Source organism: Grampus griseus (assembly GCF_964374135.1).
Source record: "Grampus griseus genome assembly, chromosome: 17".
Classification (NCBI taxonomy): domain Eukaryota; kingdom Metazoa; phylum Chordata; class Mammalia; order Artiodactyla; family Delphinidae; genus Grampus; species Grampus griseus.
In genome coordinates, this window is record NC_139011.1 from 59,479,371 (window position 1) to 59,623,549 (window position 144,179).

At 34.8% G+C, this 144,179-nt stretch overlaps 2 protein-coding genes across 2 annotated transcripts; one reads left to right on the forward strand and one right to left on the reverse strand.

The window, feature by feature from the left end:
* Positions 1-30,352: 30,352 nt before the first annotated feature.
* On the forward strand, positions 30,353-36,512 carry IL7 (interleukin 7; the record flags this gene model as incomplete). The annotated part of the gene is made up of 3 exons (XM_082674938.1): positions 30,353-30,427; positions 31,507-31,638; positions 36,341-36,512. The coding sequence occupies 3 exons, from the start codon at positions 30,353-30,355 to the stop codon at positions 36,458-36,460; spliced, it is 327 nt and encodes a 108-aa protein (XP_082531064.1). The 3' UTR covers positions 36,461-36,512.
* Positions 36,513-56,887: 20,375 nt separating this feature from the next.
* Positions 56,888-117,568, reverse strand: ZC2HC1A (zinc finger C2HC-type containing 1A). The gene is made up of 9 exons (XM_082675282.1): positions 117,484-117,568; positions 100,503-100,576; positions 98,032-98,148; positions 94,312-94,453; positions 91,823-91,971; positions 79,514-79,613; positions 78,785-78,884; positions 65,753-65,860; positions 56,888-59,386 (listed from the first exon to the last, which is right to left on the reverse strand). Exons 1-9 carry the CDS (start codon positions 117,497-117,499, stop codon positions 59,221-59,223), a joined length of 972 nt encoding a protein of 323 aa, XP_082531408.1. The 5' UTR covers positions 117,500-117,568; the 3' UTR covers positions 56,888-59,220.
* Between the last annotated feature and the right edge of the window lie 26,611 nt (positions 117,569-144,179).

Consider the following 144,179-nt stretch of genomic DNA (forward strand, 5'->3'; position numbering starts at 1 on the left):
CAGTGAAATAGCATTGCAGTGCAGTGTAAAGGACACTGAGTGAAGGATCAGAAGACCTAATTTGTTACTAGCTTTGTTATTAGCAAGCACTGTGATCTTGGATAGCTCATTTAACCTCTTTAGTACTTTTAAATTCCCTATGAAAGGTGAAAATTGAATTATCTCTGGGGTCTATCATAGTGCTCAAATTTTTTGAAACAGGGAAAAGAAATCATGTTCTATTTTCTTCTTCCTCTTCCTCCCTTCCTTCATTACTGGCCTTAAATTGATTATTTTCCTCCTTTTATAAACATTTATCAATCTTCTACTATGTGGAATGCTCTGTGTCAAACATTATGCCTCTAAGTTAATAATAATAATAATTAATAATAAGCTATCTGTTGCCAAAAGATATATAATCAAGGACTGGAGTGAAATTTATTCAAAAATAATTATCTTATAAAGCAACAAATAAACCATATTTGTAGAAGAAAAGACTATTCTTTTCCCCATTGATTAGTCCTAGCACCTTGTCAAAAATCAATCAGTTAACTGTAGATGTATGGGTTTATTTCTAGACTCTTCAATTCTATTCCATTCATATACATATTTATCCTGTGCCACTACCAGAGTTTTATTACCATTGCTTTGGATTAAATTTTGAAAGCAGAAAGTGTGAATCCTTCTGGTTTTTTCTTTTCAAGATTGTTTTGGCTGTTTCAGTCCCTTGCAATTCCATAAGACTTTTAGAATCATCTCTTTAATTTCTCAGAAGTAGTCAGCTGGGATTCTGCTAAGGATTTTGTTGCCCCTATAGATCAATTTGATGGGTATTGCCTTTTTAACAATGCATAACAATGCTTCTTATCCATGAATATAGGATGTTTTCCCATTTATTTAGATCTTCTTTAATTTCTTTCAACAATGTTTTGTAGTTTCCAGACTGTAAGCTTTGAACTTATTTTGTTAAATTTATTCCTAAATATTTTATGTGGCTCTGATGCTATTGCAAATAGGATTGTTCTCTTAATTTCATTTTAAAATTGTCTGTGATTCTTAACTCTGTACTCCTTGTATACTTACCTAAGTCTGTGTCTTAGTTCCCCGTACAAGTCTATAAGTATCTTAAGGACAGTTTCCATCTGATTCATCTTTGTATCCCACAGAATGCTCAGCACAATACGACGCACATTGTAGTTTTTCATGTAAATAATAATATGAATTGTGATAATGTATAATAAATAACTTATGAATTGTAAATTGACACCATAATTTGATGGAAATCCAGAACTTGTTTCAAATAGGCTAAGAAGTCTCTTTTTGTTGAACATCTGTTTGTTTAGAAATTTGTTATGAATCAAATGTCAAGTACTTTTCTGATATCCAATATGAGCTAGTTTTAGATGTTATACAACATTATTTTATCCATAAAAATCGTTTTGCCTAAATATGACTCATATGATTGAATGATGTAATTCTTAGCCACCAAAACAGAGTCTGGTAAAAATAATAAAGACTGATAAATATGGCCAAATACTTTCTGGGAATGACTCAGTCTAATTGCAGGCATATAAAGGGCTGCCCTTTAAATTATAAAATCTAATGATTAATAGTTTATAATTGGTGTTTATCATTTCTAATATCTTTAATTCTGTCTCTGTCTCTATTCCAGGGGCCCTCACAGATTTAAATTCCATAGATAGCTCTCAAATACCCTCAAGTCTATACCTCTTTTGTGAACTTTAAAACCATTCAAGTCAAATACCAATTAGAAATCTCTACCCAGATGTATGTGGCACAATGGAAGACTGATTATTATCACTTTTAGCCTGTTCCTCCTTCTACGTTCTCTGTCTTAGGGAGCAACATTTGCCCAATCATTTAGTCATCAAAGCCTGGACTCCCTCTTAATACATTTGCTCCTTCATCTCATCCATCACCAAATCCTACAGAGTAGTATATTTCCTTAACATCTGTATAAGTCATTCACTCTGTTGACTTCCACTAGCTAAGTCTTAGTTCAAGCAATCATAAAATTTCACTGGAACCACTTCTATACCCTTCAGTAAGCCCCAGCTGATCTCCCTGTCACCTGAGTGCATTTGTCCTCTTTACTGGCACTTGAGTTATCTTTCCAAAATCAAATCTAATACTCTTTCTCTCTCCTTTTCAAAAACTTTTTAATTCTTTAAAGTCTCTCTCCCCTAATATCTGTTGATCTTGCATTTGATTGGTATGTTAACAGAGGCAGCTAAGAAAATAAATGATCAAATTCTAGTCGCATATTACTTTAGAAATATGTCTAAGTATATTATGTTTAAATAACTGTAATTAACTGAGAAAAGATTTAAATTGACTAAATAAAGACTAAATTAGTTCTCTATTAATCAAGTTATGCTAGAAGATAAACCAAATTTCCTGTGTATATAATTTAGCATCATGACTGAATCAGTTACAATCTAACAGGAAAAGTAACCTTTTAAGAGGTAAGTCTTTTCATTCTATTAATGACTTTTTTCTTTTTATGATATTGGAAATTCTTGGAACTATTCTATTTATTTATTTATTTAACATCTTTATTGAAGTATAATTGCTTTACAATGGTGTGTCAGTTTCTTCTGTATAACAAAGTGAATCAACTACATGTATACATATATCCCCATATCCCCTCCCTCTCTCTTCTCCCTACCACCCTCGCTATCCCACCCTTCTAGGCGGTCACAAAGCACTAAGCTGATGTCCCTGTGCTATGCACCTGCTCCCCATTAGCTATCTATTTTAAATTTGGTAGTGTATGTATGTCAGTGTTACTCTCTCATTTTGTCTCAGCTTACCCTTCCCCCTCCCCATGTTCTCAAGTCCATTCTCTATGTCTGCATCTTTATTCCTGTCCTGCCCCTAGGTTCTTCAAAACTTTTTTTTTTTTTTTTAGATTCCATATATATGTGTTAGCATATGGTGTTTGTTTTACTCTTTCTGACTTACTTCACTCTGTATGACAGACGCCAGGTCCATCCACCTCACTACAAATAACTCAAATTCGTTTCTTTTTATGGCTAATATTCCATTGTATATATGTACCACATCTTCTTTATCCATTCATCTGTCAATGGACACTTAGGTTGCTTCCATGTCCTGGCTATTGTAAATAGAGCTGCAATGAACATTGTGGGACATGACTCTTTTTGAATTATGGTTTTCTCAGGGTATATGCCCAGTAGTGGGATTGCTGGGTCATATGGTAGTTCTATCTTTGATAAAGGAAGCAAGAATATAAAATGGAGAAAAGACAGCATCTTCAATAAGTGGTACTGGGAAAACTGGACAGCTACATGTAAAAGAATGAAATTAGAATACTTCCTAACACCATACAAAAAAATAAACTCAAAATGGATTAAAGACCTAAATGTAAGACAAGACACTATAAAACTCTTAAAGGAAAACATAAGCAGAACACTTTATGACATAAATCACAGCAAGATCCTTTTTGACCCATCTCCTAGAGAAATGGAAATAAAAACAAAAATAAACAAATGGAACCTAATGTAACTTAAAAGCTTTTGCACAGCAAAGGAAACCATAAACAAGACAAAAAGACAACCCTCAGAATGGGAGAAAATAACGGCAAATGAAGCAACTGACAAAGGATTAATCTCCAAAATATACAAGCAGCTCATGGAGCTCAATATCAAAAAAACAAACAACCCAATCCAAAAATGGGCAGAAGACCTAAATAGACATTTCTCCAGAGAAGATGTAAAGATTGCCAACAAACACATGAAAAGATGCTCAACATCACTAATCATTAGAGAAATGCAAATCAAAACTACAATGAGGTATCACCTCACACTGGTCAGAATGGCCATCATCAAAAAACTAGAGGATATGGGGAGTGGGAAGGGTAAGCTGTGACAAAGTGAGAGAGAGGCATGGACATATATACACTACCAAACGTAAGGTACATAGCCAGTGGGAAGCAGCCGTATAGCACAGGGAGATCAGCTCGGTGCTTTGTGACCTCCTGGAGGGGTGGGATAGGGAGGGTGGGAGGGAGGGAGATGCAAGAGGGAAGAGATATGGGAACATATGTATATGTATAACTGATTCACTTTGTTATAAAGCAGAAACTAACACACCATTGTAAAGCAATTATACTCCAATAAAGATGTAAAAAAAAAAAATCACATACAATAAATGCTGAAGAGAGTGTGGAGAAAAGGGAACCCTCTTGCACTGTTGGTGGGAGTGTAAATTGATACAGCCACTATGGAGAACAGTATGGAGGTTCTTTAAAAAACTAAAAATAGAACTACCATATGACCCAGCAATCTCACTACTGGGCCTATACCCTGAGAAAAGCATAATTCAGATAGAGTCACATACTACAATGTTCATGGCAGCAATATTTACAATAGCCAGGATATGGAAGCAAACTAAGTGTCCACCAACAGATGAATGGATAAAGAAGATGTGGTACATATATACAATGGAATATTACTCAGCCATAAAAAGAAACAAAATTGAGTTATTTGTAGAGACGTGGATGGACCTAGAGTTTGTCAGACAGAGTGAAGTAAGTCAGAAAGAGAAGAACAAATACTGTATCATAATGCATATATATGAGATTTAAAAAAGCGGTACTGATGAATCTAGTGGCAGGGCAGGAATAAAGATGCAGACGTAGAAAGCAGACTTGAGAACATGGGGCATGGGAAGGGGAAGGTAGGATGAAGTGAGAGAGTAGCATTGACACTTTATGGGGAAGGATGGACACCTCTGTGACTGTATTAAAAGTCATTAAAATGTACAATTTTACATGGCTGATTTGTATGGTATGTGAATTATATCTTAATCAACTTGTCAGAAAAAAAAACTGCACGAAATAAATAAATAAATAAATAAATAAATAAATAAAAATGCTCCTTTTATCTAAAAGAAAAAAGAAAAAAAAATCTACAAACAGTGAATGCTGGAGAGGGTGTGGAGAAAAGGGAACCCTCTTGCACTGTTGATGGGAATGTAAATTGATACAGCCACTATGGAGAACAGTATGGTGGTTCCTTAAAAAACTAAAAATTAATGACTTTGTAAAGTTGTAAAAATGAAATAAAAATACACCAGTTAAAAGACAGAGACTTTCTGAGTGGATAAAAGAAAATGAGACCCAATTTTATGTTGTCTACACGAAACCCAATTTAAATATAAAGACACATAAAGGTTAAAAGTGAAAAGATGGAGAATGATATGTCATGTTAACCTTAATCAAAAGAAAGCTGAAGTAGTTATATTCATTTCAGACAAAGCTGACTTCAGAGCAAGGAAAACTCTCAGGAATAAACAGGGGAATTACATAATAATAAAGGGGTCAATTCTCTAAGAAAACATACAATTCTTTTTTTTTTTTTTTTTTTTTGCGGTACACGGGCCTCTCACTGTTGTGGCCTCTCCCGTTGTGGAGCACAGGCTCCGGACGTGCAGGCTCAGTGGCCATGGCTCACGGGCCCAGCTGCTCCACGGCATGTGGGATCTTCCCGGACTGGGGCACGAACCCGTGTCCCCTGCATTGGCAGGCAGACTCTCAACCACTGCGCCACCAGGGAAGCCCACATAACAATTCTTAATGTGATTGTGCCTAACAACTGCATTGAAACCTTGGGAGCAAAAACTGATAAAATACAAGAAGAAATAGATAAAATCACTGTTATAACTGGAGATTTCAACACTCCTCTAGCAGTAATTGACAGATTCAGCAGACAGAAAATCAGTAAGGATGTAATTGAACTAAAAAGCACTGTAAATTAACCAGACCTAATTGACATTTGTAAAATAATTAATCCAACAACTACACGATACACACTTTGTGCAAGTTAACATGGAATTTTCAATAGGGTTGAACACATTCTGAGTCACAAAATATACCTTAACAAGTTTTTAAAAAATAGAAGTCATGCAAACTATGCTCTCAAACCAAAATGTAATTAAACTAGAAATCAACAACAGAAAAATACATGGAAAATACCAAAATATTTGGAGATTAAAAAACACACTTTTAGATAACATATGGATCAAAGAAGAAGTCTCAAGAGAAATTTTAAAATATTTTGAACTAAATGAAAATAAAATACATATTAACAAAATGTGTGTAACACAATAAAAGCAGTACCTAGAACATTGAATGCATATATTAAAAAAGAAGAAAGAGGTAAGTTAATTCTCTAAGATTTCATATTAGGAAAATAGAAAAAAGAGAACAAATTAAAACTAAATTAATCATGCAGATGACATGATACTATACATAAAGAATCCTAAAGATGCTACCAGAAAACTACTAGAGCTAATCAATGAATTTGGTAAAGTAGCAGGATACAAAATAAATGCACAGAAATCACATGCTTTCCTATACACTAATGATGAAAAATCTGAAAGAGAAATTAAGGAAACACTCCTATTTACCACTGCAACAAAAAGAATAAAATACCTAGGAATAAACTTACCAAGGGAGACAAAAGACCTGTATGCAGAAAACTATAAGACACTGATGAAAGTAATTAAAGATGATACAAACAGATGGAGAGATATACCATGTTCTCAGATCAGAAGAATCAACATTGTGAAAATGACTCTACTACCCAAAGCAATATACAGATTCAATGCAATCCCTATCAAACTACCAATGGCAATTTTTACAGAACTAGAACAAAAACTTTCACAATTTGTATGGAAACACAAAAGACCCCGAATGGCCAAAGCAATCTTGAGAATGAAAAACGGAGCTGGAGAAATCAGGCTCCCTGACTTCAGACGATACTACAAAGCTACAGTAATCAAGACAGTATGGTACTGGCACAAAAACAGAAATATAGATCAATGGAACAGGATAGAAAGTCCAGAGATAAACCCATGCACATATAATCACCTTATTTTTGATAAAGGAGGCAAGAATATACAGTGGAGAAAGGACAGCCTCTTCAATAAGTGGTGCTGGGAAAACTGTACAGTTACATGTAAAAGAATGAAATTAGAACACTCCCTAACACCATACACAAAAATAAGCTCAAAATGGATTAAAGACGTAAATGTAATGGCAGATACTATAAAATTCTTAGAGGAAAACATAGGAAGAACACTCTATGACATAAATCACAGCAAGATCCTTTTTGACCCACCTCCTAGAGAAATGGAAATAAAAATAAACAAATGGGACCTAATGAAACTTAAAAGCTTTTGCACAGCCAAGGAAGCCATAAACAAGACGAAAAGGCAACCCTCAAAATGGGAGAAAATATTTGCAAATGAAGCAACTGACAAAGGATTAATCTCCAAATTTTACAAGCAGCGCATGCAGCTCAATATCAAAAAAAGCAAACAATGCAATCCAAAAATGGGCAGAAGACCTAAATAGCTATTTCTCCAAAGAAGATATACAGATTGCCAACAAACACATGAAAGGATGCTCAACATCACTAATCATTAGAGAAATGCAAATCAAAACTACAATGAGGTATCACCTCACACCAGTCAGAATGGGCATCATCAAAAAATCTAGAAACAATAAATGCTGAGAAAACCATAATTTCTACCCTGAGAAAACCATAATTCAAAAAGAGTCATGTACCAAAATGTTCATTGCAGCTCTATTTACAATAGCCAGGACATGGAAGCGACCTAAGTGTCCATTGACAGATGAATGGATAAAGAAGATGTGGCACATATATACAATAGAATATTACCCAGCCATAAAAAGACATGAAATTGAGTTATTTATAGTGAGGTGTATGGACCTAGAGTCTGTCATACAGAGTGAGGTAAGTCAGAAAGAGTAAAACCAACACCATATGCTAACACATATATATGGAATCTAAAAAAAAAAAAAAAAGTGGTTCTGAAAAACCTAGGAACAGGACAGGAATAAAGACACAGATGTAGAGAATGCACTTGAGGATATGGGGAGGGGGAAGGGTAAGCTGGGACGAAGTGAGAGAGTGACATGAACATATATACACTACCAAATTTAAAATAGATAGCTAGTAGGAAGCAGCTGCATAGCACAGGGACATCAGCTCAGTGCTTTTTGACCACCTAGAGGGGTGGGGTAGGGAGGGTGGGAGGGAGGGAGATGTAAGAGGGAAGAGATATGGGGATATATGTATAAGTATACCTGATTCACTTTGTTATAAACTAGAAACTAACACACCATTGTAAGGCAATTATACTCCAATAAAGATGTTAAAAAAAAACCTAAATTAATCAGAAGAAAAGAATTAACAAAATTTAGAGAACAAATTGAAAACAAAAAATTAATAGAGAAACTCATTGAAACTGATATCTGGTTCTTTGAAAGATGAATAAAATTGGTAAACCGCTCTCCAGCCAGGCTCACCAAGAAAATAAGAAAGAAGACAAATTACTAACGTTAGAAATAAGATGGGTCATGACTACTAGTTCCATAGATATTAAAAGAATAATAAAGGAATATTACTGTGATGTTTAATTTTATGGGTCAACTTGGCTTGGCTATGGTAATCAGTTGCTTGGTCAAACACCAGTCCATATGTTGCCGTGAAGGTATATTTTAGATGATATTAACATTTAAATCTATAGACTATGAAGAAAACAGGTTAAGTTACCTTCATGATGTGGATGATCCTTGTTTGTTATGGACTAAATGCCTGTTTTATTCCCAAAATTCATATATTGAAGCCCTAAATTCAACTGTGATGGTATTAGGTTGGGACTTCAGGAGGTAATTTTAGATGAAGTCATGAAAGTAGGGTACTCATGATGGGATTAGTGCCCTTATAAGAAGTGGAAGAGACACCAGAGCTTCCTCTCTCCATCATGTGAGGACATAGTGAGAAGATGGTCCTCTGAAAGCCAGGAAGATTCTCACCAGGAACCAACTTGACTGGCACCTTGATCTTGGACTCTCCAGCCTCCAGAACTGTGAGAAATAAATATCTATTGTTTAAGCCACCTAGTCTGTGGTATTTTGTTATAGCAACCTGAGCAGACTAAGCCATCATTCAGTCTCTTGAAAACTGTAAGAGTAAAGACTGTGTTCTCCCAAGGAAGAAGGAATTCTGCCTCCAGATTGCCTTCAGATACAAGATTCCAACATCAACTTCCCTGAACCGCCAGCCTACTGAGCTATCCTGCGAATTTTGAACTTCCCAGTCCCCAAAATCACATGAGCTAATTACTTAAATATAAATATATATGTATGTATATACCCCCTATTGGTTCTGTTTTTCTGGAGAACCTTGCCTAATGAATTATGAACAATTCTATGCCCACAAATTTGATAATTTAGATAAATGAACCAATTCCTTAAAAGACACAGTGACCAAAACTCACACATGAAGAAATAGATGATCTGGATAGGTCTATTTTCTTTACTAAAGAAATTGAATCAACAATTAATAACTTTCCAAAACACAAAATTCCAGGTTCAGATGGTTTCACTGGTGAATTCTACCAAACATTTAGGGAAGAAAGTGTACCAACTCTCTACAAACTCTTGTAGAAGTAAAAACAGAGAGAATATTTACTCACTCATTCTATGAGGCCAGCATCACCCTAATACCAAAACCTGATGATGGCATTACATGATAGGAAACCTCTAGATGAATATTTCCATGAACGTAGGTGGGAAAAAAAACTCAACAAAATATTAGCAAATTAATTCCAATAGTGTATTAATTATGCATCATGACTAACTGGAATTTATTCCAGGTATGCAAGGTTGGTTCCATAACTGAAAATCAGTTAATTTAATCAATTAATCAATAACATCAACAGGCTAAAAAGAAAAATCATGTCAATAAATGCAGAAAAGGATTTTACAAAATCCAACAGGGATTCATTATAAACACTTGCAGCAAACTAGGAATACAGAGTAATTTACACAATCTAGTAAAATTTATTTACAAAACACCTACAGCCAACACCATACTTAATTGTAAGAAACTAGATGCTTTCCTTTAAGACTAAGAACAAGTTGATGATGTAATCCTCTCACCACTTGTATCAACATCATTTGAGAAATATAGCTAATCTAATTAAATGAGAAAAAGAAGTAAAATACATACAGAAGAAATAAAAAAGTGTTCTGTTTCTAGATGACATGATTGTCTTGATAAAAAAAAACCCAAAAGAATCAACAAAAGAACTCCTGGAACTAATAAGCAATTATAGAAAGGTACAGTTATAAGATACAAGGTTAATTACAAAAGACTATTGATTTCTATATACCAGTAATGAATAATTGTCATTTGAAATTAAAAGCACAACACCATTTACATTAGCATGAAAATGAAGTAATCAGGCAAAAATAAGTACAATAACAAAATAAATACTATATATATATATGAGTAAAACAATAAAACTCTGATGAAAGAAATAAAAAAGAACTAAGTAAATAGATATTCCATATTTATCAATAGGAAAACTCACTATTGTTAAGATGTCAATTCTTCCCAACTGTCATGCCAATGTTCATAGAGGTTTTATTTACTTATAATTGTCAAAAATGGAAACAACCAAGATGTCCTTCAACAGGTAAATGGATAAACAAATGTGGTATATCCATTCAGTGGAATATAATCAGTGATAAAAAGAAATGAACTATCAAGCCACAGAAGGACATGGAGGTATCTCAAATGCATATTGTGCAAAAGAAGCCAGTGTTAAAGGACTACCTGTTGTGTGATTTCAACTATATGACATTCTAGAAATGACAAAAATATGGAGACAGTAAAAAGATTAACGGTTCCAGGGATTGAGAAGGGTGGGAGGGAGGAAAGAATAGGTGCTGCACAGGAGAATTTTAGAGCAGTGAAACTGTTCAATATGACACTTTCATGGTGGACACATGGCATACATCTGTCAACACCCACAGAACTTTACAGCACAAAGAGTGAACCCAAATGTAAACAATGAACTTAATAATAATGTAACAATATTGATTCATGAATTGTAACAAAGCCGCCACTAATGCAAGACATCAATAATAAAGGAGACTGTGGATGGAGGGGAGGGGATATATGTGAACTTTGTCCTTTTTTTAGGTAAACAAGGTCCTTTGCATAGCACAGGGAACTATATTCAATATCCTGTAATAAACCATAATGGAAAAGAGTATGAAAAGGTATAAGGTATATATATATATATATATATATATATATATATATATATGAATCACTTTATTGTACACCAGAAACTAACACAGCATTGAAAATCAACTATACTTCAATTTAAAAAGAAAGTACAGTTTATTCTTTTTACCAAAAGATGCAAAATAAAATAATTAATTAAAAATAAATGAAGACTAGTAATACTTATTTTATGGTTACTTAAATTCTACAGGTCCAATATGCTTTTTTATGCACAACTGCGTGCTAAGGAGGAAATAATTACATTTCCATAGGTAGTTTCCTGGGCAGAATGAGATTAAGAACCCAACCTCTTATTTTTTGAGGTACCATGATAGTCTTTACAAAAGAGTGAATTGTTCCTGACTGATATTCACTGACAGGGTGAATTCATCATGAGAGAAAAGAATACTGACTGGTCACCTGGACTCAACGCCAGGTTCAAGATATCTGTTGAGAAAAGTTTACTCTGGAAAAGAGTGTAAGGATTGGCATCACTTTCAGATCCAAGAACCCTGACATTGCAGATCTCTTTGGAGACAATGCTGGGCATATAAGTATGAATTAGATAATTATAAATTTGGGACTCAGACCTGTGCACCGTTGCAGCTTGTACAGGTATCTGGACCAGCAAGAACATCAAACTATGTTGCACTGGTTTTCTGTGTTGATACCTTTTAGCTGCAACAAAAATTTGAAAAAAAAAAAAAAACAGAAAAAGCATAAACCAAAATCTGTGAATGGATCAGATAATCTTGTTTTCTCTAGATGGCATTTGGAAAGAAACCTAGTTTGTTCTCACTGGACAAACTCTGTATTCTTGGACAATTCAGGAGACCAAAAAGAAATCTCAAAAATTTGAGATTTCTACAAATTTAGCAAGTGGAGATAGAACTAGTTTAATTGGAAAAATTGAAAAGATATGACATCATGAGTACTCTCAATCTGCTGAAGTATGTCATACCTATTTTGATGGCATATCATACTCTTTCTAAAACTACTCATTACAGCAAAGAAATGATATAACATAGATTCTGACCTTCATGATGGACTGAACATACTAATCTAATGATTACACAATAGAGTCTAGAGGTATATGTATCCCTGTCATTCATAAAGTAAAATGTACTGGTGGGGTAAGATGACAGATGGAAGCACATTAAAATGAGCTAAAATTGGGTACCTAAAACCTTACGAAAGTATAAAATAGAGAATCAAACTAAGTAAAAGACACTTTATGCAAAAAAGTCATTGAAAGCTGGCAGCCCGAGAATGAGAAAAATCTTTCAAGAACCCACATGACTAACAGCATCTCCTAAAATGACACCCCTCCAAAAATAATAATATAGATAGTGTAGTGAATTGAGTGGTGGCACCCCAAATGATATGTGCACCTAGAACCTGTGGATGTGACCTGATGTGGAAAAAGGGTCTGTTCAGATATAATTAATTTAAGAATCTCCAGATGAGATAGTCCTGGATTAGGTGGGTCCTAAATCCAATGACAAGCATCCTTGCAAATGAAGAACGGGGGAAAAGAGACAAAAAGGAAAAAGCCATGTGAAGACAGAGGCAGAAATCAGAGTTAGGCAGTTACAAGCTAAGGAACACCAGCAGCCTCCTAAAGCTAGGAGAGCGGCATGGAATTCTGTCAACACTTTGATTTCAAACTTTGGCTTCCAGAGCTGTGAGAGAATAAATTTCTATTGTTTTAAGCCACCCAGATTGCGGACATTTGTTATGGCAGTCATAGAAAACTTATATAGATGGTAACAAAAGTGGGTAAAATTCTGAAACAGATCTCAGTAGTACTCCACCTTGGAGAGAGGCAGTGGACATGTCTGCTGGAGAAAGGCAAGTGAAGTGGGCAAATGACCCCTGAATATCATAGTCTCTGTCAAAAGCAAAACACTTCACTCTTAATTGGAAGGAAATCTTGAAGACCAAGTGACCACTCTCTCACCAAGAAAGGCAGCTCATCAAACCCCACAATGAACTTAAAAAAATAAATTGTTAAAAAAGGAGCACATCCTTGCTCACCAATACAACTGACCATAACTTTGCCTTCTTGCATTCCCCTGCTTTACTACCACCCTCACACACCCCTATCCATCCACCCTGTGTTCCCAGACTTCATAAGAGCAGATAGAAGAGACAATACCATGTCCTCATTTAGAAGTGCTGAGAAAAGACAATGTTGTCTGGTAGGTGAGAAAAGTGTCATGGGATAAGGAGTAGAGAATAAATATTAGAACAGAGTTGGCCCCAGTAAATTTCAGACGAAAATAACAGGGCAACTATATAGAAATACCAGGGACAGTAATAAGGCAATTTATAGATAAATGTTCCTACAAAAGATAACCCTCAAATGGAAAAGTAAAATAATTTGTGACAGGGGAAAATTTTCCTCCAAATGACTGAAACAATGGAATTAACAAAGGGGAATATCATATACTATTTAAAAATTAATATAAAATGATTGCCAGTACATTATATCATGGTAGCATGACTGAACTTCAAGATAAAAGAAGAATAATTTAAGCGTTCAGGTAGAACGGCACATCATCCTGGGGCGGGAGGGGGCAGTTATCAAAGTGGCTTCAGATTTTCCACACCTAAATACAAAAGATAATGGAATAATAACCACAAAATTCCAAGGGAAATAAAATGTGACTTGAAGAATTTTATACCTAGCCAAGTTATTGTTTAAGTATAAAGTTCATGGGTAGAAAATTATGCATCCATGTCAAAATGTAGGGGACAGAGCACTCATGAGCCTTTTCTTAAAGAAGAAGAAAAAATCTGCTACAGTAGCCACAAAATCCAACCAACTAAAAGAAAAATGCAGACTCTGTGGTGAAAAGTGAATTGATGAGCATAAAATTCACTTCCTTCTAGAATTAGAGTGGCCTCTCCTCTCCCTGCAATGTCTTATATTCTTTCATTTTCCTCATACCTCTTGCTACTATCTGAAATTTTCTTATTTGTCAGGGCAGAGACTCTCTTGTTAATCACTATCCCCCAGCATCTAGACTATTACCTAGCACAGAGTAGACCCCTCAAAAACAGTTATTGACTGAATGAATGAACGCACATACTTTACTATATTTATATAAAAAACTTGAAATGTCATTTTTAAATTATAGTGTAAAGATGTTAATGTACATGTGTGACATTGTAAAATTTATTACATGACTTACAGGTTTTACCATACTAGCTATACTCATGACTTCTTACCACGCTTGGTTTATGTGCTACCAATACACGTACATGTAATTTACCTAATGTCTTGCTTATTGTTGCTGGACCAGGCATTGTTTACAGTTTTGCTTTCAGAATAAAGCACTCTCTTGTGACTCTGCATGATAGTTTGGTCTACCATGCTTGGTTATATTGCTTTCCTTGACATTTTTCTTCAGTAAATCTCTATCTTTGTTCTACCCGTGACCATCGCACCTCAGCTCAGCAGAATCTTTAAATAGATTCAGTCTAGTTCTTGGACGCTCATTTTCTCTCAGTCATAAAATCCTATGAGTCCTATAGTTGGACAGTGATATATAAAGTTCAGGCAAGTAGTAAGGCAGTTAGAGAATAGAGTATACAAGCACCGGTGATTAGAATTTTATATTTGGCACATTTGTTAATTGCTGATTGCCATGCTTATGACATAATATGTAACCATTACTGCATATTAACCTTAAGATTGATGAGTGATTAAAATCTCCTAAAATGATCATTGTGCATACGTTGGCAGATTTGCAATGAGTTTTTCTAGATCTCTGTAAAATCTTAACTTCTGTTCCTTAATAGTTCAGTTTAGCATTTATTAAGCATCTGCCGATTATAATCTGCCAATTCAAAGATGTATGATATGCACTCTCTCTAAGAACTCTAGTGACTGGAGAATTACAATTTTAATAGGACTTTGAAAAATGGGTAGGTCTTAAGGAAGTAAGATTGGAGTCCAGGTTTTAATGCAATTTTGTATGCATCTACAAAATGTCTGCTAGTCATTACCTGCAAGTTGTTAATTTTTTTCAGTTATACATATATAGATAGAGATATAGATATATATCTCTATATACATCCTTTTTCAGATTCCTTTCCATTATAGGTTATTACAAGATATTGAGAATAGTTCCCGGTGCTATATAGTAGGTCCTTGTTGGTTATCTATTTTATATATAGTGGTGTGTATATGTTAATACCAAACTCCTAATTTATCTCTCCTCCCCTCCCCCCCATCCCCTTTGGTAACCATGTTTGTTTTCTATATCTGTGAGTATATTTCTGTTTTGTAAATAAGTTCATTTGTATCATTTTTAAAGATTCCACGTATAAGTGATAACATGTGATATTTGTCTTGTCTGAAGTCACTTAATATGGTAATCTCTAGGTCCATCCCTTTTGCTGCAGATGGAATTATTTCATTCTCTTTTATGGCTGAATGATATTCCATTATATATATATATATATATATATATATATATACATCTTCTTTATCCATTCATCTGTTGATGGGCATTTAGGTTGCTTCCCTGTCTTGGCTATTGTAAATAGTGCTACTATGAACACTGGGGTGCATGTAACTTTTCGAATTAAGAGTTTTCTCTGGATACATGCCCAGGAGTGGCTGGATCGTATGGTAGTTCTATTTTTAGTTTTTTCAGAAGCCTCCATACTGTTCTCCTCAGTGGCTACACCAATTTACATTTCCACCAACAGTATAGGAGGGTTGCCTTTTCTCCACACTCTCTTCAGCATTTATTATTTGTGGACTTTTTAATGGTGGCCATTCTGACTGGTGTGAGGTGATACCTCATCGTGGTTTCGATTTTCATTTCTCTAATAATTAGTGAAATTGACCATCTTTTCATGTGCCTGTTGGCCACCTGTATGTCTTCTTTAGAAAAATTTCTTTTTAGATCTTCTGCCCATTTTTTGATTGGGTTGTTTGTTTTTTGACGTTAAGCTATATGAGCTGTTTGTATATTTTGGAAATTAATCCCTTGTTGGTAAGCTGTTAGATATTGAACTTGAGTATAAAAAAGACCAGTCTACGAGACAAAGTCCCAGTCCTGTAAGATCACAGTTTTGAGGAGAGACAAACTTTTAAATAAAGAATTATAACACAATGGGATAATGCTGATATTAAAGATAAAAATATTTAGAGACAGAAACTTATAAGGTATGGGAGTTGGGGAGTTGCCTTTAATGGTCAATGGCCTATGTGGCTTGAGCTTTGGTTGAGATGTGAGTGTATAAAGTTTGGAAGTTAGGCTGTGATCAGATCTTGGAAGACCTTGTGTGGCAACCTGAGGAATGTGAACTTGATTTTCTAGGACTATGTAATAGGGAGCCATTGATGGCTTTTTAAACTTCATAAACTTCATAGAATTAGATCTGGGATTTAGAAAGGTAATTCATATGGCTCATATAAAATAAATTAGAGATGAGAAATATTCAGAAAGATGGTTATTTCAGTATTCAGAGTTTACATATGACAGTGGATGTCCTCTGAAAGTTTGGGAATGTGTGACTATTGATACTGTCAATCAAGCAGTAACTCTTTGATTTTATGAAGATACAATGGAAAACTTAAAAACTGATGAAATGTAGTTCTTGCACCAGAAACAAGTAAATAAAAAGTAGTGAGTAGATGGAGTTCTTAGAGCAAAGTTCCCAAAAGGAGTAGTGGGACTGAAATATCCCCCAGCAGCTGGAGAGAAAAAGAGGAGACTATAAATTGCTTGATTTATCAGGGTGAAATTCTATTGAACTTCAAACTTATGCATGACGATTTTGCATCTATAGAACTTGGAAGTAAATCATTAATAACTGTGATTTCAAATATTTATTAATCCATGAATTTTTTTTTCAAATGACCCCTACATAGAACTACAGTGAGGCCCTGAACCTTGACTATTATGCATCATCTCATGCCTATTTATAAGGGCCCCCCAAGTCATCCTGTGGAACCCCAGGATTACCTGGGGTAATCCTGTATGAAAACTACTTCTCAAGTTCAATGAACTCAGTTTTACAGATGAAGAAATTCAAGGAGAGGCTACCATATGTCAGCATGGTGTTATAGGTCTACTGTTCTGGAATGAAAATGTTTGGGTCAGAGTCCCAGCTTTGCCACTTTGTCTTTGAGACTTTGAACAAGTCAGTTAACTGCTGTTGTGCCTTACTTTTCTAATTCATAAGATTAGAAATTTGGCTTGCATAATCTCTGAAGTCCATTACTGCTGAAAAATTATTTAATGCAGATAGTGGAAATGTTAAGATGTAGTTATCCACACCTCAGTTTCAGTGTTCTTCCCTTTGCACTGATGTAGGACTACAGTCTATTTAGAAGAAACAGAGAATGGATGCCCTGTATGAAACTTTTATATATGTCTCATAATAACATTCCTACACATCCAGAGTAGATATGCACAACTTCTTGATCTGTGGCACTACACCAGCTATAGGTGAATATGCTGCCAGGTTTCAGTAATTATTCCGTGTTTCTATTTGACATGAACATTGATATCTAGGGAAATCTGCCAATTGCTGAATAATACCAGTCCTGGAACACTGTTTCTTATCCCCAAGCTTACCTAGCCACACCTTGATTAACACAAATGAATAAAATATCAAGTTATGTATCTAAGGGGTGTTGCTAACACTGGAAAGGCATCCCATAAATAGAGCAAATATATTCACTTCCAGAAAAGACATGCAAGGCATATACAATTTTACACAAGATAAAAAATGGGTTTAAGACTAAGATTTAGGGCTTCCCTGGTGGCGCAGTGGTTGAGAGTCCGCCTGCCGATGCAGGGGACACTGGTTCGTGCCCCGGTCCGGGAAGATCCCACATGCCGCGGAGCGGCTGGGCTCGTGAGCCATGGCCGCTGAGCCTGCGCGTCCGGGACCTGTGCTCCGCAACGGGAGAGGCCACAACAGTGAGAGGCCCGTGTACCGCAAAAAATAAATAAATAAATAAATAATAAAACTAAGATTTACTTATTACCCTTTCGTGGTATCCCCCTTTGTTTTGTATTCATAACACTAAGAGTTTCTAATGAATTTTGCTGGCTGATTGACTTTTAATCTTTTTTTTATTGAAGTACAGTTGATTTACAGTGTTGTGTTAGTTTCTGGTGTACAGCAAAGTGATTCCATTATACATATATATATATATTTTTTCATATTCTTTTTCACTACAGGTTATTACAAGATATTGAATATATTCTCTGTGCTATATAGTAGGATCTTGTTATCTATTTTATATATAGCATTTTGTATGATTGACTTTTTTATAATTGTGCCTCATCAAAGAAATTCTATAGAGGTATTTTCACAAGTTGAAATTCACATTAACAAATTTTCTTTCCTAACTTTTCTGCATAAAAAGCATATTGAGGGTACCTTTATTATATTATTTTGATACACTATATTTGATAATAGAGTCATTTTCAATGTTATTTTTGGACTGGTGTTTTTTGCTTTTATTCCTGGCCTGTTCTCTACAGAATGACCATCAATATTAATTGTTAAATCACTTAACTTCCTATTTCCACTATTGTTTATGTACTATGGAGACACGCAATATAAAACATACTATTTTATGAATGTAAGTTAAATGAGAAGCAAAATGACAATAAATTTCATTAGAATTGCTTTACTTTGGCTACTCTTGGTCATAGGAAGGACTGGAAATAACATAATCACACTTTGGTAGCCTCAGAGCTTTGATTAATTAACTTATAGTTGTTAATTAATACTACTGTATATTCACCTTAGAATTTTAGCATAAAATTTAGTAGGAAACATTTTAGCTATTAAATATCTCCCCCAGTTCTTGAATATCAGAGCATAGTTACTCATAACAAAGAATAAATGCTAAAGCCAACAATATACCAAAATTAAAAAACAAATGAAAAGGAGCATAAAGAAATAGTAAAGAATATCTGATAATAAATATGAATTATTTTAATCTCTGAACTTAAAACCAATTGTATAAAAAAAATATGCATTATGTAAGAAATACATCTGAAACAAAACATAGAAAGTTTAAAAAAAATCCTTATATAAAATGCAGAAACTGATCAGTAAAAGACAGACAACCTAAGAAAATTGTTAAGAACAGGTTATTCATAGAAAAGGAAATGCAAACTGTCAATTAACATGAAATGATGCTCATTCTCTAGTAGTCATGGAAGTGAAAATTTAAGCTATAATGAGGCACAAATTTTCACATATCAGGGTTGGTAAAATTGTGAAAGGCTTATGACATCTGGTGCTGACAAGGATGTGACAAAACGGGCTCCCTTATTTGCTGGTAGAAGTATGAATCATTTTTACTGAACACAATGATTTTTAAATGAATATACCATTTCCTTTAGCAAGTCTCAATTATGAGAACCAATTCTACAAAAATGCAAACATTAATATAAAAGGAGATAATATACACATACAAATATATAAACACACATACACATACAAAGATGTCTATTGTAGTATTGTTTGTTGGAGCAAATATTGACTTTTTTCATCAATAAGAGAAGTGTTGAATAAACATTGGAATACACTTAATGTAGAATATTATGTAGCTATTTTAAAAAAGCTGTTCTAGATATGTTTGACTTAGAATGATGATCATAATATAAAATAATACAAAACAAGTCGAAGAGTAATGTATATATTACGATCCTATATTTTTAAATGGTAAAGGAAAGTGCCTTCATAATCCCTATATATGCATGTATATGTGTGACTTTTGTATGCATGTATGTACATTACACATATGCATAGGTTTTTTGAGCAAGAAGAGTATTCTTATCAAACTGCTAATATGAATCACCTCAGGTAGGTGATTCTAGTGGGTGCAGTGGAGAAAAATTTTAAGGTTTTCATTATATATCTCAGTATTGTTTGAATAATGATAAGCAAGTAATATATATGACATTAAAATATTTTTATGTTCAAAATAATTTAAAAAGTTAAAAGATAGGAAAACCATATCATGCAAACCAAAATCAAAACACCATAGTACAAATAGGGTGAGAAAATATGTTATTGCCCAAACTGAAACACTTTTAAGAATGCAAGAGGGAGCTAACCAAACAGGTTGTAATTCTGGTATAATCCAGAATGATCCCAGAAAACTGGGAATTATGTCTTGGGGATGTAATGTACAGCACAGTGACTACAGTTAATAATACTGTATTGTATATTTTGAAAATTGCTAATAGAGTAAACCTCAAAAGTTCTCGTCACAAGATAAAAATTGTAACTATGTGTAGTGACGGATGTTAACTAAACTTATCGAACTAGACTGATTGTGGTGATCATTTTGCAATGTATAAAAATATCAAATTATTGTTGAACACCTGAAACAAAGCTTATATGTCAATTATGTCTCAATTTTAAAAATGTCTGAGGTTTGATATAGCTAAGGCAGGAATCTATGGTTTCAATATACGCTGGGCCACTTTTATGGGACCCTAGGTGGCAAGAGAACGTTACACTTCTATCTCGGTATTCATCTTGTCTAGGTAAAATCACCTCTGGCTAGAATGCTGATATTAAATGATATTTAAAAACATTTAAGTTCTTAAGAAATCAGTCACTGTGGATGTAAGGCTAATCACAAATGCAGTCATTAAATGACAGAATGTTAATCTGTTGATTCCCCACCTGTCTGTATGAACAACCTTAGTAAACAAGTCCTCTCCTTGCCTCTCCATATAAGTTTTAGAATCAGGTTGTTTGATATCACAAAATAACTTGCTGATATTTTTGAGATTATGATAAATCTATAGGTCAATCTGGGATAACAAACATCTTAACAACGTTGAGTCTTCCAATCCATTAATCCATGAACATGGACTATCTTCCCATTTATTTAGGTCTCCTTTGATCTTTCACCAGAGTTGTGTAGTTTTCCTCATAAAGATCGTGTACATATTTTGTTACATTTATACCTAAGTACTCTAAATGTGTTGTGTTTTTAATTTCAAATTCCATTTGTTCATTGCTAGTATAGAAGAAAACTATTAACTTTTGTCTAACTTTGTATACTGCAACCTTGCATAATCATTTATTAGTTCCCGGAGGTTTGGTTTTTTTTTTTTTTTTCCTGTTTATTCTTTAGGATTGTCTGCATAAATTACAATGTCATCTAGTAAAAAAGACAGTTATATTTCATCCTTCCTAATTTTTATATCTTTTTTTTCCTTTTCTTGTCATATTGAATCACTTAGGTTTTTTCAAAATACAATGTTGATAAGCAATGGTGAGAGGGACATCTTTGCCTTGTTCTGATCATAGGAAAGTTCTGAGTTTCTCACCATTAAGTATGCTATTAGCTATAGGATTTTGAAGATGCTCTTTATCAAGCTGGGGAAGTTCCCCTCTAGTCCTTGTTTACAGAGAGGTTTTTTTTGGGGGGGGGGTTTGTTTGTTTTGTTTTTAATGAATGGATGTTGGATTTTGTCAACTGCTTTTTCTGCATCTATTAATTTGGTCATGTGATTTTTCTTCTTTACCCTCTTACAGTGATAGATTACATTCTTTGATTTTTTTGAATGTTGAACCAGTCTTACATATATGGGTAAATATCACTTGGTTATGGTGTATAATTATTTTATACATTGTTGGATTCAATTTCTTATATTTTGTTGAGGATTTTTGCATCTATTTTCACAAGATATATTGATCTGTGGTTTTCTTTTCTTGTACTGTCTTCATTTGGTTTTAGTATTAGTGTAAGCCCGGCCTCATATAACAAGATAGGAAGTATTCCCTCTGCTTCTTTCTTCTGGAAGAGATTATAGACAATAGCTATGATTTCTTCCTTAAGAGTTTGATAGAAATAATCAGTGAACCCATCTGGGCCTGGTGCTTCTGTTTTGTAAGCTTATTGACAATTGATTGAACTGCTTTTATAGATATAGGCCTATTCAGATTGCCTATTTCTTGGTAAATTTTGGCAGATTGTGTCTTTTAAGGAATTGGTCAATTTCATCTAGATTATCAATTATCATCTAGAGTATCTATTATCCCTGTTAATGTTCATGGGATCTGTAATGATGTCCCCTCTTTCATTTTTGATATTAGGAAATTTGTGTCATTTTTTTTTCTTAGTTAATCTGGCTAAGGCTTATCAATTTTATTTATATTTCCAAAGGAGAAGTTTTTTGTTTTGTTGAGTTTATTGATTTCCTGTTTTCAATTTAATTGATCTCTGCTTTAACTTTTATTATTACTTTTTTTTTTGTCTTTTGCTTACTTTGGATTTAATTTTCTCTCCTTTTGTAGTTTCCTAAGGTGGAAGTTTAGATTATTGATTTTAGATACTTTCCTTATTTAACACATGCAGTCAATTCTATAAATTTCCCTCTAAGCACTGCTTTCACTGCATCCTACAGATTTCAATGTTATATTTTTATTTATTTCAAATATTTTAAAATTTCTCTTGAAATTTCTTCTTCAATCCACATATAACTTCAAAGTGTATTGTTTAATCTCCAAATACTTTGGGATGTCCCAGTTGTCTTTCTGTTATTGATTTCTAGTTTGATTCTGTTGTGATCTAATAGCAGACATTATATGATTTCTATTCTTTTAAATTTGTTAAGATTCAATTTATGGCCCATAATTTGCTCTCTTTGGAGAATATTCAATGTGTTCTTGAGAAAACTATGTAATCTGCTGCTGTTGGATGAAGTATGAAGTTGTCTATGCATGCCAACTATATAGAGTTAATTGATTGTGCTGTCAAGTTCAACTATGTCCTTACTGATTTTCTGCCTGCTGGATCTGTCCATTTATGATAGAAAGATATTAAAGTTTTCAACTATAATAGTGGATTCATCTACTTCTCTTAGTATTCTATCAGTTTTCCCTCATGTATTTAGACTCTTTGTTGTTAGCCGCGTACACATTAAGAATTATCATATCTTCTTGGACAATTGTCTCCATTATCATTATGTTAGGTCCATTTCATCCTGATAACTTTCCTTGCTCTGAAGTTGGCTTTGTTTAAAATGAACATAGCTACCCTGCTTTCATTTCATTAATGTTAGCATAGTATATATTTCTTCATTTTACTTTTAATCTATATGTCTTTGTATTAAAAGTAGGTTTTTTATAGACAGTATATAATTAGGTTGTGTTTTTTTGACCCACTCTGACAAACTCTGTCTTTTAATTGGTGTATTTAGACTGTTGACATTTTAAAGTGATTATTGATATAGTTGGACCAATATCTACCGTATGTTTTTTACTGTTTTCTATTTTTTGCTCTTATTCTTTGTTACTATTTTTGTCTTCACACTTTGTCTTTTATGATTGTGACATTTTATGATTCCATTTCTGTCCTTTCTTAGCATAACAATTATACTTCTTTTTAAACTTTCATTACTGGTTGCCCTAGAGTTTGGTATATATATTTGCAACTAATCCAAGTCCACTTTGAAATAACTCTGTGCCACTTCACAAGTAGTACAAGTACCTTAAAATAACAAAATATTGCTAATAATTCTTTTCTTTCCTCCTGTCCCTCATATCACTGCTTCATTGATTTCACTTATATATAAGCATGTATTTTATATATATGTATATATATATGTATATATGTAATCAAATTATATATAGTTAAATGCACTGTTGCCATTATTATTTTAATCAAAGCGTTAGAGCAATTCAGAATAAGAAGATAAAAGTTTTTATTTTTTTCTTCATTTATTCATTCTCTGATGCTCTTTCTTTTTCTATGTAGCTCTGAGTTTCTGATCTGTATCATTTTTCTTCTCTCTAAAGAACTTTTAACGTTCTGTTCAAGGCAGTTCTACTGGCAACAAATTACCTCAATTTTTGTTTGAGAAAGTCTTTATTTCTTTTTTCCCTTTGAAGGCTAATTTCTCAGAGTACAGAACTCTAGGTCGGTGGGTTTTTCTCTCAATATTTTAAATATTTCACTTCACTTTTTTCTTGTTTGAATGATTTCAGAAGATAAATTGGACGCAATTTTTATCTTTGCTTTTTTGTAAGTAATTTTCCCCCGCTGACCCCCATGGCTTCTTTCAAGATGTTTTCTTTATCTTTAATTTTCTAAAGTTTGAATATGATATGCCTAGGTATATGACTTGGGGCATTTATCCTGCTTGGTGTTCTGTGAGCTTTCTGGATGTGTGGTTTGATGTCTGGCATTGACTTGGGAAAAATTCTCAGCCAGTATTGCTTCAAATATTGCTTCTGTTCCTTTCTCTCTTTCTTCTGATATTCTTGCTATGCATATGTTACACATTTTGTACTTGTCCACAGTCTTAGATATTCTGTTCCATTTTTTCCCCTGGTATTTTTTTATATTTTCTTTTCAGTTTTGGAAGTTCTATTGTCATATGCTCAAGCTCAGAGATTCTTTCTTCAGCCATGTCTAATTTAATAAAGAGCCCATAATTCCATTACAGTGCTTTCTATCTCTAGCATTTCTTTTTGATTCTTTCTTAGAATTTCCGTCTCTCTGTTTACATTATCCATTTTTTCTGCATATTTTCCCATTAAAGGTCATAGCATAATAATAATTTTTTTAAAAAATTCCCAGTCAGGGGCTTCCCTGGTGGCGCAGTGGTTGGGAGTCCGCCTGCCGATGCAGGGGACACGGGTTCGTGCCCCGGTCCGGGAGGATCCCACGTGCTGCGGAGCGGCTGGGCCCGTGAGCCATGGCCGCTAGGCCTGCGCGTCTGGAGCCTGTGCTCCGCAACAGGAGGGGCCATGGCAGTGAGAGGCCCGCGTACCGCAAAAAAAAAAAAAAAAAAAATTCCCAGTCAGATAATTTCAACATCACTGCCATATCTATCTCTGGTTCTGATGCTTGTTCTGTCTCTTCAAATTGTGTTTTTTGCCTTTTAGTATGCTTTGTAATTTTTTGTTGGAAGGTGGACATGATGTTCTGCATAAATAAACCTGTGGTAAATGAGCTTTTAGTAATATAGTGATAAGGTGTGGGGAGACGGGAAGCTTTCTATAGTCCTTTGATTAGGTCTCAGTCTTTTGATGAGTCTGTGCCCCTGGATTGTAAACTTTACCAGTGCTTCTCAATACCTATCCACTTAGGTGAGAAAGGATGTCTAGCAATGACTGGAGCTGGGTATTTCCCTTACCCCAGATAGGTTAGGCTCTGATAAAATTCCAGCAGGTTAGGTTCTCGTAAGGGGAGGCCTTGTTAAGAATAACGTAACACTGGCATATTTCAAAATCAATGCTTTTTTCCTCTCTCTGCCAGAAGCACATGGGGATTTTTCTCATATTCACTGTGAGGACCTCATAGAACTCCTGTAAGTAAAGCTCAGAAAAAGTGTGAGCAAAGGGGGGACCTCCAGTGGTAGGTCCCCTTGGAATTTTATCTCTAAGACTTGTCCATTCTGAGCTTCCAGTAATTCATCAATTACAGTTCAGGTTTTTCTATCCCAGCACTGGTTCACATGGAGCTTTCCGCTCCTGGGTTTCTGGTTCTCTAAATTGTAATTATTGCATCAGCTGTCTGTTTCTCCAATATTTGGGGAGGCAGTTTACCCTGTGACCTCACTTCTCTGACAGATATAAGAAGAGTTGCTGATTCTTCAGTTTGTTCAGCATTTTACTTGTTGTTATGATGGAATGGCGACTTCTAAGCTCCTTACCTCCCAGACTGGAAACTGGAAGTCCTACACACAACTGTATTTTCATTCTAATATTCTTTGACTTATATAGTATTTAATTAAGTGATCTAATTAAATAAGAAGTATAACTTAGTGTTAAGGAATTGACTTAGTAAATATGCAACTCCAATTGTGAATGCAAAAACACATGAGTATATCAGAAACTGGAGTTGGGAGTCTTTGGTATACTGTGAGCATTAGTCAATATGTTTTACAGAAGGAGTAGAATATTGATTATCCCAGCAAGTTAAATGAAGATTAATTAGTCAATTCTTAGACATATGTTCATGTTTGTGCCTATGCATATACATTTGAATATATGCTTATATAGAACACCTTTTTCTTTCGAAAGATTTTTATTATAAGCATGTTTTATTATAAGCATATGTTCTTGCTTATAAATATTATCTCAAAACAAATATCATATCTGCTTAATACTTCATTTTACCATCTATTATCAGCTGTTTTTCTAATTTAGACTCGCTTTCTTTATGTGAATAGATTTTGTACAAGACAACTTGACCTTTCAGTTGGCATTGTATATTTTGGATCACCACCTTCTTAAAACAGTCTATTCCCCAGGTTTTCTAGCTTTCTGGCTTCTTTATGTATGTTCTTGGATCTCTGAATGTAAACTCAAGCTTCATCTGTTTAAAACCAAACATATTTTACTCACACCATCTCTACTACTATTCCCTATCTCAGTGAATGGCAACACAGTATATCCTGCTGCACACACCAGAAACCCAGGGATCAGCCCTGGTCTGTCAATCTTCCTTAACTTTAATTCTCAAATAGTGTTATATTGGCTTTCTAAATATTTCTCAAGTCTTTTCACCTATCTCTACATTCTTTCCCACCACCAAGTCCAATAAACCATTATTTCAAGCACTATGTAATTGTCTCCTAAAGATTCACACACATACTTTCTTGAACCTTTCCAAACCATTTACCATGCTGCTATTAATATGATCTTTGAAAAAGGTATTTAGTCATTAATTATTGATTTTAGGATCAAGACAAAGCTCCTTAACATGTCCTTAAGCCCCAGCATAATTTAGTTTCCTCCGGATCTCTTTCGTATGAAACCGGTGATTTCTCTTGCTTTCTCAGCTATATACCGGTTTTCCCTTGCTCTCTTTCATCCAGCAGCCTATCTGCCATTATTCCCTCCCACTTAACTGAAGCCATACATGCTGTTTTCTACATCTTTACTCTTCCTCTATTTTCTTTTTCTCTAGTTTACTCATGCTTCAGATCTCAGTTGAAGTGTTCCTTTCTTAGGGAAGGCTTTACTGAGGTTCCTAAGTAAAATCCTTCTTTATAGGCTTTATGGTAGCATATACTTTTTATTCATAACAATTATTAATTTGAGATTTGATTGTGATTATTGGATTGATGTCTGTCTTTACCACCAGACAGTAAATTTCTTGAAGGAAGGAACCCTCTGTGATTTTGATCACAATTCTCTCTTCACTACTATATGGCACATGGTAGATGTTCGACAAGTATTTGATTGAAGAATAAATGAATGACTTTTAATTTAAGCAAGGAATTAACTACCAATTCTTACAATAATCTGGTAAGCTACCTAATGGTAAAATTTGTAACATTTGAAATAGGATTCCAAGAACAATACAGACTTTTTCAATTTTCATACAGGCTACAGATTTCATTAAAAATAAGTTTCACTTTTCAAAAGGTCCTCCAAATGAGTCTTTATATGCCATAAGACTTTGGGCCATGAGTGTGCTGTGATAGTGATAATCAGAAATGAAAAAGATTTCTGTAGGGACCAAGTTCATTTTCAAAGAATAGTAAGACACGAGACTGAATCTTTCTTCTTCATATCAAAACCCCAATCCTCAGGCCCAGACCTACAAAATAGAAGGAGAATAGAAAGGAGACAGCTATCAGTTATGTAGCTGCCAATGAGAATCATTTATGGGCAGTAAATAGACATTAGTTCACTTAGAACACATGTAACCATGAGTTCCCCATTAGAACAGGCATATGGAAGACATGTTGGAGAAAACCACACAAAATTGAATCTTAAAAAAATCAAATATAAATATATAAAAGAAAAAAGTGAAATAGAAAATCAACTGTGTATATAATTAGTGTTTCTGGGGAAGGGGCTACTGTGCATGCTTTAGAAAAAAATTCAAAGATAGAAGAAAACTATGCTAAAATGAAAGAAGATGCAATTCTACAAATCGAAAGAACATTAGATATTTTAGGAACAACTTATGTAACATAATGTTTTACACTGGAAAATACTGAGTTCACAGTCAATGTGATCTTGGCTTGTCTCTTGTTTCTTTCATATTCATAATAAATATGAAGAAATATTCAAATATGTCAAGATGCCTGTAAGAAACTATTACTGATAAAGTAATTCTACTATTTGTTAAATCAAAAGATAGATATATAAGGTTCTTTCCAACTCCACGATTCTACTTATCTTAGTCTGAGCCACCCTTCTCACAGGGCTTAAATGGAAACAATTTCAGAAAGCAACTGTAGTTGGCACTCATGTATGCTTATGTTAAATCTATTCATAAAATGCACTAAAGTCAACTAGTCAACTATAATTGTGACTTTTATAGGAGTCAACCTTTTAAGTCAAACTTTTAAGTGAGACTTTTATCTACTGCTGTACACATCTGGCAAACAAATTACGTGGTATAAAAACACCCTTTCTGTATCTGCCAAAAATGAGTTTTGTTAAATACCTGGAGCAATGAAATGGCTTAACCAATATGGCTTTTCAAATATTCGTGTGTCATGCAATTGGTTAAAATGCTCCAAGAAATAGGTACTAGTTCATATAATATTTTTGGTAAATTGGAAAAAATCATACAGATTAGCTGCACATTTGTTTATCTTCTTTATTTGATGGATGGCATGGCAAAAATGAAAAGCAGGTTTTATCAGAGAGAAATGTATATATGATTTATTATCCTTCTTAGGGTTAAATGCAAGTCAATAGGAAAATGATTTAACAGGCAAACATTAATTTTCCACTATCTTTTCAGGAATATGTATAATGGCAACATGAGGATAGTTATAGAAAAATATATCTATTTGCACTTGAGATATTTGCAGTATGACTGGGATGTTTGGCACTAACAAATCTTCTGTTTACATAAGTATACTTTTACAAATATAAGAAGTGATGTACAAGTGTCCAAGGATGCAGCATCTGCCCTTTACATCAAATGGCATAAGAAAATGGGACTGTGTTTTCTTGTCTTTGTTCCCCTATCAAGCTTGGCAGAGGACTTTGCCCATTGGCCTGTAGTAAGTGTTGAATGGTTAAATAAATGATTACGTGTTCAGGCTGTAATTCCTATAGATAAAACAGATACATTTAAAGTCAGGATGAATCCAGAGACCATTTATGCTTTTCAGCATAAATGAAGAGTGAGAAGAGTAATGCATATTTTTCTGAGAGGCAGATGAAGATTAGAAGCCCATGATTACATCCTGCCATTACTCCACTTTTTATCTGTTCCTTAGATGACAACACATAGGCTAAAATTGCTTGAAGTCCTTCTAGAAGCTCTGATAGCATGAAATGGCTAGTTTGCTGGACAGAGCTAGTCCAATCCTGTGCATAAAGAATCTGAATCCTTAGGAAATTCTTCCTAATATGTCAAGTACATTCTTTTTTTTTTCTTTTTTGTGGTACGTGGGCCTCTCACTGTTGTGGCCTCTCCCGTTGCGGAGCACAGGCTCCGGACGTGCAGGCTCAGCAGCCATGGTTCACAGGCCCAGCCGCTCCACAGCATGTGGGATCTTCCCGGACCGAGGCACGAACCCGTGTCCCCTGCATTGGCAGGCGGACTCTGCGCCACCAGGGAAGCCCTCAAGTACATTCTTGATTCAGCTAATCCCCACCTTCTAATACTACATTCCTTAGAAAAGAAAAATGAGAATGTGCCAGTCTGCCTTCCCTGCCTCTTACATGACAATGACAATGCACATATTAAATCTCACTTTTTTCTCAGCTAAATTCTACCTCAAACATCCCCAACTGGATTATTTAAAATGCTGCAGAATGAATTTCAACTTTACTCACTGTCAAGAGGCTTTGCCTTCATTCTAAAGTAAATTCTCTTTGTTGCTGTTTGATAGTGGCAGGAAATTGGACCAAATAACCTCTTAAATGCATCTCAACTTCATGATTTCAAAATTTATAGTACGCTGTCTATATAGTATAACTTCTAAAATGGGTACTTTTATTTCCCCAAAAAAGCCAGTTTCTCTCAATGATTTCTGAGATTAACCTATGGAGTCTGGGGGAAGCTCTAAATACGTGAGGGTTTGTGTATATACTTGTTTATTCTTCAACTATAGATACCTATTCTTCCTGCCTAGTCAGCTAAGTCAGACTAAAGTTATTTTCCTTAAAATGCACATATAAATACCAAGTATTATAACATTGTTATTTTTATAATTACTACATGATAGAAAGGTCCCCAGTTTAACCATATTATTTTATATTATTTATTACAGGACAGCATGATAGACTTTGATAGCAATTGCCTGAATAACGAACCTAACTTTTTTAAAAAACATTCATGTGATGATAATAAGGTAATGACAATTATTTGGAGTTTATATGTCATTCAAGCTTGATTTCATAGAAGCTTATATTTTTTATATCTCTGTTAATTATATTGATTATATTAATAACACAGTCTTTTGGCTCTAACCCGACAATTCCCATTGATATGTTAAGTTATACTATGGTCTTTTATACTTTTATTTTACAAATAGCCCTATGCTTATTTGATAAATAGTCCTTTTAATTTTAGCATTTCATTTTCACCTTGAAAATACTAGAAGAACTGCTGAATTCAAAGACACATATCTCTTATTTCTAAAATTTTTATGCAGGAAAATGCTTGTCACACACACGCACACACACACACACACACACACACACACAAGTAATGGGTGTAATTTAGTTGTAGGCATTTTGAAATTTTTTCTTTCAATATTTGCTTATCTTCAAACCACTACCACTTCTATTTGGTATAATATTACAATCTACAGAACTTCCAACAAAAATTTGTGTCATCTCTTTCTGCAGAAACTAGTGTGCTATTCAATAGACTTTTTTAAAACTCACAATAGCTGAGTTAACTTCATGGCATTTAAGAGTATATCCATAAATTCTGTTTTTTTTTTAAATTTCTTACATTAAATATTTGAAAAACTTGTTTTAGGTGAATAGGCCCTTTATTTTCTTATTGCCAGCTATTCGTCCATAGCTCAAAAAGGGCAAAAATAATAACAACAAGAAAAGTCACACATACCTTTCACTATTATTGCTTCCAGAAGACCTCTCCTTTAGTTATCTTGTTTAAAATTGAATAAACTTGTTATATGTTCACTCATAAGCGATAAGATCACACATAGCAAAGAAAAGAGACTTTAAAAAGTCAGATAATCATTAAACTGGGTTCTAGGCACTTTAGGCTGTCACCTGGGAGCTAAACAGTTTCAGTCTAGTTGCTCTTCAGTCATGCGATTAACTGGAATAGAAGAAAACTGGGGTGGAGGTGGGGTGTTACTTAGCAATACAGTTCTGGCCTTAGGCTCCTTAGGAAAGCTTATCACTTCTTAATATTTTATTTGAAACAGCCCTTCTGATGTTTTTTCTGTAATAGGAAGCTTCGTTTTTATATCGTGCTGCTCGAAAGTTGAAGCAATTCCTTAAAATGAATATCAGTGACGATTTCAATCTTCACCTATCAACAGTTTCACAGGGCACATTAACACTGTTGAACTGCACCAACAAGGTAAGCTGAGGACTGTTTGTACAAAAATGTAAACAACTCCAGTGATAAGATACTATCATTCTCTGATGATCAAATCCGTTAGCATAGAAATCTAAGTGCTTATAAGAAAATTGAAATACATTTACTCAATTCTAGAAGAGGAAAGCCTCAACTTGTAAAGTACCTATTCATCTCTTGGCTAGGGCAAAGAAATTTTTAAAAGGGTACTAAAAATAAATGAAAGCAACATTGTAAGTCAACTATACTTCAGTTAAAAAAGGAAAATAGGGCTTCTCTGGTGGCGCAGCGGTTGAGAGTCTGTCTGCCGATGCAGGGGACGCGGGTTCGTGCCCCGGTCCGGGAAGATCCCACGTGCTGTGGAGCGGTTAGGCCCATGAGCCATGGCCGCTGAGCCTGTGCGTCCAGAGCCTGTGCTCCGCAACGGGAGAGGCCACAGCAGTGAGAGGCCTGCATACCGCAAAAAAAAAAAAAAAAAAGAAAAAAGAAAAAAAAAGAAAAGAAAAAAGGAAAGTAAATAAAGAAAATAATAAATTTTATTGTCATAACTGTCAAGGAGGCTAGTGTGATAAGTTGGGTGAGGAATGGTAAATTTTTATTTCTAAAATGTCTTAATAATTTTAATCCATATATGTACACACTTATAAGAACTCATAGCAAATAAAACGGGTAATCAAATGTATTTAACAAATATATTTGTATACAAAAATTGGGCATATTTATGTCCAACAATTTTCAAGTTTTTTGCCTCAATAATTTTGATAAGTATAGCGCTAATTTTTTCCTACTTCTCTGCTAGTGGTCATGAAATATAAACAATAAAACAAAATTTGGAAGACATTATCTTGAGACTAGACAACAGTTTCTTCATCTGCAAAGTGGAGAAAAATATAGTACCTACATTATAGGATGTGAAAATGACATAATATAGAGTGCTTAGTACTAAAAAGTTTCAATAAATGTTTTATAATTACTATTATTATTTTTACTCCCTCTTCAGGAATGTTACCAGCTGCCACATAAAGCCAAAAATATTTCTTATAATTTTTAAAAGAAAATTTTAACATTTTTATGATAGAAAAAGGATTGTGTGTGTTTTTAATTTTTAATACTAGTAGTTGCCCATAGAAGGTAAAATGGTAAGATTGTCCTTGAGCCCTACTGACAGTGATGAAAATATATATTGGACCGTATAAGTTGGACCACTTCATTTATCATTACATTATCTACTTGATGCAAGCCAGTCTCCTCTTGGTGTTGTGGATTTGCCAAGCTTATTTCCAATCTTGTCCCCTTATAATGTTAGTCCCTTATATGGAATTTCTACTGTTCTCTTTTCTGTAAATCTGATCTCTCTTGTTCTATGCATCCTTTAAGGCCAAGCTTAAGATTCATGAAGACTTTACATGCTAGCCTACCATCTCTTAATCCTTATTTATAGTGATTTAAAGTACAGTCAGCCTTTCATATCCATGGTTCTGCATCCTCAGATTCAACCGTGGATCAAAAATATTCAGAAAAAAATCTCTAGAAAGTTCCAAAAAGCAAAACTCGAATTTGTCAAGACACATCAACAACTATTTACACAGCATTTATTTTGTGTTTACAACTATTTACATAGCATTTACATTGTATTGAGTATTGTAAGTAATCTAGAGATGATTTAAAGTATACAGGAGCATGTGCCTGGTTATATGCAAATTCAGCGCTATTTTATATAAGGGACCTGAGCATCCATCCTTGGATTTTGGTACCCACTGGGGTCCTGTAACCAATCCCCCACAAATACAGAGAGACTACTGTACTATCTAATGCAGGAATAGCAAGTTCGTTTCATGTTGCTTACACATCCAGTTACTTAGTAATGGCTTATGTTGTGCATAAGCTTCAAGTCAGGGCTTAACTGAAAAGAATGCAGAGCAAACTAGCGATATCAAAGGGTTAAAGGTTATAGGTATGCTGTATATTTGCAATTCTTTCTCTCATGTGTTGAGCTTTGCATTGATTACCATATTCCAAAATCAACTAATTGTAGAAAAAGAAAATACACAAATAATTTAAATTTTGAAATTAAATAAAATTATGTTACAAAATTAACCTGCTACAATCCAAATTTTTCTTGAAATGAGAAGGCAAGATGTTAAAGATGGTCAGCTATATTGAATTTTCTTCGTGAGTTAGGCATGCTACAAGCTTTTTATAGTTATTTCATTTTGCTTCTGATGGGTAAAGCTTAATAAAATTTATGATAAGGATTTAACAACTTAATGCTAATGTTATTTTCATGTTGATTAAAATTCTAATTTTTTGTCTCTGTTAGTATACCCTTCTATATTAGCTTTTCATACCTCACAGCAATTAACACAATGCTGGGCATATTTGCAAAATTATGCATCCAGGTTATTCGGAAGACTAACCTCTCTTGTTTCTCCCTTCTCCCTGTTATTCAATTTCTAAATGAAATTAGTATTCTGCCACACTAACAATAAACAATTTAAAGTAGATATTCAAATAGATTAGATGGGCTGAGAGTAATATGAAAATTAGCAATTATATTAATGGAAGGAGTAATAAAGAATTAATAATCAATATTATAAATATGACTTGGTTTTTAAGGGTAAAGGAAGAAAATCAACTTCCCTGGGTGAAGCCCAACCCACTAAGAATTTGGTAAGAGTGATTGTATAGTTTTCTTATCAGCTTTTTACTCAACTTAATTCCTTAATATTTCTCTTTGAATTGTTTCCTTTTATATGCTCGATTTTGAAAATATTCATTATAATGTTGGTAAAAGGAGAAGGGAGGTACCCCTTAGAAATTGGATCCCTTTAAACTGAATTTTTAAAAACCACTATTTTAAAATTAAAGAAGCTAGGGAAAATGTCAGAGCATTGATTTTTTAAAAAGAAACAAAATTAAAACCTCAGTAGGTAATAGCAAAGGACATGAACAATATAGGAGAAAATAAACTAAACAACAAGACACAATGAAAAAACGTTACTCTAGTACAGAAATACATACTAAAAATGAGAACCCATTTTATACCTATTTTATTAGTATAGACTGTACAGTATATACTGTATATGTATAATAGTATTTGAATATTCTATATTTATATATACTTGCACACATTCTATTAGATTATTACACAAAATTATATACCAATGTAGAAAATATGAATGAAAAAGTCAGAATATTTAATTAAATCTGATTATACATTACAATGATATAAATATTAACTAGGATGAGACAGAAAAATGAACACACCTGGTTCATGAGAGTGATAGATTCCTTTTTCACACTTCCGTTATTTGACCACTATATATATATATATACGGAAATTCCTTATTCCGCTTAGAGAAGCAGTGTGAGTCTGCACACCCTGGGACTCAGGAAACTCTAGGAATTCCACCTGAAGTGGAATAGTTGAAATGAATAACTGAGCAATATAAATAAATACATTGAGGGCCTCTGGCTAAGGGAATTTAGAAAGAAAGTTTAGAAAAAGGAGATAACATCTGTGTTCCCAGGATTACAGAGGCAAAATCACAGTTCTTTGTTTTTTTGTCTTTTTAATGAATGTTCAATCTTGCTCTTTGAGAAAAGTCATGAAATATTCACATCTATGTATTTCAAACCTACTTAGTCACATAAACTTCAATTTGTACTTTTTAAAGATGTCCTGGGACCCTCATTAAAGAGAAGAATATGAGAAATTCTCCTTCATATTTATCTTTGAAATCTGTCCTCTAATCTTTTAAATGCATTATTTAAAGGGTATGTGTTACTGTTATTAAATATATAGCTAAAAGAGATCTGAATGTGACTAAACTAAAAATAGGACAAACAAGCTTAAGACCCAGTCATTATATTTACTTGATGTGTGACAATGGCGGCTTATTTATCCTCTTTACATCTCAGTTTCCTCAAATGTGAAAGGTGAAATCATCAATTTCATAATTACTAAATAGATAAAATGAAATAATGTATGTATAGCACTGATCACAATACCTGACCTAGCAAACACCCAATAATTGGTTGTTATTTAAATGAAGAAATTACTCAACCCTGTACTAATCCACTTCCCAGAGACTCACAGAAATATAACTGAGTACATATGCACAGCTACTCTCTTATATGTCTTTTCTGTGTGAGGTATCTCTTTCTCCACTTTCTGTAGGCTGTACAGGTAGCCCTTATTAGATTTTTGTCAGGGACTGAAAACTAGCTTATGAGGCAGGCATCTTCCATACTCTAGGGAAGATTAGGGAACAAGCTTTATCAGGTATGTCCTTATTAATCATCTGTGACAAAATAAACTGAATATTTTCAGTATTAATTATTCCTTCCATAAAAACATTTTTTCCATTGTAAAAAACTCAATTGAATAATGTACAAATCTTTCTCACAAAAGTTTAAATAGCACTCTTTATGTCCACTGTTGCAGTGGTGAAAATGACATCCACCTAACATAGCTCTTTAATTAATCCTAAATCTTAAACCACAACAACCTTGACTTTCCTACACATCAATGATCACAATTATAGTTAGAAACCATATTTTAAAAAATATCATTCAAGATTCTTTTTAATTAAACCAAATTTTTAGTATAAGCTAGCATAATGGATATTAAAGATTAAATATTTTAAAATGTGTATTTTTATAAAAATATGAACTTACAAACTTTTTTTATGTATTTCTCTAGGAAGAGAATAAGTCTTTAAAGGAACAGAAAAAACAGAATGACCTGTGTTTCCTAAAGATACTACTACAAAAGATAAAAACTTGTTGGAATAAAATTTTGAGGGGCGCTAAAGAACATTGAAAAATACGGAGTGGCAATATAAAAACTTAAGAGCTTTATTTGTATCCTCCAAGAATCTATCTGCTTATGCAATTTTCCAGGGTAAAATGCCTTCTGGAAGTTACTGAATGCATCCTGGTAAAAACGGATTATGGCAATTGAGAAATCCTTACTGTAGTGCTAGAAGATGGACATAAACAGTGGAAACCACTGCAACCAACAGTGGAAACGCTGCAATCAACAAACTATTTCACATGCATGAGGACATATATCAATCGGTATTAATTCTGAACTGATTTTTGTAAGATAATCTATGTAAGATATTAGTTGCAATAATACTTTTTAAACCTGTTTAAAATTTTCAGAAGACATATAAATTCTGTGAAATGTATAAAGTTTACAAGGATTAAAAATTAACATTTCATTATTACCAATTGTATGGCCCACTATGCATCAGCATACTGCAATGAGAGTGGAAATTGTCATCTGTGCTGGAAATGTTTCAGAGTTACAGTGAGATATGCATAAGGCCCATGAGAACAAGAGTCATACAGCTTAAAGAAGCAGTAGCATAAAGGAATCCAAGATAATTGAGAGATGTAATTAAACATGAATGTATAACACAGTGCCTTTAATAAATGATATAACAGATGTTTTAAAATGAAGATAAAGAATAATTTCACAAAATAGAAAGTCATCTGTTCTAAGAATGCTAAACCATAGTACTAAGTTACTTTTGTCATTTATGTGTAATAAAATTTGTCTAAATGAGTTTGCAATTTGGGAACTATATTTTTAAGAGAATAATATATGTTGGCCTTTTAATTAATGGAATGTATATATTTAATTTTGACACTCTATTTGTATATAAAAATATTTTCATACAGTATTACAATTGCTTACTTTGGATAACATTTCTCCTTTGATAATAAATGACCTATGTATTAACACTGTCAGATTCACTTAATGAATCCCAATAGGAGTTTTGTTTGTTTGTTTTTTGGCTGTACCATGCGGCTTGCAGGATCTTAGGTCCCCAAGTAGGGATCGAACCTGGGCCCCCTGCAGTGGAAGTGCAGAGTCCTAACCACTGGTCCGCCCAGGAATTCCCCCAACAGAATTTTTTAAGATCAAGATTTTTAATACTGCACCACTATTTGATTTCTCACTTTCACTGAAATATAACCTTTATTCTCTTATTATTGAGAATGTACATGAGACCTGGACCGCCAAACTATACAAGAACAGGAACACTGCTTTACCTCCCATGTTAAATTTTAGTCTTTTTAAAGAAACTTTTGTATATACCAGATGCAGCTTAGAAAGGTTTGCCAACAGTCTTCACTTACTTATAAAGGGAACTGAAAACACTATTCTAGGCAAGCCAAGAGTTCTAAAACAGCCACCACGGCCTCATCACCACCTGGTTAAGAGCTGACTGGCTTTATTTGATCTGCTGACGATGCTCAGGTGCCATCCTCAATGTGTGGAGGTAAGACCTTCCTCTCAGTTCCTGTCTGTCTCTCTGCATCTCTTTCTCACTCTCCCCAACCTATATGGAGTTTCTTCCTCACTGGTGCAAGTAGCTGTATAGAATTGTACAGACTGTTGTATAGAATTCACTGATTACCCCATTAATGAGGTGTTGACTCAGCTATGTTTTCTATTTGGTTTTCATTATTAACTCCAGAAAAGGGAGTTTACTAACACTTTGTAGGAGCAAATGATTCTTCAGCAAGCTTTTTCTTCAGATGGACTTTTCAAAGTAGGCTATTCTTCCTTACACCACTAAACAGGTCAACTATGTGGTACATTTCCACCCTGATGAACTGGTGCTATTGGTAAACCATCAGCTATGAAATGGTGAAATTTTAAATTTCTAAAGGGAAACTTAAAACTGTTCTTTAAGATGTTTCCTTGAAGGCTGTTTATAACGTTCCCAACAGTGTTGAAAAAATTCTGTGATTGTGGCAAAATAAGGAACAATATTTTAAAGTGCTTTATTACAAATTATTAAAATTTTCTTCCATTTTATTTTAACCTTTGACCTTGATTTTTATCATTTGTTTATGATAGAATTGAATTTTACAGAAAATTTGCACTCAAAAATTTTTATTCAGCATGGTGTCAAATGCTTGGAAAAAAATACCCAGGCTTTTATGGTTATATTTCCCTTCTGTGTTTCCTAGCTACTAGCAAGGTAAGTAAAGACAAGGCAGGCTGGTTAATAATGATCTTGGATACTATATTTTTTTATTATTTCTATCCCCGTTAGACTTGTTTTATCTCAATGAACATTTTCTTTCAAATATGTACGTGGATGCTTTCAATCAGCATTTTCTAAAGTTTGTCTCAAGAAACTCTAAAACTTACTGATTATTAAAAATAATGATAATAATAATAATTAAAACCCCAGAGAATTCTGAGTTCTGAGGTCAGATAATTTTCTCTTGGAGACTCATAATTCATGTAAGTAATTTAAAACTCTGTAAACTCATAAAGCTTTTTTAAAAAAAGTTTAACACTAACATAGCATTTCCACAATTTGACTACAGAACACTTTTATGTAAAAACCACTAAACTATCACACTTTGAGGAATATTGCTTTATACAAAGAAACTCCATTAGAAGTCTTTTAAAATAAGCTTTAAAGGGATCTGCTGAAGGAAATACTCCTTTCAGGATTAAGATAGTTCTATTACAATTAGAAGCATTTCTTTTCTTTAAGCCATTCTTTCATTGACAGCCAGTTTAAGAAGGACATCTCATCAAATCTACTGTAAATATTTCTCCAGAAACACACATTTCTACTCTACGGTTTGTATAGTACCCTGTCAACGCAATCTTCATATCTTTAGTCATTATGTTCTTACTGCTTAGAAAGTGCTTCCAAATTCTATCAGATCCTGCTCAAATTTCTAGGGGCATCTTAATTCCTTTCTTCTCAATTGCTGTGACTTCCATGATAGTTGTAGATAAGGGATAAACTTGTTTTATTGTGCTTCGCTTTATTGCACTTCACAGATACTGTTTTTTTACAAATTGAAAACTCTTGGCAACCCTGTGTCAAACAAGTTTATCTGTACCATTTTTTGCAACAGCATTTGCTCACGTCTCTGGTTACATTTTGGTGAATCTCGCAATATTTCAAACTTTTTTATTATTATTATATGTTATGGTAATCTGTGATTTTTGATGCTACTATTGCAAAAAGATTATAACTCACTGAAAGTTCAGGTGATGCTTAGCATTTTTTAACAATAAAGTATTTAATTAAGGTATGTACATTGCTTTTTTTTTAGACACAATGCTACTGCACACTTTTTAGACTACAGGATAGTGTAAACATAATTTTTACATGCACTGGGAAACCAAAAACATTCACGTGACTCGCTTTATTGTGGTGGTCTGGAACTGAACACGCAGTATCTCAAAAGTCTGCCTCTAATGCTAATGTTTCCTCCTTTAGTTGCCCATAGAACTTAATTGCCTGCATTGCACATTATTATTTGATCATGTTCCTCTTACTACTTTATCTTAAATACAATTATTATTAATTTTTCTATTCACAGTTGTTTAAAATGTTTTCTCTCCCCTGAAAGAATGTATGACCTTTTGTTTCCTTCAGCACCTAATGGATAAAGCCACACATATGGTAGTTAATAAAGATGAATTGTAAATTAATTAATAAAACCTATATAAATAATCCAGAAAATACATTTCTATAATATAGATTACTTAAAGATAGATAAGGCCCTAAAACATAACTAATTTAAATGAACATGACCCCTCAACGTCATCTTCTCACAATCTCAATAGAACTTTCTTTGATTTCTAAACGTTATTAGTTGTGAAACATCTTTCAGTCTTGATTCTGACCTAATAGGAAATCTTACCGAATAAGAGAAACAAACTAGGTAGATACATTGATAATTGCCAATTCCAACAGTTTTTAATGTCTACATATCAAAATATATGTATTCATCTAGATCCAGAAAACTAGTATTTGAGAAAGATGCAAAAATGGTTATTCTCGTTTAGGAATAAACTGGGGTTTGTTTTTCTACCTCTCTATACAAAATGGTAAGAAAGAAGTACATTTTTCTGTATAAGAAATTTTCTAAGTGGGGGATTGGTTAGTGTTCTTTAAGATACTATCCTAAAGGTGAATTAATTTTCTATCACATTTAAAATGAAGAAAATGTAGACAAGTGGCAATATTCACAATTTAAGTTTAGCTACTCTTGCATGCTGATTTATTCCTTTTCTTTCAAGGCTCATTCTAAGGGTCCCATCCTTTTTGAAGTCTTTTCACACCTTCCCAGGTGGGGTTGACGATTCCTTTGTTTGTATCGCCACTGCTCAGCTCAGCAAATAACTCAATCACCAGATGCTACCATGTGGAAAGTGGACATGTGTTTGCCAATTTCCATCTTTGATGCTTATCACAAACTTTCTTATGTCTGAAATAATCTGGTTCTAACAGGAGCATTTTACTTAAAAATTTAATTAAACAGAAGAAAATCTAATAAATTGTCCTGGCAGTGGTCCAAATACTATCACAAATAAAAGGAGCTTAGTTTGCAGGGCATCCAATATGGTGAGATAAAAGCCTTCTAGTAGTACCAGAAAGATCTGACAGAAAAGTACAAAACAACAGTTATTTACTGTCATCTCCTTGCCTCCTTCCCAACAGAAAGGAGGAAAGGGATTTGTCTTTTGCTGTGAAAAATCTTAAGTGTGTAGACCAATACATCTTTCTGCTTAGGAAAGAGTTTCACTCGGGAAATTACTAGGGTTGGGACTAATATATTCAGAGCCAGTGGGTTTAAAGAAGAAGCTCCAACTTTTAAATACTGACCGCTTAACAGGAAGATGCAACACAAATAGATAATTCATTCACTCAACAAATACTTATTAAGCATCCATCTCTAATGTGATGGTCCTAATCCTATTGGTACAATAAAGTCTGTGCTTTCATGAAGCATATATTCTAGGAGAGGAAACAGTAAACAATAAATAAACAAAATTACTACAGAAAACAAGTTCTAATGGAAAAGAAAAAAAAAACAGACTGGTGGAAAGAGGTGGTATTTTAGGTTAGATAATCAAAGAAGACCCCCTTTTAAGAGAAGACTTTTGAAAATATTTTCTTAGTCTCAAAAATTTTAGCATTTAATACATGGCTGGCAATATTTACACATTTAATAAATTTCATTGAAGGATTCAAGTCATTTTGCAACAGAAATCAAAACAATGCTTCAACTATAGTACATGATGCTGTCATAGAAATAAATTATGAAATTACCAAATGTTTGACTTTGAAGTAGTCTGCTACCCTAAAGTAGTGATACACAAGCTTTACTTTTTAGTTTGAAATAATTTCAGATGCATAGAAGAGTTACAAAAAAGAGTACAGCATGTTCCCATATACCCTTTACCAAGTTTCCTCTAATGCTAATATCTTACAAAACCATAGTACATTTATCCAAACTAAAAAATTAGCATTCTTTGTTGTGGGTATGGTTATGCTGTACACTGTAGGATGTTTAGCAGCATCCCTGGTCTCTACTCACTCGACACCAATAGCATTCTTCTCCAAGTAGTGACAATCAAAAATGTCTCCAGCCATTGCTGAACTGTCCCAGAGAGACAGTTGAAACTATTGTCCTAAAAGTTTTTAGAGACATATGTTTTACAGTTAGGTCTATGACTAATTTTGAGTTATTTTTTTTATTGGAGTGTAGTTGCTTTACAATATTGTGTTAGTTTATACTGTACAGCAAAGTGAATCAGCTATATGTAGACATATATCCCCTCTTTTGGATTTCCTTATCATTTAAGTCACCGCAGAGCATGGAGTAGAGTTCCCTGTGCTATACAGTAGGTTCTCATTAGTTATCTATTTTATACATAGTATCTATAGTATATATATGCCAATCCCAATCTCCCAGTTCATCCCACACCCCCTTCCCCCTTGGTATCCATACATTTGTTCTCTACATCTGTGTCTATTTCTGCTTTGTAAATAAAATCATCTATACCAAACTTTTCAGATTCCACATATGTGCATTAATATACGATATTTGTTTTTCTCTTTCTGACTTACTTCACTCTGTATGAATATAAGGTGTGTATTAAGGTTCATTTTGTTGCATATGGACAATCATTTGCCATTTGTTGAAAAGACTATACTTTATCAACTGAATTACTTTTGTGCTTTTGTAAATTTCAGCTGACTGTTTTTGTGTGGATTGAGTTATGGATGCTCTATTCTGTTCCAATGATCTAAATGTCTATCTTTTCTACAAAATCACACTGACTTGATTACTATGGCCTTATAATATCTAGAAATTGGGTTGAATGAGTCGTCCAAGTTTTACTTTTTCAGAATTGTTTTGGCTATTCTAGTTATTTTGCCTCTCCATATACATTTTAGGATCAGGCCGTCAAACCACAAACTCCATCCCCCTCAAAAAACCCAAAAACTTGCTGGAATTTTGATTGAGATTGCATTGATTCAACTGGGGAGAACTGACATCTATGCTATGTTTATTCTTTGAATTAATAAACACAGTACATATATCCTTAAATTTTTGTGTTCTTTCATCAGTGCTTTATAGTTTTCAGCATACACATATATTGTCACATTTATGCATAACTATTTGTGTGTGTATATGCCTGCATGCTATTGTATTTAAAATTCAAATCCCTATTGTTTATTGCTGCCATATAGGATTAACTGAGTTTTGTATATTGTCCTTGGATCCTATGACCTTGTTAGAACTAAACTTATATAAGATCTAGGTTTTTTGGTAGATTCCTTGAGATTTTCTACATAGAAAATCATGTCATCTGTAAAGAGAAGTCATGTGTTCCATGAATGTAGAAACTTCTAAAATCACTTTTTAAATTCTTAATTTACCTTCAACATAACCCCAACCAGCCAAGATTTTGTCAAGCTTTACTTTTTGAGGTATTATGAAAGTAAGAGATACAATGAATTTGCTTTTTTAAACTATACATTACTCCACTATATCATCAGAAAATTTGGATACGTATTTCCCAGAGGTTTGTCTCTCTACTGCCATTGAGAATCTTTGCACCAGATTAATACTAATAAAGAGTTACTAACAAATTTTCTACATAAAACATTTCACTTCAGTTTTCAAATTTGCTAGTTTGAAGACTATTACAAATATAAACAAATACTTGTTTTCTAAACATGTCAGTCATTCCCTGACATATCCACGCCTCCTGTAATGGAGTCTGCACCACCCATGACTTCTGCTAAGTGATTCTGTTCTTAACCACGTGAACTCATGCCTCTATCCCAACTAATGGGAAGAGGGTATAGGGCATCTGCTCAAAGTACAACTAATTGATAGACTGGGTAATGATCTGTGATTTATGTCACATAGCTTGAGAAGAGGAAATAGTTCAGGTGCTCTGTTCCAGAAATTTGAGCCACGATCCTAAATAAATTTGCCCAAAGTTAAGTCTGAAATAGAATGTTTTAAGGTTTTATTAAGTTGGGCATCGGCAAGCTAAGGAATGGGAGAACAAGAAAGGTACACAGGAGTGAGTGAAGAAGATCGGCAATTAGAGAATGGACAGATGAGCTAAGAAAAGCATAGAGGCTGGCAGATGGACCAATACTTAGAGCTTCCTCAGGACCTAATGACCTCCCAGTTTTAGTCCACATGCATCTTTTATTAACCCTCCCTCCTGCTTTTCAAGGTATCTTAGAAGGATCTCTGTTCCTCACATTTGAAGGTTATGTTGAGATTATTTTACATTGATGAATGAGGAAATAAGAATGAAATGTAAGTTTATGAATATTAGGTACTATATTAAGAAGGTAAAATTAATGACTAAACTTTGCCTCCCTAAGTAAGACAAAATAGCTGCGTCAATAACAAATAGGGCTTCATTTCTACTGAATGGAAACCTGTGAAATGAAGAAGTAGCTCATTTTGTGTTATACTCAGGTGGGGTTGGAAAGTTTCAGTTTGTTTCAACTCTAAATTGCATCACGTAATTCTTTCACAAAGCTGAGTGTTAAGAGAACTTAATGTGATCGATACACACGGACATTTTAGGATAGAATGGGTGACGACTATTTTATTTTGCCTTTTATTTCTCATTCATTTAGGGGCCAAAGAACACACACTCAGAGTATATGCTTAAGGCAGATCATGTCACTCCCTATTCCTATCTTACTCCGAGTAAGCCAAAATCATTTTGGTGGCTTCTACAGCATGAACAATCTGGCTACCTTAAATTTCTAATCTTCTGTTCCTTGCTCACACCATTCCATATTTCCAGGGGTCCTACCTCAGAGCCTCTGTTCTTTTTTATCTTCTGCATGAAATACTCTTTTCTCTCTTGTCCACCTGCATGCTTCAAGATATTAAATACTCTTAACAGAAAGCACTTAAAATTAGGGGGAACGATCCAACAAACAATTCAACACAGGAAACAAAAAGGACAAACAGTAAGGGCTCATCCCTCTTGAAGTTGTGCGCTCAAATGTCACTTTCTGTCATCATCCTTCAACACCCTACTTAAAACTGCAACTCATGTCCACTCTCCCTCCTATCTCATTCTAACCATCTCTTCCCTGCTTCATTTTTCTCCATAGAACTCATCACATTCTAATACAACATATATTTATTTATTTAGCTTCTTTATTTTCAATCTTCCTCCACTAGAATGTAAATTTCAAAAGGTCAGGGACTTTTGACTGTTTTGTTCACTGCCCCTGGAATAGTGACTGGCACATAATAGGAATTAAATAATTATTTGAGGAACATATAACATGTACATATATCCAAAATTACATAATAAGTAATTTATATCATTTATTGAAAACCAGTTTAGTGTCAGACCTTGTGGCAAAGATTTTATACACATTACTGCTAATCCTAAAATTAGCCCTGCCAGATGGATATAATTACATTAACTTAAATACATTTCTCAAAATTCAGTTTGTGTGCACGGCACGCCGCAGGCTGGTGCAACATCCCGCTGGCCTCTGCCGCCGCAGGCTCGCCCCGTATCTGCACCCCTCCCTCCCCCCGGCCTGAGTGAGCCAGAGCCCCCGCATCAGCTGCTCCTTTAACGTCGTCCGTCTGAGTGAAGAACAGACGCCCTCGGCGACCTACACGCAGAGGCAGGGCCAAATCCAAAGCTGTGCCCCAGGAGCTGTGCGAACAAAGAAGAGAAAGGGAAATCTCTCCCAGCAGCCTCAGGAAAAGCGAATTAAATCTCCACAATCAACTTGATGTACCCTGCATCTGTGGAATACATGAATAGACAAAATATCATCCCAAATTAAGGAGGTGGACTTTGAGAGCAAGATTTATTATTTTCTACCCTTTTCCTCTTTTTGTGAGTGTGCATGTGTATGCTTCTGTGTGAGATTTTGTCTTTCTTTCTTTCTTTTCTTTTCCTTCCTTCCTCCCTCCCTCCCTCCCTACTTTCTTCCTTTCTTCCTTTCTTTCTTTCTTTCTTTCTTTCTCTTTCTTTCTTCTTTTTCTCCCTTTTATTCTGAGCTGTGTGGATGAAAGGCTCTTGGTGCTCCAGCCAGGAGTCAGTGCTGTGCCTCTGAGGTGGGAGAGCCAACTTCAGGACACTGGTCCACAAGAGACCTCCCAGCTCCACATAATATCAAATGGCGAAAATCTCCCAGAGACCTCCATCTCAACACCAGCACCCAGCTTCACTCAATGACCAGCAAGCTACACTGCTGGACACCCTATGCCAAACAACTAGCAAGACAGGAACACAACTCCACCCATTAGCAGAGAGGCTGCCTAAAATCATAATAAGTCCACAGACACCCCAAAACACACCACCAGATGTGGACCTGCCCACCAGAAAGACAAGATCCAGCCTCATCCACCAGAACACAGGCACTACTCCCCTCCACCAGGAAGCCTACACAATCCCCTGAACCAACTTTTGCCACTGGGCACAGACACCAAAAACAACGGGAACTAAGAACCTTCACCCTGCAAAAAGGAGACCCCAAACACAGTAAGATAAGCAAAATGAGAAGACAGAAAAACACACCGCAGATGAAGGAGCAAGATAAAAACCCACCAGACCTAACAAGTGAAGAGGAAATAGGCAGTCTACTGAAAAAGAATTCAGAATAATGATAGTAAAGATGATCCAAAATCTTGGAAATAGAGAAAATGCAAGAAACATTTAACAAGGACCTAGAAGAACTAAAGATGAAACAAGCAACGATGAACAATACAATAAATGAAATTAAAAATTCTCCAGATGGGATCAATAGCAGAATAACCAAGGCAGAAGAACGGATAAGTGACCTGGAAGATAAAATAGTGGAAATAACTACTGCAGAGCAGAATAAAGAAAAAAGAATGAAAAGAACTGAGGACAGTCTCAGAGACCTCTGGGACAACACTAAATGCACCAACATTTGAATTATAGGGGTTCCAGAAGAAGAGAAAAAGAAAGGGACTGAGAAAATATTTGAAGAGATTATAGCTAAAAACTTCCCTAATATGCGAAAGGAAATAGTTAACCAAGTCCAGGAAGCACAGAGAGTCCCATACAGGATAAATCCAAGGAGAAACATCCCAAGACACATATTAATCAAACTGTCAAAAATTAAATACAAAGAAAACATATTAAAAGCAGCAAGGGAAAAACAACAAATAACACACAAGGGAATCCGCATAAGGTTAACAGGTAATCTTTCAGCAGAAACTCTGCAAGCCAGAAGGGACTGGCAGGACATATTTAAAGTGATGAAGGAGAAAAAACAAGATTACTCTACCCAGCAAGGATCTCATTCAGATTTGATGGAGAAATTAAAACCTTTACAGACAAGCAAAAGCTGAGAGAGTTCAGCACGACAAAACCAGCTTTACAACAACTGCTAAAGGAACTTCTCTAGGCAAGAAAAACAAGAGAAGGAAAAGACCTACAATAACAAACCCAAAACAATTAAGAAAATGGGAATAGGAACATACATATTGATAATTACCTTAAATGTAAATGATTAAATGCTCCCACCAAAAGACACAGACTGGCTGAATGGATACAAAAACAAGACCCATATATATGCTGTCTACAAGAGACCCACTTCAGACCTAGAGACACATACACCCTGAAAGTAAGGGGATGGAAAAACATATTCCATTCAAATGGAAACCAAAAGAAAGCTGGAGTAGCAATTCTCATATCAGACAAAATAGACTTTAAAATAGAGACTATTAGAAGAGACAAAGAAGGACACTACATAATGATCAAGGGATCAATCCAAGAAGAAGATATAACAATTACAAATATTTATGCACCCAACACAGGAGCACCTCAATACATAAGGCAAATACTAATAGCCATAAAGGGGGAAATTGACAGTAACACATTCATAGTAGGGGACTTTAACACCCCACTTTCACCAATGGACAGATCATCCAAAATGAAAATAAATAAGGAAACACAAGCTTTAAATGATACATTAAACAAGATGGACTTAATTGATATTTGTAGGACATTCCATCCAAAAACAACAGAATACACATTTTTCTCAAGAGCTCATGGAACATTCTCCAGGATAGATCATATCTTGGGTCACAAATCAAGTCTTGGTAAATTTAAGAAAATTGAAATTGTTTCAAGTATCTTTTCTGACCACAATGCTATGAGACTAGATTTCAATTACAGGAAAAGATCTGTAAAAAATACAAACACATGGAGGCTAAACAATACACTATGTAATAACGAAGTGAGCACTGAAGAAATCAAACAGGAAATTAAAAAGTACCTAGAAACAAATGACAATGGAGACACGACAACCCAAAACCTATGGGATGCAGCAAAAGCAGTTCTAAGAGGGAAGTTTATAGCAATACAATCCTATCTTAAGAAACAGGAAACATCTCGAATAAACAACGTAACCTTGCACCTAAAGCAATTAGAGAAAGAAAAACAAAAAAAAACCCCAAAGTTAGCAGAAGAAATCATAAAGATCAGGTCAGAAATAAATGAAAAAGAAATGAAGGAAACGATAGCAAAGATCAATAAAACTAAAAGCTGCTCCTTTGAGAAGATAAACAAAATTGATAAACCATTAGCCAGACCCATCAAGAAAAAAAGGGAGAAGACTCAAATCAACAGAATTAGAAATGAAAAAGGAGAAGTAACAACTGACACTGCAGAAATACAAAAGATCATGAGAGATTACTACAAGCAACTCTATGCCAATAAAATGGACAACCTGGAAGAAATAGACAAATTCTTAGAAAAGCACAACCTGCCAAGACTGAATCAGGAAGAAATAGAAAATATGAACAGACCAATCACAAGCACTGAAATTGAAACTGTGATTAAAAATCTTCCAACAAACAAAAGCCCAGGACCAGATGGCTTCACAGGCGAATTCTATCAAACATTTAGAGAAGAGCTAACACCTATCCTTCTCAAACTCTTCCAAAATATAGCAGAGGGAGGAACACTGCCAAACTCATTCTACGAGGCCACCATCACCCTGATACCAAAAACAGACAAGGATGTCACAAAGAAAGAAAACTACAGGCCAATATCACTGATGAACATAGATGCAAAAATCCTCAACAAAATACTAGAAAACAGAATCCAACAGCACATTAAAAGGATCATACACCATGCTCAAGTGAGGTTTATTCCAGGAATGCAAGGATTATTTAATATACAAATATCAATCAACGTGATACACCATATTAACAAATTGAAGGAGAAAAACCGTATGATCATCTCAATAGATGCAGAGAAAGCTTTCGACAAAATTCAACACCCATTTATGATAAAAACCCTGCAGAAAGTAGGCATAGAGGGAACTTTCCTCAACATAATAAAGGCCATATATGACAAACCCACAGCCAACATAGTCCTCAATGGTGAAAAACTGAAAGCATTACCACTAAGATCAGGAACAAGACAAGGTTGCCCACTCTCACCAGTCTTATTCAACATACTTTTGGAAGTTTTCGCCACAGCAATCAGAGAAGAAAAGGAAATAAATGGAATCCAAATTGGAAAAGAAGTAAAGCTGTCACTGTTTGCAGATGACATGATACTATACATAGAGAATCCTAAAGACGCTACCAGAAAACTACTAGAGCTAATCAGTAGAATTGGTAAAGTAGCAGGATACAAAATTAATGCACAGAAATCTCTGGCATTCCTATACACTAATGATGAAAAATCTGAAGGTGAAATCAAGAAAACACTCCCATTTACCATTGCAACAAAAAGAATAAAATATCTAGGAATAAACCTACCTAAGGAGACAAAAGACCTGTATGCAGAAAATTATAAGACACTGATGAAAGAAATTAAAGATGATACAAATAGATGGAGAGATATACCATGTTCTTGGATTGGAAGAATCAACATTGTGAAAATGACTCTACTACCCAAAGCAATCTACAGATTCAATGCAATCACTATCAAACTACCACTGGTATTTTTCACAGAACTAGAACAAAAAATTTTACAATTTGCATGGAAACACAAAAGACCTCGAATAGCCAAAGCAATCTTGAGAACGAAAAACGGAGCTGGAGGATTCAGGCTCCCTGACTTCAGACTATACGAAAAAGCTACAGTAATCAAGACAGTATGGTACTGGCACAAAAACAGAAAGATAGATCAATGGAACAGGATAGAAAACCCAGAGATAAACCCATGCACATATGGTCACCTTATCTTTGATAAAGGAGGCAGGAATGTACAATGGAGAAAGGACAGCCTCTTCAATAAGTGGTGCTGGGAAAACTGGACAGGTACATGTAAAAGTATGCGATTAGAACACCCTAACACCATTCACAAAAATAAGCTCAAAATGGATTAAAGACCTAAATGTAAGGCCAGAAACTATCAAACTCTTAGAGGAAAACATAGGCAGAACACTCTATGACATAAATCACAGCAAGATCCTCCTGACTCACCTCCTAGAGAAATGGAAAGAAAAACAAAAATAAACAAATGGGACCTAATGAAACTTCAAAGCTTTTGCACAGCAAAGGAAACCATAAACAAGACCAAAAGACAACCTTCAGAATGGGAGAAAACATTTGCAAATGAAGCAACTGACAAAGGATTAATCTCCAAAATTTATTAGCAGCTCATGCAGCTCAATAACAAAAAAACAAACAACCCAATCCAAAAATGGGCAGAAGACCTAAACAGACATTTCTCCAAAGAAGATATACAGATTGCCAACAAACGCATGAAAGAATGCTCAACATCATTAATCATCAGAGAAATGCAAATCAAAACTACAATGAGATATCATCTCACACCGGTCAGAATGGCCATCATCAAAAAATCTAGAAACAATAAATGCTGGAGAGGGTGTGCAGAAAATGGAACACTCTTGCACTGCTGGTGGGAATGTGAATTGGTACAGCCACTATGGAGAACAGTATGGATGTTCCTTAAAAAACTACAAATAGAACTACCATATGACCCAGCAATCCCACTGCTGGGCATATACCCTGAGAAAAACATAATTCAAAAAGAGTCATGTACCAAAATGTTCATTGCAGCTCTATTTACAATAGCCAGGAGATGGAAACAACCTAAGTGTCCATCATCGGATGAACGGATAAAGAAGATGTGGCACATATATACAATGGAATATTACTCAGCCATAAAAAGAAATGAAATTGAGTTATTTGTAGTGAGGTGTATGGACCTAGAGTCTGTCATACAGAGTGAGGTAAGTCAGAAAAAGACACATACCGTATGCTAACACATATATATGGAATCTAAGAAAAAAAAATGTCATGAAGAACCTAGGGGTAAGACAGGAATAAAGACACAGACCTACTAGAGAATGGACTTGAGGATATAGGAAGGGGGAAGGGTAAGCTGTGACAAAGTAAGAGAGTGGCATGGACATATATACACTACCAAACGTAAAATAGATAGCTAGTGGGAAGCAGTCGCATAGCACAGGGAGATCAGCTCCGTGCTTTGTGACCACCTGGATGGGTGGGATAGGGAGGGTGGGAGGGAAGGAGATGCAAAAGGCAGGAGATATGGGGACATATGTATATGTATAACTGATTCACTTTGCTATAAAGCAGAAACTCTCACACCATTGTAAAAATTATACTCCAATAAAGTATACTCCAATTATACTCCAATAAAGATGTAAAAAAATAAATGCTAATTATATGACACGATAGAGGTGTTGGCTAAGGCTATGGTGGTAAGCATTTCGCACTATATAAGTGTATCAAATAAACACCTTGTACACCTTAAACTTACATAATGTTACATCGATGTATTACATCGATTATCTCTCATAAAGCTGTTAAAAATAAATACATGAAGTGTCTGTTTAACCAATCTGATTGTACTTATATTCAATTTTTTTAACTCTTAAATTTATGTATCTTAATACATAAATATTAAGATGCATAATATTAATACATATATAATAATATAGCCTATAAAATTTAAATAAGCAACAGAGTTTTTAAGTCAAAGTAAATGCTATATCAAAAAACAGAAAGAAACTTTATAAAATATATTTTTCTTAACCATATTTGCTTAATTATCCTACTATCAGTTACTACTAATCACCGTTATTGACTAGTTCTGTTGTTTTGTTTAAATGGTAGCATTTATGTAACAGAAAAGTAAAGAAGACATAATTTCAAATAAACACTCATTTTTGATACTTAAAAAAAAAAAATTCAGTTTGTGATTATCTAACACCATGCTTGGGATGAGGAAAGTTGTCTTAACTCAGTACATTAAAGAGTCCAGCTGTAGAATATGGTTTTAAGCACTTTTCAAAAGTGAAGCACAAGGTCATACCAAAGTCTACCTTTGAAAGGTTTTTTAGTTCAAATAACAGATGCCAGTCTACTTAGTTTAAGCAAAAAGGAATTTGTTAAAAGCTATTGGGTAACTCACAGAATCTCTGGAAGAGCCCGCTAATCAAGTCTGGCAGTTGTTCAGCCAGAAACAATGCCCAAATCATAATGAAACACTACTCCAGTGGAGGACAGTCAGCTAAAGTGCCACCATGGGGACATGTGACTTTAAATTTTCAAGTTAAAAGTAAAACAACTGGGCTTCCCTGATGGCGCAGTGGTTGAGAGTCCGCCTGCCGATGCAAGGGACAAAGGTTCGTGCCCCGGTCCAGGAAGATCCCGCATGCCGCGGTGAGGCTGGGCCCATGAGCCATGGCCCCTGAGCCTGCGCGTCCGGAGCCTGTGCTCCGCAACGGGAGAGGCCACAACAGTGAGAGGCCCGCCTACCGCAAAAAAAAAAAAAAAAAAAAGAGTAACAAGTCACATCTTGCAATAAGGGTGCAATTTCTTGACTCTGCCACAGTCCCCTTCAAAGTCCTGTGTCTCCCCACCATCCTCAATAGAAAAAGATGCTACACAGCATCTGCTTCCCCGCATTACTTGTTTCAGAATCTGAGTCTGGTCCGTAGTTCCCAAGTCACATGACTACTCCTTAGCCACAAGAAAGGATGGAAAACTAAACTCTGGCAATGATTTCAAGGCAGTGAGATTCAATACAGAAAACTCACCAAACACAGGATTTTCAAAAGATGCTGTCCATAAACTGGACAAATGCCCATTACAGATAGTAAGAAAATTTGTTTAAAATTAGATCAAGATAAATTTTCACTACTAGCTATGTTTTGAGCAGTGTTTAACTACTAGTATTGTTCAAAGTTTTCTACTTAAATTATAGTAAAGTATCTAAGGCAGTGAGTGATAAGTACCCCTCCGCCTCATACCAGCTTTCTGGTAATGGCATCAGTGAGAAACAATCTTTCTAGAGATACTTGAGGGAGAATCATAACACTGTTTATCAAAAGCAAAGACCATGAGAATACAGTGCCTCGCCAAGGATACAGAGCTGATCTAGCAGATGTGTTGCTCATTCAAATGGTGTTTTGATTTTGTCTATAGTAAGGAATAAATTGAAAAACAAACCTATTGTTTTAAATTTTCAAATTAACAGAATAGTATGTTTCCAAAGAGAATCACCCTTGAAGAATTAGTGTTCAAAATAAAGAATTTCTGATGTTTCTTGTGAGGTACGTATGACTTTTCCCTATAAGGACTCTTAAGTTTGGGAAGATTAGTAAAAATGGAAATCTATTTTTAAAACTTTCTGGTTCTTAAAGTATTCTTCTTGATTAAAATAACAAGAAGAAAGTAAGATAACTTAAAAAAATCTTTAAAGTTTTAAAGTATAGTAGGTATGTGAAAATAGATGTGAATGTTTCAAATACACACACACATACACATACACACATATACACACACATACACACACACATACACACATACATACACACATATACACACACACATACACGCACACACACACACATATTTTTTTGCCCCCGCAGCTCAAAAATGGAATGGCAAAAACCAAAAAACCTCTAAAATATTTAGACCAGGTTTAATTTTTACTTTATGTTCTATAAATTAAAATTTCACTTGTATTCCTTGGACTCTTCAAATCACAGGTGATAAACAGTTAAGGGAAGGAGGGCTATACAAGAATATAATACGACTAAAATTCAAGAAAAATTATCTTATTAAAATTATACATAGAGTTGACAGAAACCACTTTCAGCAACAGGTATCAGAAACAAACTAGCTTAACTATATTACAAGGGCTATCATCTACATTTGTGAATGTCAGAAAACAAATGAAGATGAGGTAGTGATTTTAAATAAACGATTATCACATACAAGTGATTCTGAAAAACATAACCCTCATTTTTTAAAGATTAAAAAAGTATTATATATTCATTTAAAAATTGGCAATACAAAAAATATAAAGAATATGTAACATCACAAATACTTAGTAGAAACAAGGAAAATATGATAAGGAATATATTTCAAGCCTTTTTATTTGTGCAATCTTTTATATAGCTGGAATCATATTTTACACACATTCCCTATTTTAGGCTATTTGTCCTAATAAAACATAACCTCATCATGCCATTAAAAATTATTTGAAAGTGCTTTATTAACTAATTTTTATCACTACAAATAGTAGTACTATTAAATGTATTCTGCATAAATATTTTTCTTTAGATTACTCCTTCAAGAAGAAATACATCTTAGAAATAAAATTACTGGGTTATGAGGCATGTGTATTTTAAAGGCTTTTAAAGTAAATTTTAGTCAACTTCTTCAAAAAGTATCATCAATTTATATCTCCGCCATCAGTAGATAAGGACATTTATCTTAATGCCCCAGATAGTTTTCAGTTTTATTATAATTTAAGATCGCTGATTTGATGAGTGAAAATCAGCATTTCATTGTCAAGTATAATCTACTCACCAATACTGGCAGCCTCCTAACCCTGGCCTTATTGTTGCAGATTCAAAACAGGCACAGAAACGGAGCAGATAGGAAAAAAAAAAAAAAAAGGACAGTGAAAGTTAAAGTGAAGAGTTATGTGAGATAAGATTGAACAGCTGGAATTTTCAGTAACTTTTACTCAGTACTGATTTTCCTCAGTCCTCAGGACAGTCCACGTAAGTTCACATTTTACAGCTCTGACAGACCCCACCACACACATATCCTTCTCCACTGTCACTTGCCTTTTCCCCACTAAAAGGTGGTGCAGCTCTCACTTATATTCTACCAAGTTTTCTCCTAAGCATTGGCACAAGGAAGGAAAAAAAAAGAAAATAGGAAATGGTCAACTGTATGACTTGTGATAAGAAGCTTCAACGCTTAATAAAGCATTTTGTTGGTACTTTTGTAAGGAAAAGTTCCAGTAAGATGAATCCTTTCACAACACTGTAAATCAACTATACTTCAATTTTTAAAAATCCTTCTTTTTGTCCTAAGTTGTAATAGTCTGTTTATGTAACAGCTTTTCCAAATAAATTATCAACTTCAAGACAGGGACTAAATCACATTTTACTTATATCTCTTGATTCCTAGCATTTCATAGATTTAAGAACATGTAAAGCATTTTTTTAACTGTTTGGAAAGTTTTAGCTTTGTGCATCTTACATTAGTTGGTCTAACCACTTATTTAGCACCTATCTAAATCGATGTCACTTGCGTATGTTAGATATAATGTTAAGACTAGCTGATTGAAGGAAAAAAAAAATCTCCATCTTAAAAGGAGACTGTAACTGTTATACAATTAAGATGAAATGTTAAAGTAATAGTACAAGAATTATTTGGTAATGTGCATAAGTAATATGTTTGAGATACATAATTTTGCTAACAAAATTATGTGAGGTGTTAATATGAAATATTTCTATCAAAACCTGCCAGGCTGGTACCCAAAATGAGCTACACTAGGTTTCTTAAAAACAAACAAACAAAAAAACATATGGGATATTAAAATCACGACAAAATAAACAGCAAAAAACTACATCTTTTAAATCTCTGTAATTTCACGTTATCAAAAAAATATACTTATTGCTGAGCGGCCTTCAAGTAATAGCTGGAGGCTGGCAATATAAATTATCCAAAAGCACCCTCTAGTGGCAAAAAAGCAATTCACATATAAAAGCAAAATTGTATAAAAATAATGAATGTCATGACAATAATATTTAACTAAAAATTTTCTAAATGAAAATAAAAATGAGTGTGGCTACCATAAACTTTGTTTCAATGATTCTCCACCGCTCTATGCAATAACATAGTTGAAAAAAATCAACCTTAGTACTAAAAATACACTTACCATTAAAAAACTGAAAATATACTTAGCATATAAAAATACATATATCTGTAATGCTAATAAAGACATAAGAGTTCTGCTGACTTTCTGTAGCTATGTACCTATTCTACTATTTTTTCATTCCCTGAGCTTCTACTCATGGTAGAAAGTGTCCACCTCTAGCCTAAGGAAAATTGAGTGCAAATTAAACATGTCTAATCTGATTTTTTCACTAGAGACAGCTCCTGTTTAAAATTTTAAATATGATGATCTAAATCACTAAGTAGTCATCACAAATACTTTCTGCCATTCAACTGTATATTAACTAATTAGAAATATCCATAATGTTTCCTATCAACCTTGATTTCCCTAATGTTTTCAACTGCTAAATTTTATTGGCTATGAAGAGAATGTTTCTATGCCTTAAAAATCTTGTGAAGAAACATTTATAATGCTTTGAAGTTATAAAACATTTCAATTCAATAAAATAGTAATAATTTTTTTAAAAGCTGACAGCACAAAAAAACTGCCAAAGAGAACTCTTCTCATTAAAAAGTCTATATTCTGACTTCGAATATTTTCTTTATATTTCAGTACATTCCTATCTTTCTACCTGTTTCTGGATAAAAGATAAGACATCAGTGAAAACCAACTAGCATTTTTTTGCTTCATGTCTTTATTGAACAGGTTCAAAAATGAAGACATTATTTGTAATTAAAAAACAGTGAACAAGAGACAACAACAGCCATAATAATCTTACTTTTCCAAGCTAATAACTTTCAGAATATTACATAAGCAATTTTTACATTTTTAATTTATGCTTACAGTCATATTTTTATCCTACCACAATGGAAAATACTTGTGAAAATAAATAAAAATAAAATAAGTGATGCATAGATCAAGGAAAATTTCTTAAAAACTGAACTATTGCACAACAAATCAACATGAGAATAATATATGCAAGTAATATAAAAATGCATTTAAATACATTGCATCATGGTTCATAATTCATAAATATATTTCACCTACTTACTGTTTATAATAATCTCTGGGTTCTGGAATTAGATGATTTCTTACCAACCCATTTCCATGTAGTACATTATAACATTTACTTGCCACAGTAAAATTCAGTGAGAAACAAACGTGCCACTTTAAGCTCATTCACCTATCCCTTCCTTGGGCAGACAAAAAATGTGATCTTTAAAAATATTTGAAAGAAGACAGTGCTCAATTCTAGATCAAGACAAGAGTTTGAAGTTCTTCTTCATATGATTTATAATAATTAGAACAGAAGAACAAACTATTGAAATGGAATCCTAACATGTACATTATTCTCCTAAATTTATTACAGCTTATTCTAGTTGATGGAATAAGCTGTAATATTTTTTTTGACTTTTGACCCTTCCTTTTGACCAATATGACTGAATAAAGGCAACCAGAAAAAAAATTAATAGAAAGGAAAGAAACTATAAGGTAAATAATTCCCATTCCTACTAAGTTATCCCCTGCCCAAATGGAAAAAAAAAAAAACAAAAACCCAAAACAAAAAAACTAATGAATAAAATTATAAAGTATATGTATAAATAAATTTCAGAGAAAATTATAAGCCACAAATTTCTACAATGATCCTTACAATTGATCAGAATCATAAATAAGAAGTTAGAAACTACCTATATAGATCTGCTTGTACCTTTATAATAAGATCAAGGCTCTGTTAGGTTTGATTCGACAGAAACTACTACTGAATTACTGAATATGGCTGCACAAGCAATCAAAGGTGTCTACTACTAAATACTATGTTACACTGAAAGTGACAATGACTAAAAGCGGTATTTTAGTCAAAGTTAAAGAGGAAGTATAATTACATTTTTGTGAATGTTTAATTACATAATAAATCAGCTATCCATTAAAGCAATGCATTTTCAGTGGCTTTTTATTCTGATGTGAATGGTGATCCAGTGTTTAACACTAGAAAGGAAGTATGAGTAGGAAAAATTAGATGTTCTCTTAACCTACCCATAACTACATATAACTATACATCAAGTGACTAAAATTCAAATCCTTTTAAACCTGCATGCCCTGCACTAATGATTAATTATGGAAGTTACTGTCTATTAGGTGAGATGGTTTGTTTTAAAATCCATTAATATGATTTCTTCTAAATCAAGTACATAGATATAAATGCAAGATTTTGCAAGGAGTTTTTTGCATCTTCTATTAAATAATTAATATGCAAACTTTGCAAAAATGAAGTAGCAAATTAAAATTACTGTTCAGACATGAGTTTATGGAAAAGAAAGGAAAAAGTGAAATTAGAAAGAATATATGTTCAACTAATACACAGTTAACAAATCATTCAGCTATAACTAGAATGAGATACATCTGTATTTTCAGCCTTGTAGCTCCAAAAAAAAAAATTGCATAATTGCATTTTAAAGAATTGAGCAAAGATCTCTAAATTATATAATCAATAATACACCGAGTAAAGGGCAACAGAGACCATAGGGGTTTTTTTCCCCTCTCCTTCTAAAAAATATTTATAAAATTAATAATTAAAGAGCTCTACAGAAAAATGACCTCACATAACTAAGTGTAACTAAAAATATTCTCTTCAGTTCCAAAATTCCAAGCATCCCATCCTAAATGATACTATCTGAAAATAGGTACCAATAATAAAAATGTTTATTCTGATCTTCTGCTCAAAGTAATGATCATCCTCAAGCTTAAAGGGCTAAGCACTAGTGTTTGAGAGTTGGTGGAGGTATGCTTAATGTGCTTTAACAACAACAGAAAAGTAATACCTAAGTTAATGATTCCACTTGAAATTATTTTCTGACTGATAAGTGAACATCTCCTTGTATGGCACAGTTTAGGTTGTCAGGTATTTATTATATACAGTATATGTACACACACATATATACACACACACATTACACAGCCAAAGGATTATGCTCCAAAAACTGTTGAAAAAAGTATTATGAATGATTTTAGCACAAGATCACTAGAGGAAGTGCTCTAGATGTCCAAGCAGCAACAGTCATAAAATTCTGGACTTAGCTCTTTTTCTGTTTGGATTCTGTTCACAGAACCATTCTTCGAACGCCACATTCGCAGCAGAACTTTGCCCATTCTACAGGGTATTTAGTCCCACACTCATGGCAGAATTTTGGTAAGTGTCCCACTGAGTTTCCTTCAATGCCTTTAATGTTTCCACCATTAAGTGAGGAGACATAGTCTCCATCTGGCCTGGGGAGGTACAGAAAGAGAGTAGAAACACAAAGTTCATGTCAGTAGTTTTCAATCTGTAAGCCTTGGGAAACAGAACATAATATTAAGTGTAACTAAAAGCCTGCTTAATCTCATTGTTAATATTCTTCTAGTTCAGATTAAACAAAATCCATGGGGTCTTTTTCTAACCACTCCATCATGATCCATTGTTCTATTTGTCTACCCTTGAATCAGTATCACACTAATTACTATAGCTTCACAAATCATTCATGCATTATTCTTTAACTTGTCCTGGCTAATGTTAGGCTTTTGTTCTTTCATATGTAAAGAACTTGTCAGGATTCATAAACTTTGTTTGAAAATGGCACAGAATTTATACACTGATTTAGGAGAGAATAGATAGCTTTATAATATTGAATTTTCTATTTTATAAAGAAGGTATATTTCATCTTTGAAGTTTTGTAATTTTCTCCATCAAAGTTAAACTTCTTGCTTGGTTTTTAAATTGATTCCTAAATACCTTAAGTGAGAGAGAGAGAGAGAGAGAGAGAGAGAATGTTTCTGAAGACTGCATTTTCTGTTTGTTGCTGATAAACAGATTGCAATAACTTTCAATATAATGATAAGAAAACCAGCAAATTTATTAAAAGACTTCATTATTATTTATTAATTTGTCTTTTTTTAGGTATTCTATATATAATCATAATATATATATGTAAATATATCAGTTTTGTGTCCTTATTTCCATGTCTTGTAATTTTAATTTTTTTTACTACACTAGCTAGATGAAAATAGAAATTACAGCCGACATTCTTGTGTTATTTCTGCTTTTACAGAAAATGCTTCTTACATGCCACCACTAAATATGAAGAGTGATGTAGGGTTCTAGTAAATCTAGCGTTCTTGTCAATTTAACGACATTCCCTTCTATTCCCAATTTTCTAAGAGCTTTTTTAAAAAAAATCAAAAATAGGTGGTAAATCATATATTATTATTTGACGAATATTTTTTAACCCTTCCATCTGTTGATGTGAAAAATTATATTAATAGACTTTCTAATGTTAAATCAATCATTTTCTGTGATGAATCTACAGTGTCATGAATTTCACGTCTGTGGCCTGGGTTTGATAAATTTCTTGGAGATTTTTGTATGTATTTTCAAGTTTATAAGTAAGCCTGATCATAATTTTGCATTCTCTCATTAGTCTGGATATCACGGTTTCACTAACCTTTGAAAATAAGTTGAAGAATGTTGTTTTTCACCTCACTCTCCTGGAAAAGTTTGGTAGAACTTACTATATAAAACTATCATGAGCCCATTTTGTGTGTGTGCGTCTGTGTGTGTGTGTGTGTGTACACCGTATGTGTGTGTACGTGCACTCGTGCAGTGAGGAAGCAAGCATAGTTTAATTACTGATCCAATTTCTTTAATGATTATAGTTTCTAGGTCATTTGAAATAAGTTTTCAAAAGTTATATTTTTCTAGGAAATTGTGCATTTTATCTGTTTCAAGTTACTGGCAAAAAGTTGTTCTTATAATTTTAAATCTCTGCTGCATCTGTGGTTGCATTCCTCTTTTCATTCTGCATATTATTTGTACCGTCTCTCCTTTTTTGTTGATCCATCTTGAGAAGTTTAGCATTTTAAATCAACCAACCTTCTCGTTTTGTGAGTCTTCATCATGTGTTATTCATTCACTTATTCATTTAAAAATATTTACTGGGAGCCTAGTTTACGTAAAGTACTCCTCTTGATCCTAGAGTTAAGAGCAGTAACAAAACAGATAAGAATCCCTGTGCCTAGGGAGCTTAGTTTTATGGAGAAGAAACAACATAAATAACATATATAGCATGTCAGCTAGAAAACAATAAAGCAAAGAGGACATGGTAAAGGGTGGCAGAGACTGGTCAGAGCCGTTAGGATTGCAGTAGAGGGGATGAAGAATGAAAGAGTTTGGAGCATGTTGTGACAACAAAGTAAATTAGAACAAAGGGCCTGACAAAATTCAACCTGATGACAGCAGGCTGATGAGAATTTGAATTAATTAAAGGTGAAGTACCACACAGAATCCTGAAGCTCCCTCTCTACCTCCTGCCAACAAAGATACAGAAGCCAAGATTCGGATCTACTGGTCTAATCAGGATCTCTTGCAGTTGCTGAGCACCATCCGGGAGGAAGCTCCTATTTGACCACCAGTTTTTTTCCTTAATGCTCTCCATTATAATCTTTTTATTTCATTAATTTCTGTTTTATCTTTATTATTTCATGTACTATTAGTTTAGATTTACTTAATTACTGATTTCTTCACCGGTCCGCCTTGCAAAATTCCTCCTCTTCTGGACACTTAACTCTTTCCTACGATACCCCCTTTGAAGGTTCTTTTAGTCACGGTCTACAGCTGGTAAATTTTCTCAATATTTTTTGTCTGAAAACAGCTTTATTTCATTTTCATTCTTGGACTGACAGTAGAGCTCAGTGGTTCACAAAGAGATGTCCTTAATCTGGCAGCATCAGCATCACGTGAGAATTTACTATAAATGCAAACCTGTGCCCCACTCCAGACCCCACTGACTCTGAAATCCTCAGGTGGGGACAACGAGCTGTGTTGAAATCAGTGCTCCAGGGGATTCTGATGCACATTAAAGCTCGAGAACCACTGGTTCAGCTGGTGAACAATCAAAGGTCCACAGTTATTTTCCCTCGGCACCCTGAATGTGTGGATCGATTTCCATTGTCTATTGGCTCCAAGTGTTGCAAGCGAGCTCTGTACTAGCTGGGTGATCCTCACATTGTCTAAGTAACGTCTTTCCTCTGTGGCTACTTTTAAGACCTCCTCATGGTCTGTCTTCCCAAGTTTCATTACAATGCATCTACATGTTGTTTTCATTTCATTTGTCCTGCTTGGGACTATTGTTGTTTGATTATGAGAACTCATGGTTTTCATTAATCCTGGATTATTTGCAGGTATAAATTATTCAAATGTTGCCTCTCACTCACTCTAGTTTCTTTCGACCTCTGACTCAACACATCATAGACCTTATTTTACCACCTATGATTTTTAATCTCTCTCACGCTTTCCTTCTCTTAGGACTACACTCTAGATAATGTCTTTGAATCTTTCCTCTAGTTCACTCCTCTCTTCTTCAGCCGGGTCTCATCTACAATTTAAACACCATCTTTTGAGGTTTTTTCCCCTTATATTGAGTTGTTTGGTTCTTTTGTAAAGATGCTCTAATCTTTTTTTGATAGTATATTATCACTGTCAATGACTTCAATTCCCTGTCTTGTTTCCTTATATACTTCAAACTGACTTATTTTACAAGTCATAATTATGATGATTTCAGTATCATAAGTCATGGGCACATGTGTTCGTTTTTTTTGCTTTCATGACTGATTCCTTGTTTCCTTGTACAGTGTGAAATTTCCATGTGTGTTCTGTAATTCAGAATTGCAAGCTCATGTTTATTTACCTGTGAGAATCAGGAGGCCTGGGTTAACAGCATTTCACACCAGAGATGATTCCTTTTGCTTTTGCTTTTACAAGCTCCAAGGAAGCTCTTAAACCAAGAGTATCTAAGCTATTTTTTCAGTTAAGAATTTCTTAGAATATGCAGATGTTGTGCTTTCAAACCTTAAACTCATGGGAAGGTGCGCCTATAGTTATGAATTATTGGTGGGAATTCTCACATCCCTCTGAGCCATGGCTGAGACAGACAAGTTTCCTTGGAGTCTCTTATTCCTGGGTGGTAAAAAAAATTGTTTTTCCTAGTCCATCCTTTCACTGAGAGATAACCCTTTGATTACTGTGAGAGAAGGGTTAACACACTCTTTCTCCTTTTCTGTGGACATATTTGACCTTGGGATAACTTCCTAGCTCTGTTTAATGAAAACCCAACATAGGTGAAATGCCAGCTGTGTTTCTAGGCAACGGTGTTTGTAAGCAGTCCACTGAAACTGGATATCTCCCTCAGGATAACCTGGAAGCTATGCCTATGAAACTGTTATATGAGATACTGGTTCCCTTTGGGGACAAAGGATTTCTCATTAAACTGTCCCTACACCCACCTATGAGAACTTATTCTCTCACACCTAAGCTGTCAGCTAGACAGCCAAGGAAGACGAGCTCCAGGACCGCTGCAAGGGCTCCCATGAAAGAGAAACACCTAACACTGCCCTGCTATTATCCTATATTTCTGTACACAATTCCAGTGACAAATGTAATATACTGTCATATAAGTATCTCTGGCTAAGTCTAAGAAGACTCCTTACTGAATCTTTCAAGAGTCTTGGCTTAGAGCAAGAGGCACGGCGGGAACGGCGGGAAGGGTAAGGAAAAGTTGTTTTTAACACTCCATTTTGTACAAGTCCAAGAAGTCAACTCCTCTCTCCCACAATGACCTTAAAACTCAAGTCTCTACATAGTGAAGATCACTGAAAACCTCAAATGTAGCTGCAGTGTGACAGTTAATTTACAATTTGACCTCTAGCTTCCTTTATATTTTCGTCTGTAAAAGTTCCCGTTACTTTTCTGAGAGCTAAGCTATACATTCAGAAAGATATTTTTTCTTTTTTATCCAGCATTTCTAGGTGTTTTGGGTGGGAGGGGTTGTCCTGGAAATGTAGTCTATCACACTGCCAGAAAAGTAAATCTCTGAGAATTCTCTATCTGTTATGGTTATAATTATTTCTGTCTGGGATGGGGGCAGAGTATAAGTCAAGTGAGTAAGGCTCAAGCCTTCCTATCACATATAAAGCTCTAAAAAGTAAAAAAAAAAAAGAATAAGCCAAACATTTTTTAATGTGATTTTTACTCCTGCCTGTTGACACTTCTTTTGTCCACCTCTTTGGAAAGACAAAATGATCCTTTTATTCAATCATATGTATTTATTAAGTTTTCCATTTTATAAGAATGTTAATCTTATACTCAGCATTGATTGAAAACATGGTTCCACACATATACAACAACATAGTACAACCACACTCCAGGACTCTAAGAAACATAAGTTAACTTCTTTGATATTTAACATGTATTAAAATCTCAGGTGAGACAAACAATATTTCTTATAGAATCTAGCTGAAAAGACAGCAATTCACCAATTCCTCTACGGTCCTCATCTTATGCATAGGCATCACTCTTAAAACTTTCCAAATGGCAGATGCCCAGATCCCACTCTCCAAATTAAAGAAATCAAAATCTCAGGGAGGGACCCTGACGTGTTCATTTTCAGAAAGCTCCACAGATGCTTCTTTTTAATGGGCAACCAGAATGGAGAGCTAGCATCTTAGATACTTGAAAATCTATCCCCGGATTAAATCTGAGTAATGACTATGTACAGGTTACATACTTACAACAAAAGCAGACAATATATACAGTTACACATAACACACCCACATCACAACTGGTTTTGGTGAATCATAGGATGTCACATTATAGGCTTGCATTGAGGGCATCTTAAAAAAAACACCCTATGAAATCCACTGCCATATTTAGTATGGATTCAGTAGGGATGTTAATTAAGAAGTTAACAATTAAGTTATCCAGTGTCTCCTTATGAGAAATCAAAGGAGAACTTTTGAAGCCTCAGAACTAGTTGTACTTTCACAGAGAGAGTGATTTATTTTTCTGTTTTAGCCATCATGAATCATGTAACTACTCCTATCCTCTCCTGTACTTTGGCTCCTAAAACAAAGTTCAAACTCCACTTTGTGTCCCAGGGCTAGTCCATCTCCAGGGTCTCATGACACACATTTTGTGGACTAACCCCATTCCTTTTTCCATTTCTCGTCTTTCCTTTTCCTATTCTTCCTTCATTTAAAAAAAAATGCTGTATCTCACTATACATCATGGCCTTCTGTACCTTTCCTTAAAACCTTCTGGAATAAATTGGGATACATATAAAAAATAAATATAACTGAAATGATTTCATTATATACTTAAAAACAGAGTGAATGTCGAAGCTGTACAAATACTGTGACAGATCAGAAAGGGAAGTACATAGATAATCACAATCTCAGCAGGGGAATTTAAATGTATTAAAACGCTGCTGAAAATTATAATAGCAGTGGTGTAAAGGGTCAATTCAATTTCTAGAGGTAAAAATAAGCATGTTGCAGTTAAAATTAAGACATAAAAAACAAATGCATCCACTGTAAATGAACAAACATCCTTGAGTATTTACCATAAAGATTATAAGGTATAAGAAAACGTTATTTATGCCCAAACTATTTCTTTAGTGTATAACATAAAAGCCAAATTAAATCATATAGCAAAGGAAAAATTAGATTTTCTATAAATAGCCTGATAGAAATTTTTGTATATGGTCCTTGAAAAGCAGCATATACTCATTTTTATTTTAGTTATTAGAATATCAGAGCTAAACATACCTGGCCATGTAGCTCTCAGTATATGTTTTTCTTTTGCTTGTAAGCATACCTGAGGCAGGATTTCTAGCCAAACTAGGTGGTGTGGAATTTCGAGGTTTGATGTTAGCTCTAGAAGAGAGAAAGAGATGGCATAATGAAAAACCTACTGAATAGTAAGCATTTATTTCTCAAATTGCTTATTTACATGATTAGAAAAATAATTAGGTACATATATACAATGGAATATTACTCAGCCATAAAAAGGAATGTAATTGGGTCATGTGAAGGATGTGGATGGGCCTAGAGTCTGTCATACAGAGTGAAGTAAGCCAGAAAGAGAAATACTGTACATTAACACATATATGTGGAATCCAGAAAAATGGTACAGATGAACTTATACGTAGGGCAGGAATGGAGACGCAGACGTAGAGAATGGACATGTGGACACAGGGGGCAGGGGAGGGTGGGACGAATTGGGAAATTAGGTTTGACATAAATATACTACCATGTGTAAAACAGAGAGCTAGTGGGAACCTGCTGCACAGGGAGTTCAGCTCAGTGTTCTGTGATGACCTAGATGGGGGAGGCTGGAGGGGGTGGTAGGAGGGAGGTCCAAGAGGGAGGGGATATAGGTATACGTATAGCTGATTCACTTCATTGTACCGCAGAAACTAACACAACATTGTAAAGCAATTATACTACAATAAAAAATAATAATAATTAGAAGCTGTAGAGAGGTAAATTCAAAAGATTAAAATCCAAATGATTATTTCAAAACTGAAATCCTTAATACTAAGGATAAACCAAAGCATTCTGCATTTACTAACATTATCTTGATGGTACATAAAATCATTTGACATATGTATATATTCTTTAGATGAAATTTATAAGTTAATCATTCTAAAAGGTTTCAAATTTTTTAAAGTTGAAATCTACAGTTCCCTCAAAATAGAGATGTGTTTCGTTAAGTGCCTATGAATAACTGTTAAATAATAATGTTAAAAGCGTATGAGGTGTGGTTAAAAAAATCAGCTAACCATTTTAAAAGGATAATATTCAATTTACGAAAGTCTGTTGTTGGAAAGAGCAACTAAAATAAGTGGGTTAATATAAAGATTTAATTTCACCAACTATACAGCCTGGGCTACCTGTTACCAGTAAAGAAGAAGTTGTGGTTGGATCATAACTGAATTCCCTTTCTGAAACTGTCAGAATCAAAGAAAGCTTGTAAACTATATGAGGTAATAATGGTAAAAGTATAGGCTTTGGAATTCAGATGAATCTGGATTCAAATTCCAACTGTTTCTGAACAACTCTGTGGTAGTGGCAATCTCTCTGAGTCCAAGTTCCCTCATTTATAAGATATGGCCATCATCGCTTATCTTACAGAAAGTTAGATATATAAATTGTAATTTTTATAAACATTTAGCATAGTTGATGGTGGTAATACTACTATGGCTACTGCTACTACAAATTAACATTTATATAACAGTGCTTACTACGTTTGGTATAGCTACTTTTCTAATTGCCTTCATATAAAACTCACTCAATCTTCAAAATAATCCTATGAAGTAGGAAGGATTAATAATTCCATTTTACAAAGGAGGCAACTGAGGCAAAGAGTAATTTACCCAAGGTGACAGACACAGTCAGTATGTTGCAGAACCAGGGGTAAGATGTTCAATACAGTGTTAATTCCCTCCCACTCTTTAGAAATTTAGTCAAATCTTTTCATTTCAGAGATAAGCAATGTTGTGTTATATGATCAAGTAGGATACTTTAAAAAATGCCTTTATATTGGAAGTTCTCAAACTGGCTGAAATTCTTCCTTTTCTACTTATACAGCAAAGTTGGAGAGAGTCTCCCAAAATTTTAAAGGGCTATCTCCAAAATACATGCAGGAAATAACAACATCTACTATTTTTCAAATGCCCATTGCATGCCAAATATGATACCAGGTACTATACATACTTTGCTTCTTTAATCTTCACAAAAATCTCAGAAGATATTATTCCCATTTTAAAGTTGAAGAAACTCATATTCAGAGATTAAGTGAAGTGCAAAGCTATTACATGGCCAGAGTGTTTGAACTTGAATTTAGGTGGGTCTTATTACAAATCTTATATTCAATATGCAAGCCCATCCATGAGGTGTATTCTACTCTACTTTTATACAGCCTCTCTAGGGATGTTGTAGAACTATCACATGCCTTTTTAGGAACTCAATCTCTGAAAATTCATTGCCAAAGGATGGCAATTCCTCCAAGTAATAAGAGTTATAAGAGAATCAGGAAGGACACATTTCTTTTTTGGGGGGGCTCTAGAATAAAGTCTTGTTAGAAATCCTACCACCTTCATATAATATGTACATGAGATATATAGATAATGCAAACAAACCCATGCATATACACACACAACTTCATTACCAATAGTTATTCAAATAATTAGAAAATTTTAAAAATTAAAGAAAAATATAAGGTTATCAACTACAGTTTCCATTATTCAATGCCAATCGTGTACTTTTAGTAACATCTATGAAGTAGAATCGGAATGTTGAGAACCATTCTTAAGAGACTGGAGAACTAGAACCATTCTGAGCAGTACTTAAAACACGTTGCCCCAGTCTCACATGGTCAACACATTTTTCTTCCTGGCCAGAGTCTGAAAAGTGCTACCCATATTATGTATCTATAGTCTGCCTGCTGTAGTTCAAGCAATAACAAAGAAGGTTTAATTTTGGAACTGCACTTAATCTACCTCACTGCTAATCACTGTTTCTTTGAGATCTGCTTCAGAGAGTACAGAGAGCTGGAGTACAAAGAAAAAGGCTCAGGGCACAAATTTTTCCTTCTAGGATTTATCACTAACTACTTAAGAATAACACATGATGGCTGCTAATGCATCAAAGACTTTTCCCATCTTTGTTTTATTGTATATCTAGTTAAATTTATTATAATCTAGTGTTAAGAGAATGTTGTAGCGGGCCTTGGTTTAAAATTTAACTAAGTAAACTCTATTTAACAACATATTTTTCAATGTTAATATGTAGTTTAACTTATGAGACCCTAAGTTCATCATTTTAAGATGAGAGGGCTAGACTTGCTTTGGGGGCCCAAACTAGTAAACCTTGAAGGCCTGTGCAGGAGAGCTCCAAGACTGCCACTGCCACTCTTGCCTCACTCAGTCTGCTAGGCCAGTACACAGAGGGGAGTGTGCTTGGCAGTGTCATAACCTTTTCCCTGTTTTATGTGGAATTTGTAAGCATCTAACAAAAAGACTGAGGATCCTGGATTGAATGTTTTCTAAGATTTCTTTTTTCTCCAGCTTTTTTATAATAATTTATCGTCTGCTTAACTAAAAGATAATCTAACAGTGTTATATATGATGTAATATTCCCCGTATTCTTCTTTAAAAAATGTTACTCCTAAAAAAGAGCTTCATAAAAATAACAATTATTGAAGGTGACTCCTATTTCGACCCCCTAAAAATTAAAATTTAATGGAATAAAATGAAAGCTCTAAAAACAGATTTAGGACAATAGAAATGTTCATCAAAAATCAAAGTGTGATAAATCCTAGAAGAGTATTTAGTACTTCTTGGCTTAAAAATGATTAAAATAAAAAAAAAATTAAGTATAGGAATGTACAAATTTACAGTGTTCCGTTATATAAAGCCTTGAAGGAAATATCTGAAAAAGATTAATCAAACTGAGTTACAAATACTTACTTGTAAATGGGTAATAACTCATGTCTTTTGATGGCACTGTCTGATTTTGTATCACTGTCATGCAACCTTTGCACATGTCTTCCAGTTCGAAGTGGAGGGCCTAACTTGTCCATCTTACTATTAAAATATATAAAGGTGTACCCATAAGGAGAATGCTACTGTTTGTTTCTTTATATTAAAAAAAAATTTTTTTAAGACATTATTCTGGTTCATCAGAAATCCAACCCCCAAGCTCTTAATTATCTGCCAGGGTAAGGACTAACGTCAAAAAAGAATCCTCAGATAGTTCATACAATGTCCATTATTAGATATAAATATGCTGACTATGCAGGCCACCCTGCCAGTTTTGATAAATATCCTAACAAATCCCACACTTATACACAGCAGGGCAATGGAATCAATAAAAAAAAACTTTAGAAGGATTTGTTTCAAAGAAAATTTGTGAAGCCAGAGATGAACTGAAAGTTGTTAGTCTGGTAAATAAAGACAGATTTGACGTTTGTTCTTGTGGAGCTCACAAATAATCTAATTTTCCCCTTCCTTGAATCATAGAACCTTTCTCTGTTTTCTTTTTTATTATTTTATGATTTCCCCTACCTTTAAAAATTCCAAATATAGAATAATGAATCAAATAATGTATTTTTATCTTTATCCCTATCTGACTTTCTAACAAAGAATGACTATTTCTAAAATTTATCCAGAGAAATGTAAAACATGATCCTATGAAAATGTGGATGGCAATTCTAAAAATCACATGTAAAAAGGTTAAGTGGCCATGCCATCTGAAACTTACTAATTTTTTTTTAAACCAGAAGTATAAAGGATTTCCATCTAGTGAATAACAGAAAAACTACAGGTTTGCAAAGAACTCATTGTTTTACATCAACCAAATTATATTATCACCAACCAATATCCATTCATAGTAGGGAGCAGGGAAAATTAAATTAGGAAACTAGAAGTATCTTAAATGACTACTGAATGACACATCACTGCTTGATAACTTAAAAAGTATCGGGCTTCCCTGGTGGCGCAATGGTTGAGAGTCCGCCTGCCGATGTAGGGCACACGGGTTCGTGCCCCGGTCCAGGAAGATCCCACATGCCGCGGAGCGGCTAGGCCGGTGAGCCATGGCCGCTGGGCCTGCGCGTCCAGAGCCTGTGCTCCGCAACGGGAGAGGCCACAACAGTGAGAGGCCCGCATACCGCAAAAAAAAAAAAAAAAAAGTATAGTTTTTTTAAAGGGATTTTTTTTTTTTTAACTCATTTAAACCCTGAGCACCTACTATGTATCAGGCACTATGCTAAATTCTGGGGATATTGTGGCAAATAAGACAGACCTGATGCTTTGTTCTTACTAAGGAGTTTAGTGTCTAAAAAGAATTTGTTCATTCCTCTAGATAATAAGGGTCTCGAAGGAAGGACACATTTTATCCACTTTCTGTTCCTTCAGTATCCTATACATAGCAGGCATTTTGATGTAAAAGGTGATATTAATATTTTGCTGGTGGTGATACTTAAATTAGGTGTTTACATCATACTCCCAAAAACATTTTAAAGGATTTTTTAGATGCCTCCATTAAATATGTGTATATATATCAAAATTTCTGAAATTTCTGAGACATGAGTCTCAGAACATTAATTCTGAGACTCATGTCTCAGAATATTAATTTTATGGGCTTTATTTGTGAGAGATTACTGGAAAATTCACCTATTTCGAATTTTACTTAAGAAATCAGATTTCTCTTTAAATTACTTAATAACAATCAAAACATTATTGTTCCAAACAGTGTTTATCTCACAAAAGCCATCTGTGGATTTGGAAAAAGAAATAAAAGATCTTACTTTCTTCCTCAGAAAAAAGTTATTGCAATTAAAATTTAAAAATTTAGAAACATTTTAAAAATGAATTCCTCTAACATGATAAGAACTATTAAAATCTTATGTACGATAAAACAAAGGAGATGAGTAAAATCTAAAGGTAATTATCTAGTGGGAATATTACACATTTTCCATATATGAAAAAACTGCTAGTATTTTTCAGATTTTAAAAACGTAATTAAAAGGCAGTTCCAATGATGATTTTACTGTACCACATACCTGTGTTATGAAATTCAACTCAGTTGATATATCTACCTATGTATATGTATGTGTGTGTTCAAATGTTACTTAGGCTAAATGTTAGCATATGTTGTATTAAGCTCAAATCACTTGAACTTATGTTCCAGTAAAATCTGCTACTGTTATGCTATGTTATTATCAAGGTCTAACCGTACAAAAATAAAATTTAAAAATTTCATAATGTAATCAAGATTATATAATACATAAATTTATACATAAAGTATTTTCTATAATTTTTAATAAATATAATTTTATATAAATGAATTTATATATTTAAGTGTTTTTACATATAAATTTTGCTTACATATATATTTTAAATACCATGAAATAATAGTCAATGTTGGGCTAATTAAATACATTTTAAAATTATCCTGGGACCTAATTAAACTTAAAGGCTTTTGCACAGCAAAAGAAACCATTAACAAAACAAAAAGACAACCAACTGAATGGCAGAAAATATTTGCAAGTAATACGACCTTTAAGGGGTTAATATTCAAAATATAAACAGCTCATACAACTCAACATTAAAAAAAACAAACAAAAGACCTGAATAGACGTTTTTCCAAAGACACCTACAGATGGCCAACAGGCACATGAAAAGATGCTCATCATCAGAGAAATGCAAATCAAAACCACAATGAGCTATCAAAACTTACACCTGTCAGAAAGGCTACCATCAAAACGACCGCAAACAACAAATGTTGGTGAGGATGTGGAGAAAAGGGAGCCCTTGTACACTACTGGTGAAAATGTAAACTGGTGCAGCTATTGTGGAAAACGGTAAGGAGGTTTCTCAAAAAACTAAAAATAGAACTACCATATGGCCCAGTAATTCCACTCCAGGGTACAGATCCAAAAAAAACACTAATTCAAAAGGATACATGCACCCAATGTTCATAGTGCCATTACTTACAATTGCCAAGATATGGAAGCAACCTAAGTGTCCATAAACAGATGAATGGATAAAGAAGATGTGATATATACATATATATGTACATATATACACACACACATACGTAATGAATACATACATACACACACACACACACACACACACACACACAGACATACCGGAATACTATACAGCCTTAAAAAGAAATGAAATTTTGCCATTTGCAACAATATGGATGGACTTGGAGGGTATTATTATGCTAAGTGAACATAAGTCAGAGAGAGAAAGACAAATACTGTATGGTATCACTTATATGTGGAAACTAAAAAATAAAATAAAATAGTGAATATAACATAAAAGAAACAGACTCACAGACATAGAGAACAAGCTAGTGGTTACCAGTGCGGAGATGGAAGGAGGGAGGGAGAGTTTGGGGCAAGAGATTAAGAGGTTCCAACTACCATGTATAAAATAAACAGGCTACAAGGATATACTGAACAACACAAGGAATATAGCCAATATTTTATAAGAACTATAAATGGATTATAACCTTAAAAACTGTGAATCACTATGTTGCACACCTGAAACATATAATACTGTACATCAACTATACTTCAATAAAAAATTTAAAAGGTAAAATTATCAGTTTATGAAAGAAGACCTTTCAAATACTTAAACGGTTCCCTAAACTGACTCGGATCCAGACCATTTACCATCTTCATATTTATTTTAGTGAACAAGAACACTTCTTTGCTCACGTCTCCTTTTCTATTAAACCCCTTCTTTTCTGTCCCTATACCTTCAGTAGTACTAAAGATAAGTCAAAGCAGGAACAAGATAAAGGGATACTTGAAAAGAAACTGAAATCTTTGCAAAAGTAGTGACATATTTTCAAAAGCAATTTAAAGTTTTAAACCCAACTGATTGCTCTTTGGTCAAAGTTCCTTCCTTCTCTATGTCTTTCTTGGTCTTGCACACCATCAGTAACTGACTTAAGGAAGTGAATAAAACAAGTAAAGGAACCAGGAGTTCTCTATTACATGTTTGGCCTGCCCTCAGGGGCCTTAGATGTTTCAAGTTATGAAAAAAAAATCACCTTTGTTGATTTTAATATTGAATTTATACATCTATCTACATTGGGGGTTACTCTGTTAATAAATTTTGAAAAAGTACAATGAGAAATCTACTTTATAATGTATTTTTACATTATTTACAAAGTTTGAGAAATTTCAATTTGATAGTAGTAATTATGGACTATCAATATCAATGTTTTTAGAGTGCCTCTATGCTATTTTTCTTTTAAAGGGTCCAATTCAGTAATGACAGTGATACACTCAAGGTCTGAAAGAAATTAAGGCAGGAATAAACAAATCCATTCAGCAGTAAAAGAAATCTTGCTACTGCTAAGGAAGAAAAAGGAAGGTATTTTGAAGCCAAGCAAGCACACCTATACAGGGTAAATTTGGTGCAGAATAAGCAATTCTACACACAACGTAGAATCCCATACGAAATTCAAGGATATGTCCTGAAATTGGCACCTAGATTTGGTCAGAATCAACATGAAAGTGTATTTTTAATCTCTTATTGTTCTTTCAATTCAACCACAGTAATGTGTTTGAATGGATTAATGAAAGGTTTTTTTTAAAAAAACCCTTTGGTTCACGGGAACACTAATCTTTGGCCTAACTTCCTAGATATTCCACATGACTTAAAAACAGTTCCATTCTTGGGAATAAATGAAGAATCCTTAAAACCCATACCTTCAAATTATAAATATCTAATTCCTATGACAACTCGCTCATTCAGAAAAAAAGGGAGTGGCAAACTTTTCCTGTAAAAAGCCAGACAGTAAATATTTTAGGCTTTGTAAGCCACACCATCTCTGTCACACTCAACTTTGTCACTGTAGCATGAATGCAGCCACAGACAATATATAAACAATTGGGTGTGGCAATGTTCCAATAAAAACAATTGTTGGGGGCTTCCCTGGTGGCGCAGTGGTTGAGAGTCCGCCTGCCGATGCAGGGGACACGGGTTTGTGCCCCGGTCTGGGAAGATCCCACATGCCGCGGGGCCGCTACGCCCGTGAGCCATGGCCGCTGAGCCTGTATGTCTGGAGCCTTTGCTCCGCAACGGGAGAGGCCACAACAATGAGAGGCCCGCGTACCGGAAAAAAAAAAAAAAAAAAGTACAAAAAGATCACCTGTTCTAAAATATCAAAATTCCATACATGAGAGCATGCCAGTGTTTTAAGATTTTGAAAATCTAAATGAAAGGCAGATTTCAATGATGATCTTTAAAATTTTACTATAGTTATGATAAATATCACTAGATTATCCTGTATTCCTAGACAAAAACACTTAACTTTTTGTCAAGCTAATACATTTCTATAGATGATAAACTCTTCAATTTTGACCTAGACTTTTTAAAAGGACTATCTCTAGTTGCATGTAACTGCTATGATATCATTAGCATATCTAGAAAGGAACAATACTTTGGCAGGCTTTCCAAATATTCATAGCTGAATGAGCATTTTAAAAAATATTTGGCAACAGTATCAATCTATTTCTAATTTGAGACAAACTTTAACCTAGGGAAGGTCCTTGTTTATTGTTGATACCATTAGAATGAACCCTTAGAAAATAAGCCACTCAGTCCTGTACGACTAACAAAGCAGAATAGATAAAATAAAAAAAATGATGTCTGAAATAATTTGGGGAAAAAATTTATCAAGTGGTATTTTGTATCTTTGTAGACATCTATAGCTCTGATAATTTGAGGCACTCAAAGTTTTGAAATCTGTCATAAAATTAATGACAAATTAATTTTAATCCTAAACTCATCAATCCTATATAGATAATGTAGTATCTCAATTCCATGGCAAAGTGAGCTTCCCTAGTCCAACAGCCTAAATCATTGTTATTCACAAAAGAATTCAAACTCTGAAATTCTAGGTTGTGGCATTTCTATATCAATATTAAAAGACAGAGAAATTCAGAAAAATCTAAATAATGGTCCACACAAACCACACACATCAAAAGATTGGCTTATAAGAAAAGCCTGCTTCCACTCATACAAAAATATACTTAAAAACTAGACATTTGGGCTTCCCTGGTGGCACAGTGGTTGAGAGTCCGCCTGCCGATGCAGGGGACACGGGTTCGTGCCCCGGTCTGGGAAGATCCCACATGCCGCGGAGCGGCTGGGCCCGTGAGCCATGGCTGCTGAGCCTGCGCATCCGGAGCCTGTGCTCCGCAACGGGAAAGGCCGCAACAGTGAGAGGCCCGCGTACCACAAAAAAAAGAAAAAAAAAACCTAGACATTTATTTCTCACTTTTGTTAATATAAAGTATGAGAAACTAATTTCTTTTTTTTTTTTAATTAAAAAGTGCTCCTTACATGCATTCTGTTTCTCTAGTTTTACCACATCTATTACATTATATCTCAAAGTAAACTCCTGTTTTTCAGAGTAACTGAACAGAAGTAAATCTTTGAAATTTGACACTTTAGCTATTGAAAATTATCAGCTGAAGTATTCATTTAAGCTGGTAATTAACCACTAAGAAAAAACAATTCTCAAGACATGACTATGTAAACTCTCTGATACAATTCAAGCATGGCAATATTTATTTAAAAGCTCTGTGTTTCATCATACGTCTAAAATCTCTAGGAGTAAAGAAAATCATCTTTTAGCTAAGAAAAAAATTTTCTATCAGGGGTATGTTTTGCTTAAATAAAAATTCTGTTTAAATCAGTCAACCCACAGGTTGTCTAGAATTATCAAACATATGAGAATTTTTCCAAGTAAAAAGATAAATTTTTCTGTGGTATGACTCCAATATATGCTAAACATTACAGACCACTGATATGTATGATTAAAGCTGACCACAATAAAGATTATATATACCAGGCTCTAAATAATCAAGCCACTAAAACGACTCATTTTACTAATCTCAGAAGGGTGCTCAACTGCTTGAACATCACAGCTAGTCAGATGTCTTAATTCTATCTTTACTCAATCCTGAATTATCTGTGTCAATAAAAATGATTATTATCATATAAACCTCTAGTAATTTTCTTACCACTACCAGACCATGATTCTGTGATGGGTCAAAAAATTGACAAATGAGGAATTTATTGATTCACTATTTTTTTCATATATTCACCAAAAATTTGTGTGCCTATATGCCAAGCATTACACTATTTACATTTTGTAGTTATATCTGTAAGCAAAGCAGACACAGGGCTTTGCTATCACAGAGCTTATAATCCAGTAAGGGCAAGAGACAAATCATTACCTCAATAATCTAAAAAACATAACCAGCTGTGCCACTAAATAGTCATGAAGGATTCTATTCAATATAGTAATACAGTAATGTTCCAGTTAATACAGTAATATATTGATCAGAAGCACACATCACCACTCTCCTTCCAGTAGTTGGAAACAACGCCTTTAACACATAAGGATCATATATAAAATTGGGATTTAAATAGTTATGTTTGACAGTTTAATATAATATGGGACCACCAAAAATTTTAAATCTTTATAGCACTGTAGCAGCACATAACTTATAAAATTCTTGTGCCTAAAGCCTTTGCTAGTTAGTAAAAAATTTTCTCCTAAAGATAAATGTTGGTCAGATTTTCTTAGATCATCTGTCAAGGTGTAAGCAGTCACAGAAAGTTGTCAGAGCGAGACAGAGAAAAGAGATATGCACAAAGTCATATAGGTATTTAGGGGCAAAGTAGGATCTAGAAGCCTAGCTTTCTAATCCTAAGTCAGTAACCCTTTGCATCTTACCAGCCAGCTTCACATGTCCTCTTTTAAAAACGGTGTCAGTACAACTTAATAGTGTCAACTGATAAAATTACCAGTATGAAAGGAAAGGTACTAAAAAACTACCAGCCTTTAATTCATAATCAACTAAATGAAACTACTGTTTGTAAAGTTAAAACATATTGCTATGTCTATACTTCAGTTAAATATCTAGTGGGTCAACTCAGCAGAGAAGCAAAACAAACAAACAAACAAAAATCGATGAGTTTTTTTTAGCACTGGAAGATGAGCTTTTTACTTTTCAACCACCTGTTCTACTGATAACCTGTCTCTTTCTTAAGGATAGCCAGTCTCTTCTTTTTGGAAGCACAACAAAGAGGAAAGACATTTAACTAATCAGATCTCGGTCTTTTTCTACAATAATTACATTAAACTCTTTTTAGGTCTTACACTTTCTATGTAGTCCAAATTAGGAAACAAAAGGCAGTTAGTCTCTATGGATAGTTACCATCATATATATTTCCTACATAAAAACCAAAGTGAGAACCTAGATCTGAAAATAATGTACGCTACGTTTCCTAAATCAACTTTATCAGTATGTGTAAAGATAAAGAATAAGGCCGCATTGCCAAAGATAATCATATGGCAATTTCTTAATTTTCTAGTTTATCAAAATGGAAAATGAGTTTCTACTGGAATAGAAAGACTTCTATTAAAAACTCTAGTGTTATCAACAAATTTTCCCAGATTAAAATAATTGTTGAAAGCTTAATTATGCTACTTTATTAAAAGCCATGTATATAAAACCATAGAAAGACAAAAAGTATTTTAAAATTATTAATTTTTTATAGCATCTATCAAAGTATACATGGAATTTGTATCCCACATACTTCTCATAATAGCAGGATCATCTTTTTAAAATTTATATATATTTTATGATTGTATAATATTCTTTTGTAGATTTTCACAATTTGCTATTCAAACAAAGCTAGACATTTGGGTTTTTTTTTTTTTTTTTTTACTTTATAGAAAAAACATGAAAAGAGACCAGTGTTTACTGCCAAAGAGACTCCAATTTGTATCCTGCTTCCAACTCTTAACAGCTGTGTAGCTTTGAGCGAATTACTCTGCTTCTCTGATCCTCTCATCCTATGGCAGTGGGTAGTTTCAATAAAAATAATGTAAAATATCTAGCACAGTGCCTGATACGTGCTTAAAAAATAATGATTATAAAAATCTACCATATTTTAAGTGATTTCCTTAGACTAGATTCCCAGAAATAAAATCATTCAATCGAAGATATGAATGTTTTTAAGACTCTTGATAAATGCCACCAGATTTTCTTCCTAACTGGTTATACTAATTTAGATTCTCAATAGCAGTGTGTGAGCTCCTGATGAGCAATATGTTAAAAGACAAACTTAGAAATTAAGATTAATGAAAAAGCCAATTACCTAAACAAAATAAAACCTTAGTATCATGTGTGTATATATATATATGTATGTATGTATCACTAATAAATTAAATTCAATGTAGACTTACCCTACATGAGGGACTGCTATCCCTTTATGGGAGGGAGACAAGGTCTGAAGTTTGCTTCCCAAAGAGCTGCTAACTGAAGACACTTTACCTGAAGGAACACCTTATAATAAAAAAGGTATTAGTTTTAACGACAGTCTGAAAAACAAAAATCACATAAAACAGAGCATCTGACAAGGAAAACAGTGCTTTAGTGGCAATAAATCTTTGTGGCAAAATAACAAAATGAGTTATCAAATAAGAAAAAAAAATTAAATAAAATTTCCAGGGAACAACATACACATCCTTCATTTATAATTTCTGTATTTCTTTCTTACAATTTATATACAAATAAAGATACACTTCAGTAATCAATATTTCCTTCAAATCATTAAATATTTGTCTACTAAGGATAACTGTCAAGTTCAGAGAGGGATAGGTAGAAATGAGGGGAAAAATACTGTGGTCAAAGAATCAAGAGAAGAACTTGGTTGACTATTCTCAAGAGATGATATATCACTACAACACTGAAGGTAGACATATAGCTAAAAAAAAAAAGGACTATAAAATATCTAAAGTAGAAGCTACTGAAAGTTACTTTATTTCTAAACCAAAATAATTACTTATCCTCCACATCTCATCCTAATTATAAATCTATTTTGAATAATCCAAAACAGAATACTATATTCATTTCCTTTTGTACCAACACTGTTAAAAGAAAAAAAAATCAAGTTATTTTATGGATCTCATTACCTACAACAGTTTTGCTAGTGCCACTTGGCTGTGGTAATCGTGAAGATCCTGATGAGGTGGCTCCAGGAGAACTGGACTTTTTAAGTGCAGGAGGCTTATACTAAAATAATGAAAATAAAATATTTGATCATCATCACTCTTTGATTATGGATTGTAAACCAGTATTTCAAAAGCATACATTACCTTAAATGACCAATCTCTTTATTAGTTCCTGAATTATCCAAATTTAGAAAGTGTAGGTTAAAATATATCACCTCACAGAGAGGTTTCCCAAAATATGTTTCTTCTCAAAACTGGAGTACTAAAAGTTTGGCTCAGATGTTGTACTGCTAAAATAAACTAAGAGCAACTTTTCCTCATTCAAAGAAAACAAAATGGATGAAATGGAAAAAAAATTTCCTCAATGTTAAGATTTTTTTTTTTTTTTTTTTTTGCGGTACGCGGGCCTCTCACTGCTGTGGCCTCTCCCGTTACGGAGCACAGGCTCCAGACGCGCAGGCTCAGCGGCCATGGCTCACGGGCCCAGCCGCTCCGCGGCATGTGGGATCTTCCCGGACTGGGGCACGATCCCGTGTCCCCTGCATCAGCAGGCAGACCCCCAACTACTGCGCCACCAGGGAAGCCCTCAATGTTAAGATTTTAAATGCCAACCATAATAACAGAAAAACTTCGAAACACCCAATGATGCTCACTCAGTGGTGTAGCTTTAAAGGTCAATATTCTTACATGTTCCTGGGTATGGTTTTATATTTCATATATATAATCCAGTCATATTTCTTACTGATAAAAATTCATAAGAGTACCTATCAGTCTGAACAAGTTTTACAATAGCTGCTTAATGGATTATTGCCCCAGTGTGGAGAGAAAGAGCTAATTCTGGCTTTATTAACCTCACCAGACCATGTTAGATGAATGGGATGTGGGCTGAGAAAGATAGGATATTTTAGCTTATCTCGTTTATTCTCATTTTTTCTCTCTTCTCTAGAGATATCATCGTTAGTTTTATTTTACTGTCTCTTACTTGAGCGAAATTTTGCTCTGTTACTGAATTTAAAAGAATCTTATTGAACACCCACTCCAAGATAAAGAAGTGAATTTGCCCAGGGTTACACCCCAACTTAACAACAAAATAGGAATTAAGACTCACGCCACCTTAGTTCTAGCCCTATACTCCAACTATAAAGTGATTACTGTGCTTGCATGTATGTGTACTTGAGCCCAATGCATGATTTAGATTGCTTTGGACTTAATGAGAAAAATTGTTTTTAAACCTAATTTTCAAAAATCAAATCACATTTATAACCTATAATCAGTATAAAATTTAAGATGTGCTTGCTACTAATGAAAACTGCTAAGGACAAATTTTGAACTCAAACATTATCTCTCTTCAAAATTCAGTATCTGACCTTTTGCAAAAACAAATCTTGGTAAAATGGTCTCTCTCTCTCTCTCTCTCTCTCTCGCTCTCTCTCTCTCTCTCTCTCACACACACACACACACACCCACAGAGACAAATAACATGGACATCTGGCAGTATAATGCCAGAAACTGCAATTTCTTAAGCACTTGGCAACTAGAAAACCTTCGATAACTGTCTGTCAAATGAACAAATGACTAGGAGACTTTGGAGATGAGCCATATAAATATACTGTTTCTTTGAAAACCTAAGGGGTATTTCTGGTTAGTGTCAGTCTCTCCTACTAAAATACCAATGCTAATGAAGACATTAGGCAAGATTTTAAAACTAACAATACGGAAAAAAAGACCTAACAAAGATTTGTCAAAATATTAGAGGCATGTCTACTAAAAATAGGGTCAATAAAATTGGATTAAGAAACAGGATTGGTGACCCACTCATACTGTGTTAATTACCAAAAACAGAGCAAAATGATTAGCATTAATAAAAGATACTGGTATAGCATATTACACATTGAGAGGTCAAATTTTAGGCAGGAAGGGCCCTGGCAGCATTATATACCAGTACTAGAAATTTTTATTCACATATTAGGAATTACTATTATTAATTAATGGCTTACAAACAGAAAAAGGCAGAATATTCCTTTCAAAAGGTGCTTTGATTTTCCCCTCCGTAGAGACCTCCTACTATTTTACTCAATTTTTTGGTCAGATCTGAGATGACCAGAACCTAGCCCAACTTTATCTATCTCCTGTAATATTTCCTATTACTTTCAACCCAAACTAGTCACGTTAGTTTCCTTACTGAATCCTCATACTACTCTGAATGCCTCTTGTTTAAAACATATTCACCTGTCTCTCAGTAACTTGCTGTTCCCCTGACCTAGATAATATGACTCCTTCCTTACTGACCTGTATTTTATCTATTCTACAACATCAAGCTGAAATTCTACTGGTAGGCTTTCAGGATGACTCTAGCTAGCAACCATTTTGTATAAAATTACTTTAATGATCAAAAGAACAAACTCTGATTTTATAGTTATACTCAATACATATTTCATTCGTCATGTAAGTATTTGTTAGGTGATTATTTCATGTGTTTTTATACAGATCACAAATCTAATAAATTGTGTTAGTAACATATTTATATTTACGAAGACTTTTTATTGAAACTGGAAAAAGCTTAAAGAACGTGGAGGATGTTCATTTCTGATAAAATGGTAAAAGGTACTATTTGTACCAACCCTTCAACTAAAAAATTTTAAATGCTCAGGAAAGTATAAAAAATCATTTTAAAAGCACTGAATGTCAGATGAGAGGAAAAAGAACTGCCAGGCCAACACCATGTGAGATTGTAACAGGGTCTGGCCATCACATGGATTTGCTTTATGATTATGCATTACTAGATGGTACAGCAAACTAAAGCCAGTAATTTAATTTAATGTGTCTCCAGACTGGTAGATACCTGGAATAAACAAGTACAAATTTTCTCTGAAAAAGGCACTTCACAAGATTAATCCTCGAGAATAACATTTTAAGGGCAACAGCAGAAAATGGTCGATAATAATTACAAACATAATGATATAAGGAACCACAAATGGAAAAAGAAAGCAAGAACATATCCATAAAGGTCACATGATGTAACAATTATCAGACACATAACATAAAACAATTATGCTTACTACATTCAAAGATATAAAAGACAACTTTGAAAATATCAACAGGGAATTGGAAACTATAGAAAGTAACATAGAAAATTAGAAGAAGAAATTAAAAATAACAGATTACAAATTCAATGGTGCAGAAATGAAGCAGCTGTATAATCCTCCTATAGATAATCTATAATCCTCCTTATAGATACAGATATAATCCTCCTATAGATTTAAAAAAAGGATTTTAAGAGATTGGAAATCATCCAAAAGCAGTCCTTCTGGAAACTGTGTATCTCTGGGTTTAATTTCAGGAAACGAGAAAGAGAAGGGAAGCGGAAGGGAAGGGGAAAGGGGAGACAAGAAAAGGAAAATGAATACAGGAAAGCATGACCCATATTCAGCAAAAAAAGTCAACAGAAACTGACTTCAAGTGGGCACAGGTGTGTAAGACTTTGTAATTAAGAATTTCAAAACAGTTATTATAAATATGTTCAAAAAGTAAAGGAACATATACACAAGAATTAAAGGGAAATATGGTAACAGTGAATGAACAATATAGGGAATCTCAACAGAGAAATGAATGTAAAATATATGCATTTTTTCAGATAACCAAAAACAGAGAATTCATTGCCAGCAGATCTGTACTATTAGAAGGCTAAAGAAACTTATTCGAGCTGAAGGAAAATGACTAAATATGGCAACAGAGATTTATAAGAAGAAATGAAGAGGTCTGGAAATGATAATATGTGAGTAAATACAAAATGCAGAGTATATACATGTATGCATAAATATATATAGTGTGTGTGCCTATATACGTATAAATATATGTTCACATATTATTTTCTCCTAATTTCTTTAAAAGACAGATTTTAAAGCAGTAAGTATAACACTTATAACAATACGCATCAAGAGTATTGATGGCTTTATGTCTACAGAGTTTTACATATATACAACAACAGCACTAAGATTGGTGAGAGGTATATAAACGTATCAATAGACAGGGTTAAGTTAAAGATGCATTTTGTTATTCCTAGAGTAACGACTTTAAAAAATACAGAGACTTCTGGCTAGAAAGCCAATAGAGAAAATAAAATGTCTTCTACTAAAACAAGAGAGGCAAGGCAGAAGTAACAGAGGAATAAAAACAAAAATAAAGACAAAATAGAAAATAGCAACATAGCAGACCTAAACACAAACATATCAATGATTACATTAAGTGTAAATGCCAAAACACTTCAACAAACAGGTTGAGGTTGTCAGATGGATTAAAGAAAACTATAGGCTGTCTACAGAAGATGCAAACCTACAAATTTAAGTTAAAGAATAGAAGGAAAATTAGGATAATTAAGCTGAAACAGCTATGTTATCGATGAAACAAATTTCAACACAAGGAATGTCACTAAAGACAAAAAGGGACACTCCATATGATAAAAGAATCAATAAATACAGAAGCTATTACATTTGTAAATGTAAAACACATTTAATAAGAGAAATTCAAAATACTTGAAGCGAAAACTGGCAAAATTACTGAGACAGAAAAGCTCACAATCATAAAGATTTTAACACATTTCTTAGTAACTGATGGAATAAAAAGAACATGGAAGATCTGAATGAAGCTACCAGCCACCTTACCTGACTGACATTTACAAAACTTTATACCCAACAACTGCAGAATACACTCTGCTTTTCATATGCCACAGAACATTCATTAAGAGACCACATGCTAGGCAATTAAACAAATCCCAATAAGATAAAAATCTTACCAAGTACATTCTCAGACCAGAACAGAATTAAAACAACAACAACAAAACATCTAGAACAGCTCCAAACACAGTTGGTCCTCTGTATCCACGGGTTCTACATCCACTGGTTCCACATTTACAGGTTCCGAATCCATGGATTCAACTAACCACAGGTCAAAAAAAATTCCAAAAAGTTCCAAAAAGCAAAACTTGAATTTGCCACATGCACACAACTATTTACATATCATTTATACTGTATTTACAACTATTTACATAGCATTTACATTGTATTAGATATTATAGGTAATCTAGAGATGATCTGATTAAAATATGTGGGAAGGATGTAGGTTATATGCAAACACTATGCAATTTTACATTAGGGACTTATCCTTGGTGGGGCAGGGAGCGTGGGGTGGGGTTCCTGGAACCAGTCCTCCAAAGATACCAAGGGATGACTGTATCTGGAAGTAAATGACTCATATTTGACTAGACTTTGAGTAAAAGAAGTCACAAATTTAAAAATGTTTTGAACTGAATAAGAAAAAAAAAACACATTCAGATTTTTGAGATGTAGCTAAAGCAATGCTAGAGCAATAAAACCAAAAGCTGTTTCTCCGAAAAGATATAATGAAATCAATAAATCTCTAAACAGAATAATCAAGGGAAAGAAACTAACCAGAGGGAAAAAAAGAGAATACAAAATACCTGTATTAGGAATGAAAAAGAGGATATCACAACGTATTTCTACGTTAAGAAGTTAACACCTTAGGTCAATAAATCCAATTACACAAATTACTTAAGAGATACAAATTGCCCAAACTGACACCAAGAAGAAATGAAAATCTGAACAGCTTTGTATCTACCCAAGAAAATGATGTAGATGAAAAGCTCTGAAAAAAAGAAAAACCCATACCTAGATGGCTTCACTGGTGAATTTTAGCAAACATACACAATAGGAATAATACCATTACTGTAAAAGTCTACAAAAAAAGAATTTACAAACTCTTTCAGGCAATGGAGGAGGAAATAACTGCAAATCCATATGAGGCTAGCATTACCCTGATACCAAGAGACCAGCTAAAAACATCAAACGAAGAGAACTACACACCAATATTTCTCACAAGTATAGAGGCAATAATTCTAATTTTTAGCATATCAAATCCAATAATTTATAAAAAGAGCAATAATTCATAACAAAATAGAATTTATTCATAGAATGCAAAGTTGGTTTAACATCTGAAAATAAATAAGTGCAATTCATCACATTAACAGAGTAACAGAAAAACTATGGTATTTCAATAGATAAAGAGCGTTTGACAGAATGCAAAATGCATTCTCGGTTTAAAAAAGAACTCTCAGCAATTAGAAGAGAACTTTCTCAGCCTGACAAAGGGCATCAACAAAAATCCACAGCAATATCGTACTCAATGGTGAAAAACTGAATGGTTTTCACCTAAGAACAGGAAGAAAGCAACTCTCTTTCACAACTTTTACTCAACACTGGACTGAAAATTCTAGCTAGTGTAATAAATTATTACAGGGAGAAAAAGGCATAGAGATTGAAGAGGAGGTAGTAAAACTGTCCTTATTTACAGATGACATGATTGTGTACATAGAAAAACCCTATGGTATCTACAATAAGCTATTATAATAAGTGAATTTAACAAAATAGTAGGGTGCAAGATTAGAAACAACGTCAAGATCAAACAAGATAAGGAAAACACTCTTGAAATAAATTTTGTTTTTCATCGTAAGAAAAAAAATTAGGTAATTGTGTATGATGATGGATGTTAACTAGACTTATTGTGGTGATCACTTTGTAATATAAACAAATATTGAGTCATTAGGTTGTACACCTGAAACTAATATAATGTTCTACATCAATTATATTCAATTAAAAAAAAGAACACCTAAATAAGCAAGAAATATAACAAATTCATGGACTGGACAATTCAATATTAAGATGTTAATTTTCCCCAAATGATTCATATATTTAATGTAATTTCAATCAAGCACTAGTAGACTTTTTTTGTAGAAACTAGCAAAACAAAAAAAATTATATATAATGTAAACAACCTAGAATAACCAAAGTAAAAACAAGCTGAAGAATTTAGACTACATGATTTTAAGGCTTATATGGTATAATATTTAGTATGGCAATAGTGTGGTATTGATAAAAGAACAGACATACAGATGAATGGAACAGAACAGTATGTCCTGAAATAGAACTAAAAATATACATTCAACTGATGATCAAACAAGGTGCTTAGGCAAATTCATTGGGTGAAGAAGTCTTTTCAACAAATGGTGCCGAAACAACAGATTATCCATATAGAAAAAAATTAACAATTGCCCTTTACTTCACATCATACAAATATTAGCTTGAAATAATCCACAGATCTAAATGTAAGAGCTAAAACTATAAAATTTCTAGAAGATAAAGGAGAAAAATCTTTGCAAGCTTGGTAAGGGTAAAGATTCCTTAGAACCAAGAAGAAAAAAAAGTCATAAAAGAAATAATTTATAAATTAGACTTTACCAAAGTTTTAAGCTTTTGCTTTTCAAAAGCCATCCTTAAAAAAAAAAAGCCAAGACACAGAAGGGAAGAAAATATTGTTAATACACATTTGAGAAAAGACTGAGAATATTTAACACGTGCTTTCATTCAATAAGAGAACCTAAAATAAGGACCAGAAAAACCTTCCAGATACTTCACAGAAAACACAAATGACCAATAAGAACACAAAATGAGGGCTTCCCTGGTGGCGCAGTGGTTGAGAGTCCGCCTGCCGATGCAGGGACACGGGTTCGTGCCCCGGTCTGGGAAGATCCCACATGCCGCGGAGCGGCTGGGCCCGTGAGCCATGGCCCCTGAGCCTGCGCGTCCGGAGCCTATGCTCCGCAGCAGGAGAGGCCACAGCAGTGAGAGGCCCACGTACCACAAAAAAAAAGAACACAAAATGATACTAAAACTAATTGGTTTTTGGTTTTCAAAGAAATGTAAATTAAAATCACAACAATACACCACCACACACTCACTACAACAGCTAAAATGAAAAAGGCTGATAATACTGAGTCTGGGAAAACCCAAGACAGTGAAGATATAAACTCAATCCCAGCTGATTCAATGCAATCCTAATCAAAAATCGAATACAGGTGGGTATGTATGTGCACATGTGTGCAATGACGTTAAAAAGATAATTTCAAATTTATGTGAAAATGCAAAGGACAAAAATTAGCTAAAACAACCTTAAAAAACAGAAGGTAGGAGAAAAAGTTCTACCAGATATCAAGATTTATAAAGCTAAGACCAAAGCAAGAGGTATCATGCTCCCCGCCTTCAGACTATAATATAAAGCTACAATAATCAAAATAGTGTGGTACTGGCACAAAAATAACACACCTAGCTCAATGGAACAGAATAGAGAGCCCAGAAATAAACCCATGCACCTATAGTCAATTAATCTACAACAGGGAAGCAAGAATATAAAAGGGAGGGCTTCCCTGGTGGCGCAGTGGTTGAGAGTCCGCCTGCCGATGCGGGGGATGCGGGTTCGTGCCCCGGTCCGGGAAGATCCCACATGCCGCGGAGCGGCTGGGCCCGTGAGCCATGGCCGCTGAGCCTGCGCATCCGGACCCTGTGCTCCGCAATGGGAGAGGCCACAACAGTGAGAGGCCTGCGTACCGCAAAAAAAAAAAAAAAAAAAGAATATACAAGGGAGAAAAGACAGTCTGTTTAATTAAGTAGTGCTGAGAAAACTGGATGGCTACATATAAAAGAATGATTATAACATTTCCTCAAACCATATACAAAGATAAACTCAGAATGGATTAAGGACCTAAATGTAAGACCAGAAACCATAAAATTCCTAGAAAACAGGCAGAACACTCTTTGACATAAGGCATAGCAATATTTTTTTTAGATATGCCTACTAAGGCAAAGGAAATAAATGAAAAAATAAGTGAATGGGACCTAATTAAACCTAAGAGCTTTTGCACCGCCAAGGGAAACCACTGACAAAACAAAAAGACTACCTACTGAGTGGGAGAAAATCATTTGCAAATGATGTGACTGATAAGGGATTAATATCCAAAATTTATAAACAGCTCATACAACTCAACATGAAGAAAACAAACAACCCAACTAAAAAATGGGCAGAAGAGCGCTTCCCTGGTGGCGCTGTGGTTGAGAGCCCGCCTGCCGATGCAGGGGACACGGATACGTGCCACGGTCTGGGAAGATCCCACATGCCATGGAGCGGCTAGGCCCGTGAGCCATGGACACTGAGCCTGCGTGTCCAGAGCCTGTGCTCCGCGACGGGAGAGGCCACAACAGTGAGAGGCCCACGTACCGCAAAAAAAAAAAAAAGGGGCAGAAGACCTAAATGGACATTTTTCCAAAGAAGACAGAGATGGCCAACAGACACATGAAAAAATGCTCAACACTGCTAATTATCAGAGAAATGCAAACCAAAACTACAGTGAGGTATCATCTCACTCCAGTCAGAATGGCTATCATCAAAAAGTCTACAAATAATAAATGCTGGAGAGAGTGGAGAAAAAGGAAACCTCCTACGCTGTTGGTGGGAATGTAAACTGGTAGAGCCACTATGGAGAACAGTATGGAGGTTCCTTAAAAAACTAAAAATAGAGTTACCATGTGATCCTGCAATCCCACTCCTGGGCATATATCTGGAAAAGACGAAAACTAATTCTAAAAGATACATGCACCCCAATGTTCACTGAAGCACTATTTACAATAGCCAAGACATGGAAGCAACCTAAATGTCCACTGACAGATGAATGGATAAAGAAGATGTGGTATATACATATATACACAATGAAATATTATTCATCCATTAAAAAGGAATTAAATATTGCCACTTGCAGCAACATAAATGGACCTAGAGAATATCATAGTAAGTGAAGTCAGAGAAAGACAAATACTGTATGATATCACTTATATGTGGAATCTAAAAAAAACAAACTAGTGAGTATAACAAAAAAACAGACTCACACATACAGAGAACAAACTAGTGGTTACCAGTGGAGTGAGAGAAGGTGGGAGGGGCAAAATAGGCATAAGGGATTAAGAGATACAAACTACTATGTATAAAATAAATAAGCAACAAGGATGTATTGTACAGCAAGGGAAATATAGCCATTATTATGTGATAAATTTAAATGAAGTATAATCTGTAAAAATACTGAATCACTATGCTATATACCTGAAACTAATATAATATTGTAAACCCACTATACTTCAATTAAAAAAAATTCATAAAGCTATAGTAAATAAAAATATTAATGTGGTCTGGGGACTATATAAAAAGACAAAAATTGATTATATGTAAAGTCAAAATAGTGACTACTTCATGGGTGTTGGGGGCTAGGAGTGAGAGAATATTACATTCTGGGAGTGAAACACTAATGGAGGCTTTTGTAAGACTAACAATATTGTATTTCTCAACTTTCTTGTGGTTATGTATGTATTTATGTTTTATGCTTTGTTTTCTATGTGTATAATTTACAAAAAAAATAACGGGAAAATTGTAAGAAAAAATCTGAATAAAAGTGTTGTAAAAAATAAGAGCTTAGAGATATTTAAAATGTTAACTATGTTGATAACTTTTAAAATATATATATTTCTCAAATTTTCCATAAAGAATAGGAATCCTTTTAATAATCAGAAAAATATTTATTAAAAATTGCATATCATCTTTCCAGACTTAAAACTTCATTACTTTAGAATAAGTAGGGTAAGAATCAATCAGAATACTGATTTGGAAATCAGAATATGATTTCCTATCAGAATATGATTAGGAAAATTCCTAAATCATAAAATACTTATCGTATTGCTTTAAACTCATAAGGTAACTCAGCCTAGCCTAATCTGATGAAAGACTACTGCAGGATCTAAATTATGCATGAGTTATTTCAAAATAATTTGTTCTTTTAAAATAACAAGACATGTAATTTAGCATACATTAGATGATATTTTTGGTTCCTATGTCTTCATGGGTCTACTTTAATACAACCATGCCTAAATTTGATAAAATTCCTAGTGAAGGATTATGACAGCTTAACTGAACGGTAGAACTTCTTGTTTTTACCTATAAAAATCTGATCTTCACTGTGTTTGTATCATTATTTTGATTAGAGCAGGGTCAAAAAGTGGGCTGAAATCAGGCCAGATTACAGCTGCTAAATATGACAAGGAAGCATTTAAGCGTGTTTAGGAAAAGTACTCTACTTAGTTTACTAATGTAGATCCAGTACCGGGTAGTGTCTGGTTCAAAGAGAATACTCAGAAACTTCTTGAATGAATACAGATGAGAAAATATGGGGTCAGACTGAAATAAATAAATAAATAAATAAATATGACTAGGCATGGTATCAGAACTGATAAAATTTAAGGTGGGAACTTAAAAACTACTTGGATTTTACATTTACAAATCACCTGGCACCAAGCTGTTGGAATGCACACATTCTATTGTATTTCCTTTGCTCTACTATTTTATTCTTAAAACAAAACAAAATCCTATTGATGTTCTTAACTGTTCAAAAGATACACATTGTTTTCCATCTGTTTTGGAAATTCTTCTAAATGAGTTTTCTTCGCTATTCTTTCCCCACAATGATGATGGTAATAATGATATACTCCATTCCCAATAATATTAACAAAAATTCAATAGGAGGATTCTCTCAAGGAGGTCTCAATTGCAATGTGGTCTTTTAATCCAATATTTTATTCATAAGTAACAAAAAAATAGATTTGATTATTTACTGTTTGCTAAGTTTACAGTACTAAAAAAAAGTTTACAGATGAAAGCTTTGTGAAAAATAAAATTTGCTTAAAAGTATGATATTGTCAAAGTTTTTATGTGACAATATGCTTAAAGAAAAACAACAGTAGTGTAAAAATAAATTTAATATAACAAAATCCTTATATGGTTTATGGTTCTCTAAGCGCTTTCACATACATCATTTCATTTGCTTCTCACTATAGTTATGTAGATTACCACTTCACAGATGAAGAAATGAAGGCTTACATACATTAATGTCATTTGTCTAAAAGTTCAAAAGTAGCAGTCTGGATGTAACCCCATGTTTTCATTTCCTCAAATGTGTTACTCATATATAACATGGAAACATTCACAACTTACATGATTTTCAAATGTGGATTTTTATTGCAATTTTCTCATTCATCTAACCCCTCTAGTTTCCTCTGAATCTGCTGCATCTATTTTAAACTAATTTTCTCCCTTTTTTCCTAAAACCTCTTTAAATCTGTATATTTTTAAGTCTTTACTAACTCAAGTCCACTTCAAATTTTGTTCTCAACTAGCCATTCAAATTTCTTACTAAATCCCTGAACAGTAATATATAAATTTTAGCAGGTGAGAAACTGTAGTTAAATGTGCTATAAAGAATAAACACAAAACTGTGAACTTAAAGTCATTTTCTCATTTATTTGTAGAAATGACCACAATGATTACCTGTGTCCGAGAAGTCGATTTTCCTTTGGTATCGGTAGAAAATTTGCCTTTATTACTAATACGTGCTGCCTGTTCTTTACAGAAATTTATATGTCTATCAGCTGCATTTTCATTAAATCTCCTCTGGCAATATGGACACTGAATATAATCTAAAACAGAAAAAAGAAACAGATTAGTAACATAATACTTGAAATGGGACATAAAGAGTTATAAGTTAGTAACTCAAGACATATAACATAAATAACAACTGCTAAGCAAAAACTCTCACTTTCTTATAACCACCCAACCTGACTTATCTAAACTTAGTAAAGACATTTAAGAAAAAAAGTATGCTAGTATACGATAAACTGCAATTTTCTCCCAGCTTAGAATCAAATTTGAGGGGAAAAAAAAGATAAATCGTCCCTACATAAAAATGAATAAGGAAAAATGTTAATTATTTTTTGCTTCTATATTACCATATGTTTTCATCACAAATATATATTTTCATAAGGTAGACTAGGTTAAGTAGTTAATAACACATTACATTAAATAAAAATTTACATAAAATAAAAATTTTAAATTTGGGCTCATCTGTTAAAATCTTTAACTTCAATTAGAGGAAAGCTGTCAAGAAATAATTTAATAGACTTTATACAGTTTTATTTTCTCTTAGAGATCCCAACAGATGGAATAATAAAAATATATCTCCTAACATAATTAATTCAAATTTAAGAAACAGCAAATGTTGCAGATTATATATTCTCCCCAAATGCAATATACAGTACAAACAAAACTTCTCACAAAATAAATCTTAAAGTTATCCCAGAAAGAACCAAATTTTATAGCACTGTGAAAGATTTCAACTCTATAAGATACAGAGAAGAAATAAATATAACAACTTAGCAGTGTCAAAAAAAATCTTCAATTTATTTCAATAGGTTTACTTTTTGAGATGGAGTTTTTTGCCCTTTAGAATTTACACTCATCTGAATCTCAGAAATTAGTCCTGCTAACTAGTAAAATAGGTCTAAAATCTCTAATAACAAAGAAGTTGTTCTGTCAGGACTAAGAGATCAAAAAAATTTCTGAAGTCCAAATTATCCTGAAGAACTGCCCCCCGCCCCTGCTCTGACTTAACATAAACATGAGAAATATAACTGGTGTTGAATAAGATGCAATATACAAATACCTCTAAAACAAAGAGAGAATTCAACTTCATGGGGAAAATTAAGGTAGAAATAGAAGAGATGCAAACCCAAATGGAACATTCCAGAAATACTCATAGCATTAAAGTTAATTACTAAGACTCAAACAGGAGTTGGCAAACAAGGGCCCATGGGCCAAATCCAGCCTGCCTGGTGCATGTTTCTGGAACACTGCCACATTCATTCATTTACATATTTTCTGTGGCTGATTTCCTGCAACAGTGGCAGAGTTGAGGAGTTGAAACAGAGACCTTATGGACTGCATAACCTAAGATATTAACTATTGGTCCTTTATAGAAATTGTGTATCAACCCCTCCTTATAAAGATCATACCTAACTTGCTCTTTACTAAGAAATTAATCCCAACTTAGAATACTAACACAATTTTAATGCAGCTAACTTGTTATATTAAAATAACTACCTCTTGAGGCTACTCCATTAACCACTGTCAAAATGTCAACGGTGCTATTTTAAATCTTTCATCATCTCAATTATCTCATATGTGGTTGCCAGCATCTTGCCTTGCTTTTGGGAATAAGAAACAAGAAACTTTTACCCACCCAATGAAGAAAATATAAAAATACATGAATTTAGGGCATAATCTAGGTATATCCATCTATACGGTGGTTACCCCACTAGAATAATACATTTTTAGAAGCAAAATTATGGTTTTTTTTTCCCTTCCCAGATTAGAAGATACCAAAGAACCAGGCAACATAATTATTTGAATCTTACTGAATGACTACATTTCAATAGACTTTATGCATGATTAAAATATCTCCTGGAGGGGCTTCCCTGGTGGCGCAGTGGTTGAGAGTCCACCTGCCTATGCAGGGGACACGGGTTCGTGCTCCGGCCTGGGAAGATCCCACATGCCACGGAGCGCCTGGGCCCGTGAGCCATGGCCGATGAGCCTGCGTGTCCGGAGCCTGTGCTCCACAACGGGAGAGGCCACAACAGTGAGAGGCCTGCGTATCGGAAAAAAAAAAAAAAAAAAAAAAAAAATTCCTGGAATATTAACATTTAACAGTTACTACCATAATTTTTAAATGATATTAAATGCTTTATAAAGTATTGAGATAAAAAGTTAATGCATTTCTATGTCCAACACTGATGTGTCTTTATAAGCCTAAATACCTGGATTGTCACCATTATTTTGTAGGAAAACTTTTAAAGATCATGCTTCATTAGGTTCAATTATTATAAGTTAAGTTTAATATCTTAAAATTTATAAGAAATCTATCAATACTATCGATATTTCTTTCCCACATGAACAATTTCTGTCAACAATATGACATATACCAGGATCATAAGAAGGTGGAGGAGGGGGAGGAAGTTTGCCACCCTCTTTAAGGGCCTGACCAAGGCCTTTAGCTGCTCTTATGGTGGCTATGAACTCTTCATGCTTCCTCCTCCAATTAGATGGCTTCTTTGGTGGTTCGGGCTGCAAACAGATTAAAAAAACAAACAAAAAACAGTTTCAAAACAATTTTTAATAAATTAAAATAAAACTCAAGAAAACACCATATTATTTTAAAATGTTCCCTCATCAGGAGTCCTTAAATGATCTCCCTCCCAAATTTATAATTTTGAAAAGAAACTTTAGGCAACTAAATTATATGCAATTTTTAAAATACAATTTTAATTGTGACAGACACTGCTAAATTGCCTCCTGTAGGTGTTACAAACACTTAAGCCACCACTAAGAGTGTATTTCCTTATTTTCCCATAGTTTCTCCAACATAGTATGATACTAAACTTCTGGTTTTTTAACTGATTAGAGAGGTGAAAAATAGTTCTCTCTGTGGTTTTAACTGCTTTTTTTCCTATAATGAGAGCAAACATCTTTTCATATCATAAAGAATCACTTGTATTGTCTTTTCTGTGAACTGTTTATAAGCCTGGTCAACGTATGTATTGGGTTATTGGCCTTTTTTTTTTTTTTAACAATTTCTAGTAATTCTTTATAGGAGACTAGCCCCACCCCTCCCCCACAATACATCTCTTTTAACCTTGTTTAAGGGTCTTCCGATATGCAGAATTATTTTTAAATGTAGTTTAACTTACTTTTCCTTTTATAGTCTCCAGATTTGCATTCAGTTAGCAAGGCCCAACCTCACACCAAGGTAAAATAAATTTTTTCCATGTTTCTACCTAGAACCATTCTTAAATTGTTCATTCATTTGGAATTTATCCTGATTTATGACATATGGACTCTATTTTCTATTTTTTTAACATGGCTATGTGGTTATCTCACCATCCTTTATTAACTTTTCTCCCCAGTGAATTGAGAGAACACCTTTCTCATATTCTCTTTGGCATTTGGGTCTATTTCTGAATTCTCTGTTGTACTGTTCTGACTATGTGTGTCAGTACCCGTGTTTTAAATATTGAGATTTTATAATAATATTTTAATATCCACTAAGGTAAACCTACTTTATTCTGCTTTTCTTTCAATCTTTTCTGGTTATTCTTATATGTGTATTTTTCCATATGAACTTTAGATTCAGCTTGTCTATTTTTTTAAACTACATTTTAACCAGAAAAATTAAACATTACATTCATAAACAACTTAAGGAACTTAAGGACTCTATTTTGCTAAGTCTACCTATCCAAGAATGAGATATATTTCCATTTGAAGAAGGGTTCGTTTGTGTCTTTCAGTGGTTTTTTAAAGTAGTCTTTGTGGAAGTCTTGCACCTTCATTATTATAAGGTTTATTCCTAAATATTTTGTGTTGTTCTTTTATAAGTGTCTTTTAATCATTTTTATATTTCAAGGAGTTGTTTGTTGAAGTATGAAACCTGATAATTTCTGTATATTAACATTACATCTCATTACTTCACTGATTTCTCTTATTGTTTGTAGTAATTTTTCAGTTGATCTCTTGGGTTTTCCAGGTATATCATCACCTAATAATGATAGTTTTACCCCCTCTTTTCCAATTCCTATGCAACTAATTTCTTGTTATTATTTAACTCTACTGACTAGCACTTACTGTATTGGTTGGAGCTTAATCTTGTTCCTGACTTTAATGGAACTACCTCTAAGTATCTTTCCATTAAACATACTGCTGGCTTGTGTGCTACAAAGAAATTTATTTTGTTATAATATTGAAATATCTGATTATTCCTATTATGTCTTTGTTTTTCAAATCAAGAATATTATGTTGAGCCAACAAAGTCAAAAGACTGTTCTTTAAAAACACTTATAAGGCAAGACTAATCTAGAAAAAAAGAGAAAACAAAAATTACCAAGGAATGGAAAACAGTTCTTACAAACATAAGAAGATATTATAAAAAAACTTTATGGTAATACATGGGACATTTAAGATGAAATGGATAATATCCTTGACAAACACCACAAAACAGATACCAGAAACAGAAAAATTATAATAGTCTTATATTTATTTATTTTTAATGAATCTATTATTTAAAAGACCCACAAAGAAAACTCCTGGCCCAGATGCCTTTACTGTTGAATACTTGCAGACATTTAAGGAAGAAACAGCACCAATCTTTTAAAAACTCTTTGAAAAACAGAAAACAAGAGAACAACCTTCCAACTAGTCCTATGACAGCAACAAAACTGATAAAAAGAAAAATCACAGGCCACTTTTCTCATGAATGTAGATGCAAAAATCTTAACTAAATAAAAGCAGATTTAGATGTTTGAGATGACTGATTCTTTAGAGTTTCTTACTTTATAGTGAGATTTCTGATCACAACATTCATCTGTTCCACAGTGAATATTACTAATTTTTGCTGCTCTCATCTACCTTTTTCTTCTCAAAGTATTATTATATATATTATTATATTAATGCTTAGCTAATGTTTTTTATTACCCATCATTGAATGAGTTAGGTTTTCCTGGTACAGCTATTTACAAGAGTTTCTGGGAGAAAAGAGCAGCCCAGGGTAGCTTTCTAGGCTATACAAAACAGTTCTCTTTTCTGATGTACCAGATACAGATACAAATAAGGCCTCTGTGTGTGAACTCACCCAACACAACAAAGTAGCAGAGCCAGGGTTAAATCCAGGCGGTCTGAATCTTGAGCCAGCTTTCAAACCCACTATGCTATACCAAGATTTAATTAATTTATCTAAGCTAATTAAAGCTAATACAATCATACATCTGGCAGGTTACCAAGAGAAACTTTAAATAATAATTTATGTACCTTATTCAAGCTTCTCCATCCTTCCCTTAAATATTCATAAACTGAAAAACAAAGATGAACTGACTTTTCTGTTATCAAAGGATTTTATTAGTAAGATTAATTGCCCCATAGGGAAATGTTTTCCTGTAACACTGGGAAAAGTTATTACCACTGAAAGTAGTTTGTTTCAAAAACCTATTTAAGTCAGGTACTCAAATTTTGACTATTACACTGAAATAACTCTTTAAAACTATGTCGGACAAAGCATTTATGTGATTTATTCTTAGCAAATAACATATCACGAAAGGTGGTATTAAGGAGAGATTAGCATAGGAGATTCATTGCTTTTAGTTACAAAGAAGAAAATGAGCTGACAATGATCATATATGAACAATTGAGCAATGTATAAAACTTTTCCTCAGAAAGCATAATAAGATGATAAATGCTGACAAATCAATCAGTCAAGATAATATTTATTATGCTAAGATGTTTGTAACTAATAGCTTTCCTTTTGTATACTACAGGGATTACACTACTGGTAATAGTGTAACATACTGAGACATAAACCTAATTATAGCTGAAGTAATTAACGACTCACAATGAATGTATGAGGACTTCTCAGTTATTTCTAGCCTATAGCTAAGCAATTGGCTCTCCAATGCTACAAAAACCTCCCTGTAATAGTTGAACAGTACTTTGGCCTCCCTTTTGTCGAAATTCAAAATAAACAAGTTTCTGATCACTTCTAAACTGAGAACATGACACAGAATTCTGCTTATTCTTCAATCTTAGTATAATAGATTATTATAATTTTTTCATTACACATAGCAGCAAGGTTCATACTGTTCACAAGGTCATATAATTACCCTAGGTTTAAGAGGTTTTACTGTTGGAATATCAGTTCCTTCAGCTCTTTGTCTGCTTGAATCAAACGTCTTCCGTTTTTTAGTGGCAGTTTTCTGGCAAATAGGTCCATGTTTTTTCTGTCAAGATGAGGAAATACAACATGTCATTTTCTTTTCTACAAAAAGACTATAAAACTTTAAATTGTCATTTGAGACCAGTTTAAAAACCTGAAAGATGAAATAAATAATAATCCAAAAATAAGAAATGTTTTAGCTAAAATTGTTAAAAAAATATATGCAACGCATGTTACAAGTTATCTTTCTCACAACAAGAAAGTATTGATAAATACTCTCCCAAATTTTTTTTTAGTTATTTAATAGTCTCCTGGTTTTTACACTGCTAAGAATAAGGAAACTAATGTAAGCAAGTCAAAGCTATTGAAGTGGGAAAAAAGTTACCTTTATTACTAAATACTTGAAAATAGATACCAGAAAAAGGAATGTAAATGGAAAACACATTAGCATTAGGATTACAAAAGCTAACATAATAATAATAGTTGGGATTACTCAAGTTAACGAAATAGTAGTTTGTTAACACAGAATATAGGACAAGGTGGTCAGGTTTGTGTCCTTACTCCACTATCATCCCTTCCCCCTCTCTGGAACTCAAATTTTCCACCTTTTTTTTACCAAGGATTTTTCTTGTGCTACCTAGTGTCCCACTCCTACAGTTTTTGGTTGGGGGGGATGGGGGTTTGTTGTTGCTGTTGCTGTTTTAATATGGCTGCCAGCTCATTCAGTCATTCATATATTCATTTTAAAGACATTATAATGGAAGCTCTCTTAACTGACCTCAAATTAACCTACTGGATAAACAATAATTCTCCTTCCCCTAAATAAAACATGTTGACTAATAACATAGAGGATGCTAAATGCCCTTTTTTTCTTTTGTATTTTGATAAACAATGAACAAGTCAGAACTGCTAAACTTTATCTGGGAAAATAGGAACCTCAGAACTGGTTGATTCAATGTTATGGAGCCTCTAATATTTTCAATACACAACTGTTTTACATACTTGTTTTTGGATATCATTCTGACAAACACAGTAACTGTAACTATTAGAATAAAATCTCTTAAATATTAAAAAAAGAAAAGGATGGCTAATGGGCGACTTTCTAGAGAATGTCTGTTCTCACATTGAGCTGTATATGTCAAAAGTATGTAGTGCCTGTTCCCAAAACTGATGTATACAAATTGTAGTTGTTATCGTGATTATATCATTTAATTAAATATTAAATAAATATATAATGAGGACCAAAAAAAGGCATAATTTTCCCAGTGAAAACTCAGCTTAATGCTTTGAAAATGGTTTGAAAAATAGCTAATTAATAACAAAAAATGGATGAATTAAGTGTGGGCAAGAAAGGTTTAAGAAAGAAAGCTGTTAATATTTAAGAGGAGTCTGCAGTCAGGTGGACATTTTGGGTCATTAATTCCTCACTGCTTTAAAGAAAAACTGGAAACAATGAGAGGATGCAAAATAAAATGTAGCAAAACTCTAATCAGCAGACCCATACTCAAAGAAAAATCTTTATTCCACATCAAAATATTAATAAATACATATTTATACTTGACGTTAAATACGGCATATTGACTTTCTTATTCTCTACTTAGCTAGAGATTTTATATTAAAATCAGTTAAATGTGCTTCTATTTGTATATACTAAGCATCTAAAGAATGCATAATATATTTTAGGTGCACTTTTAACGAAAATATTTTTTCCTTTGGAATATTTCAAACATACATAAGAATTGACAGAATAGTGTAATTAGCTCCATTTACTCATCCCTGCCTCAACAATTACCAACATTTTAGCAATCTTGTTTCATCTATCCCAGCCCCAGCACTTTTTCCTGAAGTTTAAAGAAAATGCCATACATCATAGCCTTCTGCTTCTTTAAATACATTATTTCTAACAGTATTTCTAAGAGTTTATTTTGGTTTTATTTTTGTTAATAGTCCCACAAAGGGAGAAAACACTTTAATAGTTTAACAGAGAGGAGTTTTGAAGACCAATCAAACTCTGAAGGAAAGAGAGCACTCTGGAAGAATGACAAAGATGGAACTGAGGGCTTCCCTGGTGGCGCAGTGGTTGGGAGTCCGCCTGCCGATGCAGGGGGATGTGGGTTCGTGCCCCGGTCCGGGAGGGTCCCGCGTGCCGCGGAGCGGCTGGGCCAGTGAGCCATGGCCGCTGGGCCTGCGCGTCAGGAGCCTGTGCGTCAGGAGCCTGTGCTCCGCAGCGGGAGGGGCCACGGCAGTGAGAGGCCCGCGTATAGCAAAAAAAAAAAAAAAAAAAAAGATGGAACTGATACTCCTGAGCACTGAATACTAGCCAGTATCTCTTTAAATTATTCCAAAGGTTCTTTCCATTGTCCTGAACTATTAAACAATTAAAGATCTACCAAACTCCAAAAAAAAAAAGGTACTCACTAATGCCACTGGAAAGAATGTTCTTCCACAAATCCTGCAAGGTAACAATTCTCCAACTTGGACACTTCCATTTTCTAAAATCGAAAAGAATGTAGTCAATATACTCAGTGGCTCAAATTGTGAAACTTCCAAATTTTAATGTCTTCACTTAGTTTCATATGTAAGTTGTCAGTTCTTGCGAAAAATGTCATGTCATTTTGAAATAAGTAACATCATCAATTAAAATGGGCAGAAGACTTAAAGTTATCAGTGGTCAAAAAGGCAAATGCCAAATACAGAGTTCATACTTTAAGGAGAACCAAACTGATAATGTTGGAAATATCTGGTTTTCTTCTATTTTAACCAAATCAATTTGTCAGTCTCTTAATTTATAGGCTGTCTCTTTGTAAATTACTGAAGTTTAAAAACCAAATTTATCTGAAGGTTAAATACATTATTTATCTTCAAAGCATTAAAGAATAACATTGGTGGCTAGTGGAATGGAGAAGATGAGTAGGAAAACCCTGAGCTCACCTCCTTCCATGGGCACAACAAAGTTACAACTATTTACAGAGCAACTATCATGATGAGAACAACCTAAAGACTAGCAGAAAAGATCTTCCACAACTAAAGATATAAAGAAGGATCCACAATGAGACAAGTAAGAGAGGCAGAGACATGGTACAGTCAAGACCCACACCCACAGGTAGGCTACCCACAAACACGAGGATAATCACAATTGCAGAGTTTTTCCCCAAGGAGCAAGGGGTCCAAGCCCCACTTTGTACTCCCCAACCCGGGGGGTCCTGCAATGAGAAGATGAGACCCAGGGGGCTTACTTTCGGGAGACCCAGAGGGCTGTGGGAAATAAAGACTCCACTGTTAGAGGGCACACAGAAAATTTACATGCTCCAAGACCCAGGGCAGAAGCAATCGTTTTAAACTGGCCTGGGGTCAGACACACATGCTGATCTTGGAGAGCCTCCCAGAGAGGAGGAGGCATGTGGGACTCACCCTGGGGACACAGACACTGATGACAGCCATTTTCTGGAGCTCATTCTACCATGAGGAATGCTCGTGCTGGCAAGAAACATTAGGGAGTCCTCCTTCTAGCTTCGTAGTGCAAGGACCCAGCCCTACCCACCAGCCAGTCTGCAACAGTCCTTGGGACCCACAGGCCAGGCAGCTAACTGTGGGGGCAGCTTCACCCAACAGCAGGCTGGCAATGACCATAGGCACCTTGGTTCCCCCAGTCACCCAGGGACCCAGCCCTGCCACCAGAGAACCCAGGATCCAGCTCCACCCACCAGAGGGCTGGCACTAACTCCAGAACCTGGCCTCGCCCACCAATGGGCAGGCACCAATCACTGGACTCCCTTGGCCCCAGTGCTGCCGATCAGCGTGCAGACCATCTGTGAGACACCTTCAGCCAGCCACACCAGGGTCCAGCTCTGTCCACCAGTGGACCAGCACTAGCCTAGGGACCCCAAGCCTTCACAATCAGCCACCTTGTGACCTGGCCCTACCTACCAGCGGCTGTCAGCATCCACAAAGGCAGAGCCTGCCAATCAATCAGACCAGGGGCCATCCATGCCTACTAGACCACCAATAGAAATCAGCCCACCACAAAAGAAGGGCCCATGAAACCCACATAGGGGACATTCCTGGAACATAAAGCTCTGGTGACCTAAGGGAAGTGAGCTGCTGAGATGCACAGGACCTCTCCTATAAAAGACCACTTCAACAAGATCAAGAAATGTAACCAACCTACCAAATACACAGAAATAAAAACAGCAAGTTAGGCAAATGAGGTGACAGAAGAATTTGTTCCAAACAAAGGAATAAGATAAAACACCAGAATTGAAGTGGAACTAAGGAACTTACCCAATAAAGAGTTCAAGGTAATGATCATAAAAATGCTCAAAGAACTTCGGAGAAGAATGGAAAAACACAGTAAGAAGCTAACAAAGAGTTGTAAAATATAAAGAACAAAACAGAGCTGAAGACAACAATAAGTGAAATAAAAACATACTAGAAGGAATCAACAGTAGATTAGATGATACGGAGGAATGGATCAGCAAGCTGGAAGACAGTAGTAGAAATCACTCAAGCTGAAGAGAAAAAAAAAGAGTTTAAAAAATGAGGACAGGGCTTCCCTGGTGGCACAGTGGTTGAGAGTCCACCTGCCGATGTAGGGGACACGGATTCGTGCCCCAGTCTGGGAAGATCCCACATGCCGCGGAGCGGCTGGTCCCGTGAGCCATGGCCGCTGAGCCTGCGCATCCGGAGCCTGTGCTCCTCAACGGGAGAAGCCACAGCAGTGAGAGGCCCGCGTACCGAAAAAAAAAAAAAATGAGGACAGTTCAAGGGACCTTTGAGACAACACTAAGCATGCTAACATTTGCATTATAGGGGTTCCAAATGGAAAAGGGGAGGCAGAAAACATATTTGAAGACATAATGGCTGAAAACTTCCCTAACCTAGGAAAGGAAACAGATATACAAGTCCAGGAAGCACAGACAGTTACAAACAGGATCTACCCGGAACCGACCACACCAAAAAACATCATAATTAAAATGGCTAAAATTAAAGACAGAGTATTAAAAGCAGCAAGGGAAAAGCAACTAGTTACATACAAGGGAACTTCCATAAGTCTATTAGCTGACTTTTCAGTAGAAACCCTGCAGACCAGAAGGGAATATCATGATACATTTAAAGTGATGAAAGGAAAAAACCTACAACCAAGAATACTCTACCCAGCAAAGCTATCATTCAGAAAGATAAGATAAAGAGTCTTGCAGACAAGCAAAAGCTAAAAAGGGGTTTCCCTGGTGGCACAATGGTTAAGAATCCACCTGCCAATGCAGGGGACATGGGTTTGAGCCCTTGGCCAGTAAGATCCCACATGCCACGGAGCAACTAAGCCCGTGTGCCACAACTGCTTCGTCTGTGCTCTAGAGCCCGCAAGCCACAACTACTGAAGCCCGTGCACCTAGAGCCCATGCTCCACAACAAGAGAAGGCACTGCAATGAGAAGCCTACGCACCACAAATAAGAGTAGCCCCTGCTTACAGTGACTAGAGAAAAGCCCGCACGCAGCAAGACCCAACACAGCCAAAAATAAAATTAAATAAATAAATTTTAAATATTAAAAGCTAAAAAAGTTCAGTACCACAAAACCAGCTTTACAAGAAATGAAAAGGCACTTCTCTAAGTGAAAAAGAAAAAGCCACAACTAGAAATATGAAAGTTACCAAAGGAAAAATCTCATTGGTAAAAGCAAATACACTGTAAAGGTAGTAGACCAACCACTTATAAAGCTAGCAGAAAGGTTAAAAGACAAAACTAGTAAAATCTTCTATACACAAAATAAGTAGTTAAGAAATACCCAAAAGATGTAGACTATGATGTCAAAAACATTAAACATAGAAGGGGAGTAAAAACTCAGGGTTGTTAAAATACATTCAAACTTAAGAGGACATCACATCAACTTAAAATAATCACATATATATTGATTGCTATATATAAACCTCTGGTAACCAAACTAAAAATCTGTAACAGATACAAACACAAAACACTGAAAGAAATCTAAACATAGTATTAAAGACAGTCATCAAATCACAAGGAATGAGAGCAAAATAAGAAAGAATAACAACAACAACAAAACTACAAACTAAACCTGAAAACAATTAACAAAATGGCAATAAGTACATACCTATCAACAATTACACTTAAAATGTATATGGACACAGAGTGCTCCAATCAAAAGACATAGGGTGGCTCAATGGATACAAAAACAGGACTTGTATATATGCTAATCAAGAGATTCAGTCCAGATCTAAAGGAATACACAGACTGAAAGTGAGGGAATGGACAAAGGTATTCCATGCAAACGGAAATTTAAAAGAAACCGAGATAGCAATACTTATATCAGACAAAGTAGACTTTAAAACAATGACTGTAACAAGAGACAAAGTAGGACTTTACCTAATAATAAAGGGATCAATCCAAGAAAAAGCTATAACAATCGTAAATATATATGCACTCAACATAGATGCACCTAAAGACATAAAGCAAATATTAACAAACAAAAAGGGAGAAATGGACAGCAACACAATAACAGTAGGGGGCTTTAACACCCCACTTACATCAATGAACAGATCATCCAGAGAGAAAATCAATACGGAAACACTAGCCTTAAACAACACATTAGACCAGATGGTCTTAATAAATATAGAATATTCCATCCAAAAGCATCAGAATACACATTCTTTTCAAGTGCACATGGAACATTCTCCAGTATAGATCACATGGTAGGCCATAAAACAAGTCTCAGTGAATTTGAGAAGACTGAAATCATATCAAGAAACTTTTCAGGCACATGCTATGACACCAGAAATCAACTACAAGGAAAAAAAAACTGCAAAAAACCCCATAAACATGTGGAACTAAACAACCAATGGGTCACTGAAGAAATCAAAGAAGAAATCAAAAACATAACTGGAGACAAATGAAAATGAAAACTTCAATGATCCAAAGTCTATAGGTTTCAGCAAAAGCAGTTCTAAGAGGGAAGTTTATAGCAATACAAACCTACCTCAGGAAACAGGAAAAATCTCAAATAAACAACCTATCCTTATACCTAAAGGAACTAGAGAAAGAAGAACAAACAAAACCCAAACTTAGTAGAAGAAATCATAAAGAATACAGCAGAAATAAATAAAATAGAGACTAAAAATAATAGAAAATGTCAATTAAAGTAAGAGCTGGTTCCTTGAAAAGCTAAACAAAATTGATAAAACTTCAGCTAAACTCATCAAGAAAAAAAGAGAGAGGGCTCAAATTAAAAAAAAATCAGAAATGGAAGTGAAGTTACACTTAATACCATGCAAATACAAAGGATCATAAGAGATTACCATGAACAATTATACGCCAATAAAATGGACAAGTTAGAAGATATGGACAAATTCCTAGAAAAATATATGAGCATTGACTGAATCAGTGCTCATCCAGAGAGGAATGGATAAAGAAAATGACACACGTGCGTGCACACGCACACACACACACACACACACACGAATACTACTCAGCCCTAAAAAATGAAATCTTATCATTTGTGACAAAATGGATGGAACTAGAGGGTATTATGCTATGTGAAGTAAGACAGAGAAAGACAAATACTGTATAATTTCACTTATATGTGGAATTTAAAAAACAAATGAACAAACTTAAAACAGAAACACAGTCATAGACACAAAGAACAAACAGGTAGTTGCCAAGGGAGAGGGGTTGGTGGGGTGGGGAGGAAATAGGTGAGGGAGATTAAGACAAACAAACTTCCAGTTACAAAATAAATGAGTCACAGGTATGAAAAGTACAGTGTGGAAAATAGTCAATAATAATGTAATATCTTTGCATGGTGACAGATGATAACTAGATTTATCATGGGGATCACTTTGAAATGTAGAGAAGCATCAAATTGCTAAATTGTGTACCAGGAACAAAAATAGTTTTGTAGTCAAATATACTTCCTAAACAAACTCATAGAAAAAGAGATCAGATTTGTGGCTACACGGGGTGGGCGGGGGGGAGGATGGGAAACTGGACGAACATCATCAAAAGGTACAAATTTCCACTAATGAGATAAACGAGTACTAGAGATGTAATGTACAATATGATAACATAATTAACACTGTTCTATGTTGTATATAAAGTTAAGAGACTGGATCCTAGGAGCTTCTCATCGCAAGGAAAACAATGGTTTTTTTCCTTTTATTTTGTATCTGTATAAGATGATGGATATTCACTAAATTTATTGTGGTAATCATTTCATGATGTATATAAATCAAATCAGTATGCTGTAAACCTTACACAGTGCTCTATGTCAATTATATATATAAAACTGGAAGAAAAAAATAAGATAAAAACAGGTGCTACTGTTTGCAGATGACATGATACTATACATAGAGAATCCTAAAGATGCTACCAGAAAACTACTAGAGCTAATCAATGAATTTGGTAAAGTAGCAGGATACAAAATTAATGCACAGAAATCTCTGGCATTCCTATACACTAATGATGAAAAATGTGAAAGTGAAATCAAGAAAACACTCCTATTTACCATTGCAACAAAAAGAATAAAATATCTAGGAATAAACCTACCTAAGGAGACAAAAGACCTGTATGCAGAAAATTACAAGACACTGATGAAAGAAATTAAAGATGATACAAATAGATGGAGAGATATACCATGTTCTTGGATTGGAAGAATCAACATTGTGAAAATGACTCTACTACCCAAAGCAATCTACAGATTAAATGCAATCCCTATCAAACTACCACTGGCATTTTTCACAGAACTAGAACAAAAAATTTTACAATTTGCATGGAAACACAAAAGACCTCGAATAGCCAAAGCAATCTTGAGAACGAAAAACAGAGCTGTAGGAATCAGGCTCCCTGACTTCAGACGATACTACAAAGCTACAGTAATCAAGACAGTATGGTACTGGCACAAAAACAGAAATATAGATCAATGGAACAGGATAGAAAGCCCAGAGATAAACCCACGCACATATGGTCAATTTATCTTTGATAAAGGAGGCAGGAATGTACAGTGGAGAAAGGACAGCGTCTTCAATAAGTGGTGCTGGGAAACCTGGATAGGTACATGTAAAAGTATGAGATTAGATCACTCCCTAACACCATACACAAAAATAAACTCAAAATGGATTAAAGACCTAAATGTAAGGCCAGAAACTATCAAACTCTTAGAGGAAAACATAGGCAGAACACTCTATGACATAAATCACAGCAAGATCCTTTTGACTCACCTCCTAGAGAAATGGAAATAAAAACAAAAATAAACAAATGGGACCTAATGAAACTTCAAAGCTTTTACACAGCAAAGGAAACCATAAACAAGACCAAAAGACAACCCTCAGAGTAGGAGAAAATATTTGCAAATGAAGCAAGTGACAAAGGATTAATCTCCAAAATTTATAAGCAGCTCATGCAGCTCAATAACAAAAAAAACAAACAACCCAATCCAGAAATGGGCAGAAGACCTAAATAGAGATTTCTCCAAAGAAGATATACAGACTGCCAACAAACACATGAAAGAATGCTCAACATCATTAATCATTAGAGAAATGCAAATCAAAACTACAATGAGATATCATCTCACACCAGTCAGAATGGCCATCATCAAAAAATCTAGAAACAATAAATGCTGGAAAGGGTGTGGAGAAAAGCGAACACTCTTGCACTGCTGGTGGCAATGTGAATTGGTTCAGCCACTATGGAGAACAGTATGGAGGTTTCTTAAAAAACTACAAATAGAACTACCATATGACCCAGCAATCCCACTACTGGGCATATACTCTGAGAAAACCATACTTCAAAAAGAGTCATGTACCAAAATGTTCATTGCAGCTCTATTTACAATAGCCTGGAGATGGAAACAACCTAAGTGTCCATCATCGGATGAATGGATAAAGAAGATGTGGCACATATATACAATGGAATATTATTCAGCCATAAAAAGTAATGAAATTGAGCTATTTGTAATGAGGTGGTTAGACCTAGAGTCTGTCATACAGAGTGAAGTAAGTCAGAAAGAGAAAGACAAATACCGTATGCTAACACATATATATGGAATTTAAGGGGAAAAAAAATGTCATGAAGAACCTAGGGGTAAGAGAGGAATAAAGACACAGACCTACTACAGAATGGACTTGAGGATATGGGGAGGGGGAAGGGTAAGCTGTGACAAAGCGAGAGAGAGGCATGGACATATATACACTACCAAACGTAAGGTAGATAGCTAGTGGGAAGCAGCCGCACAGCACAGGGAGATCAGCTCGGTGCTTTGTGACCAGCTAGATGGGTGGGATAGGGAGGGTGGGAGGGAGGGAGATGCAAGAGGGAAGAGATATGGGAACATGTGTATATGTATAACTGATTCACTTTGTTATAAAGCAGAAACTAACACAGCATTGTAAAGCAATTATACTCCAATAAAGATGTTTAAAAAAAAAAAAAAGCAAACAAAAAAACCAGGTGCTACAATTTGGGATGATGAAAACGTTCTGAGGATGGATAGTGATATTTGCACAACAATGTGAATATACTAAATACCACTGAATTGTACACTTAAAAATGGTTAAAATGGTAAATTTTATGTCTATTTTTCCACAATACAACATTTTTTTAAACTAAAAAAAAAAAAAAAGTAAGAAATAACCCTGGAGATCAGTGAGGTGGCTTCCTGATATGATTATGGAGTCTAGAATAAAAAGAATGTTGTCCTCCCCGACAACAGAAATATTAGGTTTTAAGTAAAAGATCACCTAGTTACTACGCATTATGTGAATTGTTCATTAATTTATACATATAATATTATGTTAAGATTCACTGGACCAACAAATTGAGATAATCTGACCTTATCGGCACAACTGATTAAATAAGGAAGAAGTAGCTGCAACTTTTACAAAATCAGAAGTTAATGCATCTATCATGTACTTGCACTGAACAAATTTCATCACATGTACACACACACAAACTACATTCTTTGGGAATCCTACATAACTAAGTCAATTTGTCATTTTATTATCCAGCCAAACATCACACCTAAATTTATTTCCATACCTGTAATTTTCATAAAAACGACAAAAATGATATCCTTATATCTTCTGCTGAATTTCTGTTAAAATTCTTTTATCATATGAAAGTAAAAAAACATTTTCTTTCAGAAGTAACAAACTCATGAAAAAAGTACGATTATGGACTTCATGTAATGTGTTGTTCCAAGGCATTTAGTGAGTCCACAGAAAACTTATCAGGAGAATCAAAAAAGACATTGGTGGGAACGCAATCAAACAGTAACAGAAGAATTGTTTTGTTCTCTCATTCTCCAAGTACTCTACTGCACTATTTCAGTGGTAGATAGATGGAGGCCAAAGTCTGTATGGTGGCGGGTAAGCTGTGAACACTACAAAAGCAAAACTAAGATTTGCCTGATTTGTGTTTTCCAATGGCAAAGACGAGGTTATTTAGGGAGGGAGAGCAAAGCAGCTTCATTTATCTGGATCACTTAATTCCATTAACTATCCAAAAAGTTGAAGCAGTTGCTGGATGGAATCCATTAGGTATATGAAGACTAGAATGTCTTCATAACGACTGTCAAAGTGATACCACATACTGCATAATCTATTAGGCTTGCCTATTTAGTTTTCATGTCTTCCTTTAAATTCCAAACAATAATTTAAAAATGTATCCATATAAAATGTTGAAAAGTACCACTATGTTACTTGCTTAAAAGTATATTTCAGTATTTCCTTGTTAAATAGAAAACAAAGCAAAATCTTATAAAAAATTAACTATTGAGAAAAATCAGTTCAACACATGGAAATAATGTGAGTGTCTACTTGAGTACCTACTATCAATACTTGCCAAGCATGTACCAAGTAACAGTGACACAAGGGTGGAGTCACACAATCTTTGCTTCATAAAGCCAACAGTCTACATGATTTACTTCTTCACTATATCTAAGAGCCAAATCATCTTCCTTTTTTTTTTAATACAAAAGCTTAAAACTTAATATAACAGCAACTAGAATACTAACATAAAATAAAATCCAACTCCTGGGATTAATTCCTACAAGTCATCAAACATGTTCAGACTGTCTTTAAAGGAAAAGAAAATTATTATCACTACAAGGCATAAAAAAGAGAAAACAGCATTAAAGAGAAAACATTTAAAAACAATTATCACAAAAAAAAATTTTTAAGTTATTACTTTATTCAAAATAAAATAAATAAATAAATTTACAGTTTCCTCTTATAGAGTATAGCCCTATAATCCACAAAATATATCATGTGTGTTGGTATCAACATCCCCTGAAAAGAACTTCTACCGACAGGTAATGATAAGCAGCTTAGGGTTTAGAGTCACACCACCACATTTTGTTCTAATGGCATTCATTAAAAGACAGGAGAGTGTAGTAGAAAAGGCACTGGAATTTGTCTCATACTATCTAAGTTCACGTCCCAGCTCTGTCACTTAGAGCTATGACTTGCTGGGCAAGATATTTAACCTAAGGTTCACATTCCTCTTGCATAAAATAAGAAAGTTAGATTAAATGAACTATGTGGCCCGCTTCTACCTCTATTATGCCATAATAAATATAGCATACTTATTTAATAAAATCTACCTTAAGACCACATTAATAAGAAAAGTAAATGATGATAAGACACCTCCCTTACTGATGTTATATTAAAAAAAAAAAGTTGGTCACACATAAGAATGATTAAACCAATTGACCAATTGTGGACAGTAGAATGAATGTTTCAGGTAGTGTGCAGGATGCTGAGGAAATCACTTCCACTTGTCTATATATAGAACTGAGAATCTGCGAGGACCTATAGCAAAGAACATGATGTCTCTCTCCTTGTTGGAAAAGTTTTCACTATATGAACTACAAGAAAATGTATGACTAATCATATAGGTAACCTGAAGTTTAACATCTGTTAAATGAAGATAACGTCCGCTCAATCTACCTGAAAATTTAAAAGGATCAACTGAGATGTTATATATAAAAATGTTTCACAACCAATGAAATAAAAAATACTACTCTCCAGGGCATACAGGCAAACTCCACTACTTTCTCCTGAGTGGCGAATGCTAGAGAATTGTGCGGCTTATATAAATACAGTAGAGAGAGATGATATTCACTGCTGAAAGAAGCATTCAAACTGATAGACAGAACCAAGTGAATAAGTATTTAATATTCTAAAACTTTAAAGAAGCCAACCTCTCCTTACAAAATTTATCCTGTACATACTGTTGATTCTGTTATGAGTTACTGTATTGAGTAATTTCAAAATCTGCACGATAATAAGACAAAATGGTATCTTTATATAATACTATTATACAGGTGATGTGAAAAATTTGCTCTTATCTAAAATAGTTATGACATTCTAAAAATGTATATATTTAAGAAATAGTAGAGAACATTTCCAAAAGAAAAATCTTGGAAATCAAGAACAATTCTGGGCTCTGTGTTTCATGTCTATTCCTTCACCACTGGTCACTGCTTATCTGAAACCAACCTTTAAAACTCAACAAACCTCTCTTTTGAAGTACACAGCACCTGTTTTACTACTTTCTTCCTACAATCCTTTTTTAAAACCGAATTACTTCCAGGTCAGCAATCTCTAATATCTCACAAGATATTCCTTTTCAGCTCATCCTAGATTTCAACGTTTCAACATTCATGCTTAACCTACTCAGCACACATCCTTCACCCTCCACTCCACTTCAGTGGCCTGCACTCCAGTTCAGCATAAAACAACCACTGCTAAAACAACTTAGAATGATCCACCTCTGGACTCTTAAAATACACAAGCTCCCTCCGGAACCACAGGCTTCTACCATCTACCTCTAAATCACTTTCTTGATCTCAGAGTGACTTGCATTTTCTTGATAACCCATTCTTGACTGCACTTCCCTTCCTATCCAGTCTGAACCTGACTAGTCATGTCCACTACTTCTACCAAGCACCCTTAAATCCTTTGCTCATGGTCAAATGTTTGGAAAATGCTAAATTAAACAAACAGGTTTTCTTAGAACAGAACTTCCTCAGTCTTAAAAAAAAAAGACAGAGAAAGATTTAGTATGCTGTTATTTCCCCAACAGAAATTCTTTCTGCCCCTAAAAGGTATTTAGGACTGATGCCCTAAGTATCATATTTTTTGAAACACTGGCTTACATTTACTGACTAGCTCCTCTCTACCTCTCATTCTCCCCCTATCTGAACTGCAGGCAAGCTTTAACAGGATTAAACACTATATTAAAATAGACCCATTTGTTGATTCAACAAGTATTTATGGAGCATCTAGCATGAGACAGGAACTGTTCTAGGAGTTAGGCAAACAGTGATAAAAAAACAAAGATCCTGATCTTATGGAGTTTCTATTCTTTGGGGAAAAAAAAAATCACTTTTTTTCACTACCTGACATTTTATATATTTTGTTATGTGTGTGTTTGAGAAGTGGGTAAGATCACTGAAAGCTTCTTTAATAAGGAGGCATTATGTGCTCTAGAGCCCACGAGCCACAACTACTGAAGCCTGCGCACCTAGAGCCCGTGCTCTGCAACGAGATGAGAAGCCCACGCACCACAACGAAGAGTAGCCTCTGCTCACCACAACTAGAGAAAGCCCGCGAGCAGCAACGAAGACCCAAAACAGCCAACAATAAAATAAATAAATAAATTTATTTTAAAAAATTATATGTACTTTGTTTCCTACCAATTCAGAGTGTGCATTTCTGTATGACTATAAAACATGGAGAAATTGATGGTGTATTTGACCACAAAGAAAACTTTTTAAAACTTTTTGAAAGGTAGACTACTCATAGAACACACAAAATTAAAAGTAAATAAAAACTAATGACTAAAAACATCTTAACAAAAAAAAAAATCTTAACATTTTGGAAGTTAAGGAACACTCTCATAAATAACCTCTGAATCAGAGAGAAATTTTAAACTGAAATTACATACTATCTAGAAAGCATGGAAACGAGAATACTTCACATTTAACACTTTATATTAAACCAACTGAGTTTATATTCAGGGAACAATGCATAGACTCAAATTCCTTCATGTTTGAAGAAATTTGAAAACAAAGTAATTTAGACTCACTGTTAAAAAAAAAAGAGGCATTAAAGACCTTAAGAAACAGAGGCAACTGATCACTGTTAACCTATTAATTGTCAAACTGAAAGCGCTCTTTTGAATCGTCACCTTACTGGACCTTTCTACATCATGAGGCTCTGCTGATCAATCCCTTCTGCCTTTAAAGTCCTTTCTCTCTTGGCTTCAATGGTATTTCTCTCTCCTAAGCCCAAGTTTTTCATATTTCACAACTAAGCAGAGTTTGACCTAGTTACTACTTAGATCTCCAGGAATACCAGGTGCTATAGGCTTTTTCTAGCATATTCATTACTCAGTAAATATTTGTTCTCCCCCAATTCCCTTTCTTGACAATTTTAAACCTTTGTAAAGACCGTTCCCCACTCCAACTTCCTTTCTTGCTCAACCCTAAAGCATCAGTCCCTCACAATTTTCTTTGTTTTGTTAAATATAGCTTTCCTGGGCAAACACATCCACTTGCTGTCACTTATATGCTGATGACTACTAAACTAAAAACTCCAGATAGATATTTACAAGTAGCTATAAAATTTTTCCACCAGATATGCCCCAAGTACCATACAAACACAACACTTCTAAAGCCAAAATCATTACCTCATCTTCCAAATTTGTCTTTCTCTTGGTTAAAGATCTTAATGTTAACTCTTAAGTCCAAGCTAGAAAGCTGCTTTATCTTTGATTCCTTTTCCCTCTCACTTCGAGCAGTTCTATTTCATCTTTCCATCTCAGAAATATCTTCTAAATCTATACCCCTTTTAATTTCTGCTACTTTTGCCTTACTTCAAATCTTTATCACATATATGTATTTCCAGCCTCTCCCTTCCCCAATCTATCCTGCTGCCATAATTATCTAGTGAGATTGCCCACAGTCCCTTCCAAGCCTGCTATGTTTTACCTATACTGAACCACTCTCAAGGTCCTAACACATGTCCTGTGATTTTATCCATCCAACAAACAAGTACAGGAGGGGGCCTCCTATGTACTAGGCGGCTTGCCAAATGCTTTATACATGTTTTCATCATTAAATTCTTAATATAGTTCAGGTAGATTGGTATTTAGTAGCTCCATTTTTTATAGCTGAGGAAACTGAGGTTCAGATTAACCAAATCACAGAGCTCAGAACAAAACAAAACAAAGCAAGAATCCAAACACAGACCTGTCCAATATGTTGACTATTAAAATAACCTAGCATCAGATTCAGCACACACACAAAAAATGAATCTAGATAAATTAATAAAGATGAAGAATTATTCAGTTAAACCATGCTTAGATTAGGGAAAAACAAAACAAAAAACCCTAATGGGACAGCATGGCTGTCTTCAACTACATCAAGAGCTACATTAGAAAAGAGCAATCAGACTTCTAATCAAGTTTTAGAGGGCAGTACACTAAGATCTACTAATTTTAGCAGTCCAGAAGAGGAATAGGCAGCTTGATCTCTGTCATATTTGTTAATAACTGCTTATTAAGATATTATGAAAGGAATGAAAATAATATGGATAAAATCTGCTTAGGGTGTTTCATCTCTCCATTTTACAGATGAAAAGCTTATGAGAGACTGAACTCTCCCAAATCTAGAAATACGTCTATTGCCTTTAGACATACCTAAAGGGCACGAGCTTTAGGTGAAAAGGAATTAAAGGCTTTACTCTAATTGCACACACAATGCAGAAGTGCTCAGATACAGAGTATACAAAATCATGAGCAATAATTTAATATTTTATTTTGAAATACAGTGTTCAACCTAACAGCTCAACTCCTGACAATCCAGGAAATATAAAAGTCCCAGAAAGACCAAAAATAATGTAAGCGATATATGATCTACATGCAAGTTATTTTAAAAATAAAGAGTATGATAATCTTCAATAAAATTTTTCAGGGGTCCGTATATTTTCTGGTTTTACAATCAAGATTAGTCTGCTAACTAGCTTCAACTAAAAACATGGGTCTAATGCCAAGCAGTACAATATTTGCTCAACTACTATGATATATATTAAGCAAACTCTTAAAGATTTTCTACTGTAATATAATGTTCATTAGACACCTTCAAAGTGCTAGGTTTTAATTTCCAATAGGGAAGAACTATCTTAACTATCACTGTACCAATGTATCACTGTTTATTAAACGAAGGCATAGATGAATGAATGAATGAATGGTAACCCTGAGACTCAAAGTTCATCTTTATAAAGTATGACCTAACAAGGACTAATTTTAAAAAAGGAGTAAAAGAAAGGCACTAACTTCAACAAAAGACTCTTAGAGCTTTTATTTTATTAAAATAAAAAATTTTATTTCATTACTATTTGAAGTTACCAATATTCAACTGTTTTGGCCTACAAGAATAATTTCATATATTTTAACCTAATTCATTACAATTAAACACATCATAGTTAATGACAGCAACTTACTTTGTTTAAAAAAAAAATGAGTAAAGAACAAGTACCGTTTAACATGAAACATCACAAGCTGGCCCCCTAAAACACGCCCACGATAACATACCATATTACACCAGAATTCATGTTTTCCTCCACCCATGTAATTGAGTATTATAATACGTTTTCATTATATTTTAAAAGCATCCTTGGTAAGATTTCAATAGTAATGTCTTAGCACTGCTAAAATATGAGATTCCCTAAAACGCAGGCTCCATGAGAACAGGGCTTTGAATTTTTATTTTTTTCTGCATCCCCAGAGCCTCTCATAGATAAAGTCATTTATCTAACAAGAAATATTTACTGAATACCTACTTTGTGTCAGACACTGTTTTAGATGCTTAGAACACATAAATGAAAAATCAGATGAAGATCTTTGCCTCAATTATAAATGTTGAATAAAATAATAGAAATCTGCAGAAAAACAACTATTCTAAAGTACTTTATGTATATTATGATAATTTCATGAGAATTCCAGGACCCATGATCCTACCCACTATGCTATAATACCACATTTGAAAATTTATTTAAAAAAAATAAAAGCTGCCTCCAGGAGTTCTCTAAACAAAAGTATCTTGAGTAAGGAATACTTTCATTACAATTCCTATTTCATGGAAACTTGAGTGATCTGCCTAAAATTAAACAAGCAAAGAACAAGAACTTCATTTGTCGTAGTATACTGCAGCAGCTCACAAGTGGAAAAATCATCAGAATTCTTGATTATCTATCATCCTCAAGGTGTTTACTATGAGAGCTTCGCCTAGGAGCAAAAGCATGAAATACTATCACACTCATTATTGCATTTGTTTTTTGGTGACCCTAGGTCACTGTAAACAGTCATCAGTTATTACTTTTCCTTTCATAACACAACCTGAAACAATTTACTCTCTAGCGTGCAACAATACACAGGACTCAGTGCCTCTGTTTATTAATTCCACCTGAATCTATGTAAATTAAGAGGGGAAAAAAAATCAAGGCTAAATCAAGACAATAGGATCTGGCAATTCTGCAGGCTTATTCTTCATCAGAAGGACTGACCACAATTTGAAAAGGAATTTTGACACTGTTGTTGCTAATACTAGCTGGGTTTTCTTCCCCCCTTTGTTGTTTTTAAGCGAATGTTGTATTACACAAGAAAAAATGGGTAAAGAGAATAGAGAAGTGAAAGAATTGGGAACAAAGCAAAATGTGGAGTCGTGGTTACAGCACAAAGATAAACCTAAAGATAACGAATCAATGCTGGCTCTTCCTTACAGAGTCCTCGTGAATAAACCCTTAAATCCTGCGGTTAATCTATTGTCCCGGCTCTAAAGCTGATCAGTGACACTTCCTTGGGAGATGCTCTTGGCATCGCTCCCACAGAAGATGCTGTAGAAATGGAAAAACGGTTACCTAGGGAAACCAAGGGAAGTGGCCAAGAAAAGTATCAGAAGCTCGAGGCTGGAGACACACCACGGGCCTCCAGCAAAGGCTGGCGGTGGGGAGGCGGTAGACATTAACGGAGAGTCCACTTTGCAAGGAAAATAAAATCTGGCCGGAGGCTGTGATTACCAACAGGACCCTCTGGGAGTCAGGCAAGACCAGAAAATGGTAGGAAGGGATTTGCAGGCGTTTACCAGCATCAGGCCCGGGGTGGGGAAGCATCAGGTGAAGACTGTTTGAGGAGGGGCAGCCTGAGGCTCATTAACTCGACCGCGCTGGGGCTGCAGGGCGCCCGCCTGTTCCCCGGGCCTCCGAGGAGCGGCGGGGTCCATCTCTCCGGACCTGCCCTGGCCTCCCCGGTACCGAGGTCCAGGGCAGCCCCTCCTGCCAGCCACCCCACCCCCAGACGCCCGGCCCGCATCCCTTCACCTCCTCACCTTCCAGTGACTCCATGGCGCCACCGCCTCGAGTTCCGCCAGACTCCTCCAACAGCACGCCGCCGCCGCCGCCGCCGCCGCCGCCGCCGCCGCCGCCGCCGCCGCCGCCGCCGCCGCCGCCGCCGCCGCCGCCGCCGCCGCCGCCGCCGCCGCCGCCGCCGCCGCCGCTCGGGCTGTAGCAACCCGGCCGCGCCTCCCACCCGCTAATATTCCGAGCGCCTATTGGTCCGGAGCTGAAGGGGCGGAGCTTCTGGGGGCGGAGGCTCGGGGTGGAGTTTCTCCCGCTGCCGCTGCACAGCTGGCTCTCGGCGCTAGGCTTTCGAGGTAGTCCTCCGAGTAATCCTAGAGCGGTTCGGTTTGCCTCCTGCCGTCCCACGGCGCCTTTGTTCGATTCCAGCCTTGTTTCCTTCACGCCTTATCCTCCTGTTTAGAATATCTCAGCACCTCAGGGTTCCCGTCCGCAGTCCCTCAGTCAGTGCAGTTCTGAATTCCCGTCTGTCCCTCTCTGAGGACTTGAAGCAAACAAGCAGAGCCCACGTCCTACACACTCCTGAGCAGCACCCTCTCTGTTACCCGCTATTGTCACACTTTATCTGAGTGTATTCCCTAGACTTTATCTTTACACACAGATTTATGAGTTAAGGGACCTTTTTCCTACAGAAACCATACTTTCTAACTGGGATTGTAGAACTGAGATTCCTCTCAGTACTTAGAAACAATTTCCTCAGCATGAAAGCTTGGGCCAAAAAGAGGTGAAACCCAGCCCTCCCTTCATCTTCAGCTACTCTTGGCCTCCCCTGGCCCCAGATTTGATCATTCTTGAACTAAAGTAGAATGCAGGTCTCCCAGCTGATGAGGTAACATCAAAACTATGCTTGATCAGGAAGTTTAAGGCAGGAACGAACCTATACATGACAGAACGAGGCCTGTTTCTGTGAAAATCTCTTGGGAATGAAGGTAACTTCAAAACTAGCTAAAACCTCTGCTTAACAGTCTAACACATTTCACCAGAACTAAATGTCTTTGGAAATTTGATTTAGCAGTGATAAGCAAGCCATATCGTCAGGTAACTCCAGTATACCTCTCGGCAAGTTATCAGTATTAATGTAATTTCCATAACAAATCTTATATTAATTTTCTTATTAATCTGTTCAGTTACAAAGTTTTGGCATCATATCTAACTTTGTCTACCGTTAGAAGTATGTATCTTACGAACCAGTAGCCTTTATGAAGCGAGAGTTCTGCTCTCCACTCCAATGATGGCATTATCAACAAGTAAACAAGCACTTGAGGGCAGCACCATCTCTTATTGGGAAGATGATCTAAGTATATTTGAATGTGGTGCAGTCCATCTCTTATATGGAATCATGAGACAGCCCTGTCTCAACACCTCCCCTACCCCTGGTTCTGCCCTGGCTCTTTTGTTCCTCTGAGATCTGAGATCCTAGACCTAATGGGCCAGCCCACAGCCTTTCCTGCCACTTAGTCACCCTGGACTGAGTATGGAAAGGTCCTTTCTCCTTGGTGCTGCTAAGGCTGAAGTGAGAACCGTGGGGGCATTGAAGTGCTTTAAAAGAGCACTGAGAAGGAAAAAAGCACACTTGGAAGAAAAACCAAAAATAAACAATTTACTTTACAAATCACAAATTCTTGAAGGCAAGCCAAAAAATGGAGTTGGCTGATACACACCCTATTGGGCATAAATGCTATAGTAACAGCAAAAACAATAATAAGGATAATAGTAACCATTAAAAAAATCATATTAGGCATGTTTTAGGTCCTTTTCATATATTCACTTATTTATTCTTCAAAACAGCTCTACCAAGTAGATACTATAATTTTCTTTTTCATTTTTGAGAATTAAAGTCTTTGATTTCTAGATGTCTCAGAGAGATTAATTTTTTTGCTAATATTTTATACTTTTAGTGAATGGTACCTTGGATTTAAACTCTAGTCTGTCTGAATACCTATGACGATTTCATGGGACTCCTCACTTCCCTTCCTCCTCACATTGCTTTGTAATTATCTTAAATGTAAATCCAAATATTCAGATTCATTGTTTAAGGTGTATTTGTGTAGGCATTACTACGGTGAATCTTAATTCTTTAAAATGTGCCTGTCAATCTCTACAGGTAATGGTCTCTCAACACTTTTATGCTCCAGCTACCCTGGCTTCTTCAGCTTTTCCTGGTCCTGATACCTGGGTGAAGAGGACAATTTCTTACTGCCTTCCTAAGTTCCTTCCTCTTATCTCTTACATGCCTGGCCTGAGAGTCTCTTTGGTCTTGATGCTTTCCTCTGGCTTTTCTTCCTCTTGATCTATTCCATTTTTCTGATGCATTCATTCAACAAATATTTGTTGAGTACCTACTATGTTTCAGGTCCATTTCATTACTATCCAGTTACTAAAATGAATGAAGCTCAGTTTCTTCTCTATGTTCCTAAGCTTTTATCTGTTCATAATTTTCTTTTGCTCTCCAGTGATCTTTTTAGCTAATGGTAACATTCCTAGAGGAATATGAATTAGAAATCTTCCCACCTCCCTATCATACAAAAAAGAAAGGAAAGGTTCAGAGATGTTTGCTGACTCGATCCAGATTACAAAACTACTAAGTAGCTGAAATAGATATTGCACGCTTGTCTGATTACATCATATCCCTGATTCTTTACACTTTGCAATACTTTCCCTTCAACCACCATTCCCTGGAGCCCATCCACATCTCATTTGCACCTTCCAAAGGGCTGAGCAAGCTGCTTATATCTTCTTGTTTCAAAGCTCCAACCTCCTGTTGGATCTTACACAAAGATCAATTTCCCTTTCAGAGACATCCTTTGGCCCTCATTCAAATCATTTTCAGAACACAGCTAAATGAGATTCTGAATCTCAGTGAAAAACCAACTCATTTTCTAAACCCACTCTATAAGGTATTTTTTTCCCTCCACAGTCTCCAGGGGACTGACCCACCACAATTTAATATATAAAAATTTATTTATACATTTGGCAATCATAACAAAAATTATAGTTTTCATCAAAAACAAAAGAGACATATTTTCCTTAAAAATGGGGAGAAGGGGCTGAACAAGTGTTCTAGACTGAGGAACCATATTCTGAGTTAGGTCTTATTAGTTTTATTTTGTAGATTGAAGCAAAACAAAATCTTTAAGTGTTCAGGGACAAAATAATGATAGTCCTGAACAAGGAAACACTAAGAAAAGGAAAAAGAGAGGATCCTAAAGCAAACTTTATTGCCTTCATTGATTGGAGGGTTACTCGGTTCACAGTGTGATAGTGATTATTCTACCTCTTTCTCCTCTAGTTCCAGAAAGAACTCCAATTCCTTAAGGAGCCTCTATTCTCCTCCACTTTCAAAACTAATGCCCAGCTGCAAAAGGATGAATTTTTTAAACCTTCAATTATGATCCCGTCTATCTTTCTCTTGCCACCACAATTCCAAATCTCAGATGAAAATCTATTAGTTCAAATACTTATTGAGATACTCCTACCTATGTAACACTGTTCTAGGCACAACAGGAAGCTCCAAAGTAGTCTCTTTAGTCTCTAGGAAGTTAACATCTAGTAAAGGAAGCCTGGGCAAGACATAATACAGAACAATAGAGGACAATATATACAATGGATTATTAAGTCTTAGATGTTGTGGTACAGCTTATAAGAGTAATTGGTTTTAAATAAATATTCATTTAGAGATTCACCTATGCTGCTGTATATAACACTAGTTTATTGCTTCCGAATGCTGAAAAGTATTTTACCATATGCATACACCACAGTTTATTTTCTCATTCCTGCAGTGAAGGGCACCCAGCTGCCTCTAACCGGCTGCTACAATGAACATCTTTGTGACTGTCCCCTTATGAACCTGGGCTCAAGTTCCTCTCGGATGCATCCCTGGAATGGATTACTGGGCCATATTCATTTCCAGTAAGTATGCCCAGACTGTTCTCTGCAATGTCTGTACCAGCATACACTGCCATCAGCAGCGTGTAAGACTGCCCATCTTCCTATATCTCATTAATACCTGGCTTAGCTCTAATTTTTGCCAATCTGCTGGGAATCACGAGTTGGGAATCTCTTCATAAACTTGCTGATTCAGATTTGCCTTTCAATGAATTGCCTAGTTTTATCCATATTTTATATTGTGATCTCATCTTTTTGTTATGGATTTTTAAATTCCTTGTATATTCTAGATATTAACTTCTTGCTGATTTTGATTAGTTTAAAAATCTTTTTCTAGTTTGTCAAATATCTGATAACTTTGTCTATGATCCCTGTCATTGAATAGAAATCCTTAACTTTAATTTTGTCAAGTCCATCAATATATTTTCTTTATGATTTTTTATTAAAGTTCTCTTCACCTCTAGATTATGAGGGTATTTGTTTACATGTTTTTCTGTTAGTGAAGCCAAACCAAATCCTAAGAAAATGGAGATAATTTAGATTCAAACTGGAGAGGACAACAAAAACATTTTTTCTAGTGTCTTTTATGTTATGGGGTAACTCTAAAAATTCAAATAAGAACCAATGCCCAGAATGTTTTGAGACGTTGTGAATTCCAGCTTTATCCAATTTTGCCTATTGTCGCCAGGAAAGCAAAATGTTTTTAGGTGCTCCTTTTCTCCCCTGGAGGAAGAAAAACAAAAAAAAAGTGAAAATATTTAGTCCTTCCACCTTTATTATTAATCATAGCAGCTTCTCACAGGCTTTAAAAGAGTTTCCTTTAAAATACTGTATAGTATTGCTATTAAATATTATATAAATATTATATAATGTTGATGATGTTATCACCACTATAAATCCACTAAATGAATACCTTGGCACTCCTTTATGATTTTAAAAGCCTTATGGCTCTGTTTCCTTTTCTTTTTCTTTTTTTTTTTTTTGGCTCTGTTTCTTAAAACAAGTATTAGGTACTATAGTTTTTGCAGCTACCTTTTAATGGAAACAGCTATATAAGAATTCACCCCATAAACACATGCTAATTACTAATATAATTGATTACTTGGTTTTGCCTAAAGAACTAACAGGTAAAAGTGAAAAACTAAAGCTCTAATTTCCATCATGGATACACATGTTATTAGAATTATCTGCCATTAACTATTTATACAAATGCCCACGTTTGTAATCCTGTCTTTCTAGAAAAGTTGCTTTTTACAGTTTTACAATGAAAGTATATTATTCTATTTACTTACTTGCTACTTAGAATGCATACCAAAAGTGTAAGTTTGGTATATTGTTGATCTACTTTTGTCATATGAATCCAACAATTGTTTGCTTGCTGTTTCCAAGAAACAGAGTTGCTTAAGCCTATTCACATTTATGTTTCTTAGCAGCTGACAGATAATCAACAAAACAGAGATAAGAATCTCCTCTGGCTCTGTTTTCAAAACATAATAAAATGTATATTTTCATAAGAAAGAGAAATTACATATAATAAAATATTAGTATTCGTAGGAATTTAATTTACATATAATTCAAGGAACAGCAGTTTTCAGAGCATTTGAATACTATAAAAGACCGTATGGGGCTTCCCTGGTGGCGCAGTGGTTGAGAGTCGCCTGCCGATGCAGGGGACACGGATTCGTGCCCCGGTCTGGGGAGTTCCCACATGCCGCGGAGCGGCTAGGCCCGTGAGCCATGGCCGCTGAGCCTGCGCGTCCGGAGGCTGTGCTCCGCAACGGGAGAGGCCACAACAGTGAGAGGCCCGCGTACCGCAAAAAAAAAAAAAAAAAAAAAAGACCGTATGGATGTCAGCAAGGATTCAGAGAGTTCAGAGCATTCAGAGAGTTCTTAACACCTTTGCAGTGCATCTATTATTATTATGAACATCAGTGGTTCTTTGTAGTGAAGGTTATTGTTGCCCTGATCTCAAATCTCCTTTACACTGGAAGGTGCATCCAGCCCCACTTATTAATAATGTTACCTGGGGGCTTCCCTGGTGGCGCAGTGGTTGAGAATCTGCCTGCTAATGCAGGGGACACGGGTTCGAGCCCTGGTCTGGGAGGATCCCACATGCCACGGAGCAACTAGGCCTGTGAGCTACAACTACTGAGCCTGCGCTTCTGGAGCCTGTGCTCCGCAAGAAGAGAGGCTGCGAGAGTGAGAGGCCCGCGCACCGCAATGAAGAGTGGCCCCCACTTCCCAGAACTAGAGAAAGCCCTTGCACAGAAACGAAGACCCAACACAGCAAAAATAAATAAATAAATTAATAATGTTGGCTGATAACCCATAGCTACTTCCTTCCCCTGAAAGGTTACGGCCTCATCATCAGGGAGCAGCCCACAGCCAGTGACTGACTGACTCTGGGGTACAACAGCCTAACCTTTGACTTGAGATGGGCTGAGGCCAGTCTTCAGATAAGACCACATCCTTTCTTACCTTTCTTCTTCCCTACTGCCCTACCTGCTTCCTTCACTCAAGAGGAGTCATCTCTAACAAATCGCTGCCTCAAGAATCTCCCTCTCCATCCTTGCTTATAGGGAACCTGACCTAAGATCCCTTTATAGATAAATAGTAATGCCAATTTAATGACCTAGTGCTATTATTAAAAGTTACTGCATCCCATGCCCAGTAGTAATTGAGTTGATAAGAACTCTATATAATACCAACTATTTATTCAGTGCTTTTGATAATTCTCTACATTTTTGTAGGATGTTGTTTTAGAGACACTTGGTTTAATATTTCAATCAATGGTATTCAGTACATACTTGCTAAATGATATGAATAGATATGAGTGAATGGTGTGGTCTTCAAAACAGTTCTTTTAGGTAGGCAGAGAGGTTTTATTTAACGCATAATGGTTATGGTTAATATGTCACTATGAAGACCATTTCCCATGTAGTTTCATGTGATCCTCATAACCTACCTTTGAGTGGGTGTTATTCTTTCCATTTTTATGTCAAAGAAACAGATTCCATAAGAGTAAGTGACTTTTTCACAGTTACAGTGAGTGAGTAAGTGGCAGGGTTAGAATATGTAAATATATTCTCTAAATTGAGATCCATCTACTGTAGCGTAACTGATTTTTCTAAGTAATGACTCTGAGTCTGATGAGAATGACAAAAGGGAAAGCATTGGATTCCTGTTCTGTCTCAGATCATGAAAGAGAGGACTCATAAACTGTCCATGGAATGAAATAAATGGGAATGAAGTAAATGGAAGCCATCTGAATTATTCTTTATTTCCTTCAATGACAGAATCTACATCTGATGTTTTATGTGTCTACGTTTTATGTGTCAATTTGGCTAGGTCAAAAATTACTCTAGATATTTCTGTGAAGGTGTTTTCTAGATGACATTACCATTTAAATTGGTGATCTTTGAGTAAAGCAGATTGCTCTCCATAATGTGGGTGGGCTTCAACCAATCAGTTGAAGACTTACCTCCTCTAAGAAGGAATTCTGTCAGCAGAGTGCCTTTGGGCTCAAACTGAAATTCTACCCTGGGTCTCCAGCCTAAGGACCTACAGCTTTTGAACTTTACAAGCTTACACAACCACAGGAGCCAATTGCTTAAAATCAATCAAGCTCTCTCTCTTTCTCTTTCTCCCTTGATATAGGTAGATATAGATATAGATATAGTTATAGATAGGTTCTATTTCTCTGGAGAACCCTGATTAATACACTATGCTTACCCAGGTATTTGGGTAACCAACATCTGGAAAGCAGCAAAGTAAAAGCAAGAATATTCTCTGAAAGAATTCAAATCTTTATATAACCTTTGCCCTTATTCAGATACCCCATTGGCTCCTTCCAGTTGTCAGAGTTCTCCTTTGTTCCCATCCTCTTTTCAGAGGTAGATATTTCATCTCTTTGTGTCTCAATTTGGATACCGTAGAAAGAAGCAAACTATGGCCCAATTAAAAAAAAAATAAACCTATAAAGTGTCTTAATCTCTCTCCACACTTTACTCTAGAAAGACCCAGAAAGATTTATTAAAAGATTGCCCAACATGGATGGTTGGTTGGCTAAACCATGGACCAGAATCCAGGTCTTCTGACTTCTGGCCCTTTGCCCTTCAGGCTGTAAATTTGTGTCTCTTTTTATACAAATTATTACATAGTTCAGTTCTAGGCATTGTAAGCATAAAAGCCTGTGACTTCAAGGAACTTAAATTCTAGTTCATTGAGCAAGAACATGTGAAGATAATAATAATAAATGACTAATAGCAAATAACATATTGGATATAATTTAAGGGATAAATGAAGGCTATAGAAAATATGTACTAATAGTCAAAGTAGAGAGATTATTTCAGGCTGAGTTTCTAGGGAAAGATTAATGAAGAAGAATGGATACTGAGAATGGAAACCCTACAGAAGTTTACAATCTAGATGGGGTTAATAAGATATAAAAAATTGCTAGGAATATATGCTCGCACACAGAACACGAACAATGCTAGAATGAAAAGTTTAGGTCAAAAAGGCAGAGGAGTTATAGGGAAGAAATATTCATATGGTTTGGAATTGGAAAATGGATTGTAGTTAATGGATTTTGTATTTGTTCTTTTAAGTTGTGTAGGATTCTGACAGATATTTTGGGTAGGGAGTTGATCACAGGATGAACCAAGGCCAGAAAAGCAGAAATGATAAGGGAAAGTTCAGAGGACAGTGAGAACATGGTGAAGATGGAAAATTAATTAGACAGGTATTTAGTGAGCATTTATTATATGTGGGAAATTAAAATTGGGCCCAGATTACAGAGGGTTTCGGATTGAAATTTATTTTGTAGACAGTGAAGGCTCTTCAGCTTTGATGATTTTTGAACAGGATGAAACATTTTTTAAAAATATAATTTAAGATGACTATCTCTGGTAGAGACAGTGAGTGGAGTGATCTTTTGGAAGGACACTGAAATGACCCAAGCCTAACATGATGATGGTTTAGTTTATTGTTGGTAACAGAGTTGGTAGATCCAAGGGTGTGGTTTTATAATATTTGATATTATCATTCTCCAGGATACAAGTTTATGAATCTTCCCTTGTCAATTACTCCAGCCACCAGTGGGTTACATTAAGTAGATTATCCATGAAAAATAGTAACAAAATGGGACTTCCCTGGTCGCGCAGTGGTTGAGAGTCCACCTGCCGATGCAGGGGACATGGGTTCGTGCCCCGGTCCGGGAGGATCCCACATGCCGCGGAGCGGCTGCGCCCGTGAGCCATGGCCGCTAGTGAGAGGCCCGTGTACCGCAAAAAAAAAAAAAAAAAAAAAATAGTAACAAAATGTAAAACACTTCATTATCGGTTGGGCTAATGTTCAAAAACTCCATTGTAGAACTGTTGGTGGGACTCCACAGTATAAGCGTTGTATTAGTCAACTCAGGCTGCCATAACAAAATACCATAGTTGGGGTAGGTACTATAGAAAAAAGAAACTTAGTTTCTCACAGTTCTGGAGGCTGGAGTCAGAGATCAGGGTGGTTGCAGGGTTGAGTTCTGGTGAATACACTTTTTATGGCTTGCAGACACCAGCTTCTTGTTGTGTTCTTACATGGGAGAAACAAAAAGATCTCTCTCTCTCCTCCCTTCTTATAAGGCCAGAAGTAATATTGGGGTAGGGCCCCACTCTTATGACTTCATTTAACCTTAATTACCTCCCAAAGGTCCTACATCCAAATATAGTCATACTGGGGGGTTAGAGCTCCAACATGTGAATTTGGGGGTGGGGGAGGGACACAATTCAGTCTATAGCAGCATTTTTTTTGATATACTAGTAAAAAATTAAAATGTGACATACAAGGTGCATGGCAATGTAATTTACAATGACTAGAATAAAATGGCTATAATAATTGAAGATTAACCATAACTCCATGACTTTCTGACAGTTAAGGTTACCTCAACTTAGAAGAAATAAACCAAATTACAAGATCTCTTTATCAGATATTAAGAAGTATTCTGACTCTTCAGGAAACTTCCTCCTAAAATTGAATCATAAAAGCAATTTATGGTAAGACATGAGAATTGAAGGCAAATTAGAAAATAAAGATGACTAGTTTGGAGGATTAAAAGGATGGAAAGTCTAATGGAAGGAAACAGAAATTGGCAGAGAAGTTCATTGGAAACAAAAATATGCATTTGGTAATTTATAACAATAAGATATTTTACGAAACGAAAAATAAAGTTAAATATGGTATTTTCAATAATACATGAGATATAGTTGTCAAAGTAACACTTTAGTTTGTGTTGCTGTTTAGAAGTGAATTGTTAAAATCATTGTGTTTTTTTACAAATGTTTCTGTGGCAAGATATGAAGTAGTAAAAGTTTTGGTGATTATTAACAAGTCAAACCATTTGTATCAGGGAAATTATAAAATAAAGATAATGAGATCTTACTGAATTAATTATCACAAGATTGGTGGGTAAATTTCACCACCTTTCTACAACATGAGATTCAACCTTAAGCGATCAAACAAACATTTACAAAGATACCCTGGTAGAACCAATGTAGCCAAGACATTTAATATAAAGTAAAATTTATTTTGAAATTTAAAATGAAGTTTAAATATTTACAAATGGACCTTAGAAATGCAAAAATGAAAAGGGACATTTTGTTTTCGTTGGGATTTTTAAAATTTGTTTCCTTTACACAGAATGAAGCATCTTCATAGCAAACACTTTATAGTGTTTCCTTAGGGACAAAAACAGAAAGAAATTTCAAAATTACTTCTTGTGCTCCAACTGAATACTGAGCACTTTGCTCACTAATTCTGTGAAGTCTGTCTAAAAATTACAGCAGCACCACAGTGTTTACACAGTTTTAGAACAGAATTGACCTATTTGAAGTCAATTTGTCCTTTGGAAATTTATTTAAATTGAACACTCTTTTCTGTGGGAAGACCAAGAGTTTTGCCAATTTATAGATTTTATATTTTCTTGGTCATATCTGACTCCAATGACATAGTTCTGCTGAATTATTAACTTTATCCCTGGTGCTGGGTCTCTTCCCCATGCTCCATGGTGATCACTTTGTGGAAATCAGACTCTTTTCCTTGAATCCCTGTATGCCATTTCCATAAATATCTGCATGTACAATATAGTGGATTTATGATAACCCAGTCTAAAGAATAATACACTGAATTAATCCCTAATTTATCCCTCTCCCCGCCTCCCCTTTGGTAACCATAAATTTGTTTTCTATGTCTGTGATCCTATTTCTGTTTTGTAAATAAGCTTATTTGTATCTTTTTTTTTTTTTTTAGATTCCTCATATAAGCAATATATATTTGTCTTTTTCTGGTTTACATCACTTAGTATGATAATCTGAGTTCGGGATTAAAATATACACACTACTATATATAAAACAGATAACCAGTAAGTACCTATTGTATAGTACCGGGAGCTATACTCAATATCTTACAATAACCTATAATGGAAGAGAATGTAAAAAAATAATATACGTATATTTATATATATGTATAACTGAATGACTTTACTATATACCTGAAACTAATGCAACATCGTAAATCAACTTCAATAAAACTTTTTTTTTTATTTCCAGAAAACCCTAAAAAAAAGAAAGAATAATACACTGAAATCACAAGTTTTTGTCACTAAACTTAGAAACTAAAATATTAAAGATATAGTTGAAGACTCTTCTACAAGTCTCTCTAATTTAGATACAAAGTAGTTATTAAATTTTGGTTTTAAATAACAATTTTTAGCAAACTTATTTAACAAGTGAAATTAAAATAGATATCTGAGCCAGATCATAAATTAATAGAATTTTTATCATTGGAAATTTCTATTTTAAATCAAATCACTTCTTCAAATTTTAAAAATGAAAAGATAAGTATCTACTCTTTATTGTTTTAGATGTATATCTGGATAGAAGTTTCAAAATATCCAAATGATTTACAGGACTTTTCACATCTCAGTGTAATGGTTCACTCTTAAACAGCAGTGTCATCTAATTAATTTTACATTAACTTGTAGGAATACGGGGTATAAAATTGAATGAAATATAATACCATGTTTCCAAGTAAAAGGATAAACACAATAGAAGGCACAGTAATATGGCAAAGTTTAATAAATTTTATGAATTGTAGGACACTAAAAATCTTTACTTGATAGAATTAGATATGAATACCATTGAAAATAATAGGATTTAGAAAAACTTATAAACAGATTGAATCAAATGTTTTCTCTAGGGAAAGACAGGTTGAATTCACTTTTTTTCTCTTCTCTAAATTGTCTTTACTGTTTCTCAAGGCAGAAATTTTATTTGGCTGCTCGCCAGATATCAGCTTTCAATGTAACTTTGTACTTATATTAAAGAACATTACTTGAAATTTCAGAAGGTAATAAAATCAGTGACCATTCCTGGATAATATTTTCTGGCTGACACTCAACAGTGTCAGAGTTGAGTATTTACAACAGAAATTGCATGGCCCGCAAAGCCTAAAATATTTACTACCTGTCTCTCTAAGAAAAAGTTTGCCAATCTACCCCTGCACCACAAACCTGGATTTGCGCCCTTCGTTTCCTTGAAAAATAGATTGAGCTCCTCTGAGGCACCCATTTCATACTTATAAGATATGGATAATAGTAGCTAATTCATGAATTATTATGTAGATTAAATGTGGAAGTTCAGGTGAAGCACTTAGTACATAGTAGGTATTAATAAATGTTAGCTGGAATTATGAACTTGAATCAAGCCATACTTTGTTCTGTATTATCTCACAGATTTGTCTATAGATACTTCAGTCATTAACCAACACAATTCATAATCTTCACTAATGTTATAAGTAATAAGTTGTTAACCTGTGTGGAATGTTTTAAAACAAAAAAAGTTATATTCATTCATAAAATTTAATGTAACATACATAATCATCTTTCTTACCAAGTAGCTTTATTCTGATTTAAAACACACTGAAGAGCCTTCAGTACTGATTAAGATAGAGTAAGTATATTCCACCCTGTCTCTGCCACTGAATGCAACTAAAATCCCTGGACTGAAGGTATGGAACAGCTATCTGAAATATATGGCAGCGGAGAGATTAGAAAAGAAAGGTACTACTTGATATATGAGCAATTTGGCAGGAGGTTTCCTTGCTTGTTTTAGTTTTTTTAACCTCCTGACCTGAGCTTGAAGGCAGCCCAAATGTCAGAAGTACATACCAGCATGGACCAAAAAAGGAACAAAGAGAAGCACTGTCTTTCTGGTTTGAGAAGTGAGAAGGGGAACCGTCATGGAATAGAGAGAGTGGGGGCACTTTACTGTCTTATTTTTACTGGTATTTTTTCTGTCTTAGCCCTGCCCTCAGGTAAGCTCCAGTCCTGAAACTACAGTTCCATGGAGGCAGGGCAGTAGCAGGGGACAAGAAAGCACTTATACCTCTCATGGAGAGATTCCTTCTCTCTGACTAGAGGGACTGCGGTTGAAAGAGTATGGAGAAAATCCCCATTGCTTTTGTTTTTTTTTTCTCTCTATCCACTTGCCACTTGGCTCTGGAGTCCAACTTAGCCACTGGAAGTCGATGATAGAGTGGGGAGACTAAAGTCAAAATTACTCAACATAAAAAACATGGGAAGGGCTTCCCTGGTGGTGCAGTGGTTAAGGATCCCCCTGCCAATGCAGGGAACATGGGTTCAAGCCCTGGTCTGGGAAGATCCCACATGCCACGGAGCAACTAAGCCCATGTGCCACAACTACTGAGCCCATGTGCCACAACTACTGAAGCCCACGCACCTAGAGCCCGTGCTCTGCAACAAGAGAAGCCACCACTATGAGAAGCCCGCGCACCACAACCAAGAGTAGCTCCCACTCACCACAACCAGAGAAAAGCCCGTGTGCAGCAACAAAGTCCCAACACAGCCAAAAAACATAAATAAATAAAATAAAATAATAAAATAAATTTATTTTAAAACAAACAAACAAAACAAAACATGGGAACATTTTGAGAAATTACAAGGGAAAACTCACTCAAGAGACAACAACTCTGAGAGGAACTAGATGCTGAAAATAATTGAAGACTTTAAAGCAGCTGTTAAACTATGTCCTGAGAAATAAGGAAAAGCACTATTGAAAAGAAAGAATAGAAAATCACAGGAAAAAAATAGAAGCTATAGAAAAGAATCAAATGGACATTGTAGAAGAGACAAAGAAAATAAATCATAATCAAACCACTGAAAACCAGGCAAAGAAAGAATCTTGAAAACAGCCAGAGAAAAAGATGAACTACTGATTTAAATGACTATGGATTTTTCGTCAGAAACCATGGATGTCATAAGGCAGTAGAAAAGCAATTATACAGTGCTAAAGAAATGATGTGTCAATTTAAAATTCCACATCCAGCAGAAATATTCTTATTCAAGAACAAAGGAAAAATAACAACATTCATAAATGAAGGAACACTAGGAGAATTTATGGCCAACAGACCTGCTCTAAAAGAGATGCTAAAGGAAATAATATCAGAGGGAAAGCTGGAAGGTCAGGAATGCAGGAAAAGTAACAGATGTGGTAAAGGTCTGGGTGAATATAATAATTTTCTCCTCTTAATTTCTTTAAAATATATACGATGATTAAGAACAAAAATTGTGACGGGGTTTTCAGTGTTTGTAGATAGGATATAAATGACAATCACAACATAAAGGGGAGAGGATAAAGATATCTCTACAGTGGTAAGGTTTCTAAATTCCACTTGAAAGTGGTAAAATACTAAATTTAAGTAGAATGTAAAAAGCTAAGTATGTACATTATTATGCCTAGAACAACAACTGAAATAACTGAACAAATGATTATAGTCAAAACTCAATAAATAAATTAAAATGGACTACTAAAAATATTCAAATAATCCAAAAGAGAACAGGAAATGAAAAAGACAAACAACAGAGGAGACAAACAGAACAAATAATAAAATGGTAGACATAAATACAAACATATCATAAGTACATTAAATGTAAATGGTTTCAACACACACTTAAAATATAGACTTATAATCAGTAAAAAAGAGAACCAACTATATGCTGCTTATAAGAAATCCACTTTAAATAGAATGATTGTAGTTTAAAAGGATGGGAAAAGATAAACTATGCAAACATTAATCACATGAAAGCTTGAGTATTATACTGACAACAGGCAAAGTAGACTTCACAGCAAGGAAAATTACAAAAAATTGAGTGACATTACATAATTAATTAAAGGGTCAGTTCATCAAGAACACACAATAATTAGATTATGTCACTAACAGAAGACCTTCAAAATGCATGAAGCAAGTACTGATAAAACTGAAAGGAGAAATAGAGATATTCAAAATTAGATTTGGAGATTTCAGCTTTCTTCTCCTGTTAATTAATAAGACAGGTAGAATAAACAATCATCAAGAATGTTAAAAAGTTGAGCAATCAGTTGAGCCAATCAGCTGTAACTAATTGACATTTGTAGATACTCCGCTCAAGAACAGCAGAAATAAAAATTCTTTTCAAGGCAAATGGGGCATTTTCAATAAATGAAAACATTAAGAAACTTGAAAGAATTGAAATCATCGAAATATATCTCTGCCATAATGAGATTAAATTAGAAATTATTTTTTTAAAAAAGATATATGGAAACACTTCCCCATAGTTGGAAATTAAACAATACATTTCTGAATACCCATGGGGCAAATGCAAAATCAAACCACTGTGAGATACCACTACACAATATTACACATTTCTTAGAATGGCTAAAACAATAACTAACCGACAGTACTAAGGACTGGAATGCAAAGAAAGTAACTGGAAAGTCTCCTATTTTGTTGATATGAATGCAAAGTGCTACAGCCACTCTGAAAAAGTTAGGCAGTTACTTATAATGTTAAATATAAATTTAACCATTTGATGCTAGCAATCCCACTCCAAAGTATTTATCCTAAATAAATGAAAAACTTTGTTCATACAAAATCCTGCACCTGAATTTTGTAGCAGTTTTATTCATAATTTCCAAAAATTGGAAACAACTCAAAAGTTTTGACAGTTAAAATAGATAAACAAACTGTTGGTATGCCAATAAAATGGAATACTACTCAGCAGTATAAAATAACAACTCTTGATACACTCGACAATGTGACTGTATCTCAAAGGCATTATGCTGAGTGAGAGAAGCCAGTCTTAAAATGTTGCATTCTATTTATTTCACTTTATATGGAAAAGTTAAGTCTACAGAAACAGAAAATGCACTAGTGGTTGCTCGCCAGTAACAGCTGGGGGGGAGAGTGTATAACTATAAAGGGGTGGCAAAAAGGAGTACTTTGTGGTGATGGAAATATTCTGCATCCTGATAGTTATGGTGATTACATGACTCTATACATGTGTTAAACCACATGAACTGTACACGAAACAAATAAAAGTTTGACTGCATGTAAATTTTAAAAAATTATGACAGCAAACCAAAGGGCCAGTTTGTAATTTCTTGGAATTGGAATAGGAAAAGCTAGGAAGCAGGCAAACATTAGGTCAAAGATGAACTTGTGGCTTCTTCAAGCAGCATAACAGACCAAGTTAGTTGACCATTTGACAAAATGTTGGAATTAAGAATGCATTTTTATATAGATCAGTGGAACAGGATAGAAAGCCCAGAGATAAACCCACACACCTATGGTCACCGAATCTTTGACGAAGGAGGCAAGAATATACAATGGAAAAAAGACCAGTCTCTTCAATAAGTGGTGTTGGGAAAACTGGACAGCTACATGTAAAAGAATGAAATTAGAACACTCCCTAACACCCTACACAAAAATAAACTCAAAATTGATTAAAGACCTAAATGTAAGGCTGGACACTCTAAAACTCTTAGAGGAAAACATAGGCAGAACACTCTTTGACATAAATTGCAGCAAGATCTTTTTTGACCCACCTCCTAGAGTAATACAAATAAAAACAAAAATAAACAAATGGGACGTAGTTAAACTTAAAAGCTTTTGTACAGCAAAGGAAACCATAAACAAGATGAAAAGGCAACCCTCAGAATGGGAGAAAATATTTGCCAATGAAGCAACTGAAAAGGGATTAATCTCCAAAATATACAAACAGCTCATGCAGCTCAAAAACAAAAACACAAACAACCCAATTAAAAAATGGGCAGAAGACCTAAATAGTCATTTCTCCAAAGAAGACATATAGATGGCCAACAAACACATGAAAAGATGCTCAACATCACTAATTATTAGAGAAATGCAAATCAAAGCTACACTGAGGTATCACCTCACACTGGTCAGAATGGCCATCATCAAAAAATCTACAAACAATAAATGTTGGAGAGGGTGTAGAGAAAAGGGAACCATCTTACACTGTTGGTGGGAATGTAAACTGATACCACCACTATGGAGGACAGTATGGAGATTCCTTAAAAACCTAAAAATAGAACTACCATATGACTCAACAATCCCACTCCTGGGCATATACCTGGACAAAACCATAATTCAAAAAGATGTATGTACCCCAATATTAATTGCAGCACTATTTACAATAGCTAGGACCTGGAAGCAACCTAAATGTCCATCAACAGAGAAATGGATAAAGAAGATGTGATACATATATACAATGGAATATTACTCGGCCATAAAAAGGAATGAAATAGTGCCATTTGCAGAGACATGGATGGACCTAGAGACTGTCATACAGAGTGAAGTAAGTCAGAAAAAGAAAAACAAACGTCGTATATTAGCACATATATGTGTAATGTAGAAAAATGGTATAGATGAACTCACTTGCAAATCAGAAATATAGACACAGATGTAGAGAACAAATGTATGGATACCAAGGGGTAAGTGGGGGTGGGTGTAATAGATTGGGAGATTGGGATTGACATATATACGCTACTATGTATGAAATAGATAACTAATGAGAACAGACTGTATAGCACAGGGAACTCTACTCATTGCTCTGTGGTGACCTAAATGGGAATGGAAATCCAAAGAAGACAGGATATATGTATACGTATGGCTGATTCATTTTGCTGGACAGCTGAAACTAACACAACATTGTAAAGCAACTATACTCCAATTTAAAAAAATGAATTTTTAAAATGGTTGAAGAAACAAACCATGTGAATAATTTCTACTTGATAAAATTTTTCTCTCTAGTGGTTACATTTAGGGGTATCTTGGTATATATTCTTTTCTACTACAACTCAAATATTTTATAAAAATTTTAGTAAAAATTTCTTATAAATGCAAGGTTCCTTCTGTAGTGGTTTGGACTTGACTTTTTAAAAATGTTTGCCAAGAGGTTCAACATTAATGATCTTGTTCCTTTTGAATTCCAGTAAGTCTAGTCCAAGTTTCATTACTAACTAGCCATGTAATCCTTGAACAATATCTGCCTTCAGTTTCTTCATTCATAAAATAAAAATGTTAACTATAGGATCCATGTCATCGGAAAACATCACATTTTGTGATTCTAGCAGTATTCTGTAGCCATTTATGGAAGGAATAGCTCTGGTAGGCTTTGGTCCAACCAAAAACATCTTGTTGAAGACTTACCAAGATATTGCCTGATTTATTGCTACATTGGGCAGTATAAAGCCATTCTGAAGTATTATTAGTAACACCTTGACTCTGAGCCAAATTGTTAAGGTTGGGCATATTATCTATAAAAGGCTATTTTGATTAATTGCTAAGTCTCTGGAGAAGGACAGATCCATATTAGCATCATAATCTTATCCCCTATCATCAAATGACTTTTGACAACTTCATCTGTTTCTGTTTCTCCACCTGTAAGTAGAGGTGGTAATAGCACTTCAAAAGGTTGTGGTGAAGAGTAAATCAAACAATACATGAACATACCTAACAGAATGGCTGTCAAATAATAATTCATAATTACTACACTCATGTAAACTCCAATTTCTGTTTTTTTCCTGAAATTAAACAGTACTCTGTATTTCCAGGGCACAGGACTGAAAAGCATAACATCAAAGGCTCTTCAGGTAACACATGTACCACCACCTATACACTTGTGGGAGGAGGGGACCAGAACAAATATATCTGTTAGAAATGTGATGGAATTGAGAGAAAAATCAGGTGAAGAAGTCAACACCTTAAATTGTGAGTTAAATCACAATTTTACCTGTTGTATGTCACCAACAGTGAACATAAAAATATAACCAAAGAAAATCTAGGAGCACTTTGGAAAACTCAACTGTCACTGACACTTCAATTAGGTTATCTCTATCCAACTGCAAAATTTTTCATTACTCATGTTACTGAGTCCAAGCTTATACTGCTCGCCACACAACAGGCCAATAAATCAAGAGACAAGGTGATGGAGCAAGGATTAGCGACTTTATTCCGAAATCCAACAGACAGAGAAGATGGTGGACTAGTGTCACAGAGAACCACCTTACTCGTGTTAGAATTCAGGCTTCTTTTATACTGGTTGGCTAGTTACTGCAAACATTTTTAGTGCCGGCCAGACCCTGGAGGGGATGTGATAATGCATTGTTCTTGCAGGTCTGATCATTATGATGTTCCTGTAAACCTCCAGCAAGACAAATGTTATTCTCTGTTCTGCAGCTTTCTATCTCTATATGAATGAAAAGTGTTATACCTTTAAAGATCAAGCCTGAAAGGCAGAGCCTTGAGATAGGGCTGTATATTTCAGGCTATAGGCAACATTCTTTTACAACAGTGCAGAGCCAGCATGACTAAGCACAGGCAATAGAGCAAGCACAAAGGTTAGAGCTAAAGGATTAGATCCAATATGGAGTCAGGTTTGTTCTTCTCTGTGACACTCAGTACACGCATTTCTTACCTAAATCTTTTAGTTTCCCAGCTGTAATCATTTATGTGTTCTTTCTTGGTTAACTGTGAAGATTTGAAAGGAAGTCCTTCTGTATCCATTTCCTAGGGCTGCTGTAAAAATATTATTACAAACTAGGTGACTTAAAACAACAGAAATTTAATTTCCTCCCCTCTCCTCCTCTCTCCTCTTCTCCCATATCCTCCCATCAACTACTCTAGCTCATTTTCAAGGATAGAGACCATGTTTTTATATTCTACTTCAATCCCTCATTGAATCCAGCATTGTGCCAAGCCTTAAGTGTGGGTTTCTAATCATTACAATTCTATTCTATGATTTCAAAAAATTTTTTCACACTAAATTGTGTCCAAAGTCCTTGAAATGGTATATTTTGAGGAACTTGTGAGGGAAATTTTGAAAGCTAAGGGAGGAGGAAATGATATATATGATATATACGAGAGGAGGGATGGTATATAACAGTAACTAATCCCTTTGTGAGACAATGGTAGGAGTACTGTGAAGATGATGCATTTTGTCCAACCCACTCATCAAGATACAGAGTTTCTCATGTAATAGTAATTCTACATTTATTGAGCCAGAGCTTGGTGCCAGGCATACTGCTTAATGCATCATACACAGTATCTCAGCTAACCCACTGAGCAATCCCATGAGTGAAGAACACTTTATTCTCCCAATTGTGGCTTAGGGAGGTTAACTAGTTTTCTGAAGGTCACACAATTAGCAAATGACCAAGCTTGCTTTCAAAGCTCAGTAGTTTGACTCTAGAAGCACATTCTATCTGGAAAATAAGAGGATGGCATTGGCTTGCTTATTTATAATAGCCTGTTTCATGGTTCAAAAACTGGGAGAATTGACAAGTATGTACTTTTTTTTAAGCACTCCTCTTTCTGTCATCACTGATTTAAATAATAAACATTCATTCCATTTTTGTAAATAAAAGATTTCTTTATTGTATAGTTTCTCATTGTTTCAGAAATGTCAATAGATAATTTAATTTATATTTTCCCAAATTTCTTATTAAGCTTCAGACTTTTGAGACTTGAAACTATTAACATTATTTCTTTTTAAAGACATAATTTTCTACTTGTGATTATTAATTTACTTTTTATTAAAGTTTCTCATGATAAACTTCAGTCAAAATCAGAATAAAACAAAAATTCATCTGTATGCCAACCAATTGATTTTCTCAAAACAGATTGTTTATTATCGTTTATTATCTTTATGTTAGCACATAATTTTTCAAATGCTCGGAAATGAAAGCCTCATTGTTTTCACGTTAAGCCTCATTGTTTTCATGTTACATATTTTATTTTCAAACTTGTAGTTAATTTAAGTAATACATAAACATAGAGGGAATAAAAAATCCACTTCTGGAGGAGTAAACAATTGGTAGTTCACATCTGACGTTTATTCAGATTTTAAGATGATTGCAAACGTTTAATCAAATGATTTAAGACTAAACAAAATGGGGGATTTGGAAGTACTTAAACCTCTTGTGACTAACTTGTATTGGATTCAGTTTTGTTCAAACGTTTCTAGTAACTTGGAAAATCTTCAGAAATACCAATAAATTAATTTACAGTGAAACATTTATACAACGTTAATATTATGTAAATAATGTTATTAACCAGAGAAAGAGAAGAAAAGGAAACGGTGCTTGGTCACCCCCTAGTGTTTTCTTTTTTTTTTTTTTTTAATAAATTTATTTCTTTTTGGCTGCGTTGGGTCTTCATTGCTGCGCGCAAGCTTTCTTTAGCTGCAGTAAGTGGGGACTACTCTTTGTTGCGGTGCGCGGGCTTCTCATTGCGGTGGCTTCTCTTGCTGCGGAGCACGGGCTCTAGGCGCGTGGGATTCAGTAGTTGTGGCTCTCGGGCTCTATAGCGCAGGCTCTGTGGTTGTGGTGCACGGGCTTAGTTGCTCCGCGGAATGTGGGATCTTCCCTGACCAGGGATCGAAACTGTGTTCCCTGTTTTGGCAGGCAGATTCTTAACCACCGCGCCACAAGGGAAGCCCCTGCTAGTGGTTTTTCATTAGGGTTTAGCTAGGAGAAACTGCACTAGTATGGGAACTACACAAAAATAAATTATATGTGTATCCACATGTATATATAAATAAGTATGTAAATTAATATATATGTAAAATAGTTACAGCTGTTGGGGCCATTTTATTACATTGTCTGCATCATATTCTGAGATGTAAGTAAATGACTATAGAAATAGATAATTAAAGAGTTTCTTAAAAAATATTTTTTTTTCTTTTGGAAAATAAAACGTATTTAAATAGCTATTCGTGGCAATGACATAATATTAGTCTAAAGTTGCAATTATTGGGCTTCCCTGATGGCGCAGTGGTTGAGAGTCTGCCTGCCGATGCAGGGGACACGGGTTCGTGCCCCGGTGCGGCAAGATCCCACATGCCACGGAGCAGCTAGGCCCGTGAGCCATGGCCGCTGAGCCTGCGCGTCCGGAGCCTGTGCTCCACAACGGGAGAGGCAACAACAGTGAGAGGCCCGCGTACTGCAAATAATAATAATAAAGTTACAATTATTAGAGGGTGTTTATTTTACTTTCTTTATTAACAAATTAATATATTCAGGAATTATCTGTTATATTTTAATAATGTAACGAGTTGATAGCGCCATTATTTACTGGATCTGCTGATTTTTCATGCTTTTTTAAATGAATAAATAAATTTTCAGTATCATTTTATACACGTGTAAAATTTGAATTTCACATATATTATTTCTGATCAAGATATAAAACATGGCTAAAGTAAATTTTTAGGCTTTGAAAATGTAGTAAAAACTGTAGGTTGGACCATGTGTCTACTTATTTTAATTATTATTACTATTGTATCATCTAGGATGCAGTGCCTACATTTATCTGTCACTTTATAGTTTCTGGTAGGCATTTATGATTGGCAGTTAAGAGAAGGGTTTGATTTTTGAATCCTGTTTTTGCTACTTAGCAATATGATTTACACAAATAACAGTACTATACCTCTCTATGTCTGTGTTCTCATTTGTGAAACAGAAATACATTTCTCTCTTGAGGAATAGGTATAGATGTCAGGGAAAAACCCAAATGAACCTTTTGGCCAACCCAATATAATAAAGATCAAGTATTTTGTAGTTACCAAGTGCTCAAAAGGTAATATTAAGTTTTTTTTTCCTGAATGTATTTCTATCCATATTAGCATGGGCTTAGTTTTTTATTTATTTTTTAAGCAAAGAGTTTTGTTTCATTCCTTAGAATTCTTTAATTTTTTGATTTTCATTTTTAATTAGCATTATTTAGACTGTGCCCAGAAAGAACAATGAAAGATACTTATAAAGTGAATAACTTGTGTTCTGCTCTGATTTAGAGTTTCTAAGGTCTGTAAAAGTACTCTGTTGTTTCAGAATCTGAGAACTTTCTGTGAAATGGAGATTTGATTAAAATAAAAAAAAGAGTACTTGAAGGAAGAGTGAAGGATTATAGATGTTAGGAAAGTGTGGTAGAAATAGTATGCAACCTTTGGCAATATTTGTAATAAAAGAAGGAATGTGAGAAAGTTATTTAGATGCTATAGTTACAGCATTATTCTATTCATTACTTTTTACTTTAGAACAAAAATAATTGGAGCCTGGTATTAATAAGACTATAGATAGATCTTAGAAATATATTTCATACTTTTTTAGTATAGAAATCCAATGGTGGTACAGAAGGTATTTAAGAAGTGTTCTTTAAAACTTTACATATGCCTAGTTCTCAGGGTTATGTGAAGAGTAATCATAAGGTCAACATAGTTGTTGAGTTAACAGAGCTCTAGGCATTCCCATTTCTGATGGTCTGTAGGACGTTTACTCTGGAGTATCCTATCATGATCTTAAACAAAATATACTTAAAACTAAATGCATCAAAATCTCCCCAAAATTTTCTCTTTTCAGAGCTTCCCCAATTTCTGTCAGATATTAGTACCATTCTTCAAGGCTAGAGGCCACAATCAACTTCAATCTGTTCTGTTATTCCTTGTGGTAAAACTATCTTGAAAATAAAATTTCAAATCTGTGAAAGGTTTTGATTATGTATTTTTAAAGTCACACTTGACATAAACTTGCATTTATAACAAGAAGACCATTTGATTCAGAAAATATGTGTAACTGATCCTATATGTGAGATGGTTATTAATGATAATTCAAATTTCTAAGTAAATCAATTTGAATTACTACTAGGAAACACAGTAACTAGCAGTAAAATTCATGCTGGGAAAGGAAAGTTGCTTTTTCTACCTGGAAAGTCAAAGTTACTGAGTTAAAATTTTAAAAGTAAAAATCCTAATTATGTTTCCACAATCCCTTTATCTCAACACGTGGAGGAAAACCAGGAGGCAGTATCTTTTAGAATAATATGACAAATTTAAAGATTTTCCTCCCTACTAAAGTTTTCTTCTCTCTCTCTTAATGATACATGCCATAAGTGTGGCTCTGAGGACAGTTTTAAAAACATACCAGAAAGATTGAGTGGTTCTGGGAGGGTTCAATACTGAAAAGCCTAAGCAAGAGAAAGAAACGAAATGCAAGAGCTACGTTGCTAAAAGCTGACATAGGTAAAAGGACACACATTATACCTTATAGGAGACTATGATAAGAATAATAATGTCAAATTATATTTCATTGATTATTATTTAAATGTTTTGCTTTATCCATAATATATTTGGATAAAAATAGTTATAATATTTTTGTCATTATGTACAAGATGTGAAGGTAATCTGGTCCCTGTTTCTCCATCTTGGTCAAAAGTGAGGTCTGTACTAACAATTTGATTTAGAGAATATGTAATAAGGTTTATGGACCAATGTGATAAATAGAGATTTATTGATCTAGATTTAGAATAATAGGTAGTGAAGAGGCCCTTTTTATTTGTTTAATGTATAGTCAATGCACATGAATATTCCTTTCAGTGTCCAGAACTCATCTATTCCCATTCATGTTACAGAACCATCTCATCATGTATCTTATTATCAAGTGTGTCCTTCTTGGTTCAAGTCGTAGCCCCCATCACAGTAAAAAGGTAGTTTTAGAGTGCTATGGCTTTTGTAAGCTGTTTGTATTGGGAAAAATATCTTTTTGCCACTATGCTTTGAAATATGATTTTAAAAGTTTGTTGTATCATCACTTAATATTGCTGCACCATCCATCATGCTGCCTGTGATTGAATATTGACTTCCAGTATCTCTCCCAAAGGATGTTAATGTGCTTCATTTGATCATACTACAATATAACTTACAAAATCGGAATATACAGGAAAATATGAACCAATTCATTTTCTGTTCATGTTAAATTTACTGTTATAAATTTCATAATATATACGAAGCACCATGTCTTCCAACCAGGTCTTCCCTTGAACTTTTTAGACCAAAATCATTGCATTTCTACAATACGATCTCTTTTAATATTGACCGTACCACTGCCTTCTGCACACCACCACCAGTGGTGAATATGTTCAGATTGAGAAGAGCATTCTCATTTGCACACACACAAAATGTCCCATCCTTCCTCTGTCAGGATTTAAGAGCAAGCATGATGTCACACGTTGGTCAGAAACAAGAGAAGGAATCAAAATTAGTAGAAAGTTTTTTACTTCAGTCTATATGTTGTAGTCAAAAAAGTATGTATAGAGATGAGTGAAAATTTTTGAAGCAATAGAAATTGAAATAACTAAACTCTATTAGATCAGTAAATGTTAAAAATATCATATATGTGTGTGTATATATATATATATATATATATATATATATACACACCAAGCAGTATGCTAAGAGATTTTTCTTTCCAGCAGAAAGAATACAAAATTAGATTTTACAGCTGCTGCCCTCAAAGCAACTTACAATTTGGAAGATGGATGTATACACAAATGCACAAAGTAATAAACAAACACATGCTAACAGTAGGAAGTTGAGGGAAGAGAGGAGGGGGTTTTGGTTGGGGTATTTTTTTCCTAATATGCTTTAGACCATCAAAGTGAGATATATCTACTACAAAAGTATGAATTCTTCACAAATCAGGAATAGATCATCAACTGGATATCATGTTGGTTTCCAATTGCCAAAATTATTGCACTATTATGGTACGTTTCAGCGTCCTCCCTGGATTCCTTGTAATAGGGCCTGAGTTTGTTGTGGAGACACTGGGGACATTGAGTTGAAGAAATGATAGCAACAGATGCTGCTAAATATAAACCTGATGCTTATGCAACCATTATACCAAGGGTAGAAGTATCTGTTTAATTCCTTTCTGTGGCTCATGTACAAGAATATTTCTAACAAAATGAACTGAATTTGAATGTGCAGTAGGCCATTTATAGTTGATAGCTTTGGAAGGAAGAACTAATCTCTATACATCTTAGTCTCCTCCTAGATTCAATACTCAAGGCTGCTATGAGGACCAGGTATAGAGACCTTTAGCATATACTGGCCTCTCCTGCTTCCTTGCTTTTAAAATTATCCATTTGTAGCACACTTATTTTCTTAAAGTTGTCCTTGATATTTCATTTTAGCCTAATTTTTTTTTTTTTTTTTTGCGGTACGCGGGCCTCTCACTGCTGTGGCCTCTCCCGTCGCGGAGCACAGGCTCCGGACGCGCAGGCTCAGCGGCCATGGCTCACGGGCCCAGCCGCTCCGCGGCGTGTGGGATCCTCCCGGACCGGGGCACGAACCCGCATCCCCTGCATCGGCAGGCGGACTCTCAACCACTGTGCCACCAGGGAAGCCCCATTTTAGCCTAATTTTTATCTGCATAATTTTAGAGGCTAAGAAGGAGAACATACCCCATAATTTGTCTAGCAATACTCACTGTATGGCTCTTTTTTTTCTTTTTCTTTTTTTCTTTTTTCTTTTTTTTTTTGCAGTACGCAGGCCTCTCAGCGTTGTGGCCTCTCCCGTTGCGGAACACAGGCTCTGGACGCGCAGGCTCAG

Coding starts and splice junctions, on each gene's coding strand:
- ZC2HC1A (XM_082675282.1), bottom strand. Junction 98,149..100,502: donor CATTCTTTCCAGTGGCATTA/GTGAGTACCTTT, acceptor TCATCTTGACAG/AAAAAACATGGACCTATTTG. Junction 65,861..78,784: donor ATAGCAGTCCCTCATGTAGG/GTAAGTCTACAT, acceptor TCTCTCTTCTAG/AGCTAACATCAAACCTCGAA.